Genomic DNA, 105,000 nt, shown 5'->3' with positions numbered 1-105,000 from the left:
CTTCAGCTCTACTACGTGTATTTAGCTTTTGAATTGAAATAAATTGCTTGACTTTCAGACATCCTTTCAGCAGAGCACTGAAAATAACTGCAGAAAAAGTGAAAAAAAAAACCTTTTAACATTTTTATTTATTTATGCATGTGTGTGTGTGTGTGTGTGTGTGAGTGCCTCACCTTTGAGAGGTTAAGGAGGCTACTAGTTAATAACTCTCTAATAAGGCATTCAAAGTACCAGATTTAAATCAGAAATCAAAAACAAAGAAGGAATTTAACACCACATAACGATTGCAGTTACGCAAAAGTTTTCAAAGGAATTTCAATAATAAAAAATTGTAGACAATTCCAGCTTGTAAATAACTGACTCTTAGCAAAGCAGATGAATTTCTCAACATGCCAAAGAGTTCAAAATGTTTTTCATATTTTTGTCGAAACTGCATATTCCAAATATGAACAATGAAAAATTGCTTATAAAGTCATATCAGAATTTAAGCTGAAAACCTAAAAGAAATTGCTGGCTGCACAACGGACACAATGAACTCAACAGCAGACTTGCCCCAATTCAATTCAGCTCTATTCAATGGCCGGCAATGCAATTGAGGTTGAGACGCAACAACTATTGCCACTTGGGGGCATACAACAACCAATCCACTCTTCGCTTCTGTATCTGCATTCGCAACTGCAACCTGAGGCAGCGTGGCAGCGTGGCGGTGCTCTCAAATGAACAACTTGGCCGCATTCAAAGATGCTGCTACTGCAAATTGGCAGGTGTGTTGTTTTGCATTCAAGATGAGCAAAGTAAAAGTGGAGCACTTCCAACCCACACAGCATTTGAACAGCCTTCGGGGCAGCAGCTTGATTGGCATCAGTTTCTGTATTCGCAGTTGCCATTGCATGCAACAAGCTGTAAATACTTGACCTTAACGGTTCATGGTCAATGTCATGGCACAGTCCAAAGCCCCGCTTCTTGGGATTCGAAGTGGTTTCCACTCCTCTTTTCACTTCATATTAAATTATTCAATGCGAAAAATATATGCAGGTAGCTGTCGTAAATCGTTAATTCATATCAGCTCGTCAAAGCCAACGAAATTATTATAATTTTCAATTCAGAATCAAGTTTTCTTCACTATCAATTTGCACATAGGAATAACAATTAAACATTGAATAAAATTAAGTTTATCAAAACTATATGATTTGTGAATAATTCAGTTTCCATTTGAATTAGAATTGAAAGAGTACAAGTCTTCTTCATCTTTCTTGAAATGGTGATCCTGATTAGCTCAACTATGATGAAAGACCAAAAGCAAAATAAAAAAAGATACATGCAAGTGCTACATAAAAAAAAGAAGAAAAAAAACAAGTATTACAAACTTGATAAAACTATAAAAGTGGTTCATTAAAACTGTGTCGCTCCCAAACGCATTTAAGTTGAATCTCAAGGCGATGTGTCGCAGAATGTTGCAATCAAAATGTGTTGCCCCAAGCGCTGAAATGTATGCTACGAAACTTGTGTTGAATGATTTTCAACTCGCTTTTTCTTTTCTTTTGTTTTATGTCGCAATTAAATTAATTGCAAAATGACACTTTTCGCGATATTTGCTAAGCCTTACTTGACAGCTGTTATAAATTCCAAATAATAATAATAATCCAAAAAATTTAATGTATTTATATATATAAAATATAATAATAATTTAAAAACAATTATATATAGAAACATAGTGTGTGTGTGTGTACGTTGTGTCTGTTTGTGTCTGACAAATGAGAAATTAGAAGCGTAGTTTCGCTTGCAATTGTTCGGATTTAAAATGACATTAAATGGATTTCCGTTTCCGGTCACAGATTTTAACGGGTCTTCATTGTCGCGCCATTGTTGCCAGTGTCCCATTGCCGAGACAATGTAAACAACAAATGAAAATCACTCCAACACACACACGCACACACACACACACACACATACACACAAAAGCATCATGTTTATTGTGTGTTAAGCAAATGATTTACTGGCCTGTGCGCCTGATAAGCAGCAACTCTGGCAAACTCTCCTCGCTGATAACGGAGCCTGTTTTACGCGCCAAACGAAATGCCGGCACCAACACACCAGCACACACACACATTACACACACACACACACACACACACTCGCAAACTCGCAAACTCGCACAAGCCAAATATGGCCAACAATTCTCACGAATTTATTTTCTGAATAGCTCACATTACAAAAAGAAAATAAATAAATTGATTAACCAACATAATCAAAATGAAAGGATCAAATAGTTTAATTACATTTGTCCTTCGTTTCGACTAACATTTAAGCGAAATCACAACGCTAACAATAATAACAAAATATGGCTAAAACAAAACTGCAACAGGCTGCAAGAAGAATGAAGAAACCACAATTGTTGTATTTGTTATTGTTATTATTATTGTTATTGTTACTATTTGATTTGATGCGTTTAACAAGCGAGATAAACTTAAACTTAAAGCGTTTAACGGTAAAAAGCGTCGCGCGTCGCGTTAACCGAAATTCTTCAGCATGTCAACACGCGCCAAAATGTTGCCAGCGACTGACGACAAACGACGACGACGCCAACTGATGAACACCGCCAGCGCCAACCCACATCCTCCACACACCTTAATCGAGGGCCGAGGGTCGAGCGACGACCGACGAGCGACGAGGGCCGAGGGCCGAGGGCGATATTCATTGAGAAAAGCGAAGCGCAGAGAAACAACAAAAATCAGATGGTTTTGTTCTCAGTGTCGATATTCGCCTCAAGTTTTTGTAACGCAGCTGACTGCTGATGCTGTGACCCCACCTTGCCCTCCTCCCCCCCGCACCACACAGCTTTCAAAAGCTTTCCGGTCAGCTTTCAAAGCTCGGCAGAGCCATTGCGCTTGTGCAGCACCTGCAAGCAGAGGCATGCAGAGCAGAGCGCCTTGCCACTTGTTGCATACACTTTAGTTGTATGTGTGGCATCCACACAAATAACACTCAAATATTCAAATATATTTGTATAATATTACTCTCCCTTTGAATTTACAAATAAAAATAAATACATTTCTATATGTATTTATTTCATTCGCTGCTTTCCTTACTCACAGCTGACAGCTGTCTTGCAAGAAGCTCCAAGTGCTCGAGCTTTTTCTGCAAATAACCCAATAAACATTTTTCGACAAGCAACGAATTGTGCTTTTCCCGTCTAATACAGATTTAAAAGTATGCAAAGTTTTCTTACAAATATTATGCTCCATTACAATCTCTAGTAATAAAATGATTTGAAATGCGATTGTTAGTTTCCTTTCCTTTTCTCAACTAAGTTGACATTAATGCAAAATTGTCATTAATTCTTGGCAAATTTATTGTAAAATTATTTGGTGCATATTCTTCTTTACTCAAAACCATTTTCAATAAGAAGTCATTATAGAAATATTTCAGTATGCAAATTCAGTTAAAAATAAATTTCACTTTAACTGAAAAATTCAAAACTCATCTTAAAAATATTTCAATATGCAAATTGAAGTTAAAAATATTTCACTTTAACTTTCCATAATAATAAGTTAAATATACTTTTGACTCATATTCAGTGTCTGAATTGTTAATGTATATTCAGAAACTTATAAGATACTTATGTGTATTTTATTTATTCATGTTGGTAATTAACTTTAGCTCTCCAGCTCATTTTCTATTATATTTCCTATATGTGTCCATGGTTAGTTAGCTTTGCTTCTGCTTCTGCTTCTGCTTCTCCTTGCCAAAATTATATACGTATAATTAGTGGAAAGTTTGCATACGCAGCTGCTAGTTGTAACTTTGAAATTAATCATACGCAATGTGTGCCGTTATAAATATTTGAATATGTTGCAGAAATGACGTTACTTTGCTCCGCATGGCTCCAATTAATTAAACTAGCTCACATATCATAACTCAAACGTCAACTCCTCTTCCTCTTCTATTTCCCTGACTCTGACTCTGACCCTGCCCCAGCCCCAGCCACTGCTTTATTTAAGTAGAGACCACAACAGGCCTGAGTGTGTTGTAAGCTGACTTTGCTGCAGCAACAACAACACAAACAATGTCAATAAACCGGATTCAATTTAAGGACTAAGCATGGAAGGAACACAAAAACTTGTTCAAGTGTAATTAATATCCTAAGGTTTACCAATGAATTTGGGATGCTTCCTGTTAACTGGCTGCTGCCAGTCACTGCTTACACTTGCCACAAGTGGCAGTGTCAATATGATTGCACTTACCTCAATGGTTATGTGATGGCTACGCGACCGAAAGTTGTCATCGCTGCGCAGGTTCTTTGAATCAATTTGCACATTGGTCTGCATCGTTAGATATTCTCTGCCTGTTTTTGGCCCGTGTGCTGCAAATTACACTGTTTTCCTGCAAAATAAGATGCAGTATTGTGAGTTCGTTAGCCAAGTGTATGACAATAAAACACACTCAAATACACACACTTACACACACACACACACACAGACACACAGCCAGCCAGGCAGGCAGCTCAAGCACCAGCAGAAAGTAATAAAAAATACTCTTCACTTTTATGTGAATTTATGAAATGTCAAAGGACATAAGCAAAATATTCTCACATCCTGACGATATAGTGCAGCTGGAACGTTGATTGGAGCAGAACGCTCAATGGTGCGTGACCTTGGATAACTTAACATGGACCATATCAAAATGCCGTCATAAATATATAAACGGGTGCCAAGTGGAGAATCACATGTCGTCCACCATATGGCAGATGGCCTTAATGGCTTTCAATTCATCGACTTGGCTGTCATTTAATTTAAAGCCAAGCCAAGCCATGCCAAACAAAGCCAAATACCGAATGCCATCAGCCAAGTCAAAGTGACAGGCCAACTGCTCAAGTAAATGATGTGAGCAACAACAACAACAACAGTACCAGCAACAACAACAGCAACAACAACAACAATAATAAGCCTAGTAACTAGTCAAGAGTTCTCGACTACGAAATGTGCCCCAAAAATATGTAAAAAAAATAACCAAAAATGTGAAGACAATGGGAAGTGGAACTTTTTGCGTTAGACACACAAATTGGCAAATGTGTGTAAATTCACTTGGATTATTTTTGCATTGAATAAAATTTATTTGGCAGCAAAAAATGGGGGAAACAAACAGCAAAGGATGTGTTTTGAGTTTTAAACTAAAAATTGGAATATAGTTCGTGTTTGTGCAGTAAACTTACTTCATAATGTTTTGGGCATAAACAAGGTCATGCGGCGAGACCTTAAAGATTCAGTCACAATGCCATGCCCTCTCCACACAAAATACAACAACAAGAACAACAGCAAGAACAACAGCAAGAACAACAACAACAATAAATACCAATAAGCAGACAACGAAATATGAAAGGAAACGCGAAATTATGTGAGAAATTTACTGCTGCTGCTGTTTGCTGTGTGCTCCACGTGACGTATAAAAAATTAAATATAAATACAGCTGCGGTCAACAAAATACTCACATATGTTTTTTTTTTTTAAATTAAATAAGACTATCTTAAAACATTCCCAGATAAGAGAATAAACGGTGTTTTTTTGCGCTGAATTGAATTTCCTTCGTGTGGAAGATTTTGAAGAGGTCTCGATTTGATCACCATAAAATGAGTCATATTTTTTGACCGCAACTGTATATACACATATACATATATACACATATATGTGTATGTGTTGTGGGTGTATTGTTTCTGTTGCTGCCATTGTATATCCTTCGGCAGATGGCAGTCTGTTTCTTGCTTATCAGCCAAACTTGCCACATGCAGAACAATGTTTTCTTTGAGGCAGCAACATAAATACACACATGGACACAAAGACAGCAGATGTGGGGCAGGGGATGCTGGGAACTGTATAAAACTGGCTTCTATTAACTTGTTTACTTTGCGATTCAAAACAATCGCAATTAACCATTACAGATATGATAAAAGCCTAGCGTCTATTTGCATCACGTATACGACACAAGAAGTGGCAAAATGCCAGCTGCCAGTCACAGTAGCAGTCGCAGTCACAGTCACAGTAGCAGTGGCAGCCGCAGTTCAATTACCGCAACAATTTCAAATTTAATTTGCGCCTCTTTATTTATTCAGTAGAAGTAAAGTCGTCGTCTTGGGGAGCGAGCTGGCAAAACTGGTGAAACTGGCAAGCTTGGCCATTCCTTGCCAGCTTCTACTTTTGCCTACAGCCCCAGCGACAATGTGAACTGCCAGTGAGTCTGCCTCCCGCTCCCGCTCACTCCCCCCCCCCCCCCATGACTGCCCGTTTGCCAACACTAAGTCCAAGCAGCACATGCATCCCATGGCAAGTGCCACATAGCATCCATCAGTGGAGCACAACGGCAAGTGACAGGCGCCGTTCTCGCTGGTGTCCTCTGTCCACTATTCTCTGTCCGTTGCAGCGTTGCATTCCATTTACCCAACTTGTCTGCAAGTCTTCCGAATATTCTGGAGTGCTGGATCCTTGCAGTACTACTACTACTACTACTACTCAAAGGTGCCCCCAGTTTGTTGCAAGCACTTGTTTAATGTGACTAGAAGTTATCCTCATTAAAAATTAATCTATAGAAAATAGTGCCATAATCGCATATAAATATAATCATTTATATATATGATACTATATATAAAATATATTATATATATTATATATTATGTGATATATTTAGTCATAGCATATGAAATAATTTGGCTTTCGCAATAATTCGAATTGTTTTTCTTTTTTGCTCGTCTTGATGCCGACTAATTTCATATTTTATTGAAATTTTTAATAATAAAATTAAGCTAGTTTTAGCTCAATATAAATGTATAATAAAAGTAAACCAATATATAGATACACTCATATTTATTTAACAAAAATTCGAGCAGCATATAAAAATAGAAATGTCTGTTTTATTTTATTATAATCCTTTTATGAAAGCAATCATATTCAAATAGAAAGACAAATAAATTTTTTGCAAATTGAACTTTAAACAAATATATTTTTGACGATTGCGGATACTCAATTAACTGTTGGGATCGCTGGGCAACAATCAGTCTTAAATCAATTGACTCTTATCTGAATATAAGGATGCACTGAACCAAAATTTAAGGTGATCTTACTTTTATTTATTTGGATTGATTTAAGAGTTCTTAAAAATGTTGCAATGAAGTGCATTTGACATTTTAATTATTTGCATATGCAATTCTCATGCCTGCCGCATGCAACATGCAACCAGCCACAACAGCATGCTTCATTCGATGGCCTTTGTTTGGTTTACCAATCAATGAGGAATGGTTGAAAACAAAAACCAAAACCGATTGCATATTTGAGCGTGTCCAGCGGCTCTTCCTTTGTGCCAGTTTCCTCATCGAGGCTGCGTTTGCATAAGTAATTAGTTCGTTTGTGATGATGATGAATACGCAAACCACCATTAACCAACACCGTCCCCCTCCCCTTCCTCCTATGTTAACCCCGGTAATTCCCCGTATCCCCTCCGCTAACGTTTAGTTTATAACGTTTATTTCGTACATTTTTGGTTCGTGTCTTATTTTTCGAATATTGCCAGAAGCTCTGCAATTTATCCAGACAATATCCCTTTGGGATGTGTGCTGGGCGTGGCTCTTTACTAAACTAAAGTTGTCACTCTACGGCTCCGGCTTTGATTTCCCACCGAACCGCAACTGAAATGCCAACAACGATGCTAACTCAACCCAACCGGTAAAGTCAGCCATGAGCCGGAGGAATCATCCCAGTTCGTGTTGTCATTCAAGCCAAGTGTCTCTTATCCCCAACGTTCTGTGTGTGTGTGTGTGTGTGTGTGTGTGTCGTTGTGTGTGCGTGCCAGGCATGTGTACGCGACGATAGAAGGACTTCATCCAAGTCTAAACCAGAGATGAACAACAACAATTGCGAACCAAAGCCAAACGTTTCCAAAGAAAAGAAACTTCAAATTGATCATGTAAAACATTTTCCCCTTTTATTTCTGTTTAACTTTAAATTTATTTCGGTTAAAAAATAGATACAGATATCTATCGCTGTCAACAATATATATAAATTGCTAAAATCATAATGTCAAATGCAAAGTGCAAAATGTAAAATGTTTGATGTAAAAAACAATTGCTAGGTTGTCATGCACTCCAGCAGTACACTTAGAAAAAAATAAATCACTTTGTAATTTCGAAAATTGTAAATGAAAATCGACAAGAAAATTGGAATTTGTATCTTGTAATGGTAATGAAATTTGCTCTCTGAACTGCTATAATATAGTTTGGCTGCTGACTTTAATTTTATGGCAGTTACAAAAAAAAGCTAGATACCAATCGGTATTCTATATATATATTTATTTATAGCCAAGAGGAGTGTGATTCTCGTCGTTTGGTTCAATATCAAATATACATTTTCATGCTTAACAATTTGTTGTTGAGTGTTTCCTTTGCTGAGACGAGCTAATACCATTTTGAGCGTATTTTCTAAAGTCATGCTGTAATCCCAAAAGATACACAAGTCACAGTTTGACACCGTGTCACAATTTCATTTGTCTCGTTTTCAAGTCACATTTCGCAGCACCAACAATAGTCATAACGGTGTCAGGACTGTAAATGTGCTCTTTGCCACTGCCTATTGTGGCTGTGCCTGATTTGGTTACAGTCCTCTCAGAGCCCTTACTCCTCTACTTGCGAATTTTTTTTTGTTATCATTGTCTACATAATAAGCAGAAGGAAACAACAAAAGCAAACCCACACGAGCAAAATTCTGAATGCTGTCGCTTCTAGAAGCATGCACCCAGCAGCAAAAGACGTCATTACGCATTCGATTCGTAATCTAAAGCTTAGCACCTTACTTTGCTCAGTTGCCGAAAAAAACAAACAATTTAACAACCAACTAGAATATAATAAGAAAACAACAACAATTAAAAGGGATAGTAAAAAATTTAAATATATAATAAATATAAAAAATATGACATACAGAAAACTTACTATACTCGTATATATACAATTTGATGACTGATTCTAGGATACATAACAAGTTCAAGTATAAGCATAAAAATATTTATATATACTTTACGACGCATCTGATAAAAGTAGAATGGAATAAGCAGAGCTGCGCCAAACCAATAATACAGATAATAAAGTAGACAGTAAACAGATAAATATCAGCAAGTTTGAGCTGCAGCACACAAGTCTGCGTAGAAGTGTGCATCACTAGGTAATGGATTACATTTTGCATACAGAATGCAATCGGTAATGAGGAGGGGTCATGCACTACTGCGCTGCTGGGCATATGACTGCCAAAACACACACAAAGACAGAGAGAGAGGGAGAGAGAGGGAGAGAGAGAGAGAGAGAGAGAGCGAGAGAGCGAGAGAGAGCATTGTCAGCGAGGAATGACTTTGTACTTCATTATTTATATTTATTTGTTATTATTGCTGATTTTTCTCTGCTGTTGATGCAATAAAGCATCGTCAGCACAATGGAAATCATAGCATACTTAAGTGGGCGCCAGCCAAGGATGCACTTGCTGCTGCTGCCGATGCTGCTGCTGCTGCTGCTGAGAGGGGCTGCTATTGGTAAGGGGTAGTTGAATGTATGTATATGGGATGTGCATCTTGTGCTGCCAAGTTTTGCTGCACTGCTCTCGACTGGCTGGCTGGCAACGCGGCATAGACAATTGCATTTGTGCTCAAGTGTCTCAAAAACAATAACAACTACAACAATAAAAGCAGCAACAGCAGCAGCAGCAGCAGAAATCCCAACAAGAACAACAAGTTGTGTTTCCGGCTTGGCAGCCATACTCGCGATACCGCAAATGAAGGAAATGAAATGAAATAAATACGAGTTAGCGCTCATGAAACCAAGCAAGGCACGGGATTGTCTTGAGAGGAACGAATTGCACTACTTGCTTGGCAATGGCAAGCGTCCTGCAGGATTCAGGGCTCAGGCTACACTCAACTCAACTCAACTCAACTAAACACAACGCGACTGTTTGACAAATGAAGCGAATGCTTGAAGATGGCATAAAGTTAACAATAGATGAGTTAATCGCAGTTTACATTTGACGTAAGCCGGAGCCAAGAGTTATTGAACCCATTGCTGGCTACTGGAATGAACAGTTCATTTTCGAAGGTTTTTATTTATTTACTTGATTTGTAAAGCTTTTTATTAATTTTCTTTAAAAAATATTATTTCAAATTAAACTTAAAATTTAAACAAAAGTTTTGAATGAAAAGGGGTAATTAAAATAGAAATTAAGTAAAATATATAATAATTAAACTGGTTATATTTAAATCGACTTTTTCATTTATTTGAATGTACTCTCAAAACTGTACACAATTTTCAAAATGTCAAAATGAAAAGTTTAAAATTTAATTAAGACAAAAGTTACAAATGAAATTGTATAAAATCAAAAAAGCGCAATTAAATTCAAAATTAAAAAAATAAATAAAAAATGATGTAAAGGATATAATAAATAAATCTGGCAGCATTAAAATGTAAAATTGCTTCCACAATATTTCATTGCATAGCCTAATAATTTATTAACATAATCACAGCAATTTACTGCCACAATGCGCTCGCTGCTGTATTTAAATCTGAAATAAAGGGTATACCCGAGGGGGCATTTTAGTTATTATCTTTCTTTGTTGTCGTTTTTTTTTTTTTTCATTTTCTTTTTGGTTACTTTCAGTTTGCGTGCGTTGCGAGCAGAGTCAACAATGTGTGGAAAATAATTTGAAATCGCAGCAGTCGAAGCCAGCCACAGCACAGGGTAAGCAGTCATATGCACACCACCCAACACCACCCAACACCACCCAACACCACCCACCACTGCAAGCCAGCTGGTTATAAATTGCGACCCACATCGGGACGCGTGTCACAACAGGCCAAAGCGCGAGCACTTCATAATAATAATAATAATAATAACAATAATAATAATAATAATAATCAAAATCATAATAAAAATAATAATGAAAGTAATCAAAATAAAATCATAAATCAAATACACTTAAGGATTGTATACATACATATATGGGCCGCATGACAGCTCCATTGAATGTTATGCGAAACTCGTAAACAGCCGAGATACATTTGCCACCTGTTTGATGCTCATGTCAAAGTTAATGCCAATACTTTCACCTGGTTGGCATTCACAACAAGCCACTCAAATGAGAAAAACCAACTTCGAGAGCCTGTTATTATTTTTATTATTGTTTTTTTTTTTTTTTGTTCTTCTCATATTTTTTATGTTTTTGTTTACGTTGTGTTGTTTCTCTTAAGCTCTAATAAAGTTGTAGTAAAGAGTTTCTCGAGTTTATATATATATATATGTATGTATTGGATCAGGGAATACCCATTGCTGTGCTCTTTGTGGTCGCCCCTAATTTGCGCATCTCATTAGCATTTGGCATTAGAATTGGGCACCCTTTTGGTCCTACGGCTTGCATTTAATTTGGCCGAATAATTGCACAGCTGCGGCTACAATATTTCAGATAGAAAACATTCAACATGCCCCAAAGACTGCGGCCTTAAAATAACTGAAATGTATTAGATTGCGACCAAGATAACAAGGTCAAAATCTGGCTAAAATTTATTCTATTCTATTTGCAATCAACTTAAAGAAAGAAAATATAAAAAAAAGGACATCCAACACTATTTGAATGTTTATTTGATGCAATTACATGCCGGGAGTTAAGTGAATTAATCTCATATAAGAGCTTATAAGAAACTTGCACCATTTGCATATGTGTGATATGTGAGATGTGACAAGAATCTCTCAACAAAGTTTTACTTAACGGGTATTCAAAAATATGTCACTCGTAAAATTGTTTCACATTCGACACACGCAGAAACCCAAATAAAAAGTTTCTAATGGAATTCGCTCACCCATGAAACGGGAACGGGAAAGGGAACGGGAACGGGAACGAGACCGAGAATGAGAACGAGCTGCTAAAACGTAGGTGGAAATGGCCAAAATAATGTAACCAATTTTCGGCAACAATCTGCGCAAACAACGAAAACAGCCAGCGACTCAATGGCTGCTGCCATTGCCAGTTGTACGCCAGGAGTTGACACAGACAGGGACAATGATGACATAGTCATCAAAAGATCATTCCACACTCCAGCTTTACCCCCTTTACTCATTAACTTTGCGAACACACTCAAATGCAAGTTAATTTTATTGTCTGCACTTACTTAACGTGCCTCAACGTGCCTCAACGTGCCTCAACGTGCCTCAACGTGTTTGGTATAAATACACTTTTCTTGCATAAATGAATAAATTGAAGATAAAGCGAAGCTTTTAGCAATAAATAAGTTTCTGCAATTTCTCATAAATAAAAGTTATGAAATACAATTTGAATTATTGTAACTTAACTTATCTTAACTTGCCATCATAAACTATAAGCACTTATAACAATCGGTTCTAAATTGAATTTGTGTCAAAATGAAAACTGGATTTCTTTTAATGTAAAATGGCAAAGGACGCCGCATTTTCATGGCACATCCTGTTGACAGTTCCCAGTTGGCAGTGCCATTAAAGTAAATATGGGGAAGGTGCAGATGCTGCTCTTTCACAGCAAGCGAGTGCATGCAACCGCATCAGTGCATGCAACCGCATTAGTGTGTTGTGAAATTCAGGGCACGCCTACGCCCGAAAACCGCCAACACAACCACGCCCACGACTACGCCCCAGCGTCGTAAAATTGCTTAGTTTGTTGCTGTTTGGCGTCGACCAAATATTCACAATTTTCTCAACTGTTGCACTTGACTCTTTTGGCTTTCTTGCTGCTTATTTGGCCAAATCTACAATAAATACAAAAATATTTGCATAGTTTCGCTTTGCCAAAGCTAAAATTACAATGTCAAATGCAAAAAGCCAAGTGCAAAATGTGAAATGTAAAATCTAAACAAACAATTACCATTGAAATTGCAGTCGAGACCAGTTGGCTCGCATTCCACTCAGAAAAATATTGAAATTTTAAATATTTTTAATGAAAAATGCAAATCTTTATTATTGGCCAAAATCCTTTTTTAAATTTTCGAAAATATATGGAAATATATTTGCTGAATTATAATAATAAGGTGAAATAATCTTGACGATTTTCCAAAATTCACTGTGTCTGTGTTCTGGATGTAACAGCTACCCCTCAAGCAGGGCTCAAGCAATGAAGTCCATTTGCTAAGGCCGGGATATAAACTGAGATGAAAAAGTTTTGCTTGCAAGAGATTTCTGTATTCATTTCGATTCTTTCGTGCAATTGCAACTGGCAAATTATATATAGTATATATTTAAATGAGTGATCCAAATTAAAATCAATTTAAATGAAGAGGTATTCATTTTTCGGCACCGTGACTCGTTCGTTGATGTTGATGTTGTTGTTATATTTGATAGTAGATGACATACATACATCTGATGCGGTTTGCAAACCATTGTTGGGGCCCCATAATCTTTTACAATGCTCGTAATAATTTATGTTTTAATGGAATTGTTTTATGTCGGCGGCATTTGCATAATTGAAGAACCGAATAGACCGAACTCAACCAGTCGAATTCACATAATTGGCCCAACGATGGTTTCTCCTTAACCTCTTCATTTTTTTCTTCTTTTTTTTTTGTCTTCTTAGCATGCATACACTGTTGAAAGTCAGATAAATGTGCACACAGATACACATACACATACACATACACGCACATGCATACACCAAATTATAGATTGTCCAAAGTAAAACTTTCAAAATTATTGCCATACACACACACAAAATGCAAATCGGAAACCAAATTCATTTCCATACCCAAAAAGCAGGGCAATTAAGTTTAACCATGGATGGGAAGGCTACAAGTTGGAATGAATATAACTATATACATATACATATACATATACATATATATATATATAGCAGACGCTGAATAATGATTGTCCATGCCTTGATCATAATTTACATACTTTCTGCAACTGCGAAGAACTGGGAGACCATAGAAATAATGAATGCCAGAAATGTTGTCGTTTAAACTTCCCTTCCCTTCGAGATAATCGATTTGAAATTGATTTTTGTAATTAATGTATCAATGTATTTTAACTAAATGTATCAGCAATTTTTTGAACACCAACTGAACTATTTTTTTTTGTACAATTTTTGCAATTTTTGCAATTTTTGCTGTTGTTGTTTTATCATATCATAAATAAGTCCCTAAGGAAAACATTTATGATACATGTGTAAGAGTGTTTAAGTATGTGATTGGAATTGTTGTTGTTGTTGTTGTTGTTGAGGCAAGTGTGTTGCATGCCTCATTAGGGTCCTTAACGTATTTAACATACACAATGCGGCATGCAGCTTGAGGCATATTTCTCATCAAAATCTCATTAAAATACCGTTGACAGCTTAGAATGTGCCACTGAAGGCGCTAAGTGCCAATATCTTGCATAATCAATCATTGTATTGCAACCAAAGGAATGTGTGTATGTATGTATGTGATGTGTATGTATGTATGTATGTATGTATGGATGTATGTATTTGGCTCATTTGTAATGCTTCTTATTACCTACATGAACAACGCAAGCATCCATATGCTGTGACTTTTTGACGCTTTGCCGTTGCGTTTGATTAATGCCAAAACATTTTCAGTTATTGTTGGCCATTTTAAATGTTGCCCTCGCTTCTGTTTTTCTGTATTGCATAACAAATCAAACAGTTGACAGTTGTCACTTGCCAGCCAGCCAGCCAGGCAGCTGGCTGCATATTGAAGGCAACCAACTGGCAAATTATCAGCACACACACATATTCATCTTATTAAATAATAATAAGCAATTAAAGTTGAAATTTATTGCAAATGGCACTTACCGGAAAACGGCAATTAATTAATCGACTCTGCAATTATTACAGAGAATTCATTATGAAACATTTGCAGATTAATTGCCACAACCACGATGGCTATCAATTAAAGCCATCTTTTTTTTTTAGAGCACTGAAAACCCAATTAGAGAGATTTATTGTTAAGCCAAAATACTCGTACATGTATAACATACTGAATATAAATACTACATGCTCTCCACACACAAATTAATTAAATTTGATGTGCTATCGATTTAAAGTATTATATACAATTTATATGCAATCCGGATTTAATTGCGATCCTTTTTGTGTATTTACAATTGTCAAGTACAAGTTGCTCTTAAATATTCTCGAATGAGTGGACAACATTTTTGATTCTTCAAATCAAATCAATCATTTTTGTATTGAAATACAGTTAACACCAGGCAATAAGGAAGAAATGATTTTAGATTTGGCTTCATTTATAGCAAGGGGTGAGGGTGGAAGTGGGGGGAAGGGGAAGGGGTGCCTTTTTAGTGCAGACATGCAATAAAAAGTGTTCAATTGCCAGGGGCTTGGCCTGGCGGCAGTGAGGTACGCACTGTGAAGCGATAACTGACAATGTTACCAACTAAACGCAGACAATACTCTGGCAAAACTCAGGCCTGGCAACGCAATCGCAAGTGATTCACTTAGCTATTCTCTGGCTCTTTTCGAGCCGTTGCGAATTGTGCGGCCATAAAATGTGTTCGCATCGAATGCATGTTGCATGTTGCATGTTGCAAAATGTTGCCTAAGTGGATTCAACCTTTTAGCACTTTGTTTGCAAATGCTAACTAGAAGCGAACGGCAAAGAGCAAAAATACAAAAACAAAAATCTGCTCACATTTTTGCAATCGCATGCAAAATAATATTTCTTTTCTTTCAAAATTCAAATTAAGTTTCATTTTCAGTTTTTATCCGAGTTATACTTTTTAGAGGTTCGGAAACTGATTGTTAGACTCCTCGCCGACAATTGCTGGTGTATACATTCTTGGCCATTACGATGAGCTTCGTTGGTTAATCAGTGAAAAACGCTGGTTTTGGCTTAAGACTATTGTCAGCTTATTTCAAGGTCAAATCCGAAAGTCGGAGTGAGAGTAATCAAGTTGTTGTTTAAGGACATGTTTTCAGTTCGCAACGCATTTGAAATGAGAACAATTGAACATTGCTTTGCCAGTAAACAGGACTACAATTACGATTTTCTTTTGTCTTCGATTTTCGTCCTTGGCAGGATTGCTAACTCTCCTCTCCTCTCCGCTCCACTTCACGTCCTTCTCTTCGCTTATAATATATGAAAATGAATATTCAAAGCGGTTTGGAACACTTTTCAGTTCATTTCAAACGGAGCACATAAAATATTTATTATTCTTGAATTATTTCTTGAATCATTTAAATGATTCGCTGGCTGTAATTATGATTGTGACTTGCGTTTATTAACTATGGAATTGTATTAACTTATTTTGTTAATATTTGAGGTAGACATTCTGAGGACTGGGGATATTGTAATAGTTTCGTCTTAATAATGAAGGAATTGCGCTTGTTAATGTTGGTCTGCTCATTGTCTCCGAAGTTAAATGAACAATTTTACACACAATAAGTTGACAACGGTTTTGCATAGATTTACATATATACCTATGTACCGTATGTATGTGTGTGTCTCTATATATGTGTGTATTAACAAAATGTATCATCACTCAATAAGCTGACATGTACCTATCTATGTACATATGTATCACGATAACTTTGCGATAACTTTAGGTTCTCCCAGCACGATATCATCACACAATTTGCTATGTTAGGCCAACATAGGAGAAACTACAACAACAACAACAACAATAGTCCGTCCTTGAGCGTAATTATCTGCTACGTACCAAGACACACACACACACACACACACACACATATATATATACATACAGCCACAGATACAAACACATACTTAGGCACAGCCATGGACCAAAAAATAACAAACAAAGCGACCATAAAATATCTGTTGGGGTTTCTACAGCTCAACGATACCCTAATTAAACAGTTATCATTGAGTAAAAATGCATATATATAAAAATTAACTTCAACACTCAATAATAAATAATATAAGCTATAAAAATACATATATACATATATATATATATACTTATAACCAAGCATTACTGATATTATCATTTTGAAAACCAAATCGCCAGTTAACAGTTATCAGTGTAGAAAAATATACATAAAATATATATAAAATATATATAAAATAGATATAAAACTCAACTTCAATACAATTATTACTTTTTGAATTCTTATCCCATCCAGAAATGAGTTCCTGTAAATGTTAGTTGCTTTGTTTACAGGGTATAAAGCAAAAAAAAGTTATTCTATAGGATACGCTATGCGTTGGGGACGTCGACCACTTAGTTAAACTAAAAGTGTTCCATTGTTTCCAGCATTTCTATGAGTGTGTGTGTGTGTGTGTGTGTGTCTGTGTGTGTGTGTGTGTATTGGTGTCTGCTTTAATCGCTTGGAATTTTAGTTAGATGGAAAAGCAGACGAGGCGCATAAGGAAAGCTGCCAAAGCTAGACCAACACAAAACAACAGCAACGATTGTGGCTTCCCGACTTAAGTCGCCCGTCATTCACACCTGTAAGGTGAAACCTGTCAAATGGTGGCACGTTAGCAGCAGCAACAGGAACAGCAGCAGCAGGAACAGCACCAACAATTGCCAGTGAAAATACTTGAAAATGTTGTACTTTTTTAATTGCGAGACAACTGCAAACCAAAGGCAAAAAGCCAAGAAAATGTCGGAACAGAAACAGCGCCACAAACAGCAAAAGAGATGCGAAACTAAAAGGAAAACGAACTGAGGAGTAAAGGTGAAGTTGCTCTGATGAAGACAGGACAATAAAGCAGCAGGCTTTTGATGTTGAAATCGCCACATAATTGCTTCCACTCCTGGCGTGCGGCATTATTGTGAGAGCGAGCCTGGTCAAAGGACTAAACTAAGCCATTTGATATCATTATCAGCATGCTCTGAATTGTAAATGTGACTTACTTTAAACTTGCCAACGCCTACCAGAGTAATTTCCATTGAATAGGCATAATATTTTATTCTTTTCTTATTTTTTTATATCAAATCTTATTTATTCTGATTTGTAATCAACGCTGTCAATGAATAAACGAGCTCTTTTCTTCTTCTTTTTTTTTGCAATTTATAAAGTGTGTCGAATTTAAAGAGCAAAAACTTAGTTATTTTAAAGTTCTTGGATGCTGTTCATGATGCGCGTATCAGTCGAATGAAGAAGAAGAGTATGTCGTGATAAATGCTGAGATCATTGGTGGGGAACCTGTTTTGGCAAACCACAAGAACTGAAGCATAAGGACAACAAGATGGTCGGTCAGACATACAAGTATCCTACACACACACATGTGTGATAGTAGGAGTAGTAGTATTTGAGTAGTTTCTTGTCCTTGTCCTTGTGTCTCGTCTGACCATACAATTTAATACGCTTCAAACCACAAGCTTAACTTTCTCTCAAGTCAGATCCAACCCCCCCTAACTGGCTCCCCCTCCATTGTGATTAGTCGAGAGCTGGTACGTGCTGTGCATTTTTGTTGGTGTTTTTTTGGGGGCGCCAACTAGTTGCTAAAATAGCTGCGACTATTGCAACTATTTAGTTGATGATGGCCACGCACACAAATACCAATAGCAAAGAATGTTCGTGCGAGAAAAAAAAATAACATATTTAGTTGAGTTCACTTAAATGTATATACACTCAGAAAAAATGTCCTTAGTCAACCTAAAAAAAAATAGAAAGTTTCTCTATTTTCTTTTTGAAATAATTTCTAAATATTAGGAATAATTTTTATAGAACTTGCCTAAATCGACAATGCTCAAAATATGGCCATTATTTTGTATTATTAAGAAAAACATTTCTGAAATGCAAAAAGAAGTTATTTAATTTTCTGGTTCAGGTTTTGTATTCAAGTTTGGCTTAGTTTAGTTTAGTTTAGTGTAAGATGTTTGTGTATGTGTGAAATCTTAAAATAAAAATGTTTATTAATAATTGAAGAGCCCCAAAAACTTTATATAAGAATTCTTTAACTGGCACAATGTAGAAAAATCCAACCTGAATTTTGGGAATGTAAGCATAAATTTTCTGAAAAATCATAATTTTTAGAAATTTACTTTCGGAATTATAGTGAGACTAATCAGCGAAAGGTATGGTGTTTTTTTTTGAAGAGTGTACCAATACATATATATTAGGCAATGTTGGACAAGGCCTCGATTTTCAAGGCAGCAGCGGGGCAAACTGTAATGACAATTGAAGCGCTGCCAAGAGATAAACCCACATGACATTTGACAAGGGCTTAAGGCAACGCAGATGCTGCTGCTGCTGTTGATGTTGATGTTGCTGTTGCTGCTGCTGCTGCTGCTGTTGATGTTGCCGCTGTTGCCGCAGTTGCCGCTGTTGCCGCTGTTGCCGCTGTTGCCGCTGTTGCCGCTGTTGCTGCTTTTGTTTATGTGTATAATGAATGGGGGCGTGAGAGTGTACCCAATGCCATGACTATGACTGGTTGGCCATAAAAGCAAAGATGAATTTTATTGGGCACAATTGGGAGGCGCCCAGCTTTATTGGCACATCATTTGCGCTCTATAGATGACCAGTGAAGGCGTCTGGTATGCCCTTAAACAAAACAAAACAATGGTACCCCCACCATTACTCCACCTATTTTCATAGCCGAGCCATTCCTTAAAGTATTTGCACATAGGGTCCTTAGCAATAAAAACATCAACAACATGGCTTGCTATAAAGTCACAGCCGAACCACCAGGCTTCGTCTGGCAACGCAGCGGAAACTATCGCAGGCGGAAACGGAAATGCATATAGACACTCATGCACACACACACACACACACACACACAACATTTTTTCCACAGTTAAACACGAAACGCACTCTGCGAACAGCTCCTTCAACCAAAGCGAATTCGTATGTTAAATAAGAAGACGCACAAACAAATCAACACCAACAACAACAGCAACACAAGAGCAACACAACAGCAACAACAGCAACACAACAGCAACAACAACAGCAACAACAACAGCAACAACAACACCACATGACGCACAGAGTATAAAAGAAAATCACAAAACCGGATGGAATTCGAGTTAGCCCCTTTTTATACCCTTATTGAGTGTATTAGAATTTTGTTTTTAAATTTGCAACGCATTTAAGAAGGCATTCTTCTTCATAATTGTGTATAAATAAACATATAAAGATTATAAATTTAAGTGTAATAATATTATAGAATAAAATGCAGCAAATTTCAAATATACAATTTTATTTCAAACTACATGTTGGTTGTTGGTTTTGTGCAATGACTGTCAAACTGTCTGTCCGTCTGTCCGTCTGTGCCTGCGTCAGACATAGTGTTAAAATTGGGATACAAATCTATAAAAAAAAAACCGCATATAACCCAAATTGTTAAGGCTACAGCCAGCAAATGTTTTCTTCCTTCCACACAGATGTATATTTGAGCGGATTAACTGCTGTCTACAAGGGTATGTCATCTTCGTTGTGCCTAAGATAATCATTCTATCTAGTTGCTTTTGGTTTTTATGACTTTTATCTTTGCTCTTTATTGCAGGACCCAGTCGGTCAATTAAGTTAAGGTAAGTTATGGCCCAAAGATATAACAAACGACAACCATATTTAAGCAACGCTTCAATCAACACTCCAAATTCAGGCTCACAGCAGAGACTCGTCTCGTCTGGCAGCTGCCCTCATCTCAAATTCTATAACTATATTTAAAGTGCTTACTATATGATTGTTTGCAAATTCTATGATTCCACAACTTAATTCCAGCTTGTTTCCATTTTTTTTTCACTGAAAACTGAAGAAGAGAAAACTCAGCATTTTGGTTAAAAGCATTTAAACAAATTCCTATTGCTCTGCAGAGATTTCTTGGATTTTAACATTATATCTTGAGAGGTAAGAGAAAAAAGTGTCACATTGAATTGAAGACAAATTGCAACCAAAAATATACATATCATATTTATCACATATGAAATAAATACATGCCCGGATTGTATTAAAATCGATTGCCAATTTGCCAACTTCCTTTTGGGGAATACAGTTTTGTGGCGCTTTAAATTAATTAGGCGGCAATAAAAAGAATTGCCTATTTTTTGGCTGTTTCAGTTGGTTTAAGTCAAGAACTGAAATCCACTTTGAAGCCAAGGCATTAAAAATGCAAAGCTGGCAACTCGAAGTTCCGAGTGTTGAATTCTTAGCGCTAAAATCAACAAGGAGCTTGCCGAGGAAGAAAAAAAAAAAGAAAAAGAAAATAGCACACAGGGCAAATCTCGAAAGGCTTGGCTAATGACAATTTAAGGATTTTGTGATTTTGTTATTTACATAAATTTACCGTCAAATGCGGCCGTGAATAGCAAATGCGACTTGGAAAGTAGTCGTGGCTTAAAAGGCCAAAAAGTGTGTGTTTTTTTTAAGCATTTAACATCTGCGGGAGCCAACTTCATTGAATTTTATGCCACAGATAAAACAGAGCAGACACAATGTGCTACATGCATGCTGAAAATGCAAAACACAAAATTCAAAATCTTATAATTATATATTTTTGATTTGTTTATCATTCCATATATTTGTATATGTATATATCTCACATATAAAATTTGAATGCTTAGATTCTTATACATTTGATCCTATTTTTAAATACAAAAATTGACATAATTAAGCCATAAACTTTTTGAGTTTTATAGCCCCAAGATACATTTTTTTTTTGTATTATTAAAGAACAAACATAGATAAAATGGCAACAATAAAAAATAAATGCTGCAAATTGTATTTGGTCAGTTTTACTATTAAAGAGGCCAACTGACCAACTTGCCATAAAATGAAATAGTTTAGGCTTAGTTATATATATATTTTAACGAGTGGAAGCCGAAGCATATTTTATTCAAAATCACAAAATCAAATTGCCACACTAAAAATGCTAAAAACAACTCTAATAAAAAAAACAAAAACAAAAAAAGAAATGAACTTAAGAAGAATGGGCACACTTGTCCAGTTATTTGCCCTTGTGTGTGTGTGTGTGTGTGTGTATGCGTAAATAAATATATATGGATTTATATATATATATATATATATATATATATATATATGCCATTCCCGCAAAGTCAAGCATACGTATGTGTATATGAGCATTGGGATAAGTTTGCAAAACATAAAATTGTAGCACCTTGGTGACATATGGCCAGCTCGTACAGCAACAACCACCTATCCAACATTATACTTGCCAACAACCAGGCTACCAGTCCACTCCTCCAGCCTACTCATCCTTGAATGCTACTCTACGCACTGTTCCCGCTGGTGAGATACGTTTGGCGCTGGGGCAAACGTTGCTCCACAGTGGGGAAAAAGACACACGACGCGGCTGATAGCAATACAAAGCTAACCAAGTGTCTCTCTGTGTGTAGGTGTGCGTGTGTGTGTGGGTGTGTGTGGGTGTGGAGATGCGTATGTGTGTGTGTGTGTGTGTGTGGGAAGGGAAGGTGCAAAATACTGGAGGCGCAAAGTTAATCAAAGTGTGTTTAAACAAAAAAAATAAAAAGAAACAAAAAAACAACCGCAAATGCAAATGAACTGAGCCAAAAGTTATTACCAAATTTCTCATTAAATTACTTAAATTAGTTTCTACATTAGCCAACCTCATTCTAGATAATGCCTGCTTAATGTTTAGTCCTTAAAACGGGTTAAATGCGTTGACTCTTGAATATATCTGCATCTGACAATAGAAGTCGAAAAGATTGCCGAAACGACTCATTAAAATTGGCATCAAAGTAAGAAGAACCAGGCGAAACTCAAAATAAGATTACATGATATGTACTAGAAGTGCTGACTCGTAAATATTTCAATTAAAATATTTAAAAAATTTAAACATATAATCCCTAAGATTGGCTTGTTCATAAGGACGGCTAAATATCAACGCGGCCATTTAGGCTGATTGGGAATATATGTTTTCTATCGGATCGAAGATGTTTTCTTCTGCCTGTGACATATCATTATTGCTCAACTTAATTATACCTTTGTAAACTATAAAGTACTTGTAAGTAATAAATGAGCATGTTTTAAGTGATCGTTAAATAACTAATAAGGCCGGAAGTAAAGTGAATTTTGATTTTGAAGTGGAAACGACCTGGTTTCAAACCGAACCCGATTCATTATCAAATTTGGAAATGTTTACTAAAATTAATATTCATTTGTATCTTCCTCTTTTTTTTAGTATATATATTTTTTGTTAGGCTCAATATTAGTAAGTTGTTGGCAAATTAAATGAAATAAATTGACATAAAGTTATTGAGAAATCGGAATATGTTTTCTATCGCTATGGCAAGATACAAATTGTCTACGCATATAGATTTTCAATACATGCAGAAAACTGTAAAAATAAAAACAAAAAAAAACAAAACACGTAAAAAAAAACCAGTGACGAAAAATCAGAATCAACTTTCTACGATTTCATGGCCGTGCTACCATTTTTTATTCATTTTTGTTTTTTGTCGCCTAAGACTTAGCCAAAAGCTAGAATAAACCCTCATAAAACACACGGCAAACGGCTGACACATTCATATATATATATATATATACATATATATATATAGTTGAGAATGGGAAGCTTGCGGCTTGGAAGGGCAACGAAGAATAAAGGAGAGAGGGTATGGATGCCCCAAAGCTGAGAATGGATGCGAACTGAAGTCTGAAATCACCCAGGATTATTGCTGACGATGTTTGAAGTTGCTTTTTTCCTTTTCCTTTTCGTTTTTTTTTTTTTTTATTTTGTATTTTTGATATTTTGTTCGCTAGATATACACACTTGGTCATATTTTGTTGGTTGGAATGGGGATGGGGGGAATGCAATTTGTAAGAATGTCACGCGGCTCGTATGAAATTGAAATGTGGCCAAGCAAACAGCTAAGAACTGAGACCCGAAGACTTCATTCAAATGTGGCAAAGATTTGGCAACAAAATGACATTGGCAAAAGTCATGAAGTGAACATCAACAACAATAACAACAACGACAACAGAGCAACAACTGAGCATGGCACGATCCCGCCCACCAATGTGGATGCGTCCGAGAGGAAATCAAAATGTAAATGTTACCAGAGGCCATTGCGTAAACCACAAATGAAATTATAACAGCAAGTGCGTGTTCGCAAGCCATGAGAAAGGGGGCCGAGCGAGGAGGTAGTTGAGGCCAGGCTATGTCACACACAAAACCAAAGGGAGATATTAAAAGCCACTAAGCACTAAGCGCTAAGGCCTATGCAAAATACTGTCCAGCCGAATGGGAATGCTCCTAACCCCTAACGCCGTCTAACTGGAGAGACTGCCCACACTCTCCCTTCCCTCCCCATCAGATAATAATATATATGGAGGCGAATAGGCCGAAGTGAAATGCGAGTGCTGAGGTAATAAAAATTGAGTGCAGTTGCCATAACAACACATTCGAAAAATTTCAAATCGAAAATGTTTGCACGGCACGCAGTCGGCCGCATGCCGCCTTAAATTGCCCTTCCCCCTACTGCTGCCCTAGCCCGCCCAGGTCAACCCCTCGAACACCCCCGGCCAAGCCATAAAACAACAAAACAACAACCAACCAACAAATCTAAAAACAAGCGCAAGTCGCAAATGAAAATGAAATACATTCACATAATTTGAATGCAAAAAAACAAAAAACACAACAAAAAAAAAACAAGAAAATTAAGAAACAGCACACAAAATGTAACCACAAGGTCAAAACTGAAAACCAAACCAGAAACCAAAAAAAAAAAAAATCAAACCAAAAAAAAAAAGGCAGCAATAAGTTGTTACGAGTTAGTTAAAATTGTTCTTGGCACCCAAAACAAAATTAGCACGAAGAGGAGTTAATTAAAAATGTTTGGAACTCAACTCAATTGATCCTGTGTACACAGTACACAGATTCTGAAAAGAATAGTTCGTTTTTGTAAATATAAAGAGATTTCAGCTTGTATTCTTTCAATATTTTTGAATGCTCTGCACAGCAATGCAAATATTTATTTTCGTTTAAATCATTTGCAATTCATTTTGTTGTTCAAATGAAATGAATAATAGCACAGATATATGCTGTATACTTTTATTTATACATATTTTCTTGGTTGCTTTTCTTATTCGATTTATTCAGTGTTGCGTATAGAAATGTGGCAGCATTTCTTACAAATCTGTGAATAGAAATTATTTCAAATCTGAGCAGAAGCTGCTAAGTTGTAATTTTCAATTTGTATGCACAAGTATGGAAATCGTGCACTATTAAGTCTATATTCTAAAGAGGGTTAATTTACATACTTACAACATTAGTACACACACACACACACACACACACACACACACACTGATACATATATATTTGATGAGTCATGTTGAATGTAAACAGTTGTTAATAAATGCAGAGAATATACAAAATTGATCATTTCGAATGCATACCAAGTACGCAGTTCTTATATGCAAAAAGAGCAAAAAGGCATTCTGAAGCAAATTGCTGGAATTAAATATGGAATTTCTACATCAAATTAAAAATGATTATCTTGCATCAGGAATGTGTTCTTAACAATGAAATTCTCTTTTTTTTTTATATCGAAAGAAATGATGTTTTGTAAAATTTCATTCTTTTCGGAATCAAGATTATATTTTTAATTTGATGTCTTTAGAAAATTCCAACTCGTTTCCATCAGTTGATTCAGACGCCCCTATCCCAGCCGGGTCCGAGTCCGAGTCCGAGTGCGCTTCCGCATCAGAGTCTTGGTTGTGTTTCAAATTTATGACTGTTGGCATTGGGCAATGCAAATTGTCAACATTGGCAAACGTCAAATGCTTTTGGTGCCCGCCATTTTTAAGTGCCAGCAATTTTGTTAGCGCCAAAAATGCATAAAGCGCACAAGCCAAAAGGACAACGGAGGAGCCAAAACACAATAAATAAATGTATATATATTCATATGTCTAACAGTGGAGAGAGTTCAACTTGATGATACCCTGTAGCCAAATCGTACAATGTGAAACTCAATCAATATGATGCCAAAGTATATTGATATCAATTATTCAATTAAGTTTGTCACTACTTCTTAACGATTTTAATCGATATCAAATTATCGATTATAATGTGATTGATATATGAGAAGTTACACATATCCTAAATTACCTAGGATGCTAATCAAGAATTTATATTACCTGATGAAGTCAGGGATGCTTCCTTCTGCACAGCATCAAGCTACCCTCTTTTATACAAATTTTTATTGGGTATACATTTTTTTTGAACAGAAAACAGAGCAAAAAACAACTGGCAGGATACAAATCATGTCAGGGAATCCTTTGAAGGGGCGTCCTCGTGAGTATTGGAGAACGCGACAAGGATTCGCTCTTTTTTTTTTTTGTAACTCCTTATTTAAAATTAGCTGCGAATATAGAAAACTAAATCAGTGCTAATGGACAAGGACATCAAGGACATGCTATTTGTCGCCTTTAAAAATCTATATATACTCTTTTTGTTGTTGTTCAAAGTCAGTTTCTGCTGACGACTATTCTGAAATTGAAAATGCATTTGTTGTAAACCGCAAGAGGAATTCGAAAAATCCAATAATTTTTTAACTAAAACTGTTATGCTGACCATTAATCTGAATTAAGGTTTGTATTTCAACTTGCATTCGATGTAAAATACTCATTTTGAACACATTACACGATGACTGAGAATCGACACAATCTTAACTCAATCACCTCACAATTCACGTATTCAAAATATACTTTTGGTGCATTCAAAGGATTCACAACAGTCTACAAGCTGCAAATGTAATTCGATAGAAGTTCATTTTTTGAACTTGGACTGGGAATTGAGTACTCACCGCCTATTCGCCGCTTTTACCTTTGGTACTTTGGTTAATTATGATTAAAGTGTTTGTTTTTTTTTTTTTTTTTTGCTTTACACGAGTTTCTGTGTCGACTGAACAAATTCCCTTTTGCACTAGACTAAACAAAAAAAATATATATATATAGAAAATAAACAAAACACTTAGAGACACTCACAAAAGACGAGAAAACACGAAACACAACACAGAAAATACGTAGTTTTTCAAAGCCCTTGTGGCACTTTTCACAAACTAACCGTTACAATATTCAAAAGGCGCTTCGCTATTCGCTTTTTGCGTTATTCGTCGTTTCGTGATTTTCGTGTGGCATTTATAATTGTTACTTGCTACTACTACTACTAGAATGCCATCAGCCCAGCCAGCAAAGCAAGCAGGCAACCAACCAGGCAAGCGAACGCTGGCGATGTCAATGCTGAACTGCTACTTGTTGGCATTCGGTGTCCTCTGACAGGCCGCAGATGCCAACTGCTCAGCTCAGCAGGGGGGTGGACTTGGGGCAGCCTGGGTGCGTAAACACAACATCGGCATTACGCATGTGTCCCTATGTGTGTGTGTGTGTGTGTGTGTGTGTGTGTGAGTGTGTGAGTGTGTGAGTGTGTTCATTCGGTGTGTTCATTGGGAGAAGCAAGCGAATTCGCTGCTCTGCACAATGTCTGCTGGGTTAACTGTTGTCACTTTGCAGCAAAAGCTTTGCTCTCTTTACACTCTCTCTCTCTTCTTATCTATATCTCTCTCCCTCCTCTCTCTCTCTCTCTCTCTCTCGTAGCCGGCAAAAGTAGAAGCTACTTTGGGCTTTTGCTTGCAGCTTAAAACGTTAAGTTCGATTTGAAACAGAGACGAAAGCTTTCTGCTTGGTCTGAATGCCAACTGACTAGTTTCATGTGGCAGCTGTGGCAGCTGTGCCAACTGCAATTCCTTTATAACGTATGCCTAATGATATTAAACGCAGCATTATTAGATTTCCGCTCCGCTTTGTCATGCTTAATTAGACTTGACCGAAGGTATCATGGTATATGTCATCAGAGTGGTATCAGTCCGTTCGTCCGCCCGTCCGTCTTTCTGTATGAAAGCAACTTTTTAGAGACAGAGACTTGAAACTTGGAAAATATACTGGTCTCTGCCCGGCACAGATAAAGTATAAAAATTGGAGTAGTACCTTCACGAAGAGGCTAAGAAATCGATCATGTCGATCATCGCAAATCGACAAAGAAGCTTTATATATATCTCACAACACTTTAAGGCTACAGTCCCCAAAGATCGGCATATATTTGATTTAGAGCCGTTAAATTTGCTAAGTAGCCGCCTTCAAAAACCGATAAGAAAATGTATGGCGACGCCCACAGCTGCGCCCATAATCGCCAACGGAAACTATAAGTCGATAAGTCCGCATAACTTCCACAATTTTATAAAGATAAGGTCACCAAACTTGGAAGGTTTCTTGCTGGTAAACTGCTTCAAAGATCGGCATATACGTCGTCAGACCACGCCCACACCCGCCACCCCAACAATCATTGGCCCAAGAAATATGAAAGCTAGTCACCAAATGTTACTAGTAACATCGATAAATCATGCAACCCAATTAAAATCGCTTTAATCATAAAAGTTTTTATATTTTTCGGTTTTTGACGCTTAGCTAAATAATATAAATTTTTAATTTTTACTTTCTTTTTGTATTTAAATATATTTATATATGTACCATTGTATTTAATTATATGTATATCTACAGTAGTTATTATTATTATTATTATTATTATTTATATTTATTTATATTTTTAAATTTGCTTGCTTGTTTTATATAATTTTTGTTTGTTTGTTTGTTTGTTTGTTTTGCATTCCTCTGATTTGCTTTAAACATGTTTAAATTAAAAACTCATCAATTTCTTACACACGCGTGCTGTGTTAGTTGTTGTTCAACGTTTCTTTTTGCATTTCATTCAGTTGCTTAAATAAGAAAAATGATCTTCATACACAATACACACATGTATATGCATGTGTATTGTTTTAATATATATATATATATATATATATGTATACATATATATATATATTTTAATTTCTAGTTTAATTTATAAAAAAAAAAGTTGTAATAATAATGCGTAAAAAACAAGGCTTGCATACAATTTTCAATTTCAAGAACAAAATAAATACAGTTTCGCATTAAAACTAAGAAGCTACTAGAAATGAAGCCCAAGCGGACAGGCGCTCTCGGGAAGGAGTGTGGATGTGTGTGTGTGTGTGTGTGTGGATGTGTGTATGTGTGTGTGGATGTGTGTGTGTGAGTGTGTTTGTTTTTTATTGTAGAGCTATGATATTCCTTCTTTTTTGAATGAGGACATATTTGTATAAATTAGCGGTCATTTACAATCCATAAACAAAAATCGCTTGTGTGGTCCATGTCCATGTTCCATTGCAGCAGCACAATTTGCCACAAAAAAAAGCGCCAGCAAAGAACCAAAACATACAACAAATGAATACACTCGCAATGCAATCAAAACCGTATTTTCTTTCATAGACACATATGCAATATTGTTATAAAAAACCAGTTGGAAAATTTGTATTTGGTATATAGATAAAACGACGTCTTCAAAGTTTAACAATTTTCTTTTGTTTTTGTTTTTTTTTTTGCACATACAAAAAGGCTTTGAGACTGCCAAATAGAATACCCCTGCTACTAACGGTTTTCATCTGCGGATATTATGAAGGCTAAGCGTGTGGAACACATATTCCCAGTTCCTTACCCGCGCGCGCACTCCTCCTTTCCTTATCACTCTCTGTCTCTATAACAATAATTATTTTTTGTATTCTGTTTTTGTTTTTTGTTGTTTTCTTTTGTTTAGTTCTTTCGAGTGAAAAAAGGGGATTTATCGAGTCCATCGTTTCCCGGCAGCCACACACTTGTTTGACGTTGTAAATATACATTTTTCATATACTCTATTTATATATATATATATATATATATAATACATATATATTTATATATGTATATATGTATGTATATATATATTATATAGTTAAAGTAGCATTTTATTGCAGTTGAGTATACTAGGTTGACTTGGTTTCCTTTATCTTTTGTTTTTTTCTTTTATTTGTTTTTTTTTTTGTTTTTTGTTTTTGTTGTTGGTGTTTTGGTTTCAATTTTGTTATTTTGTTGTTTCTTCAATTCGATACGAGAAGGCTTCTTTCGTATTGCTTCTTGAATTTGTTAAAATTTGTTTTTTTGTTTATTTGTTTATTTGAATTTGTTTTTGTCTGTAGTCTCTTCCGTTTTAAATTAGTTTTACAACATTGTTGCGATTGTTATTGTTATTGGTGTTGTTTCTTAATTGTTTTTCTTGTTGCTGGAGTTGTTGTTGTTGTTGCTGGAGTTGTTGTTGCTGTTGTTTTTAAATAGAAGCAAAATAAGCACAATATTTCCATTGCGCTCCATTGCCTATTTAAGTTATTAATTACGCATTGCTAATTATAAATTATCTTTTAGGTTTTTGTGTTTCTTCTTCTCATCATCATCATCATCATCATTATCATCATTATCATTATCATCGTGTCCGTGTTGGTTGTTTCTGTTTGTTTCTGTTTGTTGTTGCTGTTGCTGCCGCTGCTCTACTGTTTGCTGTCGTCGACCATTTGGCGGGGCAACTGTTTGCCTGCCACGAGCACAGTTGTCCCGTTGTTGCCACAGTCAACCACCGAGAGGAGAATGTCCGCCGTCGTCAACAAGGCAGGATGCACGTGTGATTGTCCTGCCCCCTGCCACCCCCTTGTTGTTGTTGCTCATCCCATCATCATATTCTTATTATGATGAGCTCTTAATTTGATGATCTGCTTCAGTATTTAAAGGGGGGGAGCAAAAATTCAAGGGGCAGGGGGACTATCAATATCATCAGCTGCGCCAAAGTGGGCTCTTTTTGAGCCTGACAGACAGCTTGCGATGCACGCGCAGCCTAACCTGCTCCTGATCCTAAGTATCGTCCGACATGAAAGCGTTCTGAGTCTTCGACTCCTCAATGCGACGGATTTGCTGGCGCAGATACATGATTCTATAACAAAAAATATATTATATATATATGTATATGTATATGTATATATATTGTGTATATGTATAAATATATATGCAACTCACTTCTGTTCTTGCAGCGTAGCATTGATCTCCGTGGTGCGCACCAAACTGCGGGCACATTTCAGTTCAGCGCATATCCGTGTGCAGGTGATGTCCCCAAGCAGATGTGTATCCTCGCAGCACTTCTGCGCCTGACAGACACAGATAGACAGACAAAGATTAACGGCCATTCTCTTAGAATCATTACAGTACACGACGCCAACAGTTAAGCTCCAAACAGAGTATATAAAAAGCGCTAATTTGTCATATACAATATTCCAAAAACACAAGACACCCGCCCAAAAATAATAAGATCGCTCTGCTCGTAACTATTCCCCGATTTGAAGACCTTGCTCAGTGCTCAGTAATCGCTAATAATACTTTTTTTTGACAGTTCATAAATAAATAAGTAAATAAATAAATAACCGAATAAATATTAGGAACTGCTGCTGATTGTTAATTAGTCAAATGCAACTGTTGGGCGACTTTCTAAACATTTTCATGAATATGGATCCGATTAGAAAATAAAGGAAACATAAAGAAAAACCCACAGACTATCAAGAAAATCCCATATAGTCAGCTAATTCTATCCGAATCAGTACCGATTGTTATCTTTGCCGGGCGATAACTCACCTGTCGCTCCAGCACCTCCGCCTGCCAGTTGGTCACGTGCGCAATTAGATCAGCGCGAAAGTATTTGGCCAACTTGGGCGATATTTCGGGGCCGCGCAGATTTCCAGCCTGTACCGAGGCCACACAGCTCTGCAGCGTGCTCAAAGTGCCCGAACCGGTGCCATCAACTGTGCAAATGACAAAAAAAAAAGAAGTATTAATTAACTGAAACTACAAAAATAATAATAACAATAAATTGTAATTGAAATTTACGTTTGCGCTGCTGTTGAGCCTGCTGCAACGCTGCCTGTTGCGTTGCTTGAACGGCAGCCATTGCGGCAGCTGCGGCTGCTGCTACCGCTGCCATTTGTTGCTGGTGTTGCTCCAAAAGTGTGCCACTTAAATCTAGTTCCTGTGTGGGCGTCGGCGGACCCTCACCGCCCGCTGACTGACTCCCGCACAGACTGTTGCTGCCCATGGAGGTGATGACGCTAATGCCGCTGACAGTGCCCAGACCCGATAAGCTGCAGCTGCTGCCGCTGCTATTATTGCTGTTGTTACTGTTGCTGTTGTTGCTGTTGTTGCTGCTGCTGCCGCTGCCGCCGCCAACGATGGCAGCATTACAATTGGCCAACGCATTCGCCGCGTTTGCTGATGAGGAGGAGGAGACGCCAACACCAACGCCAACGCCAACAGCAATCCCATCGACCGTCTTGAGGCCAAACGGTGCATTGCAGGTGTAAGCATTGTTGCTGCTGGCGGCATTCACATTGTTCGTGTGACTCACAATCGTTGGTATCGGACTCTTTGCATAGCTCAGCGACGGCGACAGACTGTGATGGGCAGCAGCATGCGGCATGCACAGCGGCGAATTGTGTTGATTATCTCTGTGTGTCAATATTGATGATTATTATTTGTAAACATATAGTTTCAGTTATAGTTATAGTTATGGTTATGGTTATGGTTGATTTGCTTACCTCAGGCTGCATAGGCTGGCAGTCACATTGTTGACCGTATTGTAGGCATGATTGACATCGGCAATGGAGCCGCTGCCGCTGCTGCTGCTGCTGCTGATGTGATGATGCGACACATCCAGACCGCTGAGGGCCAAGTGTAGCTTCTGTCGCATCAATAGCGCCGTCTGCTGATCCTTAACGCCGCCAACACCGCCGCTGAGCAGTTTGCTTCCCGCCACAGACGAATTCGAGTTCGGATGATGCTGCTCCTGATTCGCCAGCGTCGGCACAGTTGTCTGCACAACACGACAGATATACAATTTAGAAAGAGAGCCAGAGACAGAGAGGGAGAGGGAGAGGGAGAGAGTTAACTATATACAGTTGCGGTCAAAATAATAGTAGTGCCGCTTCTCAAAGCATTCTTTTTTAACAATAATACTCATTTTATGGTGATCAAATCGAGACCTCTTCAAAATCTGCAATATCATGGATAAATCAATTCAATTCTGCAAAAACCAAAAATGATTGGTTTCTCATCGAGGCATGGTCTAAAATACAATTATTTTCCAAATACTAAACGTAGTTTAAAAAGGGAAAGCTGAGAAAACTTCACTATTATCCCACTACTACTATTATAATGATAAGTTTAAATAATAATTTAATACAAATAAATATAAAAATAATACATTTTCATCTTTCATCTTTGTTCTTAGTTCACTTTATGGCTATGCCAACTTTTCATGTTTACTTATTACTTACACAATGATTGCTTGTGTTCAAATCAAATTTTCATAATTTCCCAGCTATATTTTAAGTACTTTTCAAGCATTTTGCAAAATATTTGTGCGAACTACTGTTCATTTAACCTCAGCTGTATATTATATATATCATATTGGGCCACACTTACGCTGGACGTTGAGCCAATGTGGCCGACAACTGAGTTTCTAAGGCTGCTGCTACTGCTGTTGGCAATGCTCGACGGCACCGAGGCCAATCCGCTGGTGGGCAGCATTGTTGCGCCGCTTACCGGTCCCCCAACTCCACCGCCACCACCGGCACCTCCAGCACCTGCGACGCCCATTGGCGTAACCACTGCGCTGGAGTTTGGGTGGGAGGCCAGTCGTGGCAGTGCATTGCTTAATGCCCCCTGTGGCATCATTGACGACTGTTCGTTGGACTGAACACCACCACCGCCACCACCAACGCCGCCTCCGCCTCCGCCGCTGCCACCATGTGTTGTGGGCGTGCCGCTTAACGAATAACTGGCCTCCGAGGTGGGCGTTGAGTCGCCGCTGATATCCATATCAGCATTATCGTTATGTCGACCTGCGCAATCAATTCAAAACATTAGCTCAAGATGAACAATTAATTAAATGGTGCTGCTGCTGCTTGTCGCTGCTGTTGCTCACCATCCAAACGCCTTCGATGGCTGGGCGGGCCACCATCGTTGTCGTAATTCCATCTCAGTCGTGAATTGCTGCGCGATGAATTGGAATGTTTGTATGCTGTCAGAGAAAAATGCATTCATTAATTGAGACTGCAAAGAGTCTAGCTAGACAACTGGCTATCACTTACTCGATCTTGAAAAGCGATCATCGCGGTCTCTGTCCCGATCCTTGTCGCGATACTCCTTTTCACGATGCTGATCACGCGGCAAATTTCTGAACGAAATTTCAAGAAGAAAACGTCTTAGTTTGAATCAATTTTGCTTTTTATTCCAATTCCCTAGCCTGGCACACTCAACGAATCTGTAAGAACTCTAAACTCTCCCTCACTCTCTGGCCAAACTAGTCTCGTTTCCACCTCACTAAAATTCAAATGATTTTTTAACTATCATCAGTTAGATAAGAATCATAAAAACCAAATGAATTATTAACAATTATTGCAAAAATTAATAACACTACAATTCAGAAGCTGTATCAAATTCGATCAAGAATATATACACATCAATTGACCAAAGATGCTCAACAAAAGATTAATCTGCGCCTAGCGAATCTCTCTCAACTCAACTCAACTCGACTCGTCTCTCGCTCTCTCTCTAACTCTCTGAATAGTAAGTTGTCCTTTGATGGTTTTGATTCTAATTCAAGGGTTCAAAATTTGAGTCTTTTGATGTGGTTTGGTTTACCTTTCTCTGTCCACCCATTCCTTAGGCTTCTCCCATTGGGAGACTTCAGTTTTGCAGTTGTAGTAATACATTTTGCCTGTCGCATATAAAATAAGAAAATCGTTTAGCATTCAAGATGAGATTTAGCCTTGGTATTTGGGCCCACTTACCAGAGGAGCTCACATGCTCGCTCCAGTCGCCATAGCGCGCCACACGCTCTCCGCGATCGCTGCGCTCGCGTTTGTCTGTGATCGAATCGAATAAAGCAGAAGTAATATGGAATAAGACATAGTTGCAGTCAAATCAGCTCTTTATATATTATAACTTGAAGACACACCTGCATATTTGTCCTTCTTGTACAAGTCCCTGTCCCGATCGGTGCCCCTGTCACGTTTGTCGCGCAAATCGCGCTCGCGCTCACGATCCCGATCATCGGAACCAGAACGTTTATCGTTGTCCCGCGACGAGCAGAGCTTAGCGCCACCGCCACCACCACCACGACGATCCCTGTCGTGGTTCGTGCGATACGATGACTCCGAGTCGCGATCATTGCCCCGCCGATCACGTTTATCTAAATGCAAATTAAATAATTGTATTTCAATGAAGTTTTAGGCAATTGGATTGGGAATTGTTACCGGAATATTTATCCTTCTTGTAGGCATCGCGATCCCGTTCACGCATCTTTTGTAAGAAACTGTAGCGCTCGTTGCTGCCACCACGACCACCACCACCGCCGCCACCACCACCGCCGCCACCGCCACTGCCGCCGCCGCCACCACCACCACCACCACCACTGCTGCGATGATCGTTGCGATCGCGCAGATCATGCGATCGAGACGATGGTGAATCTATGTCTGGTGACTGTGATCGATAGCTGTTGCCATTATTCAGTGGTGCACCAGCACCACCGTTGCCGCCGCCGCTGCCTCCACCGCCGCCACTGCCGCCGCCTCCACCACCGTTGCCGCCGCCGCCGCCTCCAGCGCCAGGTGAGATGTCACGATCGCGATAATTGGAGGAACGATCGCGTTCATAGTCGCGCTTTGAACTGCTGTACTTTGAACTCTGTCGAAATTCAAATTTGGGCATTAAAATAAGTATTATAATACACACGCACACACACCCACACACACACACACACACACACACAACAATTCGCAGAATATATTATTGTTCTTTGGTTATATTGATATTGTTATTATTGTTAATATTGTTATATGCTTGTTACTTGTTGTAAGCTTGTTATTGTTGTTACCAATTAAAAATGGGATTTCTTTTCTGTTCTGTGGGGGGTTGGTGGGTTTGGGGTTGGTGGTCGGGGAGGGGTTGTGAAAAACATAAACAAAAAACTACAAATAAACAAAATATAGCTACAAATGATTTGTTTGCGCTTTTTGCTAATCAAGTGGATTTTTGAGTTAATAGTTTTTATTGTTGTTCAATAAAATTTTGAAAATGTGTGTTGTGTGTGTGTGTGTGTTGAGTGTGTGTTTGTGTGTGTCTGCTGCTTGTGGTTGTTGGTTCAACGGGGTATAGGGACGGGCAAAGGTGGAAGGGAAGAGGAGAGTGGGGGGTTTGCTGATTATGGGCAACACGAAACATAAGCGAACATAAAACACGTAAACAATATCAAATGTGAATTTTGTTTTTTATTTGTTTTGCTTTTCATTTGCCTCTAAATTAACACGTTGCAAGTTGCAAGTCGCAATTGTTGTTGTTGCAGTTGCTGGTGCAGTTGCTGCTGCTGTTTTGTTGTTGTTGTTGTTGTTGTTGTTGCTGTTGTTTTTGTTGTTGTTATCATCTTTGTGTTTGCATTTTTTGTGAAATGTGCTTAAGTTCAAATTGCATTCGCATTTAAAAAATGTTTAATCATTTCGGTCCACTTTATTTAACGTCTGTTTAATGTTTGTGTATCTTTGATCTTGTTGCCGTTGTTGCTGTTGTTATTATTATTAAAATTACTTACATCAACGTGACAAATTCCGAGGGAGGCGGACATTGTGGCAGTTGCATGAATAACTTTATTGATGTGATGGCTGTTGCAAATGTTATTGTTGTTATTATTCTTATAGTGGTGGTTGTTGTTGATATTATTGCTGCAAATGCTCAGCAGCGTCAAATAGAGGGCCATGTTGCTTCTGCTACTGCTGCTGTTGCTATTGCTGCTGGTGTTGCTGCTGTTGTTGCTGCCACTCGGCGTTGGTGTTGTGCTCGTCCTACCGCTACCGCTGCTGCTGCCGCCGCCGCCGCCGCGTGGACGCGGCTTCCTCAATTGTCGCCTCGTTGTTGCCGCCGTCGTTGTCCTTGCTGCTGTTGCTGTTGTTGTTGCCGTTCTGGTTGCTGCCTGTTGCAGCAGCAACACCTCAATGTTGCTCAGGCAATGCAGTGTGAAATTTGTGGCTTCCTTTAAACGTTTTCTATTTATGTATATATATTTTTCTGTCAATCTGTCAGTCTGCCTGTTTGATCCTCCCTTTGTTCCTGTTATATTTTGTTTCTTTTCGTTTTGTTTTTTTTTAGTTATTTTAATTGTTGTTGTTTATGGCTTAGGCACGTTCGTGTTTGTTGTTTTTATTTATTTATTTTATTTTAATTTATTTTGTTTATTTAATTATTTATTTAGTTGTATGCGAGTTTTGTGTTCGATTCGATCCGAATTTAAGGCTACTTTTGTTGATTTTTTGTTTTGTTTTTTAACTTTTTTATTAGTTTTGTACTTAATTAAAGTGAGTGAAGTTAATTTGTTTTATTGCTTTTGCGTTTTTGGTCTGGCAATTGGAAGTTCGTTCAACATTTCTGTTTTAAGTTAAAGCATTTATAATAAAAAAAAAAGAATTGTGTTCATATTTTTCTAGCGTTCTATTAATTTTAATTCGTTTCGATTTGCGTTTTCGATATTCGATTTCGATTTCATTTACGATTTCGATTTAGAATTTGAATGGGGAATTGTTATCTCCAGTGTTAATCGACTTGAGGCACTATCCAAAAGTTACTCTAATTATGTGTAGTTATTAGTTAGTTAGATCAGTTCGTTTGATTCGCTGCAATGCCGCGTGCCCAAAAAAATACGGAAATGGGTTGGAAATGGGGGTAATAATATATAAATGAAAGTTGCGTCAGTTCTAAATACAGACAAATACACACAACTACAGCACATACATATATCATAGATCATGGATCAAACGAATGAAATAATATCTCCATATAATATCTCCACACAATATAAATACATCAAATATGAGACTACAAATGATCTACAAAGAACTTCAACAACATACAATACAAAAACAATAACGAAATAAGTAAAACACTAAATGGCTGACAAAAGACTACGTTTGATTATTAGTAGTTTAGCTAAAGATTTTGGGTCTCAGATGGGGAGGTGTTTTTTAGTTTTTCTTTTTTTTTTTGGGTCTGGCGATTTGGCTAATTTGGCAATCAAGGGGAATCAATCATCATAAGGCTCTCACCTGGTAGGATGTGTGACTGGTATGCTTCTCAAAGTACCTGCAAATCAAATAGAATAAAAATACACAGCATTAATCAATTGTTATTCAAATAGTTGTTAATTAAAAGTAGTATATGAGTAAATAAGCAGGTGTAATAAAAAATCGTGCAATTTTAAGCAACAAGTAATGAAAGGAATATGTATTTATTTTAAAATTTAATGTTTTTATGTTTGCCAATGTTGGAAATGATTTAACACCTCAGTTTTTTGTCATCGTCATCGTTGTCGTTATCGTCAACTTCAGCCTTGTTATCGTTATCGGCATCGACATCGTTGTCGCCATCTGAATTATGATTCTGATCTGTTATGATCAGTTCTGGATTATTATGGTACCCTGACACGCCCTAATCACCAGCTTCCTCAATAATACTCTCTAAAATATCTCCTATATTGTCGTTAAACGATAACGTCGGTGCTATCTCAACTATAATCTGATCCGTCCATCACCAACAGTCTCCTTCTTCATTTTATCCTGCTCCCATCGGAAATTATAATAACTTTCCACTGGTTTCGCTTCATTAAAATTGTCGTTTGAATCCGACTGGTTGACAGTTATAACTACACGCATATTATTATTAAGATTAAGATTTACATACAAATTGAGTTGGATTCGAAATAAATTGTATGGCAAAGTTAATAGGGTTGTCCATGCATTGCAGTACAGTGCGATAATAGTAATAATGCACCTCTTTAATCTTTAACTGGAGTTGCTTAAATTATTATTCAAAAAGAACATATTGAACACCGTAGCGAAATGCAAGCGGTAAACGGTAAACGACAGAGAGGCAGCAGACCTATTGAGAGTGCGAGTGAGAGGACAATCAAGTATGTTGAAGAACTTAATATTATCCACAAAGGAGAGCAGAGGAGAGGAGAATGAAACAAGGCGCGCTAAGCGAGACGAGCACAGAACAACAAAATAACAGTTTCTATGATTACAATCTTACATTAAAACATTATTAAATGCCTGGATATTAGTTAATGCACAACAACAACAATAATACTATACAACAACAAAAAAAAAACACAGTTTCCAATGAATATCCAACAAAAACGATAAAGTTATGCTGGTATAGGTGTGTGTGCTCGTGTGCATATGTATATGTAAACAAAAGTTGTCGTTTAAGTTTTTTACATGTCATGTATAGACATACACACATGCTTTTGCATTTACATTTGTACGCGTGTGCATGCATTAAACTAGGATGTTAGCACAAACTAAGCACTCTGTAAATGTTATTATGCATGTTATGTTATTGTGTATGTTATTCAATTTGTAATTTACCCATCGTTCATTCGCTGCGGTTTTCTAGCATGCATTACCATCAATGCAAAGTTTTCGCCAATACGCTTCTCTTGTTGATTGCTGTTGTTGCTGCTGCTGCTGTTATTGTTGTTGCTGTTAATTTTATTGTTATTCCAGTAGTGGCATCAGCTTGTGGACACCCGCGCTGTTCCCCCCTTTTGGGCTATTTGCTTATTCCTTATTCGTGCTTCTTCTTCTTCTGCGTTCTGCCTCTTCTTCTTGCAAGATAATGGCAGATAATGCAGCGCTGCCTGGCTGCCTCTTTCTCCGCTCCACACTCCTCTTCCTCTTCCACAGACTCCTTGCTCCGCTCCAACTACGGAACGCGCGGGTGTCTATATGTATGTGTGCGTGTCTCTGTCTCTGTATGGGTGTGTGTGTGTTTTACTGTATTTGCGAGTGTATTTGTATATATATATTATATATGTATGCGTGTGTGTGTGTGCGTCGCAGCCGTCGTCGGCAAGTGTGCCGTTTACCGTTTACCGTTGAATGTGGCAAGCATCAGCATGTGGATGCAGTAAGAATTGCAATTAACTCTTCATGCATAACTCTTCTTCTTGCCAGTTTTCTTCGATGCTGATCTGCGTTTAACGCCTTCAAAAGCGCTCGCGGCTTGCACTTTTTTCACTCGACTGTGTGCGTATGTGTGTGTCGGTGTATGTGTGTATTTGTGGTTGTTGGTCGTCGTCGTCGTCGCTTCTTTAGATTTTTTGGCAATTTGCTGTTCGCTGTTCGGTTTGGCAGTTTAGCTTACCGCAATTTGTTCAGCGCTTGCATTCAATTGCCTGTTTTTAAGCAGCTAGCATGCGTTTCTTTTGGTTATTTATTAAAAATTATTATAAATCGCCCAACTGCTGCGTTTGCTTTTGGCCTCTATACTTGATGATTTTTTTCAATTCTTGCACATTACGCTTTGTGCGCTCTTTCGTTCGTCGGCACGGTGCGATAGTTCACATATAGTTGTTTCGCTCTTTTTTTGTATTGTATATCTATCCCGGTTGCTCCACTCGTGAGTAAGTACGCTCGACTGCCGGTCATTTACAGCACTACACTAGCTCTTTTATACTCAGAATGGCCATGTTATTTACTCGTTTGAACTTTAATTCAAAATGAGTGCTCGCAAATATTTCACCACGGCTTGAATGTTATGTCTTGGGTGGTTTTCAATTCAATTATTTGAATGCGATGTTAATGTTGTTAACAATTTCGTGATGCTAAAATTAACAAACTTGAAATGTATAATTTATTTTAATCTAGCAACTCACAGCTGTAAGCTGTCAGCAAATATGAGTGTGCACTAACAGTGTTGTAAAATACATTTTCAATTGTATGGGGCTCTGCAAAAATACCGATAAGGATATCGTTAACTACACTTAAACTATCGAAAAATCGGCATGTTAATGTGGCAAAGCTGCAACTCTAGATTATAATTGTACATATGATCAAAGAGACAAATTAAAATACAACGGATATGCAGCACAGTGCAGATGACGATGTAAGTACTAAATGAGATGCAATTTATGTGATACCAACAAATATAAAACATTTCCAGCTGATCAGATATCACATATATCTGGCGTCTAATGTCGAATACAGTACCCATTTGCTGAAGGTGAGCATCAGTTCGGCTTTAAACGATGATCGTCGAATCTCAAATTTCATTGGCCAATTTCTTGCAGTTGTGCGAGCATTGTGTGCAGAATGAGAAGAAGGTGCTGCTGCTAACAGAGAACTGCGAAATGTTGTATCTGGTGGACACAATGGAGAAACCGCGCTCCTTAGCTCACATGGAGCGCTGCATGAGCATTGTTGCATTGAAAGAGATAGAGAGCGCACCGCGGCATATTATCGAGCTGTTCGATTGTTTGCCCCGACCCCAACTGATTGTGTTCGATATGAATTCGATTGTTGCCGCCGAACTCATTTCGAATACTCAATTACAAATACTCATCCGCCACATGGCCAAGTGTGCGGCGGCCTTTTGCAATTACATGCAAATGCAAAACATGTTCAAGCATGCATGCAATATTGATGCTATCGTTATTATGCCCACCGCTAAATATCCCTTGACGTCGGCTCACCTCAAATTGCTCATCGGTCTCTACTTTAGCACCAATCCACTATATACGAATTTTGCGGCACTCGTCGAAAGCATTCGACAATCGCAATCGCTACACTAACATAAATATATCGATAACTGTGCAAATATGTCACTACCAACAGTGCCCGTTAGCAACAAAGGATCTTTTGTATTATTATTGTATTTAAGAATTGAAGTCAACTACTTATTAGTATTATTTATTTTATATATTAGTTTTGGTTATTCTCGAGAAGCGAGCTGTACGCATGGCATCCATGCAAATTAAATGTATTAATTTACGTTTCTACACTTGTATTTATAAAGTATAAAAATAAAGTGAACTTACAAAAATCTATGTATATATATATCCCCAAAGTTAAACATTATGTTGTAAATTATGTGGAAAAATGAAGAGTTAAGCGCAGTTTCTGATTATGGATTATCTTTATTATGCGCGAGTGCGTTTTTACTTGTTGAAGAATGGAGAGCAACTTTTGAACTTATGAAAAATACAACGCAGAAAGAAGACAATTCATGTGTGACATGATCTTCGATACTAATCGATATAGCGATACTTAAGTATTAATCGTTGCTGCGAAATTCAAACATATTTCAACACATTAAATAAAAAATCCTTTATTCTTAATATTTTAAATTAATGTAATTTATTTTTTATGTCGACTGATTTTGGCTGACATTAAGTAAATTAATAAATACAAATGAAGACACAACTGCAGGACGAGACAAGCCAGACAACCGATGGCACCGAGCTGCCCAAGAGGACCAACGAGGTGTTTCGCATTCCCAGCAAGCTGCTCTGCCATCCAATTAGCGTGTTTGCCGTCTTCCTTGCCGATGCCTATGCCGGCAATCTCAGGAACCCTTTTGCAATTTCGCACTTTAGATAAGATTCTCTCTCGGAAACTAATTTAATTTTTGAAAAACTTGAAAGCATTCATATTGACGACATGGATAATTGTATATATATATATATAATATTGCTGTTTGTAATTTACAAAAATTGCTTTCTAGTTAGCCAGACGAAATCTATTCCCTTTCATTTTGTTTTTTTAGATGAAACACAAAAATTTGAAACGAATTTTGAACGATATTTAGATATGGGCGCCGGCAACAGCAAGCCGCATACCGTGCAAATGTCGAATACATCCGTATTTCAGATAAGCCGGGATGTATTGGAGCGTGTCGAGAATGCAACAAATCGAAAGAAATCTGCCGCTGCCGCTGCCGTGCCCACTCTCCCTCCAGCTACCTGTGAGAATTGCAGCCCAATTGACGTCCAGCATGCACCATGCAAAACACAACCGTGCAAGCATCACCAAATGGACATTGCAGCAACCTGGTCACGTCGTTCAATAGAAATGGAGGAGTTGCAATTTAGCAAGATGGTAGCCCATGTGCACAGCCTGTTTGGCCAGCCCGTAAAATGGGCAACGGCCAATGAGTGCACGGCCGATATTGGTCTGATGGAGCAACAACTAATTGCCTGTTATCGCCAATGTGGCGGTGAGTCGCTGAATTGCGCCCAATTGGCCAAACAGTATCACACTTTTGTATTTAGTAAGCAAGTGAACTCGGCTGTTGATATCAAGTCCGTTGATGGTCAGGACAAGACGCATAGTGAAAGTCCTCAACTGAACTGACTGATCTTTATCCTTGTCTGCGGGTGTTAACAATCAAATTATTTAATATTAATTTATTCCTTTCACAATGCAATTTTAAATATACATATAACGGAAATGCATGTGTGGTGTTGCGTTTTCCAGCTCTGGCGTGTAGTAACAGCTTTTTTAGTTTTCCAGCACTAGCGTATAGAAACTGTAACGCTATTTTGCTGCACTTACATATTTAGTAGAAAGCCTCTTTTCTTTTAAATCGTTACGCAAGAAAAAATTAATTTTAAGGAGGATTTTAATTTTGTTGTTGCTAATTTGAATGCAATTGTCATAGCTAGCGTTGTAGAAAATACATTTGACCATTAGGCGTATTCTCAAGCTTATTAATTAAGGCATTCCTGTGTTTTATTTAAGAGATTAAGTGAATACATCTCCCACAATAAACAAAAGCAAAAATTGTCTCAAAACCTTAAAAATCCACGCTTCTCTTCTACCAGCTACAGATTGCCTTATTTAATGAATGTATTGACTTTGGCCTTTTTACTCATTTTTGAAGCTTTTATGCGCATGAAATTTAACTTGGCGGTTTAATTTTCAGTTGCTATCGCAGAGTTGCCGTAAGCAGTGTTACCACTGCGTTCTATCGACGATCTGGCATCATTTCATGCCGGCTGGTTTTTTTTTGGTACGCCAGGGTTGACGCATGCGTTGATCATACATACGGCGGTGACTGATTTTTTTTTTTTGCATACGAAAATTTCGCTGCGAGAAGTACGAAGCTAAAGTGCGTGAAATAACGTAAACTGGGATCAGAAGCCAGACGCATAGAAGCCCATTGCACATTAGCGGTTTGAGTGCATTGCAAACGACACGTTGATCGTCAGTTTTTTGCACGCGACAACCTCGTGCATTTCATTTCTTTTTGCGCATACATTTACCGATATTTTGGTGACTGCACACAAACATAGCGACGACGACGACGTGAAGCGCTGTGAAGAAAAAAAAAACAAGCGAAATCGAAAGTAAAATTTTTTGTAAAAAGTCGCGTTGATTTAAGAATCTTCGTTGTGTGCTAAGCTAAACGAATTATAAACAAGTTTCGGACTTTAAACGCAAGGTACACGAATTATATACAAAAAAACATATATATTTATATATGTATATATATAATTTCAATTGCCAATTGCTCATTGTAAATTTTTCTTCTAGGAAGCAGGAACAGCAGCATCGTTGCAAAGTAGCAACATAGTTATTATCAGCAGCAGCAGCACAACAACAGCAACAAAAATAAAAATGAACAAAACACCACAATACGAAGTGGCGCTGTCCATTGAGCCAGAGCATGAGTTGCGCTTTATTGGTAAGTGTGTGTGTGGGTGTGGGTGTGAGTGTGAGGGGGCTTGCGTGTCTATGCGAATGTGAATTAGAAGAAGCAGCAGCAGCACATACATAGCTGCATTCGCAAATGCAATTGTTTTGTTTTGGACTTGACATGGCGGCCCTCTGTTCAAAGGGAAGGCCATTCGCATATGTGTGTGTATGTGTGTGTGTGTATCGATCACCAATTGCAAGCAAGCAAGCACCGTTAGCGACATGACATATGAGAATGCGTATTGTAAACATTGCTGCAAAGTGACGACGGAGCAAACTGCAAAGTTTACACGCACACAAACTCAGACACACAGAGTAGCTTTTGGAATTGTTTCTCTTCCTCTTTCATTTTTCGCCGTGTTTTTTATTTTTGTATACCCTTCATGGCGAGGAGTTCTCATCAATTTGTCTGGTAGTGTAAAGCAGCAGGCGAAAGCTTCCCACTCTCTATATACACATATGTTGTAGATCAGGCATTGATCGATACATCTATTTCAGTCTTTGCAATCTATCTAATCCGCGTTCAAGTATCGTCGATTATAATGAAATTTAGTTGCGGGCAGCTGTTGTGCGGCATGTGCAAGTGTGTGCAATCTTCGGTGTGCTTCTGAGGGTTGATTCTTTCTATTTTTCTTATGTGCTTTCTGCGTTTGGCCGCCGCAGCTTATCAATAATTTTTGTTGTTGTTGCCTTAGCTTTTGACATATTTTCGAGTCTACGTGTGTGGTGCGGCTGTTTTGGCATGTTGCTGCCACCAGCGCTGCCAGCAAAAGCAGCAGCGGCAGCAGCAACTGACGTCGTTTTCATTTTGGAATAGCAGACAATATTATTCGCCCTCTCTCTCTCTCTCTTGCTCTCTCTATTTCACACTAGTTCGCTGGCGGACTCCCTTGAGAACCTTTGCCGCATTTGTTGTTTGGCTTTTGGCTTTTTGGCTAACATTTTATTTTTATATTCACAAAACTTTTCACGAGCCATTTTTTTTGAGGTTTTTGAATTTTGGCCAAATAGCAACAATGCAATATGACAACATGTCACTAATTTCTAGTGCGCACAGTGGTAGGCAATGCTCAAAAAAGCTTAGAATCACTTTCCATAATCTCTATTTCATAAGAGCTGCTCTAAACAAGTGGCGCTCAGCTTTTGAGAGAGATAAAAACAAAAAAAAAAATCACAAAATATGTTTAACCAAGATTATCCTTGCCCCACTGTACAAAAGCTCGCCGATTGTCGTTCACCATTTGCCAACGATCATTGACAAACTGTCCACGAACACATGCACAAATGTATATGTATATAGACACGCAGACACTATATATATATATATATATATATACAGTGTCTCACAGCTTATTTCCGACAGTGTCTAGCAAAAATTTTAATGTGCTATAAAGATTAAACAAAGAAACAAATGCAAAATGTTTAAATGTCAATTTGTTTCATGCTATATCACGTTTGAAAAATAAACTTTAGTTTTTAGTAAAATGTTAATTAATTAATTAAAATTAGTCAAAAACTGAAAACTTATCCAAAATACATGTCAAAGCTTTTTTGGCCCAGTCTTAGAAAAGTAACATATTTGACGTATAAAAACTTAAATAAGGATGTTAATACTTAGTATGATATCCTTTAGCCTTAATAACTTCCCTTATCCTATTATTCATCGAAGATACCAGCTTCCGGGTTGTTTCTGGACAGATTTTGCTCCACTCATCCAGCAGGGCATTTTTGAGATTGGATCTGTGATTCCGGAAGTTATTTTCCAGCAGAGCCTACTCGGGCATTAAAGTCATAATTGCGCACAGTTTCTACACTGCACTTTTTCCCAATTTCATCCTCCACCTGTGGAGTCAGTTTTGGAGCCGATATCTTGGGACTTTCCCTTATTTTCCTGATGATCCTCCGCTCTTCCTGTTCGGTGAAAATCTTGTTTGGTGCCCTTCTGCCCTTGTCCTCTATCCGATTTTGGTCGACGAATGATGTTGAATAAAGTTGATTTGCTTAGATTTTAATTATTTATGGCAGGCAATTAAAATTTTTGCTAGACACTGTCGGAAATAAGCTGTGAGACACTGTATATATATATGAACATGTGTGTGTGTATGTATTGGGCATCTTTTGAATGAATTTCTTACAAAACTAAAACAAATTCAAAAATTGCTGCCCTGATATGTATGTATGTCTGTGCGTACATATATATATATATATACATACGTATGTGTGTATGTACATATATACATATATATATATATATATATATATATGCTTGCCTTTAATTCAATTAATTTCACATGAAAAATCAAATTATTGCTTTGATCAAACCATCACCAATTACTTAAATTCCCTTCGCATATGAATTTTGTGCCTATAAAGCGATATAGAATAATAGCACCAGTGTAACAAGTGTAATTTGGCTCTTTTTAATTTTGTTGTTTTGACATCTTGGATATATTTTGACTCTAAGTGCTAAGCTAACCTATAATTTTGGAATGCAGGAATAGCATCACTGTTCCTCAGTCTTAGTGTGTTTATTGCTTGTTTTCTTGCATCTGGTCAGTCTCACGCAAGATCTTGCGCAACCCGGAGTAGCCTGGTATGACCTGGAGTGGCCCCTCAGCAAGCCTGTTACTATTCGAAGAGAGAGAGATAGAGAGTGAGTCGCCGAATTATGATAGCTATGATTGACGATTGATTGATGAGGGCAACCAGTTAGTTTGGTTAAGATATTTTCGAAACTAGAAACAAACAAGCTCATTTAGTCTCTAAGTTTGGATCGGACATTCCTCTTTCGATCGTTCTGCCTGTGACATACTTTTTGCTGAATCTAGTTTTATCCTTGCCTATATCTCTTTTCATATAAGCACCCCAATGTAATTCATTACCTATTAATACTGTTCAAAATATGTAAAAGATCAATACAACATTCCGATTACTAATGTTAATAACAGAAAATATCGATACTGCGCTCGATACCTTAACTTAAGAATACATTGAATAAAAGTTCTTAGTCTAACCGCCAAACCTAGTGCCGCTTGAAAAACCCAACATATATATATATATTGAAAATTGTTACCTGGATCTTGGTATAATTCTTAAAATTGTAAGGTAAACTTTCTACATTGAATATTATTGGATAGCTGAGTTAAGCTTTTATTATAATGAATATATTTGAAATCTTACATTGTACAAACAAAAAAATCAATTGATAAATTTAGGTTTTCTTCATTTTATGCGACTCGCAACTTTTTCACTCTCTAGCTCAATAAGGACTTCAAAGAAAGAAATGTGCTTCTGATTTTCATTAGAATCTTTGTTGAGTTGAGGGCTTCTATGTCCTTGAAGCTCACAACTTGCATCCCTAGGATACTATATCTTTTCCTAGTTAAGGCGACACACTCTGCTAGAATGTACATTGAGGATTCTTCCTCGGTTTTACAAAAAACCTACATAGCTCGCTACTATTCTTGTTTGGACATGATATTTACACTGTTTTTGATTTTTAAATTCACAAGTTTGTTTTGTATTCACACCTATTTCACTGACTAGATGTATGTATGCATATGTATATATAAATATATATCATATTTGAACCAGTCTGAAAGTTAGGAGAGACGCAGTAGAAAATGTCTAAGTGACACCAACATTAACACCTGCTATCACCGTTTATCATTGTAATAGATAACTGAAATATGTGTACTTATCTTTATATATGCTTATACACTTTTGTGCATTATTATAGGTCCATTCATCCGGCCAGTGGTGACAATCATGACGCTGCGCAACAATACGGCCGTGACACTGGTCTTCAAGATCAAGACTACTGCTCCCAAGCGCTATTGTGTACGTCCAAACATTGGCAAGATTGCGCCACATCGGTCGACGCAGGTGGAAAGTGAGTGCATCAATCATCATAATAACAATACTGAAATGATTGATTGATTGATTGATTCGATTTTTTATATATATATATATTTATTTTTTTTGTGTATAGTATGCCTGCAGCCTTTCATGTACGATCAGCAGGAGAAGAACAAGCACAAGTTTATGGTACAGAGTGTGCTGGCACCGCAGGATGCCGATTTGACTGATTTAAACAAGTTGGTATGTATAATATATATATATATATCTCACTCTGATTATTAAAATTGTTGTCTTGTTTCTTCGTGCACAGTGGAAGGAACTGGAACCAGATCAGCTAATGGACGCCAAGCTGAAGTGTGTGTTCGAAATGCCGGCCGCTGAGGCGAATGCAGAGAACAATACCGGTGGCACCGCTGGTGGTACCATTGGTGGCGGCAGCAGCAGCGTGGGCGCCAATGCAGCCACCAATCTCAGTATCGGCGAATCGCTGAAGAGCGATGCGCCGAAATTGTCCGTCGAGGAGCAGCAGGTACTTACATCTACCACAAGTCTAATCTCGAAGTGGAGTTGTAATTATTATTGATTGATTGTTTGATTGAATTGCTAGTCCTTCAAAATGTCCGATGCTGAGCATACTGAATCCCTGGCGGCCGAAATTAAGGATTTGCGTGACCTCAACAGCGAACTGCGAAAAGAGAATCTACACTTGAAGGTAATTGCGCTGCACCACCAATATGAATACACTTGGTTAACTTAAATAGCTAATTATCTATCTTATCTTATCTTATGCAGGATCAAGTATCACGCTATCGCAGCTTCCCGGATACCAAGCAAATCAATGAGCATTATGCTCCCGTTCTGGCTGAAAAACAGATTCCGGTCTTCTATATAGCAATTGCTATTGCAGCGGCCATTTTGGGTCTATTGCTGGGCAAGTTTTTGCTCTGAATGCCATAATTACAACATCAACAACAACAACAACGAACGCAGCAAGCAGCAGCAGCAAGCAGCAGCAGCAGCAGCAGCAACAACAACAGCAGCAGCAGCAGCAATCAAGAACCACAAGAGATAAAAAACCAGCAGCAAAAACCAGCCACAAAAACAGCGACACGACTAATTCTGTGTTTGGCAATTATATATAGAAATTTAACAATAACAAAAAAATCATCAACAACAACATTAATTATAACAAGAGAGAAAGTTTAAGTCAGGCGTCACCTCAAAATCTGCGCAAGATAGAGGCATTTCCGATTTTTAGGGGCCTGGGAACTGGGGGCGGCTGTGATGGGGGCGTGGCATATGCCAATCTTTGAAGGACATCGCCACGGCTTTATCGATTTGCAATGATCGATTTGCGATTATCGATTGCCAAGGCTATAACAAACTGCAATTCTAAAGTCAGTGTCAAAACACACACACACACACACAAATACAGAGACACACACACTCGACTCTGGAATGCAGGCTATCTCACTCACTCACTCTCCTGTACTTCCAATAGCTCTCCATGCAGCCAGAATAAAGTCATGCAGTATTTGACGTGCCCTCTCTGTCTCTATCTCTTTCTCGGTCTCTCTTTCGTTTCTTCTCTGCTCGCATTTGTCGTTAGAATCAATTGCTGCTGGCACAATTTGTATGCATAGCCTGCACTCACACAGACACACACACACACTGACACAACACACACGATATTTATATGTACACATTCACATACATGCACGCACGCCCAATAAGAAATGGTTTATGTTGTTTATGTGTAAAAACTTCCACGCATCTGGACACAAGGAGTCTTCTTCGGCATGCTTGGAAAAAGTTGTATAATTAGAAGAACAAAAAAAAAAAGAAAAAAAATTTGTTTTTATTATTGCACTTGCATTTAATTTTATTTCATTTGGTTTTGCTATGGTTAATTTACCAAGTACACTCACACACATACACTGTAAACATTAATAATAAAAAGTCAAGAAAAATGGCCTAAATCATACATATAAATATATGTATATGTATTTGTGTCGTTGCAAATTCCTAAATAACTATGCAGAAATCAGTTAAAATTACGATGAAAACAAATACAAAGCACATATGGAAACATTTTAATTTGAGAATGGGGAAAACGTACGTAAAATATACATATGTATGCATACATATATTAATACTTGCATAAGAAAATTCAATCAACTTTTATAATCATTGTCGGATCGGTTGGAAAAACATTTAAACACACACACAAACAAACAAACATATTGTTAATGCAGCTTATTGGTTTAGCGTATTTCGATTAAAATGTACATTACTTTTTTCCCCTCAAATGAATTTTTTTTTTATATATATTCAAATATATACACTACATATATGCAAAACATCTATATATATTTGTATCGTCTAAAACATGTACTATAAAAAGAAGAAAAAAATTGTTGATTCATTTCAAAAGGAGGAAAATCCAGCTTCGACTATTTTTTGTTTCAAATTTTTGCAAAGCATTGAAAATAATATATAGATTTATACATGCATATACTAATATTATGTACATTTATGAATGCTGTATTTTCATATACATGATTTCGTATTCAATGTTTAACCTAGAAATACAGTCAAGAAAAGGCAAATAAACGCATATAAGCAAATCATAAGCAAATGTACTTGATGTCAGCTGTAGCAAAAAAGAAAAACAAGGCAAAACAAAAAAAAAAACCAAGAAATTTAAATAATAATGATGAAAAGAATTGGGAAAAATTCAATTTAACAATGTTCAGCTGCAAAAACAAAAAGATGATTGGCTTGTTTGCAAAAACAACAGCCAAGAATTAAAAAAAATTTAGAGAAAAAAAAACAAAACAAAAAAAGAAAGAAAAACCAAAATTTAATATTTACAGCATGAATCTTAAAAACTAAGTGTTTTTTTCTTAAAGGAAAAATAAAAATAAAACATTGTTAATTAAACATCAAATATCATTTCAAAAATAAATTGAAATAAATTAGCAGCCGCTGTTGCTCATACTCATAATTGAAAAAAACGCGCGCAGTGCGACTTATCGAACAAAAAACAAAACGAAGATAGAAAGTATAATATATCGAAATGTGTGAAATCGATTAATTTGTGGCGCATTTGCAGTCGATGCGCGAGTCGTAACCGATAAAACCGAAGCTGCCGCCCTTGCTTAAAGCTTTTGCCTGCCATTCACCTGCAACAATACAGTTTGTGACTGACAACAGACCGCATCCCTATTTTGCTTAGGTCCTGTGCGATGCTGTCGTTGTAAACAAATCGCACTCACCTAAAAATAACATCAGCTTACTGTGCCAATGTATGTGCACAAGCATTAGTTATTGCATTTAATGGCCGTCAAATTGTTGGTTTTCGCCTGAGAGCAGCTTCAATTCACAATTTAAATTGGACTACGAAAACTGTTGCATAGTTTTGCGCGCCAAACTCAAATTTACATTTGATATGCAGTGGCAAACACATAAACCATTTACAAGTTGATCAAATCGTGGGCAATGCCGAGGCCAGGTGAGTACCGTTAATTGATATAATTTGATAACTCGCTCTCTCTCTCTCTGTGTGTGTGTGTGTGTGTGTGTGCACGCGCTCAATTAGCTGAGGCTATTTTTAAACACACACACACGCAAACACACGCATGCAGAAGCGAGTTGCAGTTGTCAAGGTTGCCAACAACACACAGCAGCAACAATTGCAACAACTGCAACAAGTAGCCAAAAGACCACAGAGCTTTACCGACCATTTCCGTTCATTTAACTTGCATCACATGTGACATATATAAAAATATATACACATATATATATATTTATATATGTGCATACAACGCCCAATACTAATAATATTACGAAAAATCATAACAGTGAGCTATTTCGGATTATGTTGATTATGTTGTCAGGTTGCTTTCTTGACACATCCTGGAGTGGCAGCTTTATATTATTTATAAGCCCTTATTCCGCCGCTCTCCCTCTCACCCTCTCTCTCTCTCTCGCTATCTCTCGCTCTCTTTAGCTTTGCGCCTATTTTTGGGAACAGCGTACTTTAAGGTCTAAGTTGGCATTAAGTTCGCGCCGACCCAAAAAGCTCAACGCCCCTCCCCCCTCTCCTCCAACCAATTGCCTCATGCTCCCTTCTACTGCACATTATGCGATCCTATAAGCCTATATCTAATTACGAACACAACAAAGGCAAAATGTATCCTTCAAATCTTTGGCATAACTTTAGAAATGTTTTATTTTGAATTCTTTGAGTGAAGCCAAAAAATCCCAAGAGACCTTAAGCCAACTGACAGACATACATACATAAATATATACATACATATATCCTTGCATATATCCTTACATACATATGTAGATATTTGTATTCAATCAACATTTGATTAGGCTTTTTTTTGATGCACACCCCTGTCACCGCAAATAGCTGCACAGAAAAATGAGACAGAAAATCAATAAATCTAGATGAAATGAGTTTCAACAAGTACGAATACAGTCGAGTCGGGTGAGCTCGACTACGATATACGCTAAATCGCACTTCTTAAATATGATGATCTTGATGAAATTTGCCCAGTTGATAATCGATAATATGTCAATGAATATCATATATTAATTGAAAGCCTTTGACTTTAAAATTGTGACTTTTATACATCGAAATGTACTGATAAAATAAAGTAAGTAAACTTGATCTATGTGAGGTATACGTGAACTTATATGCCAAATTTGAAGACGGACAGACGGACAAGGCTGTTAATCGGGATTAAGAATATATATACATATAAACTTTATATGTACGTTATTAGAGATGCTGTTGCGTGTCACATACATTTGCTCAAAATCATGATACTCTTGTTAGCCATTTTAAAAAGGGGTTCAGGGTATATATATTGGGCTCGCAACGTATCCTTTTCTGCCAGCTCACACACATGCACACACACACACACACCTAGAGGGTGAATGACCTGTTGATGATTGCGGCATCTCATATTGTATTTAACATATTTGCACCCAACTCAAGTTTTGATCTACCATTGACAGCAGCATCTTCAATCATTTTCGTTGCAGGATGCTGCTTTGAGCGACACAAGGATACAGTGGACACAGTGGACAGAGAGAATGACGACGCCCAACATTGACTACGACTACTTGTTCAAATTCCTCGTCCTGGGCGATTCCGGTGTGGGCAAAACATGTCTGCTCTATCAATACACAGACGGCCGCTTTCACTCCCAATTCATTTCCACCGTCGGCATTGATTTTCGAGAGAAACGTTTGGTGAGTCACCCAAATCCAAACTCCCAACTCCCAACTTCCAAGTACATCAAGTATTACTTCATATTAAATGATCCGGGTTTTGTCGGCAGGTGTACAGGTCGCGGGGACGACGGCATCGGATCCATTTGCAAATATGGGACACTGCTGGCCAGGAGCGATTTCGTTCGCTGACAACGGCATTCTATCGGGACGCAATGGGTTTTCTGCTTATCTTTGATTTGACCAGCCAGAAATCGTTTCTGGAGATTAGCAATTGGCTGGAGCAATTGCGAACCCACGCCTACACCGAAGAACCGGACGTTGTCCTCTGCGGCAACAAGTCCGATCTCATCCAGCTGCGTGTCGTCAGTCGGGAACAGGTCGCGGCATTGGCGCAACGCTACCATCTGCCATACATTGAGACGAGCGCCTGCACCGGCGCCAATATACAGCAGGCTGTCGATCTGCTTGTCGGTCGCGTCATGACACGCATCGAGAATGCCGTCTGCAATCGTGACTTCTCCCTGGTCATGTCCCAAACACAGTCGCAGTCACAGCGTCTGCCCAACATGATCTATGGCCCGGATCTGGTGCGTCTCCACCAGACGAACAGTTCCGCTCCCCATCCGCATTCGCGACGCAACTGCAACTGTTAGCCCGAATCATGGTGTAACTAGGGGATGCTTGGTGACATTACCTATTTTGAGGACGTACTCCGTCAGTGCGATAGAGATGGCATCACAATTGAATGGTGACTGGGCCTTGCGCTATGCTGAATGTTAAAGAGATGGCAGTGGCTCTGTTTTGATACTCTGATACCGAAGGTATCCGGAGTATATTGATTTTGTGGAATGTGCTTGAAACTTGGAGTATGTGTCAAAACTGGGCTGCTACGTCCACTAAGAGGCTGGGAAATCTTTACATTCAACAATCGCAAATCGCAATCAAAGAAGCCGCATATCTCCCACAATTTGAAAGCTGTAGTCATTAAATTCGGAAGGCATATTGCTGGTAGCACAATTCAAAAAGCAAGTCAATTTATTGGAAAAGACAAAAATTTTAGGATTGATTACTAGAAAGCTATAAAAAATCGGTATTTGTGGGCTAAACCCACCCGGCACCTGTTCCTGTATTACTTATTGGTATCAGAGTATTTTGCAGTCGGTTCTCTCTTGCTTTGTTTTGCCTGTCTGTGAGCATTTGGCGGGAGCTCAAATTGAAGCTTTCAAGCATTGAAGCGTATCTATCTATTTAATAATAAATGCAGAACACATTCTACATTTACATCTTTGTTAACATAAAATAGATGAGCAACTGTCAATTGTCATCCACTGTCGAGAGGCACAGTACTCAATACGTCACCAACTTATATAGTTACGCCATGGGCTGAAGAGCCAACTCCCTCCGCTCCACCGCTCCTCCGATCCCGATGCTTCCACCCCACCAGCACCATATCAAAGGCAATCAGCCAATTTTATTCCGTTATTTCGTGTGTTTATCTATGTATATGTGTGCGTTGTTGACTGTAAATAAATGTTGCTTGTTAATTGAAGTATGCCTGCCCCGCCTGCCCCGACGACTACTACTACAAAAATGTGTGGTCCTTTTGGGTCAACGTAAGTACAGCTAACAAGGACAGAAGGTGTTTAATAACAGTTGGATATGGAGTCTACTCAAAGCATCTTTATTCGTTTATTCGGACATCAGTAATGAGGCACTCTTCGATTACCAGTCGTGGTATTCAAATGACCAAAATCTGCATCTTTTCAGCTGTCTCCAAGCTGCCCCAAAAATCACTTGACTCGATCTCAATTAGTTCAAGAACTGTAAGCCATTGCGGCACATCTCATAATGACTTCTACTGCATATGAACTGGCCACGAAATCATTTCTAAATATAAGAAAAGAAATAATTCTAAAAATGAAAAAAAAGGCTTGCCCCAAAATCGATAATCTTAAAATATAAAAAAAAAAAACATTTTTTTATTTTATTTCGATTTAGAAAATATAATCTAAGATCTTCCCTTCCCTGGTGACAAGTGCCCTCAACTAATCTAAGGATTTCGCTTCGGCTAGCTGAAGTTTCCAAAATATCCTTGCCTTTGATAGAGAAGCATTCCAATTATTATGTATTGTTTTTTTTTTATGTTTTGGTTTAATTCTGCTTAGTTCATCGAGTAGAACAGCAGGTCCATGTTTAAAATATAAAAGTTGCATAAAAAGAAGAAAAAAAATTAATTCAGCTTAGCTAGTAACACATCAATTAGAAGGCCAACGTGGCCCAGAGTATCGAACCCAAGCCCAGCCAGAGCCAGAGCCACCGTTGCTGCAGCTGGAGCGCTGAGAAGCCGGCGCTACGCTCCTCAATCCACTGATGATAATACTGTACGTCCGCATAAACACCGGGCAGACCCGGCTCCGCACAACCATAGCCCCAGGAGACGACACCAATGACGCGATCCGCATACACCAACGGACCCCCAGAGTCGCCCTGACAGGAATCGGTGCCGCCACGCAATCGTCCCGCACAGATCATGCCATCAAGCAGACCACTGCCATAAATGCTGCGGCAGGTCCTCCAACGGATCAGGCTCACATTCGCCGATAGCAGCACATTCGACAGAGTGTTCTGCAAAACAAATCACATATGCATATTATGTTGCCATGAAAATATTCCTTCGATATATCTTCTTACGCCCATTATTCAATTCTGTAAAACAACAAATAGTTGGTTTCTCATCGGGAAATTATTTCAAATACTTTATCAATTAATATTCTTTTAATGATACCATTATAAAATTGCTTTATAATGTGGCATTGAGTGCTGAGAGAAGATAAACAAAAAGTTTAAAGACTAAAGGAACATTTGAATAATCTGTAAAGACAGCCGATTGTCTATATTGATGAAGATAATAGAAATCTCAGATCGGATGCTATATATGAAAGTAACGAGTGAAATTATTATTTATGTATGTGATGAGCTCACCTCTTCGGTGCGACCCCAGCCAGACACCTGGCATGTGGCGCCGACTGGTGTCACCTGCGTGGCCATCTCGATGGGCGCCACAGTCGGATGTGTGCTATTTGGTGGCAGACCGGTGCGCAGAAACATAACCCCAACATCGTCACGCATGCTATCCGTTCCAAAGGTGTTCATATAGGCAATGGAGCTCACATCCGAGACGATGGTGTTCTTGGTGCGTTCGTAGCGATTGAGGGTGCCCATGACCACCACAAACTCATTGGCCTTGCGGTATCTCTTCTTTGAGGTGCTGCGAATGGATGGTGGGTCAGTCTCTAGTTGGTATCTATTTTGGGAATAATTATTCCATTTACTTGTAGAGGCAGTGGGCGGCGGTGAGTACCTTGTTGTTGCCAATTAGGGAGCCACCGCAAATGTGGCCGGTTCCGAAGTTCTTATCATTCTTCCTCAGACGTATGGAGACTAGGTGCTTTGTCTCGGCCACTTTCGCAATGCTGCCATTAATAATCCGCGGCTCAATCGACTCGTCTCCGACTGCCAAAGAGTAACACATAATATACAACTAGTTGCAAAACATTATGGATGTTGGCCCATTCATTTGAACCAATCTGTCGGCAGCCCAACAATGTTGTTAATGTCAACGTTAACTTGGCCTTGTCGCCGTATCTTTTATGCTTGTATTTTACGTCAATTTCCGTTTGGTTGCAGCCAATACAAAAATGTCAGCGATGATTAATAAAAAAATAACAGTTTTCTTCAGTGCGTTTTCGGTTTGGTCGAATACCAAATACCCTAAGCAGATAGCACTGCTAGAGAGCAGTGCTGAACGACAACTACAGTTATCCTTGGGCATACAGAAGATGAAATACCCTAGCTATACCCCAGCCCAGCATCCGAATCGAATTCCATCGTTCCAATAACAGCTATATGAAGTTTATAGTTATGTAAGGAGTAAGTCTCTGATGAGTTAGATTCATATTTCCATATTTAAAAACTCGGGAAAAAAATGCGCTTAAATTCGCCATACTTTTAGCGTCATGCACAACTCACCTTATTATTCAGAAAGATTATTTATTATTTCTTTTTCAAATTTCAGGGTAAATTTCCCGAAAAATTAAATTAAATTAAATTAAATTTCCCAAAAAAATGTTGCCAATCGACCTGCAAGGCAGGCGACAGACAAACTCTAATATAAAAGCAAAGCAATTTCAATTTATTAGTATTATTATAATACTTGCACTGCGAGCTACTCGATCTATTGCGCCCCCTTCTGAGCCTATAGCTCCTCCATCAAACCCAGCTGCCGCAGGAATGCGAGAATCTTTGCTGGGTTGACTGCTTCTATGTCTTTGAAACTCATAATGATTTTTTAGAAATTTTAGAATTTTAGAAACGATTTTTTTCTACCAGTTTTAAATGAAATACATTTCTTAATAGAAAAAAAATGTTAAAAAATATATGAATTTTGTTTGTCGATTTTTAACTTATAGATTTTGTTTTCCCATATTTTGAAATTATTGCTAGACCCTTTTTAGTTTCCAGTGCGATTTCTTTTTATAAAATTGGTTTTTTTTTGTTTTCGCACGAAACCCTCTTCAAATGTATACCACACACACACACACACACATTTACACAAACGCACACACACACTCTGCTAGGGATGGGCAATATATTCACAGTATGATTAAACGCTGGTTTATCTTACACGTTATGATAGCGCACATAAATAGCCATATGCATAGGCAAAACACACTGTGCATTCTTTGGAACAATTGATCTAGGTATAAAACAATAAAGTCGAGACATATATATGTATATATATATATATATATATATATATGATATATATGTATGTGTAGTTACAGTTTGATTTTGGCAATAGTTATTTGTCACAACCGAATTCAGTCAGCGAGCATTTCGAACTAAGATACCACGAAAATCGACACGGCATCGAGCTGTTCCAATTGGCAATCAGCGGCAACTATTATCAGCAGCAGCAGCTGCGGCGGCGACGGCAGCACCATAGAGGTTAGATAAGAGGACATGGAACATATATAGGATGACACATTCTATTAACCGAAATTCAAGTCATCAAAGTATTATAAGCCGATCAAAATTGAAATCGTATTTTGCGAAATGTATTTGTGTAAAGTTCTTCTTATTAATATACATACATTTTGGTAAAAAAAGGGACAAATTTACGATGCTGTTAACATTGTTCGATATTCGATCTGATACGCATATAAACATATGTGTATATATATATCTATATATGCATGCATCTGTGTATGTATGTAAGTGTATAAATATGTAAAATGTATGTGTATATTTGATGCACATTAAGTATAGTATATATGTATGTATAATAGAGATGGAGATATATATATATATATATATTTAGTTTGTGTCATTTTTGGACGGCTGTTCTGATGCATAGATAATATATAGACACTACAAATCTACAGATACACTAAATATGTATAAGTATAACAAAATTTGCACTACAAATTCCAAGGCACTTATTAAAAATATGGAGAGATTCCGTTTTGCTAACATTGAACAAATAAGCATATTAAGGTCAAGTGAAAAGTAAATAATAGAGAGGACGGCATCAAGAATAATTGTCTGATAATAAAAAAAATAATATATATATGGAATTAATTGAAGTTCGAGTTGAGTTGAGTTATGTGAATTGTGGCACTACTACTATATGTAACCCTGCAGGCTGCGGGATTGACTGTGATGATGACGCGGTGGCTGATAGCCCGGCTCTTGCATTTCCATCTGCATAACAAGATTCTTCTGTTCGCCACGCGCCTCGTATGCCTGCCGAGATTCCCGCTGCAAAATGAGGGCAGCCAAGCCCAGCAGCATAAAGGTGACAACAGCCAAGGCATACGACCAGCCAAGCACATTGAATTTCGGATACATCAACCAGTCGCGACGATAGGCGCACCCACCAAATATGCACACCGCCAGAAACATGAACAGAGCTATTAGATGAGACGATATAGATATATATATATATATATATATATATATGATTGCAAACAGTTATTAGAGGCGTAAATACGTACATGATATGGCTGTTCCTATGTAGGAGAGTCGCACCAGAAGCCACTCATATTGCAGCACAGCCTTGAGAGGCAGGCGAATGATCGTCAGCGAGAGCAGGGTCAGTACAGCGAACACAATGATAAAGGACATCGTCACAAAGCCCTGAACAGCCATCAGCCAGCCAGGCAGCAGATATTCTCGTATAACATAATAGTCCTAGTGCAACCAAATGGATTATTATTATTATTATTGTACTTATATGTGTAGCAATGTGTTACTCACATGGGAAAATATCAAATGGCATCCGGTGAATTGCTTGGGGAATTGGTAATTTGGATACACGAAATTCTTAAAGCAATATTGCCAGAGGCCCATATTCTTAAAACTGCTGCGTGTCTCCTCGTACGATTCAATCCAATACGGCGAGCAAAAGGACATCATCAGCACAAAGAAGCTGGCGAATGTCACAATTGCACCAAAAACAACTCCATCTGTAAGTGGACACACACGCACAAACATGTATATATATATTTATACAAATGCAAACAGCACTTTAAAATAAACAACACTGACTGCGTCACTCACTTGTCGCTCGTGGATAGTCGCCCTTCTCCACACTCGTGTCGGTTGTATCCTGCGACTGCTGTTTGCCCAAATTACGCATTGTGAACGCAGGCACTTGGTTCCCAAGAAAAATAAATATTAATATTATAAAAAATAAGAAAAACAATTGAAACGCGATTTAGTCGAATGCACACACCCAACAGCAAGGTGGGGCTGGGGATGGTACAAATATCGATTCATTGTCCAAAAATTCTTTTACTTCGGAATATCGATATTTCAACCAGGCACGAAATTGCGATTTTGTATCGATGTATTCTTATGCTATCGGTCGTATATCGTATACGATGCTCGCTTTGCCCAACTTGTTTTGTGTATAAGAAGAAGATAACCGGCTAAGTGTTGCATTAATTTATTAAAGCTAATAATAACAATAGATACACACAGAAAACGACAGAACTACAGAACTTGATCCACCTCATGGTGCTCCAAATGTTTCATATAAGCCAGAAAGCATGTCCAGCACAAACTGCACACACTAATAAATGGCACACGATTGCGTTCCGGTATCAAAGAGAAATTAATGGTGGCTACCAGTGGCCAAACGGATAGTGCAACCTATTAAGTATATATATATAGATGTATATATATTTGCATATATATGGATCATTTGTATTTTATGCATACCTTGTAGGTGGGAATGAACTTTTTGCCAACTTCTGCGACTGCTTCGCGGACCGTCTTCGATTCTAGCAAACTCATTATGAAGTAGAAACAGGTCATCGCAGCGGGCGTATAAGATATGGTCTCCACTGCCGCCTTAACAAGGCCGGTGCGCAATGATGTATGCGGCCACATGGCGCTAGATATCTGGCAATATTAACTCGATGTATTTGCCGATATGTAAATGTATACACACATGAGCATTTTACCTTCACCCAGCCGTATAGCGTCGGCGCCACAAACAGTCCGCCGTACATGCTGAACCGGAAGACGCGCCACCAATCAAAGTTGCCTATGTGTGGAGATGAGGAAACTGTTAGCAACAGCAACAGCTATGGATTACTACTACTAACCCCAGCTCTTGTTCTCAAACGATTGCTGTATGAGGCTGCCCGTTGGCCAGATCAGGCTGTATGATATCATGCCACGCACAATGGGATACCTGGTGACGAACGTCCTTAGCTGTTGCCACACCAGCGTAGAAGCCACTGTATGTACACACACATACATATACATTTAGTTAATTGTATCGCATACTTGTATGTGAGTAATTAATGTAAATTAATTCCTACCTACATGGCCAACATGATAGATTAGTAATACGGGTCGAGTTAGGGAACACCCATCGTTCAACAAAACAACAATAGAGCAAGACATGCTGGCCAAATAAATGCAATGGCCAACGATTGGCGCAGTTCAAACGACAACATGCGCTGCACATTGTGTGGACTTGGAATAATATTGCTGATATGCTTTTTAGCGAGCAGCACGCGAGCAGATCACAAGGATGAGAAGGAGGAGGAGGAACAGGATGGCAAAATAGTCAATGGCACTTTGGCAGCAAATGGCGAGTTTCCCTATGCAGTAAGCGATAACTATAAGGATATATATACCTATATATAAGGATACCTAACTCTCTCTCTCTCCCTCTATTTGTCTGCGTCCATGTCAGGTGTCGCTGCGTCGTGCCAAAAGTGGCCACCACTCGTGTGGTGCAACGCTATTGAATGCTGGCTGGGTGCTAACGGCAGCGCATTGTGTGCGTGGCGCATTGCCCGAGCAGCTCAATTTGCAATATGGCAGCAATCGCATTGAGCGCAATGCGAGCCGATTGGTCACGGTTGCCACAATACATGTGCATCCCGGCTATGAGCCACAGGATAAATACATACACGATATTGCACTTCTGCAGCTGACCAAGCCCATAATCTTCAACAGAAGTGTGCAGCCGGTGCGTTTGCCAAGTCCCCAACAGCCGACGTTGGCCAACAGCACCGTTTTGCTCGCCGGCTGGGGATTAAATGCGGTTCGTATTGGTTGATTGTATTGTTATTGTTTATATAGAAAATTGATCAATTTTTGTGCAGACGGGCGGCGTGGTGCAACAGCAGCTGCACAAGGTGGAGCTGCAAGTGTTCAGCGACGAGGAGTGCAGTCGCCGTCACCAGGCTCAGCTCCATGCCAGCCAACTGTGCGCCGGCGTGCCCGAGGGCTGGAAGGGTCAATGCAGCGGCGATTCGGGTGGACCACTGCTGCTGCATGCATCATCAGCAATGGACACACAAATTGGCATTGTCTCATGGAGTGTGAAGCCGTGCACACGTCCACCCTATCCGGGCGTATTCACCGAAGTGTCCGCCTATGTTGACTGGATTGTGCAAACGGTGGCCAACAATCGGCGACCAAACGACAACAATTCACTGACAACCCAACTCTGGATTGGAGAGTTGATAGTTGCTAGAGTGCCGCCGCCACTACAGTAATAGTGTATTCAAAATTCGTTTCCTTTTTTAATCATTATAATTGAGCTATAAATTTGGTTTGTAAATTCGGAAACATATATACTATATATAAATAACAGGTCAGCAGCATACACAAATATACTATATTTATATATATATATATATATATACTATATAACAGATCAACAAGAGTCCACAATCATTCAACTAATTGGCAAGCTTCGTATGCCGCAGGTCCAGCTCTGGTTCTGGCTCTGGAGTTGAGTCTAATTCGCGCATTTTCATGTAGGCCAGAAATATTGTCCACATCAGGCTGCAAATGCTGACGAATATGATGCGATTGTGCTCCGGCACCAGCGAGAAGTTGATTGTCTGCAGAAAGGGCCACACGCACAAGCCAACCTACACACATATATACATACATATATATACATATATATATATATATATATATATATATATAGATCCACACAAACACACACAAACATGTAAATAATAATCTATATATATGTGTATAGGACAAGGAGTGCAGGAACGAACCTTATAAGTGGGCAGCGCCTTCTGTTTGGTCTCCTCGACGGCTTGTGCGAATGTCTTTCGCTCCAACAGGCTCATGCCCATAAAGAAACTGACGCAAGCGAAGGGTCCATAGGAGATTTGCTCGGTAATGGCCTGAAATGTGTTATAAGCAGTCAGGCAAATGATGATGACGATAATGATGATGGTGAGAAGGTGCACTCTCGATACTCGCCTTGACAATGCCAATACGTAGATTTGTTTGCGGCCACATGGCGCTAGTTAGACGCACCCAGCCATAAATCGAGGGGGCCACATAGAGGCCACCAAACAAGCTGAAACGCGCTGCACGTGCCCAGTCATAGGTCCCTGCGAGAATTAGCGTGGCAATAAGCATGAAGTGGCTTGGTGTTGATGATGGATGGATGGATGATTGGGCGAAAACTTACTTAGATTGCGACCCTCCATCGTCTGTTGGATTAGGCTGCCCGTTGGCCACATTAAAGCATACGTAACAATTCCCCTGGTCATCGGATGCACATTTGGCAACCTGGCAGTGAGCCCGCGCTGCCAGCTGATCAGTCGCTTAAGGACTTGCCTCACCATACCACTTAAATACCTATCGACAGCCACTAAAGAGAAGGGGGGAACGGGACTGGAAGGGCTCTATGCATTTAGCGGGTGTTCACAAATCTAGACGAAGACGACGACAACGACGAAGGAGAAGACAACTATCCTAAACAAGGCAACCGAGAACTGCAAGGTCAGTGTCGATATATGTATATATATTCTATATCCTATCGATATCTCTGTCAGTTGGCCAGTGTCAAGTGCGGGGGCAATGTGGAAACTATATAAATTTGAATATGTATTTGTAGTACTTGCTTTTTTCCAAATTATTTGTATTTTGTGTCGCACTTTTGATTTAAATGTCACAATGGTTGCACAAATACTGAATGCAACAAAATTGTTTTCGAGTTGCTCTCGCATTCGAAAATTGCCAAAATTGCGAAAATTGCCTCTGCTCTCGCTGCAATTTGCCATTGAAAATTGCAATTGATGCACGAGATCTCGTGCAAAGCTTTCTACGTTTCCGTATTGTTCAGTTATACGGCTGCCAGATGGGACGTGTAAAGTGATCATGAGCGGCGCAAGGCAATTGCCGAATGCCAACAATAATTATTACATGTTATTTTTATGGTCATGAACTTGTTGGCTGTGCAAATGTTTGCACACACACACACACGCACACAAGCTTGCATGAACTTTCTTTAAACTAGACTCATTGAAATATATAAGAACACACATGTAGCCCAGAGAATTTCCTATTGGGTTTCTTTCTGATAGCAGCGCAATGTGGAAGGGGAAAGCGTTGCGCATGAAAACATACACTAACACACACACATGAACACATGTATGTTATGTAGTGTGTATGTTTATGTAACTGCTTGAGCGCGAAATCACATGTAAAGAGTTATTTGTGCTCAAATCTAAAATTCCTATTTGCTTCATGCCCAATTTCTATGTTATCAAATAAACCTCGGCTGTTGCGTCGCCGCCGCCTTATAATTCGCATACTTACATATTGTAAGCGCATACTATTTACAGTACGTCAAACAGCGTTAGCGACAGTCTAACTAATTGTTTATTGTTATGCTACTTTGTACTATGTACATTAGAATGACTTAGTTTGGGACGCTACAGAGCGTCACAGTATTTGTTCCCTCGCTGCTTGTTGTTATGAACTAAATGAAATTGCTTCGCGCCATATGCTTTATTTGCACACACCCTATTTAATTTGACAACAGTGCGTAGGGTATGTACAAATGCATATTCGATGTTTTCGTTGCAAGTCATCTTATACGAATATGTATCAAACTTATATGTCAAATATTTTCATCGTAAACGAAAACTGAGAGCCGAGCTTATCGATAATGAAAAACTCCACATAATAAAACCGTGTAATTTTGACGACGGTTTAAAGACCGCATATTTAAAATCCACCATGTCAACTCACTGTTGACCTGTGTGGATTCTGTAAACAGCTGTTCGACGGTTGCAAAATATGTAATGAACTTTCATATATTCTAACAGCGGTTATCGGCAAACCACCACAGAAGCGGCAAGTTCATCGAAATGGAAGTAGTAAATTGTGAATCAAAAATAATTTTAATTTTCAGCAGACCTTTTTGTTTTTATGTTCCGCAAGTGGAATATAATGCAATTTTTCGTCCATAAAGTGGGCTTAATGCTGGATTCAAGGCAAAAGAACACCGCACTAAATGTACTAAAGATTTGCTGTCACTGATCGCGCCTGCCGATGGTGATATATCGGCAAATTCAGCATGCACAGATCACTGTCAATCCGGTCAAGCTGCTGTTCCAGTTGCGTCTTTAGCCTGCGCACACGCAGCGTGCCCATCGACAATGGTAATCGATTGTACTCCCAGATCAGCTCCCTATGGCGCGCCTGCGCCGCTCCGAGCAAAGCGACGCGTTGCTGCTCCTGCTCCCGCTCTTGCTCCTGCACGTGCTGCACGTGCAGCGAGCTCACATCATCTGCAGCAGCAGCAGCGGAAGCAGCTGCAGTTACTTTTGTGGGCGGCATTTCATAGCTGGAGGCATTTGAATGGGCACTCAAGGACTGGTCCAGTTGTGGCTCCTGCTCCACATCGGTGATGTCCGGTATGGCAAGCTGTAGCACCACTTGCCGGTGCTTCTTCTCCCCCTCCTCTTTATCGTAATCTTTTTTCTTCAAGCCGCGGGCATCCAGCAACCACCGTTTGTGTTGCATAGCGGCAAATCTGCCCATCTCAAAATTGGATGCAGTGCCCCGTAAGCGTGCAATGGCATCCTCACCATCATCATCGTTGAACGGCTCGTCTCCCTCGCTGCGACGACAGCATTTGAGCAGCGCCGCATTCAGGAACTGCTCGTCCCAAATATCCTCTGTTTGTATTTGCTTCTCCTGCGATTGCGGCTGGCGGCCACGAGTTACTCCCACCTGGCGTCTACCACTGGGCACACGCCGCTGTGTCTCAATCAGACGCGCCTGCGAAGCGGCTCTCGGAATCGAATGGCGGCATTGCTCCCATCGATCCTGTTGATCTCTCTGCAGGCGCCCCAGCCTCGACGCCATTGGCATCGGACGACGCACCAACAGTTTGTTCTCCAGGAGAAAGTTGCGCTGACCTTGACCCATCCACATACGGAATAAAGAATAGAAATATATATAAAAGTCACAGCAGTATAATGGAAAACAGATCTGAATAGTGTAAACAGGAAATGTGAATGAAATTCAAGTTGAATACAAAAACAAAAAGAAAAAAATTATAGAAAACAGTCACCTCAAAAAACTGAATACCCGGAATTGAATCAGAATCCGGAGCCGGAATCGGACCCGGACCCGTAACCACAAACGAAAGCACAGCTCAGAGAGAGAGTATCAATAGAGATACGCTGGAATCAATAAATATATATAGAATAATATATTTATGGTTATACATACACCTACACACACAAACAACACACAACCACACACACACACAACAAGAACTTAAAGGAAAACACATTATTAAATGATAAACTCAGCATTCAGTGTAATTTTTTAATAGTTAATAAAAATATCCTCTTTTTTTCAATTGCAAACACATTTTTTTAAGTACATCTTTGTAAATATATATTTATAAAGAAAACGGGCAACAAATTGTTGTACTTACAAACATAATTTTCGTATTTCTCATTTCTATCTTAATAAAAACAATAGTTTGTGATTTTATAGAATATATTAAGTTCAGTCCTTGCAATTTGCACTCTTACATTTAGCAAATATTTGAACAAATTTAGTCGCATTAACATTAAAAGAAAAGATCACAAACACGTTAATTGAAATAGTTGGCAAGTCGATAATATATATACTACACGGGAGGAGAGATGACATCGCTTAAAAGAACTTCTCTTTGACTGACGGCGTATCTAAGTGTAGCTGCAAGTTTCTGCGAGAGAGAGGGGGAGAGAAAAAGTGAATATTTGTATTTAAAGATGAATCTTTTGGTTAGATAACTACCTGGGCAGCTTTAAGCAGGTGCGCTCAGAGGGACTGCAGGGGGAGGAGCTGGCTACCAGCTTTGGAGATGAAAGCAGCACACCCCCGTTCTTCTCATCTGGGACCGAGGTGTTCGGCATCGCATTCTCCTTGTTGACAGGATTCTGACAACTGTCTCGGCATTTACAATAGTCGTTGCAGCTGTTGCCCGCTGAATAACAGCCACAGCGTTTTGAACTGCAACTTGTGGTGCAGGAACAGTGCTTCAGCTGGCTGCTGTTGCTCTTGTTGTTCGTGCTGGTGTTGCTCCTGCTGCTGTTTGCAGTGTGTTTAATATTGCTATTGGTACTAGCAATGGGATTGGGATTCGAAGTGTCGCTGTCGATGCACGGCTGTCTCAGAGAATTCGATTTCTGTGTGGAAAGTGGGAAAATAGTTAAAAGAGCTACTTCTTAGGGATGCAAAGGAGGACTTGCCTTGGAGCGCTTCTTTGCTGGTACCCAGTCGGGATCGCTGTCCATATTATTGTCCTCAATGGATTCATCGCTAATGTTGAGCAATGATTCGTTCCCAACTGCTTCAACTGCGTATTTATCTTCACCTGCGCCTTTTTTGTGCTTCTTCGACAAATTCGCTTTGGACGTGAGGAGGTCGAGCTGCTGTTGCAACGCTTCCTTGGAGCTAAGCAGCTCCTCAACGATCTGCTGTTGGGCCAGATCACCGCCGCGCAGTAGCATCGCCATCTTCTCTTCATAGCTGCGCTTCTCATTGAGCATCTGCTGCTCGTACCGGCACTCGGCGATTCGAAACTGTTCGGTCAGTTTCTCGATACGCAGCGAAGCCTCTTTATGATGATGCAGCAGCATCATGCGCTCCATGGTGCACTGCGCCTGTTCGCGTCGCTGCTGGACGAGCATCTTCAACACCTTGCTGCTGATGACACGCGCCTCTCCAAGGCTATGAACATTTTCACAGACTGCCGACAGACGACTGTCCAGGTCGTTAAAGCACACCTTCTGCTGCAGATCCGCAATTTGCGCATTGCGCATTTCCAGCTCCTCCTCCAAGCTGGCTAACTGTGAAGCCTGGTAAGCTGCCTCCTCTTGATCCGGTTCCTGCCGTTCCTTGATTTGCATGCACTGCGCATTGATCGCCGCCCGATCCTCCATCAGCTGCTCCAGACTGTGCTCGGCATCGACCAACGAGAGTATAACCTCCACTTCCCGATCCATCAACGCATCTAGCTTGCCAGCATCAGCCGTCTGATTCTTGGCATGTCGCTGACGTTGCGCCTGCGCAGATCTCTGACGCTCCAGCGCATCCTTCAGCCTTCAATAAAAAGAACGACAACGAGAAATATATTTGTAATAATTACATATATGGATTGGCTGATCTTACCGCTTGTTAACGGCCATTGCGTCCTCGCACTTGCGCTTGAGCACCAGGCGCTGATTGTCGTAGAGGTTCTTCTGGCGGACCAGTTCGCTCTGCATTTTCCTGTCTTTGCTCTTCAGCTGGGTCATCTGCTTCTCGCTTAGCATTTTGGATTGGCGGAACCGCTCGGATTCTTCGCGCATGGCGCGGATCAGTTTTACCTTGGACTCCTTCATGGCACGGATCTCGGTGCTGAGGTTCTTGATCTTCTCGCTCTCCTTTTCGCGCATCTTGAGCATGTTGCCCTGCTGGACGATCTTGCGCCGCATATCCGTCAGCTCATGCTCGAGCAACTGCAGCCGCTTGCGTCGCTCCTCGGCCAGCTTGGCGGAGATCTCCTTCTGTTTAGTGATGCGCAGCTGCTCCATCAGTTCGCGACGCTCCGATTCGAGCTGCTCTACCTTCACCTGGTACTCCTTCAACTTCTCATCGTTGCCTTCCTCGTCCAACCGTCTGAAGTTCAGAGCGACGCGATCGTGCAGTTCCTGCTTCAGATCCAGCTGACTATTGATTTGGCGCAGTTTAACATTAAGATCCAGCTGCTTCGTAGTGTGCTCATTTATCTCCTCGCTGCTGCCCAAATTGGACTCCACGCTGCTGCTACTGCTGGCGCCGGCAGTGAGGCACTCCTTCCGATGAGTCTGCAGGGCGATTTCTGTTTGTTTCAGCTCCTCATCCACTCCGCTGACCAGCTGTACAACATCGCGCAAATGCTGCTTCAGCACGGATTGCTCCTCCTCCTCCTCCTCCTCCCCCCTGTTCCTGCCCTTCCATACTCAGCTGTTGTGCCTCGCCCAACTTAGTCATCAACTCAAGTACGCTCGCCTTGACCTTGTCGTGGTTCACCTCCGTTATGTGTGCCTGCATTTCCTTATCGGCCAGATTGAGCAACGCCTCCTGTAGCTCCTTTTGCAATTGACGATTATGCTGCTTGGCCTCTTGCAGCTGCTCACTTATCCGCTGATTCTCCAGCGCCGAATTACGTGACAGTCCAGAGCCATTCTCAACACCTGCTCCCACGCTGCCGCTGTCGGCACCTCGAGCCAGCAGTTCGATGCGCAGCTTTTGTACTGTTTCCTTGAGCATCATCACCTCAGCCACATGCGGATCGACATTCACCACCGGCTTATTCTTAATTTGTAGCGCACGATCCGCATATTGCAGCGTGCTGATTGTCTCGGCCACGTTGTAATCTGCCGGACTAACGCAGGCGATCATCAATGTTATCGAATTGCCACCCAAGGACTCCTGCAACCATCGCGTCAGCTTCGACTGCCGATATGGCACATAGGCAGCACTTTCTCCAGCTGCAACAAAACAAACACTTAAATCATTGATGAACTTAATCAATATGTTTTCTGTGTGTATACTGCAGAGCCCCGTTACGATTGGGTGTACGTATATATGTATGTAGAGAGCGCACTTGCAGACCTGCTCACATTTTGGTGCAAAACTTTTAAATGGAAATTTTCCAATAAAACTAGAATATATTTAACAACTGGGTTCAGGGTAAATCGAAGTCGAGCTCACTCGACTACAGCACTCTTCCTTGTTTTATATTAGTATCATTAGGTCAACAGATATATTTGATATTGATTTATAAAGTATTGATTGTAACAGTATCTTATATTATTCCACAATGAGAAACCAACCATTTGCTGTTTTGCAGAATTGAGTTTTTCTTCGTACTGAAGATTTTTAAGAGCGATCGATTTTTAGCAGTCTAATTTTTGACAAGCCCCACTTTTTTCATTATTTTTTTAAATAACCAAACACAATAATTTATTTTTTTTTATCAGTAAACTATAAGCCCAAAACAGAAAATAAACAAAAGGAATAGGTTAACAAAAAAGGGGGTCTGTGGAGATACATTGCAGAGTAAAATATAGTAAAAGGAATCGAAAGGATTATAAAAGCAGTTATAAAAATATTACTTACAGCCCAGCACATTTATGACATTTCCCAGGGCGAGCAGGCCCTTGTTGATGTTGACGCCCTCCTTGAAGCGATCACCAGAAGTCATCGTCTTCGCGCACCTTTCCGATCCGGCCAAATCAACCAAATGAAATTTCGATTTGATCACAGATTTCCTGCATAATACAATGATAACATATTCAACATATCTGCGTATGGATGGATTTAGCATCGAGTGAACTTACTGGCCAGTCTTTTGTTTTGCCACCACCGATAGAGTGAAAATGGCGTGAGACCGTGAGGAACTTTCGTTCATCGCCGTAGAGGCAACGGCGCGACCCGAGGAGCCGCGCATTAGCTCACTCGCCACCTGTTTGGCACCGGTCACTTCCACCTCGGTGAGTCCACGCATAAAAATTCCATTTTTATCCTCACGTATGTCGACAATGCTGTCCTCCCGCCTGTTCGGTGAGAACAGGTCGTAGAACTGCTCTTGGTACAACTCGACGAAGGAACAGGTGATCCTAAAATCACACTGCTCCGCCATGGCGACCGTCTTTTCAAAGATTTCGTTGACAGCCCTCGGAATAATGCCAGCATGCTCGCCCATACTGCCATTAAAAGCGGTGCCCATAGTATAAGTCTTTCCAGACCCGGTCTGGCCATAAGCGAGTATTGTTAAATTGAAACCATCGAGCAGCTTCTTCAGCCTACTGGCTACACACGTCTCGTACACATCCTCCTGACTGTCCCCGCAGTCGAACACATAATTGTACGTAAATGCTTTGTTATTCACTATTACCTGGGGAACTCCAGCGTCGGGACGCTGCACTGCCATACGGCAGCCGCGGTCCTCCTCCGATTTGACAAGTGGGCGCAAGCGCAATGCCACTGCTACTGAGTCGGTCATGCTGAAACTGGATGTACCTGCCAATAAATACAACAGTTGAGATTTTAAAGTAGCTAAAGCCAAAAGAAAATTACAGTCAACCTAATAACTGCACATGCCGCCATACTTTGAAACAAACTGCAATTTATAAACTATATAACTTTAGTTGCATTACCTTTTTCTTGGTGTGACTTGAAGAAATTGCGAAATTGAAGTGACTGTAGAGAATAGTATACAATTGGATAACGAAAAAGCACCACACAACTTAAGGGCAGTCAAATAATTGACACAAAGATTGTTGCACACGAAAAGTTTAAAGTGATTGCAGCGGCGGCGTCAGTCAAATGCAGCTTTGCAAAACGATTTTTGTGCACAAACTCGCAGAAAGAAATTAGTGCCAGCGATAAGAAATATCGATTGGAATTTCGTTTTTAAGTCAACGTTACAAATCAAAACAAAGTTATCGATAATGAAAATAAATATGAAAAAACCGTGCCGCCATAGTAACTGCAAGTCCATCGAAATAGAAAATATTAAATTATGAAAAGTTAAAAAAAAATGTACTTATAAACGCTGGAAAGGTAAGAAAATTAATTTATTACATTTGTGCCTCTAAGCAGACTTCTTGTTATTAGGTTCCAAAAACGAAATATATTGCAAATTTCGCTCGTGAAATTTTTCGTCGATCTCTAAGCTGGGCTTAAGCGTGCTTGACTAAGGAAATTGTAATCGATATTTCTTATCGCTGGAAACCATCGTCACTGTCTAGCACTAATTTCTTTCTGCGAGTTTGGACACAAAAATCGTTTTGCAAAGCTGCATTCGACTGACGCCGCCGCTGCAATCATTTTAAACTTTTCGTGTGCAACAATCTTTTTGTCAATTATTTGACTGCCCTTAAGTTGTGTGGTGCTTTTTCGTTATCCAATTGTATACTATTCTCTACAGTCACTTGAATTTCGCAATTTCTTCAAGTCACACCAAGAAAAAGGTAATGCAACTAAAGTTATATAGTTTATAAATTGCAGTTTGTTTCAAAGTATGGCGGCATGTGCAGTTATTAGGTTGACTGTAATTTTCTTTTGGCTTTAGCTACTTTAAAATCTCAACTGTTGTATTTATTGGCAGGTACATCCAGTTTCAGCATGACCGACTCAGTAGCAGTGGCATTGCGCTTGCGCCCACTTGTCAAATCGGAGGAGGACCGCGGCTGCCGTATGGCAGTGCAGCGTCCCGACGCTGGAGTTCCCCAGGTAATAGTGAATAACAAAGCATTTACGTACAATTATGTGTTCGACTGCGGGGACAGTCAGGAGGATGTGTACGAGACGTGTGTAGCCAGTAGGCTGAAGAAGCTGCTCGATGGTTTCAATTTAACAATACTCGCTTATGGCCAGACCGGGTCTGGAAAGACTTATACTATGGGCACCGCTTTTAATGGCAGTATGGGCGAGCATGCTGGCATTATTCCGAGGGCTGTCAACGAAATCTTTGAAAAGACGGTCGCCATGGCGGAGCAGTGTGATTTTAGGATCACCTGTTCCTTCGTCGAGTTGTACCAAGAGCAGTTCTACGACCTGTTCTCACCGAACAGGCGGGAGGACAGCATTGTCGACATACGTGAGGATAAAAATGGAATTTTTATGCGTGGACTCACCGAGGTGGAAGTGACCGGTGCCAAACAGGTGGCGAGTGAGCTAATGCGCGGCTCCTCGGGTCGCGCCGTTGCCTCTACGGCGATGAACGAAAGTTCCTCACGGTCTCACGCCATTTTCACTCTATCGGTGGTGGCAAAACAAAAGACTGGCCAGTAAGTTCACTCGATGCTAAATCCATCCATACGCAGATATGTTGAATATGTTATCATTGTATTATGCAGGAAATCTGTGATCAAATCGAAATTTCATTTGGTTGATTTGGCCGGATCGGAAAGGTGCGCGAAGACGATGACTTCTGGTGATCGCTTCAAGGAGGGCGTCAACATCAACAAGGGCCTGCTCGCCCTGGGAAATGTCATAAATGTGCTGGGCTGTAAGTAATATTTTTATAACTGCTTTTATAATCCTTTCGATTCCTTTTACTATATTTTACTCTGCAATGTATCTCCACAGACCCCCTTTTTAGTTAACCTATTCCTTTTGTTTATTTTCTGTTTTGGGCTTATAGTTTACTGATAAAAAAATAATAAATTATTGTGTTTGGTTATTTAAAAGCTATGATATATAAAAATATGGCTCATTTTATAATGAAAAAAGTGGGGCTTGTCAAAAATTAGACTGCTAAAAATCGATCGCTCTTAAAAATCTTCAGTACGAAGAAAAACTCAATTCTGCAAAACAGCAAATGGTTGGTTTCTCATTGTGGAATAATATAAGATACTGTTACAATCAATACTTTATAAATCAATATCAAATATATCTGTTGACCTAATGATACTAATATAAAACAAGGAAGAGTGCTGTAGTCGAGTGAGCTCGACTTCGATTTACCCTGAACCCAGTTGTTAAATATATTCTAGTTTTATTGGAAAATTTCCATTTAAAAGTTTTGCACCAAAATGTGAGCAGGTCTGCAAGTGCGCTCTCTACATACATATATACGTACACCCAATCGTAACGGGGCTCTGCAGTATACACACAGAAAACATATTGATTAAGTTCATCAATGATTTAAGTGTTTGTTTTGTTGCAGCTGGAGAAAGTGCTGCCTATGTGCCATATCGGCAGTCGAAGCTGACGCGATGGTTGCAGGAGTCCTTGGGTGGCAATTCGATAACATTGATGATCGCCTGCGTTAGTCCGGCAGATTACAACGTGGCCGAGACAATCAGCACGCTGCAATATGCGGATCGTGCGCTACAAATTAAGAATAAGCCGGTGGTGAATGTCGATCCGCATGTGGCTGAGGTGATGATGCTCAAGGAAACAGTACAAAAGCTGCGCATCGAGCTGCTGGCTCGAGGTGCCGACAGCGGCAGCGTGGGAGCAGGTGTTGAGAATGGCTCTGGACTGTCACGTAATTCGGCGCTGGAGAATCAGCGGATAAGTGAGCAGCTGCAAGAGGCCAAGCAGCATAATCGTCAATTGCAAAAGGAGCTACAGGAGGCGTTGCTCAATCTGGCCGATAAGGAAATGCAGGCACACATAACGGAGGTGAACCACGACAAGGTCAAGGCGAGCGTACTTGAGTTGATGACTAAGTTGGGCGAGGCACAACAGCTGAGTATGGAAGGGCAGGAACAGGGGGAGGAGGAGGAGGAGGAGGAGCAATCCGTGCTGAAGCAGCATTTGCGCGATGTTGTACAGCTGGTCAGCGGAGTGGATGAGGAGCTGAAACAAACAGAAATCGCCCTGCAGACTCATCGGAAGGAGTGCCTCACTGCCGGCGCCAGCAGTAGCAGCAGCGTGGAGTCCAATTTGGGCAGCAGCGAGGAGATAAATGAGCACACTACGAAGCAGCTGGATCTTAATGTTAAACTGCGCCAAATCAATAGTCAGCTGGATCTGAAGCAGGAACTGCACGATCGCGTCGCTCTGAACTTCAGACGGTTGGACGAGGAAGGCAACGATGAGAAGTTGAAGGAGTACCAGGTGAAGGTAGAGCAGCTCGAATCGGAGCGTCGCGAACTGATGGAGCAGCTGCGCATCACTAAACAGAAGGAGATCTCCGCCAAGCTGGCCGAGGAGCGACGCAAGCGGCTGCAGTTGCTCGAGCATGAGCTGACGGATATGCGGCGCAAGATCGTCCAGCAGGGCAACATGCTCAAGATGCGCGAAAAGGAGAGCGAGAAGATCAAGAACCTCAGCACCGAGATCCGTGCCATGAAGGAGTCCAAGGTAAAACTGATCCGCGCCATGCGCGAAGAATCCGAGCGGTTCCGCCAATCCAAAATGCTAAGCGAGAAGCAGATGACCCAGCTGAAGAGCAAAGACAGGAAAATGCAGAGCGAACTGGTCCGCCAGAAGAACCTCTACGACAATCAGCGCCTGGTGCTCAAGCGCAAGTGCGAGGACGCAATGGCCGTTAACAAGCGGTAAGATCAGCCAATCCATATATGTAATTATTACAAATATATTTCTCGTTGTCGTTCTTTTTATTGAAGGCTGAAGGATGCGCTGGAGCGTCAGAGATCTGCGCAGGCGCAACGTCAGCGACATGCCAAGAATCAGACGGCTGATGCTGGCAAGCTAGATGCGTTGATGGATCGGGAAGTGGAGGTTATACTCTCGTTGGTCGATGCCGAGCACAGTCTGGAGCAGCTAATGGAGGATCGGGCGGCGATCAATGCGCAGTGCATGCAAATCAAGGAACGGCAGGAACCGGATCAAGAGGAGGCAGCTTACCAGGCTTCACAGTTAGCCAGCTTGGAGGAGGAGCTGGAAATGCGCAATGCGCAAATTGCGGATCTGCAGCAGAAGGTGTGCTTTAACGACCTGGACAGTCGTCTGTCGGCAGTCTGTGAAAATGTTCATAGCCTTGGAGAGGCGCGTGTCATCAGCAGCAAGGTGTTGAAGATGCTCGTCCAGCAGCGACGCGAACAGGCGCAGTGCACCATGGAGCGCATGATGCTGCTGCATCATCATAAAGAGGCTTCGCTGCGTATCGAGAAACTGACCGAACAGTTTCGAATCGCCGAGTGCCGGTACGAGCAGCAGATGCTCAATGAGAAGCGCAGCTATGAAGAGAAGATGGCGATGCTACTGCGCGGCGGTGATCTGGCCCAACAGCAGATCGTTGAGGAGCTGCTTAGCTCCAAGGAAGCGTTGCAACAGCAGCTCGACCTCCTCACGTCCAAAGCGAATTTGTCGAAGAAGCACAAAAAAGGCGCAGGTGAAGATAAATACGCAGTTGAAGCAGTTGGGAACGAATCATTGCTCAACATTAGCGATGAATCCATTGAGGACAATAATATGGACAGCGATCCCGACTGGGTACCAGCAAAGAAGCGCTCCAAGGCAAGTCCTCCTTTGCATCCCTAAGAAGTAGCTCTTTTAACTATTTTCCCACTTTCCACACAGAAATCGAATTCTCTGAGACAGCCGTGCATCGACAGCGACACTTCGAATCCCAATCCCATTGCTAGTACCAATAGCAATATTAAACACACTGCAAACAGCAGCAGGAGCAACACCAGCACGAACAACAAGAGCAACAGCAGCCAGCTGAAGCACTGTTCCTGCACCACAAGTTGCAGTTCAAAACGCTGTGGCTGTTATTCAGCGGGCAACAGCTGCAACGACTATTGTAAATGCCGAGACAGTTGTCAGAATCCTGTCAACAAGGAGAATGCGATGCCGAACACCTCGGTCCCAGATGAGAAGAACGGGGGTGTGCTGCTTTCATCTCCAAAGCTGGTGGCCAGCTCCTCCCCCTGCAGTCCCTCTGAGCGCACCTGCTTAAAGCTGCCCAGGTAGTTATCTAACCAAATGATTCATCTTTAAATACAAATATTCACTTTTTCTCTCCCCCTCTCTCTCGCAGAAACTTGCAGCTACACTTGGATACGCCGTCAGTCAAAGAGAAGTTCTTTTAAGCGATGCCATCTCTCCTCCCGTGTAGTATATATATTATCGACTTGCCAACTATTTCAATTAACGTGTTTGTGATCTTTTCTTTTAATGTTAATGCGACTAAATTTGTTCAAATATTTGCTAAATGTAAGAGTGCAAATTGCAAGGACTGAACTTAATATATTCTATAAAATCACAAACTATTGTTTTTATTAAGATAGAAATGAGAAATACGAAAATTATGTTTGTAAGTACAACAATTTGTTGCCCGTTTTCTTTATAAATATATATTTACAAAGATGTACTTAAAAAAATGAGTTTGCAATTGAAAAAAAGAGGATATTTTTATTAACTATTAAAAAATTACACTGAATGCTGAGTTTATCATTTAATAATGTGTTTTCCTTTAAGTTCTTGTTGTGTGTGTGTGTGGTTGTGTGTTGTTTGTGTGTGTAGGTGTATGTATAACCATAAATATATTATTCTATATATATTTATTGATTCCAGCGTATCTCTATTGATACTCTCTCTCTGAGCTGTGCTTTCGTTTGTGGTTACGGGTCCGGGTCCGATTCCGGCTCCGGATTCTGATTCAATTCCGGGTATTCAGTTTTTTGAGGTGACTGTTTTCTATAATTTTTTTCTTTTTGTTTTTGTATTCAACTTGAATTTCATTCACATTTCCTGTTTACACTATTCAGATCTGTTTTCCATTATACTGCTGTGACTTTTATATATATTTCTATTCTTTATTCCGTATGTGGATGGGTCAAGGTCAGCGCAACTTTCTGCTGGAGAACAAACTGTTGGTGCGTCGTCCGATGTCAATGGCGTCGAGGCTGAGGCGCCTGCAGAGAGATCAACAGGATCGATGGGAGCAATGCCGCCATTCGATTCCGAGAGCCGCAGTCGTCGCAGCGAGGGAGACGAGCCGTTTAACGATGATGATGGTGAGGATGCCATTGCATGCTTGCGAGGCACTGCATCCACAATCATATTCCCAATCATATTCATAATCATATACTGATATGGCTTTGATTTTGTTGGAATTGAGCCGAGCGTTCGAGCGATCGATTGTCGCCTATATTGAAGGAGATCCATGCAAAATCAGAGCTCGATATTGTCTGCTCTGCCCCTATATTATAGGCCAATAGTCAAAATTGTATTTGTATTTGTATTTGTAATTTTATTTGTATTTGTGTTTGTATGATTAAGTTTTATGTTCGTATACATATAGTATTTGTTTTATTATCGTATAGGGTATTGTATGCAACATACAACAATTTTGTCTAAGAACTAGGGTACAATAGTTTAGTCACAGCTTGCTCTGCAGCTCTCCAGGCCGCTTTTACCTCCAATCTCGAACAATATATTTAAAGATACATTTATACATTTTTCCAGAAATGCGATTAATGCTTAACTTGGATTCGACTCTGGCAACTTACTGACTAATAAATGCATTTGCCTCCGGTACGTTTCCAAAATGAATTTGGTTTTAGATTGTTGTGTTTCTTTTTTTATATATAAGTGTTTTTTTCATAGTTTATTCTTTTTTTTTTTGCATATGGGGCAGTTCCTTAGACTTTGGCTATTAATTAAATTATTTTCTATTGTTTGTATTTTTATTTATTTTTTTGACTCGATTTTCTTTTGCTTTAGAAGGAAGTAAAAGCATGCAAAAAAAAAAACATTCATAAATTTTATGAAATCGTTATTCGACTCCGTTCTGATCTGAACTGAATTAAGTCAATTACAAAAACAAACTAAACTACAAAAAATATTTAGTATATTGGACAAAAAAAAAAGACCTGGCATAAATAAATTATAAATTAAAAATCAAGTGCGACTTGTACAGAGTGGTATATATATAAATATATATATATATATATATATATATATATATAGTAGCTATAAATGTAGCATGGCTGATAGGCCCAGCCTTTAACTTATATATAAAATGTATATATATATGCAGATAGATAGATTTAAATGCAACAAACAGAAAATTCGAGCACATCGGCAACCCAAGGAAGAAACTGTTGGAACTATAACCTACTAATACACAACTTGGGTTAGTTGGGTTGAGTTGTGGTTTTGTGGTTTCATCACGTGCTGTTGTTGGTGGCATTTAGTCAATCACCATCGACCAGGGATGATCCACCTTGCCGTATTGTATATCCGTGAGCGTGTCACGTATCAGCTCATGCACCGGTTTCTCCTGCTCCATTGTGGGTATATACAGGTCCTGGTCCATGTAATTGATCCTATTGATCGGACTAACCACGCAGGCGGTGCCCGTGCCAAACAGTTCCAGCAGCTGTAAGCAAGCACAACACAACAAAACACACACAGTTAGTATAGTTTAGGAAAATTGCTGGTTGGTGTTTGGATTGAGGGTAGTTGAGATAAGAAAACACTTACGCGTCCCTGGTTGAGAAGTTCGCTGACCATGGGCATGGTGAAGACGCTCTCGCGCACCTTGAACTTGCCCCATTGTCGGGCCATCGCCAAAATGGAGTCACGTGTGATGCCGGGCAGGATTAGACCGTTTAGGGGCGGTGTTATCAGTTCTTGTTCTGCAAATAGATTGAACATGACAAGTTTGTTAAAGTTTGTATTATGCACACAAATATACAATATGTTCTTGCTATAAATAGTTGATATAATTAAGCTTAATCTTTATATAAATATGGCACTCGACATTTATGAACCGAATATGTTTCTTTAAAATTGAAATCGTAGGAAAGATTCAAATTTAAAGTTAAGTTTCAATCATTCACCGATGGGATACTTAATGTAGAGGCTTAGAGACTTACCTCCTTGGTCATTGATATAGAACATGAATATGTTCATGGTGCCCACTTCGGTCAGCTGATGATCCTCACCGTACAGCCAGAGCACCTGCTGCAAACCACGTGCGGCCGCCTCATTTTGTACATTGATCGTGGGTGCGTAATTGGAGCCCATTTTGCGATTGCCAACACCGCCTGGCCAGGCACGTGTGTAGCTGGGATCTGCCAGCAAGGAAACGGCGCCATCGCCCGAGCCCGTCTTAAAGTAGCTGCCCACCGGACTGAGTATGGAATAAAGCAGCGCCGAATCTGAGGAAGCAACACCTAATGTGGGCTAAAGAGTGGAGGAGCAATACAGGCAATAAGCAACTGGAAAATCAAGCCAAAATATATTTGGATACTCACATCGATGCCAATCAGTGTGGGGCGTATGTATAAGCTGGCGGCCTCCGTGTGGGGCACCCACTCCGAGTCAATTGAGAGCAGACGGGACAGGCACTTGACAAACTCTTTGCCCTCAAAGGTGGGCAAGCCGGAACGCTGGGCGGCCAAATTCATTCGGGCCATATTCATGTCGGGCCGGAAGATGCGAATTTTGCCATCGACTCCACGATACGCTTTCATGCCTTCAAAGAGCTGCAACGATGGGCCACCAAATACGAATCAGAACCCATAGCAGAGGATGTGGATGTGGATGTGGATGCGGATGATGATGTTGTCATAAGTGATAACAATGCACAGAGGGACCAAGTCAGAATGCTCTGCACGTGACAAATACTGATTAGAATTGCTTCGAGTAGTTTGGTCAATTGGAAAATACGTTTTGGTTAACAATATCAGCATTTCTTTCAGGAAATTCGAATCGAAACCGAGGCTGTTCAAGCTTATATTAAAAATCTGAAGACACAGACGGATAGACAGACGGACACAACTGGACATTGTGAAAGGAAATCGTATCGAAAAAGTATTTTCATGCCTAGACCTTTCGGTGTGGATGGGACTATTTGGAGATTGATGATCTTGTTTGGGATTGGCACTTACCTCGACGGCATAGTGTAGCACCTTGGCGGCCGGATGCATGACTAGATTCTCGAGTGGCGTTATCTCTGGCTTTTGCCAGCCGCCCAAGCTCTTGTGATAGTAGATCTTGAGCATGTGATCCGTGAAGAGTTTGCCAAATCCCAGTTCCTCATCGTTATCCGGTTTTGTGTGCAATTGTTGCGGCGTCGCCAGACGCACCGACATCTGTGATGCCTTGAACAGATCACCCAGATCCTTATTGTGCTTGATCGGTTCCGGTGCATGTGTATATTGTGTATTCACCGACGCACTAATCTCAAAGTCAGCCGTCGTGCTCTTCTCCTGCTGCTGCTGTTGCTGGGCCGCCTTCAGAGATTGGTTGCTGCACAGGCGAATCGATTGCTCGATGAAGCGTATCAAACGATGCTGATTGCGGAATATATCCTGATGAAAAGATGAAACGACGATTCGATTGATTAATACACGCCGTTTACTTCTGTTTCCTATAGACAATCTCGATAAGTCAATCTCGATCAATCACGATCAATCTAGATCTATCCCAATGGTTTTGCATTTCGACTTTTTAGACATATTATCTATTATTAGGAAATATATATATATTTTTTTTTGATAAAGAATTACACCTGTTTCTTCAGCCTCTTCTTCAACTTACTTTCACGTTTCTCGTTTATTTGAGTCGAATAATTTCCGCATATGAATTACGAATACAATGAATGCGAACTCGAATCTAAAGTCCCTCAAATGTATTTGCATTTAAATAGAGTAGCAAGGAGAAGAGGCCGACTATACATATACATTCATGTATATACATATATATACTCTATACTCTATATGACATATGACAACTGTTTGTTCGTTGAGTCGTTCAACAACCCCAAAAGTCGACGCTTAGCCAATTGCATTGTCTTTAATGCTATGTATCAGGTGCATACATACATATACATATACGTATATCTTCTAACTATATATATATATATATGTATATATAAAATGCGTACTACTGCGTACTGCGTACTGCGTAATCTGGGCCACGGACAGCTCTAATTCCAAATGACCAATTCTGTGATGCAAAAGTTATACAATAGATCGGATCGTAACTAATTCAATGCCATTAGCATATCATTATCTTATATTGATTAGCCCGATTAGCCAAATGCATTGACTTTTGACTGTTGACACCAAGTGGAATCGTTGCCCTTCGATTGCCAGTTAAAGCCATAAAGTGCGCACTGACAGAAGTCCATTTCAAACTGATTTCATATGCATGAGCACCATAATTGATCTAATTCTTTGTACTATGATTGATATCGAAGGCATAAAAGAGTATATTGGTTTTTTTTGTTTTGGAACGCCCAAGCTAGAGTCTTGGGGTCTGTACATAGAACTTGGAATATATATTCAGTAGATAGAATCGATAATTGCGAATCGATAACCGATTATTACTATATATCAACTATATGATTGATAGTAAAGTATTAAGAAATGCACAACTGATGAATTTGGTTCGAACAACTTGATAAAGTTATCAAGGCGATCGTTCCTATGGCAGCCATATAGCAGTTCGATTCCGATAAGGCAAGAGGATATGTCACTGGTTTCATCAAGAAACCTTTAAGTTTGGCTTGTTCCAAAGCTTAAGTCAGATTGCCTACATCTTCTTTATTGTCTCTCTCATTATTTATCTCCCCATCTTTTTCTCTCTCTCTAAATTTCTCTATTTTGAATACTCCCAGATTTCTTATATTTTTGTATTGTTTATTAAATTTATTTATTTCATTTTAAATTTGAAATTTAATTATGCACTTTTAATTTTATATCATTTAATTTGAATTTGAGTTTTTAAAAATATATAATGTTTTCGCCATGAGAGATGTTGGTCTTTGACTGATTTAATATCTGATTTGAATACTTATTATTTTATTATTTAATCATTATGTTCTTCCTTTTTGAAATTGCATTTGAAATATTTAAATATTTCACCGAGTCATCATATTATTATTTAGCAGGTGTTAACTATTTTTGTAATCTTGACTGACAACTTAACAACTAAATATATAAATCATCCAGCAACAGAGCTAATCAAAAGATGCAATCAAAAAGATTTCAATAACAAGTTGAGATGTGCTGCTAAATAGTTTAGATGACCAAACAAATAATCTAAACTAATAAATATTATGATGAAATAGTTGAGACAATGTCTTCATGCCGGAAAACCACAAAATAACAAGAAAGAAAATTTGAAATCGAAATCGAAAACAAAACTGTGAAACTTGACAGACCCATTGCATCAGCCAAATAAATACAAACAAAAAACGAAAAAAAAACTAAAAATAAAAAAAAACTGAATGAAATTGAAAACGAGTTGAAATCGAATCGAAACGAAAAAAAACTAGAAGAAACTAGCTCAAGCACAAACTCAAAACAGAAAACTAAAAAACGACTGTTGTCTGTCTGTTGACCCCAGACCCAAATCGGAGCCGGATTGTCTGCGACATTCATTACATTCTTGTGGTGGCACATGCCACAAAGGGAGTTGTTTGTGAAGGGAGTTGTGTGGCAAGAGGTACACTGCTGGCGGGCTTATCAGAAAGCAAATCAGCAGATAAGTCTAATCACTAAAATCAACTTGTTTGTTGTCTAAACATTTACAAATAACCCAAAAATGTATAAAAAAAAACAAGAAAAACAATTTCAAAAGCTAATCAGAGAAATTACATCCCTACAACAATTATATGTCTAGACTTGGAAAAAATGTTTTTCTTTTTAAGTTAGTCTGTTATCTTTTGAAGCTATTAAAAATTGTATAAAGATTGTTTTGATTGCACTTTAAGCTAGTTGTTTCTCTCTAACAATTTTAGCTTGTTTTGATAGAAAAAATACTCCAAAAATAGATGTGGCAAGTTAAACCTGTTAACTAACAATACCGTACTTATGTACGTGTATATAAATATATATATAATTATAATATAATCAATTAAAATTACGCACAGTTGTTGCTGATCAAGACTTGTTGCTAGGCCCTTATTCACATCTATATTTCATGGAATACAGATTCTCGTTTTGTGACAAAGTTTGCCATTCTTGTTGCTATACATAATTAATATATTTAATTTTTTTTGTTTAATGATTGTTGAACCATTTGTTGAACTATTGTCGTTATCAGCAAGCAGCCAATTTCTATTATCATTATTTTTTTTTTTTTTGGGAACAAAGCAAACTTGAAACATTTTATAATATTTATATACATCTAAGCTTCTTTTTGTCATTCGTTGAGAGCAAATTTTCAACTGCAGCACTTAAACTGTAAATATATGTTGAGGTTGCTCAACCTTTTGAAAAGTAAATCAGTCAGATTTATATTTACGAGTATATATTTCTATTCAAATGATATGAAAAGATTCGATGGCAGCAAAACTCTTCTTCGAGGATCTCTAAGCATATTTGCTGGATAGACTAAGCCCCACAAAATTGGTAGAGATATATCTCATATCCCAATTTAAATTCATTAATTTTTTTTGTGCCACTCACCTTTGCATTTATGGCCATTTTGGTCGTCATGTTCGTAAACGTTTGGCGAGAGCGCGCGAAAATAAAAAACAAAACAAATGTAAGGAAAAGCGTTGCACACTTTTCCGGCTCGCCGACACACTCACACACGCACACACACGACTTATGCTTATGTTCTATATATTTTATATAGATGTATTTGTCAACTGTTTTTATTTCTCTTTTGCACTTTGTTTTAAGATCGCTTTTTTCTATGGGTCGCAAACAGGGAGAATCAAATTATTGCATAGACGACAAAAAAAAATATGTATATATAAAATTATATATGTATGTGGAGTCTTGATTCGGGACTGCTAATATTCTCTTTGTTATTAATTTGCGTGCAATTGCAACTTGTGGACAGCACAGAGTATCTGCAAGAACTGAGCTTCTGCTGCTGTGCTCGCTCTATGTATAGGCCACAGTTGCGCTGTCGACGCTGACGTTGACGTTGACGCTGACGTCGATGTCTGCGTCAGCAGCGATCGCTCGTTGGGAGCGGCCATTTTTTTAAAGAGAAGAAACAACGCTGCGCAGAGACAACTTAAGTTGAGTGTGTGTGTGTGTGTGTATGTGCGTGTAGGGATGGGTGGAGGGTGAGGGGTTGAGGGAGGTGAATTGGGGGCTGGCGGCGGCATCTACCGCGTACTTTTTTGCTCGCAACAGAAGTTTTTTTTTTTTTTTTGGCGACGCAACATATTTTTGCCGTCAACGAACTGTTTTTTTTTTCTCTCTCTTCTTGTTCGCCTGCTTTTCTCAATATTTTTTATGCTTATTGGTTTGCAAAAAAAAAGAAGAAAAACAACAACAATTTGCGGCAATTTCGGTTAAATTTTTGCCTGAACATTTTGAAAAATTGCTTTTAGCTCAATTTGAGCGTTTTGATGTTGTTGTCGTCTTATTTTTTCAGCGTTCTTTACGCGTAGAATTCTTTCTGGTTCTTTGTTCAGTTCTTGGTCTGTGTGTGTACTTTTCCATTAGAGTGCAAACATTGTGTACCTCGTATTGAAATAATACAGAAATAGGAAATAAAAAATAAAAATATTAAAACTTGTGACTCGCTTACTATCATTTGTGATATGTTCCCAAATTAAAAAGTAAATATTTATATTCGATTTGATGTATGCCAGTTTTAATACTATTATTTAATATAATTAAGATGTAATACCCTTTGGTGTAGGGCATAGAAAGCAACTACAATAAATACGTAATGCGTTATCTTTTCTAGCAAACTGCGTCGAGATTAAATTGCGAAAAAACTGTCAAAAGTCAAAATGATGATTCTTTTATCAATCATGATTCATGCTTTATGCTTCCAGATGGAATAGAAAGATACACAGAGAGAAAGAAAGAGAGAGAGAGAGAGACGGTTGAATAGATAAAAAAGTGAGAGTAAATGTCCTTAATAAAATGAGGAGAGAAATTAGCAATAAATATTAGAAATGCGAAATAAATACGCAATTAGAAAAATAACAATTATCACGCCATATTGAAAACCTATATCATTTATTTAAGAAACGCAATTTGCCGAAACACTTTTTATGTTATTTTAGGAATGTTTAAGTACATACGTACTTAGCATACACACACATACATGTATACATATGTATATATATATATCTATTTGCTTTGATTGACAGCTTAAAATCTTGTTATCTTGTCCATTATGTTATTCGGGTATTGGAATGACGCCATATTTATTGTACTCATAATGAATATAACATAACATAACAAAACTAACATAACTTAACATAACTTAACATACATATGTGGGTGTGGGAAATAACTATAACTAAAACGTGTGACGTACACGTGTTTTCTCTTCCTCTTTCTTTTCCTCCTTTTTTGCGGCCAGTCCTCGCTGCTTTTGAGCGCACCTTGGAAAGCAGCAACTCTTCTACCTGAACGGAACTATCCAGCAGACACACACACACACACACACATACACATATGTATTGATATTTCATTTATTTAGTTTTTTCCTGTTTATCATATTATTTGGAAAAAAGAAGCGCGTTTTTTTTTGGTTGTCTAGTTATCTACTCGCACATACATAGACATATATATATATATGTATGTATATTACATATATAGGTATATTTATATAGCACCTGGACAACATGATGTGCACATTTTGCATGTTTTTCCTAGTTTGTTTTTTGTGCTTCATTTTTTTCCTGTCTTCTTGCTACCTTTGCATAGGGTAAAACGTTATAAATATGTGTGTACAAACATAAATATACATTTATGACGTATAGTAATTAGTAATAAAATTGAATTCCTAATAATATATATATATTTTTTTTGTTTTTGTCAAATTTCCCGCTTATAAGTTTGGATTTGAGTAAATCCCATGCAATGTTTTTAATCATAGCTGCCATAGGCGCATCCGCTGACGCAATATACCATCATCTACATCGTCATCATCTTAATCATCATCAACATACATGTGCGTGTGTGTGTGTTTAGTACAACCGATTTACAGTTACCATCAAGAATCGAAAGTTCTCTTCGCAACAGCAGTTTTCCCGCATAAAATGTAACTTAAGAGCGTTTGTTGTTTTTTTTTTTTTTACAATTTCTCTTTGCTCTTGGGCTATTCAAACATATTGTGCCCCCCCCCCCCCAACACCCATCCCGTCTTTACAACTCTTTTCGATATATGAGCAAGCTTATCGCGATCACGCGATGCGGTCTGCTTGTCTGTCTGTCTTTCTGTCTGCATGTGTGTCTGTATTTGTATATGCCAATGTCAATGACTATTTAATAGGTCTCTGGATATGCCCTGAGAACATCTTGTAGTACATTAACACATCGTGCATATACAACTGTGTGTGTGTGTGTGTGTGTTGAGGTGCTCAGTGGGTCAGTTCTATGACCTTCAATTGGGGATGGTGCTGGCGAGGAGAACCGAAGAGAAATCAAGTATAGGTATAGTTAGCCCTAGTGATGATAGTGCTTATCAATAGGTGCTTATTGCACGTGGGCACACGTAAAGGGTTGTAAAAGTGAGCAATAACCCATTAGATTTATGTGTAAAGTGTGCTATTACTAATAACTAATATAATAAAAATATACTTCCGACTCTGAAATACTTGAGCCAGATTTATTTAACATCTACACAAAACGTTTGCGAATAAGGCTTAAAGGGGAATTGCAAAAGTAACATAAAAGCATCATTTCGATGCTGTTGTTATATCTTCAATATTATAGCTTAAAATAATATTTATTTATATTTATCTAAATCCTATCAAATTATGAATTTATAGAAAACATATGTATACATAAGTAAACACTATAATCAAAAGTTTGAAAAGAGTTACACAGATGAAAAACAGGTATAAAATATATGGCTAGCATATACCCCATTGATATATAACTTTTCCCCATCTCTTAGACAAGTACAATTATTCTGATCAGTAACTTAATAAATGATGCAAATATACCCTTATATATACATATACTAAGTGGGGTGTATGCACTCGTGTGTTATTGCGGTTACATTTGCTGACAACAATATTGTTATGTTGTCGCTGTTGTTATTTGTCATTTGGCATACAAACAAGTTGATGAATGACTATCATCAACTCGTGCTCACTATCTATCTACAGCTACTTGTTGTGTGTGTGTGTGTGTGTGCGTCTATCAAATGACACAATTGAAGGCGCGTGCAGCAACCGGCAGCAGCTGAGCAAAATACTACCTCGACCAGTGAATAAGCATTAAATTAATCTAAGGAATAGGATTCCACCACCACCACCAGCAATCCACCTTTCCAGTTATGTAATTGTAGCGGGGCCTTGACTCAAATCTTAAATTACAAAATTAAAAACAACATTTAATAATTGAGCATTTAAATTTAATTAAAAATTTGAAATGAAAATATTTTATGATATAATATTCAAGCTTTAATTTAAATTTAAAAAAAAACACACACACAACATAAAAAATTAATAAAATCTGGGAGTAATTAAATAGAATGGGTGTGCAGAAAATGAAAAATATATTAAATTAAATCAAATTAAAAACTTAAATGAAATTAAACTAAATATTTATGCATTTTAAAATCAAATTCAAAAATATAAAAAGTCAAAGAATTTTGGGGGCATAATTGTAATTGAAAAAAGAGCAAAGCAACTTTGTATGATACAGATTTATGTATATATATTTTATGAACGTCTGTGTGTATATATATATGTATGTGTGTGAGTGTGTGTGTGTGTGTGTGTAGTTGCTCTTGGAGGCGCGTTCGCTGCCAGAACGGGCCCACTTTAATTGTTGTGTTTGTTATTGGACAATTTGTTCGAGTATCTTGTTTTGATATATTTTCTATGTTGACTTGATTTTGGTCGAATGCGCAATTTGAGCAATTGTTGTTCTTTTTATTGTTGCTTTTGTCACTGTTCTTGTTGTTGTTGTTGCCTGGTGTTGTTGCTCACTTGACAAGCAGAGTTTTTGTTTTGCTTGTCTTCACCTTGACAACCGTGGAACGTCATCGTCGCCCAAGCATCGAGAAATTACAAATTTAACTAAAAGCGCCAACAACAATAACCATAACCCCCAAGCCCGACCCCAGCCCCAATTGCCCGTCGGCGAGTCATCCTGTTATTGTTATTGTGCTTCTTATTGTTATTATGCAAGTAAATATTTTGTGCAAGTGCAAGACAAACTTATCATGTTGTTAATTTTTAACTACAACCACGATAACAATAATAACAACAACAACAACAACAGCAACAACGGCTTGCAATGACAACACGCATCAAACAGATGCTTTTGTGCTACTTTATATCATATCGCAATTCTTGAGATTACATCTCTGTTATAAGACTACAAAAGGGCATTCTTACATCTAAATTGTTACATTTTGTGCATAATAAATTAGAATACCATAGTCAAGACAGCTCGACGAGGAGATACCCTAGCCCAGCTTTCAAATGGACTCTGTAGTTTGTTCAGGATGAAAATAATATTTGATTCACAGAAATTTCATTTCTCTTCAGGGTATATTATATCGTTGTTATCGCTGCCTCCACTATATCGACTGGCAAATTGATACTGATCAAGAGTATATATACATTATGGGTTCGGAAATGACTTTTACATACTTTTGCACAACTTGGTGCTACCCTTTTTAACCAATTTTGGGTTCCATTCATATTGAGATATAAAAAGGCGACAATAAACTAAGCTCAAGTCACTCTTAGAATATATATTCTATGTTCTATTTTCGTACGTTTTGTACTTGAATCGAGCATATACATATATATATATATAGATGTATGTATATATACTAGGTAAAGGGAAACAATGTTCGCAGAATCAATCGCTCAATCTATCCATCGTTCAATCCAACAACTGATTACATGCGTTTCTGGAAACGGAATAGCATACGGAATGAATCGTATTACTCGGATACGTCTATAAGTAGCTATATATATATATATATATATATATAGCGTGTGTATGCAAATCGAATTCGATCGGGGCCACAGGGTCTCTCGTGCCGTCAGCAAGTAATCAATGTGTTTTTCTATATTTATAAAATAGGTATACCAAAATAGGGAAATAATGACGTGATTATGAAAAATTACATCGAACTGTGTTACATCGAACTGTCTGGGAATAGACATCGTACACATATAGACTGCAATTTGAAGGTGTTCAAAATAGAGTTGTCTCAATATTTGCTAGCTTAAGCCAGATCTATTTTGACCACCTTCTGAGCCTGTAGTACTAGTATAGAATTTAATTATATTCTCTTTCGAAATGGCTACTTTATTGGTATTTTGAATTTTATACAACCTTAAGAGAAGTAAAGATGTATTAAACAGTTTGAAATGTTAATGCTAACTAGATTGATGATTACCTTTTAGCGGCTGTTCGAATCGGAATAATACATATATTATATAGCTGCCGTAGAAACAATCGGTTAAGCTAAGCCAGGTCTGAAAGGGTATATATTATATATAAAATGGTCCATTAACGTTTTGCTTTGTATATGAGAGATTATTTGAGGTCTTCAATAGAATCAATATTAATAGCTTATTAAAATTCTATTAGCGTCTAAATGGTAAAACGGAGATAAAGTTCAGATTGATTCAGATGAAGATTGGCGAAAACGCGCTCAAATAAGACTTGGTTGTCTTTCGATTATCTAACTATCTATCGATCATCCGCGAAAAGCGCATTGTCATTGTCAGGTGCTGATAAAAGCAATGATACCTCCTGATACCAAGCAACCAACCTCATCGCGATCATGTGCCCAGAAGCGAAAGTTGTTTGCCTATATACCCTGTGACGCATAGCAAAGTGGGTATGCCCACCGATGTGAAGCTTATAGCTTTAGAAGCTACGAAAGTGCTACAAAACTATTCAAATTTAATTAAAATTGTAAGTTGTTCCTCATCAATATCCGACGAATATATCATAAGGATCAACAAGCGAGCAAATGGATCTCAAAGACTTAAAACTTATAAGTTGGAACATAAGTAATCCACACACACCTAAATAACGGGATCGACAATATAATAACGGGATCCACTAAGATGTTTTAATTCCAATACGATCTTTGCGTTACAAAAAATATCAGTTTTGGGTTTTAAAACAATTTAAAAATGTTTGGCTTTGATTCCGATTCTGAATTTCAATTGGTCAACAGGCGGATCCAATAAAGTATCTCCTTGTTTTCTATATAATATATATATATATATATGTGTTTTAATACTGGCTGAATATTTGAAAATACACTGGGTATCTGAAAGTCGAACACTCTCCAGCAAAGTATGCGTGATTTGTTTTCTGTTGTTGTTTTATTTGCAATCTTGATGAACGTTTAGATCTATCTGCGCAATAAATTTGGCTTTTTTTACCTAAGCCCGGAAACTTCGAAATGTGAGTAGTTGGCCACATGCATGATTATTATATATTATATATCGTTATCGAGTTGAAGAGAAGGTCGGAGTGGGAGTGGGTATGTATGTGTGGGTCCCTGTGTGTGTGTGTGTGTGATGGGGAATAAATGCTAAAAGAACGAGCAAACACACGTGGCGTAAAAAATCTCAAATAAAGACACAAAAACACTGAAACAGATACATTCAAGTACAAATTTCATATATCTATATATGTATATGAATAGAGTGTATGTAGGTGTGCACTCCAATGTTTATTTATGTATAGATATGTATATGTATATGTATGTTGGGGGTGTGTGCTGACTGCGTTCTTTTCTATTTTCTATATTTATATTAATACCCTAAAATTGTTTACCATTGGGTAAAGCGGGTATAATAAACTTAAGTGTATGTAGACGAAAGCATCTTCTATACAAGTTATATATAGTAGTATATATATATATATATATATATATCACTTTTTCTTATCTATATATATATATATAGAGAGAGAGAAACACTTTAATTTTAAAATACTTAAGTTGCAATCATAAGCAGTTCAAGCTTATTTCACTTTATCGATAACATCATTTGATTATCGACATCGTTTGCTGTTAGCAATAAAAGACACAGCTGTAAAGATATATCCTTATAATCGGCCATATATATACATATCTTGACCATAATATTAGTCATCTCTAGAAATTTGATCACGTTCGGCTTGGAAAAATGAGAAAAGATTGGCTAATTATGGATAAGTTATAATGCATATGCATACAGAACTGTTATATATTATAGTATTGTATATATTTGAATACGTGGAGACTTTAGTGCAGGGTATCTTCTTGTCGCTCTCTGCGTTCTTAATTGTTTTGCCCCCTTTTATCTGTTTTCTATTTAGTTAAAAGAAATTTGTTGAAGCTCCTTTGACGTAAATGCTGCAGAAAAAAAAAACGAAGCAACGAAAGCAAAAGTTGTGCCAGAGATTGTACAGATTTGCAGTATTACGTAGGTAGTACATATATACATATATACCTATGTTCGATCTTGCAGATATCTGCGAAACCTTGATCTTATGTATTCAATATCAGCTAGCAAGAAAGTATTTTGATACCAGAGAATTATAGCAAAAATAGCAAATATTTAAAAGCGGGAGAACAAATCGATAGATGATTTAAGCTGAAGAAGTCCTCGATAAATATATGGAAATATTTTGGACGCCCAACACAAATGAGAATACTTTTCGAAAATTCATATAAACATAAATCAAATATTTATTCCTTGGAATTTTTGAAACTTCACCATTAATAGTGAAATATGCGTAAGAGTATCATATATATATATATACATATATATATACATATACATTTCCCAGTCTTATTTATTATATTCAAAAAATGCGTGGGCGCCATGTGATTTATTTGCTGACGTAGTCAATTTTCTCCCGAATTTGCTCTCTCTCTCGCTCACTCTCTCCTTCTGTCGGATGGTGTTGTTGTGTTCTCTGGTGTTTTCTCTGTTGCCGTTTCTAAAAAGTGCTCTCAAGGTCGACGCAGCCACTCCCCCAATCCCGCACCCCCTCTTGCACCCCACTGAGAGGCGTGTGTTTTCATGTTCACTGTCGAATTCGGCTTTGGCATTCAAAAATAGATAATAATTCAGACGTCTGTTTACCAGCTGTCCCAACTATCTCTCTAATTGATTTTTTTTTCGCCTTTCCAAAGAAAGACAATAAAAAAAACGCAATTCGTTGAAATTTTGCACCGTTTTCAAGGCTAATGGCAAGTTATTTGCGAGGTTCTTCGCATTGATAAAACTGACAGCTTAATGAACCATTTTAATTCACATGCTTAATGATCTGGCGAGATTCGCACGTGTTTCAATCATGCTTATCTTAAGCATAAAATTTGCAATTTGACTGCAAACAAACAAATATACATACATAAATACACATTCGTGTGTGTGCGTGTATTTGTGTATGCATATGTAGGTTAGCTTACATAAGTCAGCTGATCACCTGTTTTCTGGCACAGCAGGGCTCCATACATATGAATGAATGTGTGTGTGTGTATGCTTCTTTTTCGCTAATGTACCGTATCTGCTTACGTATGTACTTACTTACGCACATTCACACACACACACACGCATGTGTTTACATACAGAAGCGATAATCCACTTGGGTTATTTTATATTTGCAACTCGTGTATAATTCACATCCACATTTAATTGATTGATATTTACAGTCTTGGTTAGCAAGCAAAAAATAATAAGGAATAAAAAAAAACGCATTGCTTCCTACAAATGTGAAAATCATTTTGTACAAAGTATCGATCCCCAATATCAATGTAAGATATGCACATGCTACATATGTAAGCATGTATGTGTGCATGCATGTAGGTATTTTGTAGTTGAGCTTTCTGTTTCATCGACTTTTTTCCATGCTTACATATTAAGCAGACACACTCACACACATACACGACCTGGGACTGCGCGTGGCACCAAAGGGCCTAAAAAGAATGCCGCAAAAATCAGCTCAGTCAACAAAATCGAATCAGTCACAAAAAAAAGTAAAAAGAAACGTATGCATACAGAAACATACACTCACATACATACATACATATAAGCACACGCGCAAGTGTCCAATTTAAGTGACACTCAGCTATGATATTTATGTATGTATGTATGTATGTGTGTCGATACCTGTTCGCATCTGTAAATTCAGCTCTTTCCTGACGCTTGCAAACTCTTTACAATAACTACCTATGCTTTCGGCTCTCTCTGCTGTTTCTCTTTCGATCTGTGCTCTTTTGCTAAACGCGTTTTCTATAATTACTGCAATATATATGTATTTGTGTGTGTGTGTTTCGTAAACGCTGTGTGAGAGGGGCACACACAACAGACGAGCCCAGAAAATTGGCCAATCCGCGCGCGTTCTTCAAAGAGCGGGCCCACAGAGAGAGAGAGAGAGGAGAGAGTTGGCGTAGAGTGGCGTGGGTGCACTGCTGTCAACATCTTGTGAATAAATGCATTATTTTTTATCTCCTTTCATTTATTTACTTGTTTTCGTTCTCTGCTGTGCGATCGGTCAATGGCAAAGCCAACGACAGCAGCAACAACAACAACAACCACTATAAAACGCACGTCATTCGCAATCGCGTGCAAAAACAAGTTGAATTTTTTTTTGTTTTTCTTTTGTTTTTTAGGTTAGACTTACAGCAATGGCAACAACCTTGTGGCTGTATTTAACTGAATTTCGTATTAAGATTATTACGTATACGCGCTATTGGCCCAATTGACCCTTTGAGTTCTTGCAACTGAAAAGTAGTTTCGCCAAAATAAATAAACAAAAAGAAAATATTGATATTGATTTATGAATGGTTTCACCTGATTCAATTTGTCACGTGTTATCCAAAAATAAAACCCATTTCTACTGATAATACATACCACTTCTGCAGCAAATTTTGTAAAGCTAACGATTACGCATTTTTGTTATCATATCGATAACAATTACAACTGCCAATCGATTTTAGGCAGACGAGCACCGACAGCTTGCATGCAAATTCGAGTTAGAGTTCGAACTCGAATTTCGCAATGAATTGATTTTGCTAATTATTGAATGTTCGACTTCAATCAGTTATTAAGTGTGGGTGCTGCCGCACACACACACACAGGCGCGCACATACTCCCGCAACATTTGTTAGGTCCCAAAAACCCTTGGCACAACAATTAGCTTTCGTTAGCCAATTTCAAACAATCAAGTTTTGGTTGCTAACTTACTTCGCAGTCTCTTCCACTGCACAGCTGCCACCAGAAAGAAAATTAATCTTCCAAAAAAATAAGTAATTTCCAAAAAAAAACCGGTCTCAAATTGGCCAAGCCCCGCTGGAATCCAAACTCGTTGCCGTTCTGGTTAAATATTCAAAAAAAAAAAAAAATACATCGCATTAAAATGCGCAACTCATGGACAAAAGATCGAAATGTGACGGCGATATATACATATGTATATTATATATATATATATATATATATATATATATATATATATATATATATACATATATTTTGTATTTTAATTTGCATACCCTTGCAGAGGCTATTATAATTTTGTCGTAAAGTGTGTAACGCTTACCGCACTTGGTATATAAATATAGGCATATATATATTCTTGATCAGAAACAATAGTTAAGTTATTCATGATCTTGCTGTGGGCATTAAATTGCAAAATGAATGCATGCAAGTGAATCGACATTCGGTTTCAGTTCTAGTTTTGAGTTTCAAACGGTCAATATCGGTGAAAGCACCCGTTTCCGGTTCTGGCTTTCTGGATTTCTTGTTAGGGCGTCAGCAAAGGTTGACTTTCGTTTTTTTTTATATTTGAGTTCTGATCTCGGTTTTGATCACAATTCCTGACTGACCATTCTGCAATTTTAATTTAATTTTTTGTTGCTCACTATTTGAAATTTGTTGTCGACATTAAATACATAAATAAAATAGAAACAATCGAATGGTTTTTAATGTGAGGCGTTCGACAACTGTCCGGAAAGTGTGTGTAATCTTCGACTTGCCCAAGTCAGCGGGTCTTTCATTTAAATTGAAATCTTTTGTAGCTGTTGCTGGGCCTGGTTACAAAAAAAAGATGCATGCCGAAAATCTGCAATGTTTGTTATCAGCCAACGTTATCAAGGTCGACATTTTAATAACGATTGTCTGTATGTGTATCTTTATGGGTATTTCATTATCAATGTCAAGCAGAATTTCGCGATTTAAAATTCATTCAAAATTGTTAACGATAAGCATTATTTTTTGGTTAACGTAGCCCCCCCGGGTGCGAGATAGGCTTTTCATTAACGGTTATCAAGTGATATCGTTCCACCTGCATTGTGATGTGTATGTATTCTGTGTATATATATTTGTATAGCTTAGATGTTTGTCTGATTTATGCGCCTGTCCCCGCTTATTATCACTGATTGCTGGTATTTAATTTTTTTATTTAATTTTTTTTTTGTATTCTTTATCATTTTATTTCGGATGGGTTTTTCAGATTTATATTTAACTGCGGCAAAAAAAGTCAATTTCTTTGTATGTAGTATAGTTTTGTAGGTAGCAACCGATGGGTGCCTTATCACCGCACACTGTCTCTATATTGTCGCGTGTTGCTGCCCCAATCGCTCAGGCGACTATCTATCTGGAATACTTTTCCTTATCATCTCAGCATTTTTGAAGCGACGCGTTTCATCTGCGTCATTGGCGTCATTGTCATTCGTATGCTGGGATGTATGGAAATATTATAATATAACATAAATATATACATAAAGTATTTATATTCTTGATCAGCATCAAATGACGAGTCGATCTTGCCATATCCATATCTGTTTACCGATCTCAGAGACTTTTGCAGACTTCAAATTTAGAATATTTGTTCTCGTATACCAAACTTAAATCAAGTATTTTTTCCCCTTTGTTCTTCTTTATGCGAACATCGATACAAATCCAACCAGTTTCCGATATCCCGAAAAAGACGTTTAAAAAAAACTATTTCTAAAAAAATAACAAAAATATATATATATATATATATATGTATATATATATATAAATTGATTGCGGGAAAGTTTTTTTTTTTAAATTTTAGAAATTTTTGTTTCCTATATGATAGAATTTATTTCTAAAAACAAGAAAAACTTATAGTTTTCATTGAAGGGCGATGTTCTTAAATTCAGGTCAATTTTTATTCTAATTGTACGTGCAACAATTGTAAAGGTTCCATCTTTGGTCAATGAAGCAAACAAGAATTATTGCACAAGATCAATTTTGAGTTGAGAGCGGTCGTTGTACTCGAAAGTCCTTCACATAAAAAACACTTGATTTCCACATAGGTGTTGGGACAGGGAGAGGTGGAACAGCATTTGCAGGGGGTTTTTGCGTTGAACCGGTTATAACTGTTGCTGCATATACATATATGTATATATGTAAGCTGACTGACTGCGTCGACTTTTCAGACAGTGCTGCCAATTGTGGTTATTTCCCGCTAAAATCGAAGCTGCTTTTCCGCTGCTTGGAATATGTGTAAAAAGGCTAACAAGACTATCATATTTAGTTATGTTCATCGGCACAAGCCGTGTTTTATTGCTATCAGAAATCGATTTGATTGTTTGGTTTAGAATGACGCCTCCACTGTTGCTGCGGATCAATATATATACTTTATAGGATCAACGAAGAGTTACATCAATTTAGCTTTAAAACTGTGACAGATAGACGGATATTTGAGTAAGATATACAAACTTATATATAAATACATTATGGGTTCGGAGACATCTCTTGCAAGGGGTTACAAATTGCACGACATAAATATAATACCCCCTAAGAACTAAGCACATTTAGCATTTTACAAACGGGTTTTTTTTTATTTATTTTTGTGGACCAGAAAATTGCATCAGGCGTGGATTTGAAATACTCGTGGAACTAGTGCTAGTTTGTGTTGCTAAAGACATGTTTTTAGACTGTTTGTTGCTTGTATCATCGTATTTTGGCCCATTTATTGGAAGAGCTGCTCGGCCGGCAACATCAAGGCACATCTTTGGTTCGATTCACACTGGCCTCAAGATCCTTATTTACAAAATGTTTATATTTACAAGATGCATTGCATAATAAATTAAATTAAATTAAATATGTTGCGTCTTTAGATTCTTGGCAGCAGCGGCGCTGGCGGCGGAGGATGAGGCGACGGCAGCAGCAATTGGCAGATGAGATTGCGCATGTTTCACCTTGGAGGTGAACACATCGTAACCCAAACTAATCACATTATCGTAGAAGATGCGATAGTGTGTGGGTATCCAATAGAAATTGATAAATTGTGCCACCGGCCAGACCGTCCATTCGGCTGCATACAGTTTCCATGCCTTCTCCCTGATCTCCGTCCACACCTCCTGTGCATCCTTCTGCTCCAGTATGCCCAGCGTCACAAAGAACGCCGATATGTACAGTGGCGAACAGATGAACTGATCGAGCACAATCTTTTTGGCAACCACACGCATACTGCGACCGGGCAGATATTTGTCCAGTAGCTGATACCAATAGTGACAGATGATGCCGACGGCAACGCCACTGGTTGCCATATGTTGGGTGCGTGTGCTGCTGTATTCATCAATCTCCTCGTTGTACAGCTCCAGCTGCTGTTCGAGTATATCGCCGACGGAGCTGAGCGTCAATGAGATGCCAACATTTGTGAATAGCAAAAACTTATTGCTAAAAGCATTTGTATGCCATTCACGCATCTTTTGTACCATTCCAGTTCGAACATCGGCTTTCGCCCCAGATCCGGTTGAGTTGGCAACTTTTCTTCGTATGCTGCGGCTGCCCAGACTGAGAAGTGTGCGCAATTTGCGTCGCAGGAAGTGCATCTTTACTTGTTGTTGTTGTTGTTATTGCTGTTAACTCTCTTCCGCTGTTGTTGCTGTCTTCTTCGTCTTATTCTGGCTAATCGCTTGAAATGGAATTTGCATGATCTCCTCTTCTTCTTCTTCAGTCTTAGGAGTCCATTTTATTGAGTGGTGGTAGTTGGACCGAAATAGTTGTAAATTTTGAAATTTTGATTATTCAAATCGTTGAGCACATACTAAATTTAGAATTTTCTATGAATTTTAAATGTACATAATTCAAAACGACTTCCAAAGTGGTTAAATGGACGCTTGGGCAGCAGCAGCATCTACAACAACAACGGCATCAGCAACAACAACAACAACAATTGCACAATCACGTGTAGCGAACAGCTGTTGACCAGGGCGTCAATAATCACCGCACTATCGATTGCAACAATTACTTGATTGCTTGCAGCATATATCATACACTTTCATTGTCAAGTAAAACAATGTTGTCATTAATATATATTCCTTCAATTTAAAAAATTTAGCATATATAACGTGGTGCGAAAAGTGCACAACGATCAATCATGCATCAGCATGCTTATCGTGATCGATAACAGCTTGGCATCGATACTCGTGCGACGGCACTAGTAAGCGTTGTGCATTGTTATTGCTACGCTGTGTCTCATTTAGTTTATTTTCTTTTACATATTTGTGTGTAATCGCTGACATCGCAATTAGCGAGTTGGGTTTGATTTGCTATAAAAATCAAAGAGTGAATGTTACTGACTCGATTGCATTTGGATATCGGGTCCGTTGTGGTGTTTGCTTGTGCTTGTCAAAACTTGTAAAAAAAACAGCTGTAAGTTTGCATTTTGCGTGCAATTTAAAGGGGAGAAAATAGCTTAATACTCTGCCGATAAATTGAGTTGAATTTTCCTGCTTACAATTTATTACTAATAGCAACACTTTCGCAACAACATTCAATTGCAATGGTGCAAACAGCCAAACAAAGAAACGCTCCTCACACACACACACACTCGCGCACACACACACATGCTAATACGCACTGCAATTGAAAGCAGGCAAGGAGTCGCCTGGAAACACAATAAAGAGAAAGAGGCACAGCCAATATATAAATCATTATTAGAGGCACTTCTCTGCATATGCCCTGGCCGAAATTATCATCTTCATTTCGAGTATATCTATGTGTGTATATATATATATATATATATATATTCTTGTTCAGACTTGTCTGCATGACCCCGATGCGGCAAGAGGATAGATTGTTTGGCTATTCTCGTTTCTTGTTTTGTTTTGCAAACACTCCGTTACATGTTTCTTTTATACTTTTTCAGACATTTGTTTTGAAAATCATGGGTCGCATTTTTCTGGAGCATCTTGGCGGACTGAAGCTGGTCAATTGCGCCCAATGCCACACAAATCTGACGAATCGCAGCCAGTTGATAAGCACACGCTTCACAGGCGCCACAGGTAAGCTGGTTTAGCTTGATTGATGATGATGGTTAATTAATTAACTAATGCTTAATTAATGCAGGACGCGCCTATCTGTTCAAGCGTGTGGTGAACCTAACGTTCAGCGCAATTCAGGAGCGAGTGATGCTCACTGGACGCCACATGGTGCGCGATGTTATGTGCAAGAATTGTGGCGCCAAGCTAGGCTGGATGTACGAGTTTGCCACAGAGGAGTCGCAAAAGTTAGTTATCGTCTGCCGCTGTCATATGCAACAAGTGAATGTTCAATAATTTCATCATTTCATTTTAGGTACAAAGAGGGTCGCGTCATTCTGGAATATGCACTGATCAATGAGGCGGAGGGTTTCCCATCCGAAGTCGGCGGCACCAGTCACTGAACCTCAGCCTCCCACTTGTGTCTGTGTGTGTGTGTGTGCATGTGTGAGTGAGTGTGTGTGTATGTGTGTGCATGTGTGAGTGAGTGTGTGTTGTGTGTATAACTAAGTATTTTAGTAAAGCCGCTGGCGTTGGCTTCAATAGATTTAAGTTTTAAGCAATTAATGTAATTGAATAATGATCGCTATATGGCTAGAATCTGCTTGCTTTATATTATATATGTGTATGCATATAGATTAACCTGAATTGATCATTGGCAGAGTGTAGTAATTGGCACAATTAGCATATAAGCAGTTCTAAAAGTTCATACATTAATATATATTTATGAGGCTGAACAGCTAAAACCACTCCCCATCTCCCTTTTTGTATGGCTTGGCAAACACATAAATATAAATAGATCTCTAGTTATCTTTGTAAATCTCAGCAAAGTCCCGCCAAACGACAACGTTTACGGAAAGGAATATGGAAAAGAGAGGGCAAGAAACACCCAATATGCAATCTTATGCATTATATTATTGAAAAGGATAGAAATATGTTTAGTTTTAAATTGAATGCGTGGAGCTTTTCTATAAAGTGATTTCTCGGATATACATATGTTGAACAGATGACCGTTCAATTATTATTTGTTATTACTTTCCATTTACTGGAAAATCACGTTTGTTGTTCAGGTTGAAAGAGACAGCGCGATCATACAATGTATGTGTTAATGTGTGATGCAAATACAGAAATGTGAAAACTTTTAATATTGGACAAAATAAATGCGTAACTTTAATGTTATAACAAACCGTAACTAGCCTGTACACAATTCTTTTCATTTTTATTTTATTTTTTCTGGTATTTATTAAATATCTAGTTAAGGACCATACAAATGCAACAAAAATGCATTGCTCGGTTAGGGTATCGGTGTATTGTTGTTAACTAAACTACTTGGATTTGAGAACTTGCAGCTCTCTTTCGATCTCTCCCTCTCTGTTTCTATCTCTACATCTTGCTGGTCTTTTGGGCCATGGCTAGTGCATTCTCGTTGGCAATCATTTGGAATTCCTGGAAGCGCTGCGAGACACGTTGATTCATCTTCAGATACTTTTCCATGCAATTCAGCGAGCATTTCTCCTGCAAAAACGATTTTTGAATTCGCCACATGAGCATTAAATGCCGCTAACGTTGCTGCTTACCTCTGTGTCTTTAACGTCGCGAGACGTAAAATCGCGCACACAGTCTGTAAAGCACATTTCACTCAGCTTGTTGTAGGACATTAGAAAATCTGAAAACTAATTCATGAAAATGAACTTAAGGCGGCTCCTTGGATTACACATTGCATCACTTGCACTGTGGTGTTTATCAATTAAATGGCGTGAATTACTCACTGTTTTCATTTGATCCTTATCCAATTGTTCTAAGGCAACAGTTTCGGGAACTTTGGACATTTTGTACTATGTGATTTTATTCAAGTTTTTTATGAATGTCAACGAAATGTTGTGCGATTAAATAATAGCAAAGCTCAGCTGTGCGTGGTGAATGTGCCGCACTGTCAAATACCAGGGTTGCTTGGGCTCATGCTGCTGCTTTCTTATCGATTGGTATCGATAGTTGTGTTATAACCAGCCTGCATTGGCAAGCATTGCTGCCATTCACCGCTCACAAACACATTGCACAGATTGACCAGCAATAAAATAATGAAAAGCATTAGGTTAGGTGGCCGTCCAAGGTCGTCCAAGGCCATTTTTAGCCCGTTGTGATATCGTATGGATCGCACTTCCTTTCTAATGCAATCGTGTTGCATTTATGAATTTCGTACTTCTGCCTGCTATCATATTCGCTTTGTTAGGCTTGATAGTTGGAAACGAATGACAGTGCTGACTTCGAAATCAATGTTGCCATTTATCGAATATTATTAAAAATGTTTTGAAAGTATATTTTATCGTTTTCGATGAGCTTAAAAATTATTTTAACTCATAGGTAAAAAATGTTGAATGTTGGAAGTTTATGAAAAAGTAAATGTTAATCGAAACAGAGGCCGTTTGCTCATTTTTATTTGGCTAAATTAAAATAGGAAAATATTGACAGATCTTTTTGAAAGAGACTAAGGCGGCAACACTAAATCAGTGGTTGGCTGCCATCTTGTTTTACGCCATTTTGCTTATCGATCAGAGAAATCGATTTACTCAGCATCGAGATCTTAATTTCTCATATTATAAATACTAGGAAACGTGATAGAAAAAGTATTCAATTATAATACATTTTTTTATGTTGTATTTGTTATCAAAAACATTGTGTTATACACGTCTGATCTGAGTTCAACCAATTTTTTGGTTGTCAGCCCTTAAACATCCCTCGCATTATATGTACAATTATATCGATAGTAGATGTATCTTTCCATCGACATTCTCACAACGCCATCGCATATAAATTTTCACTGTACGTAAGCGTGGTTGTGGCTTACCTGTGACGAAAAAAATTGTGTGTACCTAGCGACGCAATTAATAGATATAGATACAGATTCCACAAAAAAAGATACAAAACGAAAATTACAAATAAAGTAAATTAAAATTTAAAAAACCAAGAACAAAAGCACTATCCACATACAAATAAAGACAATGCCGCGATATCGAGAATGGGACCTGGCCTGCAAGGTGTACGTTGGCAATTTGGGCTCCTCGGCCTCCAAATATGAGATTGAGAATGCGTTTAGCAAATACGGACCCCTGCGGAACGTGTGGGTCGCCCGCAATCCGCCCGGTTTCGCCTTTGTGGAGTTCGAGGATCGTCGCGATGCGGAGGATGCGACCCGTGGACTCGACGGCACCCGCTGCTGTGGCACACGCATTCGCGTCGAGATGTCCTCGGGCCGTTCGCGGGAGGGACGTGGCGGCGGCGGAGGCGGTGGGGGCGGCGGCGGTGGTGGCGGCGGCGGTGGCGGCCGTCGTGGTGGACGCAGTGGCAGCGGTGGCGGAGGCGGCGGCGCTGCTGCCCGCGCTGGCGATGCAGGCGGACGTTATAGGTAAGTTTCCCCATCTACCCATCTATATTTTCCCCACTCTCCCAACCCACCTTGTTTTTTTCGCATATGTATAAGGAGTTTTTTTAAAATGTATATACATATGTATGTATCTGTGTGTATATGTGGCATTAAAAAACAAATATGTTGCGCATTGCATATGAGCTGGCCAAAAAAAAAAAGAAAAGAAAAACAAAGATAAAAATCGATTTGGGGCGGAAAAAAAACAGAAGAAAACAAGTGAGAACGTTGCAGTCGGACATCACCGACTGCGCCATACTCTGATACCACTTAAACACTTAATAACAGGTGGCAAATAACCCTCGTTTGATGGGGTGGGGGTGGGGGGAGTAGCTGCAGTGGGTGTGCCGTTTAAATCGGTTGACTCTAGCACTAAAACGGATCTTGGTGCACGCAGCAATCTCCAGCAATCTGTCACCCAAATTGGTTAAGTAAAGCTGGAAAACAGATATTTGGGCAAGGGCCAGTGTGGCCGGAAGGTCCGGCTTTCAAATTTTGAAAGATATGAGACAATCGATTTGCACTTATCGATATTATCGATAAACATATATGAAAGTTATGAAAGTCGCTAAATAACATACTCTTCTATCATTTGGTATCAGAGTATCAAAATCGAAATGAGAAACATTCGGTGTTCGCCAATGTGCGTATATATGTACATATAGCAACAATAAAACAGTACTGTCTACCGGTTGTAGCCTGTACCAACGAACGAACATACACACACACCACAAACAAACTGACACACACGCACGCCGCACGCACATTAACAGAGTCCGCGTGCGCACTAAAGTATCACAAATCGCGAATATCGATTAACGATAATCGTCAGACGCCAAGCCTTAAAATACACGACACACAACGACCTGTCGATATACTATTTTTGTTTTTGTATATGCAAACATATGTACATATATCCAACGAGTATTTCATTATTTTCACCACACCCCTCCCCCACCCCACTCCCATCCATACCACCCCACCCAAAGCAACTCTACCCTCAAGCAGAAGCTCCCCACTCTCCTCGCTTGTTATTCCTTCTGTGCGGCCAGTGGCCGTTGTACAAATTTGTTGTGTTTTAGTAAAACTGAAAAAACCACATTCAGAAAAAAAAAGAAAATTATAAAAAAAAATCATGAAAATAGTTAAACAAAGAAAAATAACACAAAAAATCATCAACGAATGGGGCCCAGTTTTAATGTGGTTTCACAATCATTTTGCAGGATAAAGCCTACTTCTACTACAAGCACAACAACAACAACAACAACTACAACAACAACAAGAACAACAACAGCTACTACTACTACTACTAGAACTTCTACTACTCCTCCTCTTCCTTCAACAAGTACAACTACTACAACAAGAACAACAAGAACAACAACTTCACGTCTCATAACTACTACAACAACAACAACAGCTCCTGCTCCTCCTCTTACACACATTTCACCAACAACACCACCACCACAACAACAACCACCACCAACAACAACAACACGCCCAATCAAATTGCGCAGCTCTATGATCAATTTCGATTTCAACAAATACGATATATTT

The 105,000-nt window shown here is 38.8% G+C and overlaps 17 protein-coding genes across 24 annotated transcripts in view; 8 read left to right on the top strand and 9 right to left on the bottom strand.

The window, feature by feature from the left end:
* Window positions 1-29,771: 29,771 nt before the first annotated feature.
* On the bottom strand, window positions 29,772-40,455 carry LOC6566091 (WW domain-containing adapter protein with coiled-coil homolog). Of its 2 annotated transcripts, XM_032738742.2 has the most exons (15): window positions 40,114-40,455; window positions 39,336-39,719; window positions 38,013-38,049; window positions 35,178-35,607; window positions 34,880-35,113; window positions 34,713-34,787; window positions 34,564-34,639; window positions 34,011-34,096; window positions 33,845-33,940; window positions 33,343-33,761; window positions 32,457-32,731; window positions 31,753-32,366; window positions 31,501-31,667; window positions 30,892-31,019; window positions 29,772-30,808 (listed from the first exon to the last, which is right to left on the bottom strand). In XM_032738742.2, the coding sequence occupies exons 2-15, from the start codon at window positions 39,374-39,376 to the stop codon at window positions 30,730-30,732; spliced, it is 2,757 nt and encodes a 918-aa protein (XP_032594633.1). In that variant the 5' UTR covers window positions 39,377-39,719; window positions 40,114-40,455; the 3' UTR covers window positions 29,772-30,729. The 2 variants fall into 2 exon arrangements, with proteins under 2 accessions (XP_032594633.1, XP_032594634.1); XM_032738743.1 differs by lacking the exon at window positions 39,336-39,719 and having other exon boundaries at window positions 30,333-30,808.
* Window positions 40,456-40,772: 317 nt separating this feature from the next.
* Window positions 40,773-41,782, top strand: LOC6566090. The gene is made up of 3 exons (XM_001991933.2): window positions 40,773-40,854; window positions 40,912-40,971; window positions 41,039-41,782. Exons 1-3 carry the CDS (start codon window positions 40,831-40,833, stop codon window positions 41,537-41,539), a joined length of 585 nt encoding a protein of 194 aa, XP_001991969.1. The 5' UTR covers window positions 40,773-40,830; the 3' UTR covers window positions 41,540-41,782.
* Window positions 41,783-42,521: 739 nt separating this feature from the next.
* LOC6566347 lies at window positions 42,522-43,201 on the top strand. Of its 2 annotated transcripts, XM_032738883.1 has the most exons (2): window positions 42,522-42,963; window positions 43,019-43,084. In XM_032738883.1, exons 1-2 carry the CDS (start codon window positions 42,558-42,560, stop codon window positions 43,027-43,029), a joined length of 417 nt encoding a protein of 138 aa, XP_032594774.1. In that variant the 5' UTR covers window positions 42,522-42,557; the 3' UTR covers window positions 43,030-43,084. The 2 variants fall into 2 exon arrangements, with proteins under 2 accessions (XP_032594774.1, XP_001991967.1); XM_001991931.2 differs by having other exon boundaries at window positions 42,522-43,201.
* A 578-nt stretch (window positions 43,202-43,779) lies between these two features.
* Window positions 43,780-50,614, top strand: LOC6566346 (vesicle-associated membrane protein-associated protein A). Its single transcript, XM_001991930.2, has 7 exons — window positions 43,780-44,190; window positions 44,283-44,433; window positions 48,184-48,336; window positions 48,436-48,545; window positions 48,616-48,834; window positions 48,913-49,017; window positions 49,098-50,614. The coding sequence occupies exons 2-7, from the start codon at window positions 44,367-44,369 to the stop codon at window positions 49,251-49,253; spliced, it is 810 nt and encodes a 269-aa protein (XP_001991966.1). The 5' UTR covers window positions 43,780-44,190; window positions 44,283-44,366; the 3' UTR covers window positions 49,254-50,614.
* A 962-nt stretch (window positions 50,615-51,576) lies between these two features.
* On the top strand, window positions 51,577-55,110 carry LOC6566345 (ras-related protein Rab-27A). The gene is made up of 3 exons (XM_001991929.2): window positions 51,577-51,819; window positions 53,364-53,573; window positions 53,663-55,110. The coding sequence occupies exons 2-3, from the start codon at window positions 53,415-53,417 to the stop codon at window positions 54,206-54,208; spliced, it is 705 nt and encodes a 234-aa protein (XP_001991965.1). The 5' UTR covers window positions 51,577-51,819; window positions 53,364-53,414; the 3' UTR covers window positions 54,209-55,110.
* Window positions 55,111-55,687: 577 nt separating this feature from the next.
* On the bottom strand, window positions 55,688-58,453 carry LOC6566344 (trypsin eta). Of its 2 annotated transcripts, XM_043216015.1 has the most exons (5): window positions 58,398-58,453; window positions 58,240-58,311; window positions 56,888-57,068; window positions 56,538-56,823; window positions 55,688-56,180 (listed from the first exon to the last, which is right to left on the bottom strand). In XM_043216015.1, exons 2-5 carry the CDS (start codon window positions 58,292-58,294, stop codon window positions 55,815-55,817), a joined length of 888 nt encoding a protein of 295 aa, XP_043071950.1. In that variant the 5' UTR covers window positions 58,295-58,311; window positions 58,398-58,453; the 3' UTR covers window positions 55,688-55,814. The 2 variants fall into 2 exon arrangements, with proteins under 2 accessions (XP_043071950.1, XP_001991964.2); XM_001991928.3 differs by lacking the exon at window positions 58,398-58,453 and having other exon boundaries at window positions 58,240-58,319.
* Window positions 58,454-58,673: 220 nt separating this feature from the next.
* On the bottom strand, window positions 58,674-60,376 carry LOC6566343. Its single transcript, XM_001991927.3, has 4 exons — window positions 60,177-60,376; window positions 59,874-60,082; window positions 59,612-59,807; window positions 58,674-59,527 (listed from the first exon to the last, which is right to left on the bottom strand). The coding sequence occupies exons 1-4, from the start codon at window positions 60,253-60,255 to the stop codon at window positions 59,241-59,243; spliced, it is 771 nt and encodes a 256-aa protein (XP_001991963.1). The 5' UTR covers window positions 60,256-60,376; the 3' UTR covers window positions 58,674-59,240.
* A 172-nt stretch (window positions 60,377-60,548) lies between these two features.
* On the bottom strand, window positions 60,549-64,909 carry LOC6566342 (protein sym1). 4 transcript variants are annotated; one of them, XM_001991926.2, is made up of 5 exons: window positions 64,015-64,702; window positions 61,229-61,363; window positions 61,085-61,167; window positions 60,840-61,022; window positions 60,549-60,770 (listed from the first exon to the last, which is right to left on the bottom strand). In XM_001991926.2, exons 1-5 carry the CDS (start codon window positions 64,274-64,276, stop codon window positions 60,612-60,614), a joined length of 822 nt encoding a protein of 273 aa, XP_001991962.2. In that variant the 5' UTR covers window positions 64,277-64,702; the 3' UTR covers window positions 60,549-60,611. The 4 variants fall into 4 exon arrangements, with proteins under 4 accessions (XP_001991962.2, XP_043071951.1, XP_043071952.1 ...); XM_043216016.1 differs by having other exon boundaries at window positions 60,555-60,770; window positions 64,019-64,702; XM_043216017.1 differs by lacking the exons at window positions 60,549-60,770; window positions 60,840-61,022; window positions 61,085-61,167; window positions 64,015-64,702 and adding exons at window positions 63,158-63,289; window positions 63,369-63,502; window positions 63,583-63,788; window positions 64,716-64,909 and having other exon boundaries at window positions 61,258-61,363.
* LOC6566341 (trypsin-1) lies at window positions 61,299-62,675 on the top strand. The gene is made up of 4 exons (XM_001991925.2): window positions 61,299-61,365; window positions 61,468-61,739; window positions 61,828-62,181; window positions 62,243-62,675. Exons 2-4 carry the CDS (start codon window positions 61,551-61,553, stop codon window positions 62,636-62,638), a joined length of 939 nt encoding a protein of 312 aa, XP_001991961.1. The 5' UTR covers window positions 61,299-61,365; window positions 61,468-61,550; the 3' UTR covers window positions 62,639-62,675.
* A 374-nt stretch (window positions 64,910-65,283) lies between the features above and the next one.
* LOC6565596 lies at window positions 65,284-66,775 on the bottom strand. The gene has a single exon (XM_001991923.2). It carries the CDS (start codon window positions 66,339-66,341, stop codon window positions 65,421-65,423), a length of 921 nt encoding a protein of 306 aa, XP_001991959.1. The 5' UTR covers window positions 66,342-66,775; the 3' UTR covers window positions 65,284-65,420.
* Window positions 66,776-66,899: 124 nt separating this feature from the next.
* On the bottom strand, window positions 66,900-71,675 carry LOC6565594 (chromosome-associated kinesin KIF4). The gene is made up of 8 exons (XM_043216014.1): window positions 71,591-71,675; window positions 70,772-71,453; window positions 70,551-70,702; window positions 69,362-69,919; window positions 68,577-69,330; window positions 67,655-68,507; window positions 67,200-67,591; window positions 66,900-67,128 (listed from the first exon to the last, which is right to left on the bottom strand). The coding sequence occupies exons 2-8, from the start codon at window positions 71,434-71,436 to the stop codon at window positions 67,077-67,079; spliced, it is 3,426 nt and encodes a 1,141-aa protein (XP_043071949.1). The 5' UTR covers window positions 71,437-71,453; window positions 71,591-71,675; the 3' UTR covers window positions 66,900-67,076.
* A 642-nt stretch (window positions 71,676-72,317) lies between these two features.
* On the top strand, window positions 72,318-77,125 carry LOC6565595 (chromosome-associated kinesin KIF4). Its single transcript, XM_001991922.3, has 7 exons — window positions 72,318-72,406; window positions 72,544-73,225; window positions 73,295-73,446; window positions 74,107-75,448; window positions 75,518-76,370; window positions 76,434-76,825; window positions 76,897-77,125. The coding sequence occupies exons 2-7, from the start codon at window positions 72,561-72,563 to the stop codon at window positions 76,946-76,948; spliced, it is 3,456 nt and encodes a 1,151-aa protein (XP_001991958.2). The 5' UTR covers window positions 72,318-72,406; window positions 72,544-72,560; the 3' UTR covers window positions 76,949-77,125.
* Window positions 77,126-78,153: 1,028 nt separating this feature from the next.
* On the bottom strand, window positions 78,154-84,669 carry LOC6565593 (branched-chain-amino-acid aminotransferase, cytosolic). Its single transcript, XM_001991920.3, has 6 exons — window positions 84,287-84,669; window positions 80,759-81,181; window positions 80,123-80,353; window positions 79,742-80,051; window positions 79,347-79,501; window positions 78,154-79,242 (listed from the first exon to the last, which is right to left on the bottom strand). The coding sequence occupies exons 1-6, from the start codon at window positions 84,314-84,316 to the stop codon at window positions 79,054-79,056; spliced, it is 1,338 nt and encodes a 445-aa protein (XP_001991956.1). The 5' UTR covers window positions 84,317-84,669; the 3' UTR covers window positions 78,154-79,053.
* A 12,617-nt stretch (window positions 84,670-97,286) lies between these two features.
* Window positions 97,287-99,001, bottom strand: LOC6565592 (mpv17-like protein 2). The gene has a single exon (XM_001991919.3). It carries the CDS (start codon window positions 98,592-98,594, stop codon window positions 97,857-97,859), a length of 738 nt encoding a protein of 245 aa, XP_001991955.1. The 5' UTR covers window positions 98,595-99,001; the 3' UTR covers window positions 97,287-97,856.
* Window positions 99,002-99,163: 162 nt separating this feature from the next.
* On the top strand, window positions 99,164-101,217 carry LOC6565591 (protein yippee). Its single transcript, XM_001991918.2, has 4 exons — window positions 99,164-99,417; window positions 99,914-100,049; window positions 100,114-100,273; window positions 100,342-101,217. The coding sequence occupies exons 2-4, from the start codon at window positions 99,932-99,934 to the stop codon at window positions 100,427-100,429; spliced, it is 366 nt and encodes a 121-aa protein (XP_001991954.1). The 5' UTR covers window positions 99,164-99,417; window positions 99,914-99,931; the 3' UTR covers window positions 100,430-101,217.
* Window positions 101,177-101,962, bottom strand: LOC6565590 (mitochondrial import inner membrane translocase subunit Tim9). The gene is made up of 3 exons (XM_001991917.2): window positions 101,795-101,962; window positions 101,603-101,698; window positions 101,177-101,540 (listed from the first exon to the last, which is right to left on the bottom strand). The coding sequence occupies exons 1-3, from the start codon at window positions 101,852-101,854 to the stop codon at window positions 101,409-101,411; spliced, it is 288 nt and encodes a 95-aa protein (XP_001991953.1). The 5' UTR covers window positions 101,855-101,962; the 3' UTR covers window positions 101,177-101,408.
* Window positions 101,963-102,845: 883 nt separating this feature from the next.
* LOC6565589 (RNA-binding protein 1) overlaps window positions 102,846-105,000 on the top strand; it is a 5,734-nt gene continuing 3,579 nt past the window's right edge. Inside the window, exons 1-2 of one of the 2 annotated variants that reach the window (XM_043216102.1) lie at window positions 102,947-103,428; window positions 104,670-104,791. In XM_043216102.1, the coding sequence (XP_043072037.1) occupies window positions 103,025-103,428; window positions 104,670-104,791 (526 nt within the window). In that variant the 5' untranslated portion in view covers window positions 102,947-103,024. Of the gene's footprint in view, window positions 103,429-104,669; window positions 104,792-105,000 lie in introns of both variants that reach the window. The other variant, XM_001991916.3, reaches the window with a different exon arrangement.

The sequence above is a fragment of the Drosophila grimshawi genome, unplaced genomic scaffold (assembly GCF_018153295.1).
Source record: "Drosophila grimshawi isolate 15287-2541.00 unplaced genomic scaffold, ASM1815329v1 contig_848, whole genome shotgun sequence".
Classification (NCBI taxonomy): domain Eukaryota; kingdom Metazoa; phylum Arthropoda; class Insecta; order Diptera; family Drosophilidae; genus Drosophila; species Drosophila grimshawi.
Note: the sequence above shows the minus strand (reverse complement) of the source record. Positions and strands in the feature narration are given on the sequence as shown.

Excerpts from the sequence above, each read along its gene's own strand:
- LOC6566091 (XM_032738742.2), bottom strand. The coding sequence starts at position 39,376 with ATGGTAATGCATGCTAGAAAACCGCAGCGAATGAACGATGG. Across the intron at positions 33,762-33,844 it reads CCATCGAAGGCGTTTGGATG|GTCGACATAACGATAATGCT; the intron begins GTGAGCAACAGC and ends TTGATTGCGCAG. Across the intron at positions 31,668-31,752 it reads GGCTCAACAGCAGCGCAAAC|TTGATGGCACCGGTTCGGGC; the intron begins GTAAATTTCAAT and ends TCATTTGCACAG.
- LOC6566090 (XM_001991933.2), top strand. The coding sequence starts at position 40,831 with ATGCAGCACAGTGCAGATGACGAT. Across the intron at positions 40,855-40,911 it reads AGCACAGTGCAGATGACGAT|CTGATCAGATATCACATATA; the intron begins GTAAGTACTAAA and ends AAACATTTCCAG. Across the intron at positions 40,972-41,038 it reads ACAGTACCCATTTGCTGAAG|TTGTGCGAGCATTGTGTGCA; the intron begins GTGAGCATCAGT and ends AATTTCTTGCAG.
- LOC6566347 (XM_001991931.2), top strand. The coding sequence starts at position 42,558 with ATGGGCGCCGGCAACAGCAAGCCGCATACCGTGCAAATGTCGAATACA.
- LOC6566346 (XM_001991930.2), top strand. The coding sequence starts at position 44,367 with ATGAACAAAACACCACAATACGAAGTGGCGCTGTCCATTGAGCCAGAG. Across the intron at positions 48,546-48,615 it reads TGACTGATTTAAACAAGTTG|TGGAAGGAACTGGAACCAGA; the intron begins GTATGTATAATA and ends CTTCGTGCACAG. Across the intron at positions 48,835-48,912 it reads TGTCCGTCGAGGAGCAGCAG|TCCTTCAAAATGTCCGATGC; the intron begins GTACTTACATCT and ends TTGAATTGCTAG.
- LOC6566345 (XM_001991929.2), top strand. The coding sequence starts at position 53,415 with ATGACGACGCCCAACATTGACTACGACTACTTGTTCAAATTCCTCGTC. Across the intron at positions 53,574-53,662 it reads ATTTTCGAGAGAAACGTTTG|GTGTACAGGTCGCGGGGACG; the intron begins GTGAGTCACCCA and ends TTTTGTCGGCAG.
- LOC6566344 (XM_043216015.1), bottom strand. The coding sequence starts at position 58,294 with ATGCACAGTGTGTTTTGCCTATGCATATGGCTATTTATGTGCGCTATC. Across the intron at positions 57,069-58,239 it reads TATGTGCGCTATCATAACGT|TCGGAGACGAGTCGATTGAG; the intron begins GTAAGATAAACC and ends ACTCTTTGGCAG. Across the intron at positions 56,181-56,537 it reads GCTGGGGTCGCACCGAAGAG|AACACTCTGTCGAATGTGCT; the intron begins GTGAGCTCATCA and ends TTTGTTTTGCAG.
- LOC6566343 (XM_001991927.3), bottom strand. The coding sequence starts at position 60,255 with ATGCGTAATTTGGGCAAACAGCAGTCGCAGGATACAACCGACACGAGT. Across the intron at positions 59,808-59,873 it reads GCCATTTGATATTTTCCCAT|GACTATTATGTTATACGAGA; the intron begins GTGAGTAACACA and ends TGGTTGCACTAG. Across the intron at positions 59,528-59,611 it reads CATAGGAACAGCCATATCAT|CTCTGTTCATGTTTCTGGCG; the intron begins GTACGTATTTAC and ends CTCATCTAATAG.
- LOC6566341 (XM_001991925.2), top strand. The coding sequence starts at position 61,551 with ATGGCCAACGATTGGCGCAGTTCAAACGACAACATGCGCTGCACATTG. Across the intron at positions 61,740-61,827 it reads ATGGCGAGTTTCCCTATGCA|GTGTCGCTGCGTCGTGCCAA; the intron begins GTAAGCGATAAC and ends CGTCCATGTCAG. Across the intron at positions 62,182-62,242 it reads CCGGCTGGGGATTAAATGCG|ACGGGCGGCGTGGTGCAACA; the intron begins GTTCGTATTGGT and ends ATTTTTGTGCAG.
- LOC6566342 (XM_001991926.2), bottom strand. The coding sequence starts at position 64,276 with ATGATCACTTTACACGTCCCATCTGGCAGCCGTATAACTGAACAATAC. Across the intron at positions 61,168-61,228 it reads GTTTGAGAACAAGAGCTGGG|GCAACTTTGATTGGTGGCGC; the intron begins GTTAGTAGTAGT and ends CTCCACACATAG. Across the intron at positions 61,023-61,084 it reads CGCTATACGGCTGGGTGAAG|ATATCTAGCGCCATGTGGCC; the intron begins GTAAAATGCTCA and ends TAATATTGCCAG.
- LOC6565596 (XM_001991923.2), bottom strand. The coding sequence starts at position 66,341 with ATGTGGATGGGTCAAGGTCAGCGCAACTTTCTCCTGGAGAACAAACTG.
- LOC6565594 (XM_043216014.1), bottom strand. The coding sequence starts at position 71,436 with ATGACCGACTCAGTAGCAGTGGCATTGCGCTTGCGCCCACTTGTCAAA. Across the intron at positions 69,331-69,361 it reads AGGGCAGGAACAGGGGGGAG|AGCAGCATTTGCGCGATGTT; the intron begins GAGGAGGAGGAG and ends AATCCGTGCTGA. Across the intron at positions 67,129-67,199 it reads ACCTGCTTAAAGCTGCCCAG|AAACTTGCAGCTACACTTAG; the intron begins GTAGTTATCTAA and ends TCTCTCTCGCAG.
- LOC6565595 (XM_001991922.3), top strand. The coding sequence starts at position 72,561 with ATGACCGACTCAGTAGCAGTGGCATTGCGCTTGCGCCCACTTGTCAAA. Across the intron at positions 75,449-75,517 it reads GCAATGGCCGTTAACAAGCG|GCTGAAGGATGCGCTGGAGC; the intron begins GTAAGATCAGCC and ends TTTTTATTGAAG. Across the intron at positions 76,371-76,433 it reads CAGCAAAGAAGCGCTCCAAG|AAATCGAATTCTCTGAGACA; the intron begins GCAAGTCCTCCT and ends CTTTCCACACAG.
- LOC6565593 (XM_001991920.3), bottom strand. The coding sequence starts at position 84,316 with ATGACGACCAAAATGGCCATAAATGCAAAG. Across the intron at positions 79,502-79,741 it reads CTATATCAATGACCAAGGAG|AACAAGAACTGATAACACCG; the intron begins GTAAGTCTCTAA and ends ATCTATTTGCAG. Across the intron at positions 79,243-79,346 it reads AACTTCTCAACCAGGGACGC|CTGCTGGAACTGTTTGGCAC; the intron begins GTAAGTGTTTTC and ends GCTTGCTTACAG.
- LOC6565592 (XM_001991919.3), bottom strand. The coding sequence starts at position 98,594 with ATGCACTTCCTGCGACGCAAATTGCGCACACTTCTCAGTCTGGGCAGC.
- LOC6565591 (XM_001991918.2), top strand. The coding sequence starts at position 99,932 with ATGGGTCGCATTTTTCTGGAGCATCTTGGCGGACTGAAGCTGGTCAAT. Across the intron at positions 100,050-100,113 it reads ACGCTTCACAGGCGCCACAG|GACGCGCCTATCTGTTCAAG; the intron begins GTAAGCTGGTTT and ends TAATTAATGCAG. Across the intron at positions 100,274-100,341 it reads GCCACAGAGGAGTCGCAAAA|GTACAAAGAGGGTCGCGTCA; the intron begins GTTAGTTATCGT and ends ATTTCATTTTAG.
- LOC6565590 (XM_001991917.2), bottom strand. The coding sequence starts at position 101,854 with ATGTCCAAAGTTCCCGAAACTGTTGCCTTAGAACAATTGGATAAGGAT. Across the intron at positions 101,699-101,794 it reads ATAAGGATCAAATGAAAACA|TTTTCAGATTTTCTAATGTC; the intron begins GTGAGTAATTCA and ends TTCATGAATTAG. Across the intron at positions 101,541-101,602 it reads GCGACGTTAAAGACACAGAG|GAGAAATGCTCGCTGAATTG; the intron begins GTAAGCAGCAAC and ends TCGTTTTTGCAG.